General features: G+C 39.7%; 3 protein-coding genes, 1 long non-coding RNA gene and 1 other non-coding gene across 5 annotated transcripts in view; 3 read left to right on the forward strand and 2 right to left on the reverse strand.

The window, feature by feature from the left end:
* IRX4 (iroquois homeobox 4) overlaps positions 1-2,417 on the forward strand; it is a 4,709-nt gene extending 2,292 nt beyond the window's left edge. The window contains exons 4-5 of the mRNA XM_050326492.1: positions 631-956; positions 1,147-2,417. Of these exons, the coding sequence (XP_050182449.1) occupies positions 631-956; positions 1,147-1,904 (1,084 nt within the window). The 3' untranslated portion in view covers positions 1,905-2,417. The remainder of the gene's footprint in view (positions 1-630; positions 957-1,146) is intronic.
* Positions 2,418-8,012: 5,595 nt separating this feature from the next.
* Positions 8,013-8,085, reverse strand: TRNAD-GUC (transfer RNA aspartic acid (anticodon GUC)). Its single transcript has one exon. It is a non-coding gene; the product is annotated as a tRNA-Asp (tRNA).
* A 58,520-nt stretch (positions 8,086-66,605) lies between these two features.
* NDUFS6 (NADH:ubiquinone oxidoreductase subunit S6) lies at positions 66,606-73,439 on the reverse strand. The gene is made up of 4 exons (XM_050326764.1): positions 73,267-73,439; positions 72,186-72,239; positions 68,566-68,688; positions 66,606-66,754 (listed from the first exon to the last, which is right to left on the reverse strand). The coding sequence occupies exons 1-4, from the start codon at positions 73,417-73,419 to the stop codon at positions 66,689-66,691; spliced, it is 396 nt and encodes a 131-aa protein (XP_050182721.1). The 5' UTR covers positions 73,420-73,439; the 3' UTR covers positions 66,606-66,688.
* Positions 73,440-73,618: 179 nt separating this feature from the next.
* Positions 73,619-74,404, forward strand: MRPL36 (mitochondrial ribosomal protein L36). The gene has a single exon (XM_050326777.1). The coding sequence runs from the start codon at positions 73,666-73,668 to the stop codon at positions 73,981-73,983; it is 318 nt and encodes a 105-aa protein (XP_050182734.1). The 5' UTR covers positions 73,619-73,665; the 3' UTR covers positions 73,984-74,404.
* Positions 74,405-92,778: 18,374 nt separating this feature from the next.
* On the forward strand, positions 92,779-120,057 carry LOC126645927 (uncharacterized). The gene is made up of 6 exons (XR_007630182.1): positions 92,779-93,163; positions 95,498-95,616; positions 97,513-97,632; positions 106,963-107,049; positions 110,286-111,584; positions 120,033-120,057. It is a non-coding gene; the product is annotated as an uncharacterized LOC126645927 (long non-coding RNA).
* The last annotated feature ends 24,122 nt before the right edge of the window (positions 120,058-144,179 follow it).

The following is a 144,179-nucleotide window of genomic DNA, read 5'->3' on the forward strand; positions in this document are numbered from 1 at the left end:
CGCCGGTGACCTTTCCTGGAGGATGTGCATTAAATATTCAGTCGCAGCCCAGTGTCATCTGCGTTAGATTCCTACAATTTCAGGAACAAAAGGGTAGAGGAGATTACTAATAAAAGGAGTAAGAGGAAATATATTTCTATTAACACTTACACCCTGGGGTCACCCAGATGAATTCTGTTTGGGGAGGACTAATCAAACGACAGGAAAGTGGTATTTCTGTGAGTTTGCAAGCTGCTAGGATTTCCCTGCTGCCCGAAATGTTGACATTGACTTTACCGCAAATAAAACCAGGGGATTCCTTCCCTCTTTCTGCCACCACCGCCAAGGCACAGCGGGAATTTGCATTGCCCGGTGCACTGCTACTGCTAGCTGAACCCTTCCTTTTTGCTTTCCTTCCTCGTCCCGAATTCTCGAGGCAGGTCCCCCTCGTAGAGCTGAGCTGTCCTCATTCCCATTAAAGCTGAGCTGTCTATATCTTCATCCACCTCCCCCCTCTCCGGGACCAGCCGCCCCCCCGGGGGGTGCTGCAGACCAGCAGATCGGGGCCGGGGTCTTGGGATCCCGGGTCGGGCAGGTCCGCGGGGGGCGAGGGTGCGGTGTCACACCGCGGGGGCTACCCTGTGCCCGCAGGTACGGAACGATGGACGGCGGAACGCGGAGAAAAAACGCCACCCGGGAGACGACCAGCACGCTGAAGGCCTGGCTGCAGGAGCACCGCAAGAACCCCTACCCCACCAAGGGAGAGAAGATCATGCTGGCCATCATCACCAAGATGACCCTCACCCAGGTGTCCACCTGGTTCGCCAACGCCCGCCGGCGACTCAAGAAGGAAAACAAGATGACCTGGCCCCCGCGGAACAAGTGCTCCGACGAGAAGCGGCCCTACGAGGAAGAGGAAGAGGAGGAGGAGGAGGAGAGTTCGCAGGAAGAGGCGATGAAGAGCGGGAAAGCCGAGGGTACCCTGCTAAAACCAGGCACTTAGCGGTTCGGCCGAGGGGGCTCGGCCGGCAGCTCGCCCCCGGGGCGGGCCTCGCTGGTGGGGGCGGCCGCGGGCCTGGCTCGTGGGGGCGGCCGCGGGGCAGTGCGGCGCCGACAGTGACCGTGTGTCTTGTTTTTGCTGTCCCTTCCCCCGCCCCCGCCCCGCAGAGCCCACGGGCAAGGAGGAGAAGGAGCTGGAGCTCAGCGACCTGGAGGACTTGGACGCCGCCGAGTCGGAGAGCTCGGAGTGCGAACTGAGGCGGCCTTTCCCGCACCCGCTCCCGCACCCGCTCCCGCACCCCGGCAGCCACCCGCCGCGGGCCGCCGAGCCCCCCGCCAAGATGCCGCCTCCGGCAGCCGCCGGGGAGGAGGAGGAGGAGGCGGCGGCGGCGGCAGAGCGGGCGCGGAGCTGCCTGAAGACGGCGGCGGAGGAGTGCGGCCCCGACCCGCTGGGCGCCCGGCAGCGCGGCTGCGAGTCCAAGATGTGCTTCCAGCAGGGGCAGCAGCTGCTGGAGGCGAAGCCCAGGATTTGGTCCCTGGCGCACACCGCAACCTCCCTCAACCAGGCCGAGTACCCCTCCTGCATGCTGAAACGGCCAGGGGGCTCGGCCGCCGCCGCCGCTCCCGCCCCGGTCAGCGTCATCGACAGACACCAGGATTCGCCGGTCACCAACCTCAGGAACTGGGTGGACGGGGTGTTTCACGACCCCCTGTTCAGGCACAGTACTTTGAACCAAGCCCTGAGCAACACGACAGTTTCCTGGGCTACCACCAAAGGAGCCATTCTGGAAACGGGCGCCCTGGGACGCGCGGTGGGGAACGGCGCCAATGTGCTCAAGGGGCAGCTCTCAAACCTGGCCCATCATGACTCAAACAAAGAGTTTCTGGCGTTTCCCAAATCAGGAAGCAAAATGTTTTGTTCCTAACAGGCCCGCCGAGGGGCGAGGGACTTGAAGAGTCATCTACACTGAAAAGAGACTTGCAAGAATTTAAATATAAAACTTTTTCTTTTTTTTTTTTAAACAAACAACAGAAACGAGGATTTAAAGTTCAGTTTACTCAGTTCAGCGGACAGACTTTGCTCATTGCTATTCTGAAGATTTTCTCCTGGCTGCGACTTTAAGGGATCAATGTCGTGAAAGTTATTTAATTTCCATGTCCCAAAAGCACGTATTATAGCGTAGACCTACTTAAAAAGTTTACATCCGAAAGTTTACAAACGGGAAATTATGATTCAGATTTAATTTAAGGCATGCCGATATTAGTTATAAAGACTTTTCGAGAGTTTTTCCTCCTGATTTCCTTGTTAGCATATAATTCACAAACAGCACTTCTACTAAGTTTACACCTACTGCACAAATTTATCTTGACAAAAAAAAAAAAAAAAGAATATGTTAAAAGGTATGCTCACTCCAATAAATTGTCTGTTTCAGAGGTAACACAAGTGGTGGCGTTTTGCATTGGGCAACAACTTTTATGTCTCAAATTGCCCCTTGGAGCCTGTCCCGGTAATTCCAAGGACTGTCAACAGGCTGCCGGGAAAGGGGAAGAGAGGCTCAGCGCAGCGCTGCCGCGGGATTGAGGACGGACCCGCGGGAGGGATGCTGCGCGCAGGAGGGATGCTGGGCTGCGCCCCACTCCGCACCGCGCCTCCGCGGGGCAGCGCCGAGCCCCGGTCGCCGCCCGGGCCGGTAGTGGGGGCCCGACGGGGCGGGAGCACCCCCGCTTCCCCCTCCCCTCCTTCCCGAGCTGCGGGCGGGCGGGGGTCGGCCCCCAAGGGCCGGGCTCTGCCGCGGCGTCGCCTCCGCCGTGCGCGGAGCAATTGATTCACATGGAAAATTTGATCTTTTAAAGAACCGTTTTAGCTTTCCAGCTCTTCTGCCAGTGCGGAGAATCGCTGATCCGCCATGAATATTTCAGCACTTCAGTACAGATGCTTTACCGTTTTGACATTAAATAGAGTGCAGCCAACAAAAAGAGAGAGGGAGGAAGAGCGCTCTCGACGTGTGATTCAGGAGCACTCTCAGCCAATTTACCACTTAGATAACAGGCGCTTAAAAGATTTCATTTCCTTCCCCGGAACGGGAACAAACTTTACTGATCCTCGGACCGGGAGAGAGGGAGAACTGCTGGAAAAGAAACTGCAAGGCAATAACAGATCCCGCTTACCCAGGTCGGCCTAAACCCCCTGAGCTCCGGTGCCCGGCGCTGCGGGGGAAAATCGGGAGCGCCCGAAGGACCGAGCTGACACCGGGACAAGCAGAAGAGTCTTCCTTGCCTCCCAGAATTCTCGTCCATCCCATTTTCGGCTCCCCACCAGCCCAGTCTCCTCCTCCCCCCAATAAATAAATAAGAATACAATACAGGGAAAAAATATATTTGTAAAAGCAACTATAAACACAACCAAGACAACACTCAGTCAAAATATAACATACTCCAACCCGCGAAGTTTCTAGCGAGACCTGTTAGTGTAAGGACTGAATAAAGGAATCCGGGTGTGGAGATCAGATCAAGCCCTTCCCCTCTCTGCGAGCAGCCGTAATTGGATTGTATCCAGTCATATTCCCTGTCATTGTATTGACTTTCGCTCTCTTGGATGATATTATCGAGATCACTGAACCCCTCTGCTGATCTGGCTGTCAAAAGGCTCAGACAGGAGCCCCCGGCCTGGAAAACGTGCATCAGCCGAGATAATTTGAAGTGAAATTTTCATTTTGACAGTAAACCCCTCAATTTCTAAAGGCTCTGCACCCGGAGAGCTCTGTGGCAGGGGGAGGCTTTATAGAAAGCCCACGTCTTAAACTGAAAAGGGCAAAAGAACTCGAATTAGTTGTAATAGATAAAAGGGCAAAAATAAAGAGTCAAGGGTACTTGACAGTAATAGCGAAAGTGGAGTCTCCGGGGAGCCGCGATCTGAGCTAAAGGCTGGGCCGGCAGGAATTTTAATGCAGCCGGGGTGGCCGGCGAGCTTTGCCTCTGAAACCCTTTAGACAAAGCAAATTATTTTCAGTCAAACTAAGGAGATGGGGATGAAGGAGGCGAAGGAGAGGGAAGGCGGGAGAGGCTAGTGTTCGGGCTGTCCTCAAAACACTGGTAGAGGCAAGTGGGATGGGGCATAAACCCCTCTGACTGCTGCGATTGTGATGTTAAAGCGGGGAGGCTTGTGTGGGCCAGCCTTGCTGGATATGCAGGGACTGGAGGGGACAAGGTGGCTCCCGATGGGCTTCGGTTTCCATGCGACAGAGGCTCTGTGGAGTGGAAGGGGACTCCAGTCTTGCTCCCAACAGAGCGACAGCCGAGTGTGTGTGTGTGGACTTCGTGTGTGTGCACGGAGAGGTCTCCTCCACCGAGCAGTCAAAAATCTTTCTCAGCCTGAATATCGTCCTGACTTTGCGGAGTGCCGAGCACCGCTGGTCACCCTGGGCTGGTTCTCGGCGGGTGAACCCGCACACCAATATAAGTCATTGCTGGTCGGCTTTGGTTAGATTAGGGATGTAATTTGGACATCCCGTTGTTTGGGAGGCAACACCCGCCCTCTCCCCCGCCCCCTCTGGACTTAAAGGTGATAACACTGTGGGCAAAATACAGTCGCACTGAAACACCAGAAGCCAAAAGAAAAGCGGATCAACCCTTAATCCCTTCATTTGCATATTACTGTTGTTATAAAACGAGTTTGAGTAAGTTTATGCCTGCTGTATAACAAGAGCAGGGCTCTTCCGACCAGGGGACCGGCCGTATATGAGGACTGATCTGCCTGTGCCTATGTGCGCTCATGCCAAAACACTGACCATCCTGAGAGGAGACTGTATCAGTTAAAGGGGCGGGAAAAGAGTTTCTTGTTTTGGTACGTGGACCTTATAACTTAGATCAGCCATCAAATGCAGTGGTCTTACAAAAGCACTGGGGGTTTTGTTGTTTGGTTGTTTTGGTTTGGTTTTTTTAAAGTATGGGGGCGGGGGGGAAGAGTGTGGGAAATTAATTTTGCCATTTGATTCAATAGCACAAGTCAAAGATCAGGTTCAGTTGGTTTAGAGGAGGCTGCAGGGCTGAAAGGGAAAGCTGTGCAGCTCATATGACTGTACGAAGCAGAAATATAGAGGCAGGCTGAGAAAAAAAGAGAGGAGGGGGAAAAATCATAGAGAAACGGCTTGAAACTGAGAGACTCTAAATCATTCAGCCATGGCAAATTCAAACACACAAAGGAGGGGATGCTAAATTAACAGTGCTTTTTACATAGAGCCCAAATAAAACTGTAATCAGCGACGCGTTACTTTTCATTAAGCGAGTTTGACAGGAGCATATTCAGCCTCGACAAGGGAACAGGAGCGAAGAAATATACGGCTCTCCCAGCTCGAGTCATAAGATAATTCCTTAAGCTCCATTAACAACTCTTAGCCGCAGGAAATGGGCTCCCTGAAAACATCTCCAAATCTAAAAGCTTTATCGACCTCTCAAACCTCTGCTGATGGTTCTATTTTTTTAAAAAAACTTAGAGGCGAGACGTCCAGCAAGGTAATAGACTTTGACACAACACCTTCTTAACTAGAGAGAGAGAGGCAGGGAAAACGAGACCTTAAATGATATTTAAAAGGCAGCCAATTAAGATTTAAAATGATTGTCTCCTGAGATTATGCATGCGATTTATGTCATCCACTTTTTTTCCCAGACATGCATGCAAAATTGCAATGGGGCATAATGCCTGTTCCTTAAATGATGAGGATGATGATAATAATAATAATAATAGAAGAAACAGTAACAATTAACAATCTGTAGCTATCTCACGTAATTGTAAAGGCTAAACTAGGAAAGGGCTGGCTGATTATAAAGGACCTTGCAACAGCCAACTTATTTATAGGTGTCTAATTAAAAGACAGATAGATTAAATGATACACACATTGTCTATTAATGTTTAGGAGCACATTTCTTTTCATCCTGAGTGCATATTTGACTATTAAAGTCACATAATTGGTCTATAATCACAGAACCCAGTGTAGCAGCTCCTTCCCATCAGCCACATGGAGAGGTGTCCAAGAAGACTTTGTCTTGGCATGAATTTGAACATTAAATATTTTTAAGATATAATGGTTCAGAAGGAGACTCTGACTTACTACCGTCTTTTTTATATACATTTGCCTTTTCCATTTAAATGAGTGTGTGAAAGTGTATCCAGTTAAATGCCAAAAACAAGTCAATGCTCACATTGTACCATTTCATGCAGAAATTCTGTAAAATGCAAGAAAATATTATGACTTGCTGATTTTGCAAGGGATCAGAACCTGTTTCAATGAGTGTGATTTGTAGATAAACAGGGTGAAAAAGAATCATTAAAACACCACTGTGTTTTGACCAAAGGTCAAAATGTTTAGGTTCCCACTTAGATGAAGTTAGTTCTGGTTACAAAGCATGGAGGAATGTTAATTGTCAATTTATACACTTTTATTTGCCTGGTTAAAAAAAAAAAAAAAAGTAATAATTGTGCTTGCCCTTAAAGAGGAAGATATTTTTAATGAAATAGCTAATGGTCAAAACACTGGTCCTGGAAGTGTGACATTTGGCATGTTTTAACTCACATGTACTATCAAAAAGTCTACGAGGTGCTTAGGACTTGTGGGAAGAGTTCTCTTCATACTCCTTGTGAAATGGCATCACTGCAGAAAATAATTCCAGATTTATAGGACCCTCAAAAGGCAATTTGAATACACACACCAACTATATGTGTATGGACACCATTTAGTACATAAACCATTGGTCTCCTGTGCCATATGACTATAAAGTAAAACCTTAATTTGGTTTAGAACTTGAAGATACGTTTAACATAACCAGAAGAACCAAGGGAAGAGGAAATGCTTGGGAGCAATTACAGTGCAATTGCTTCCCCATGTGCCCCAACTACATTGAGAAATGGGACTGGGTTTTGGGAGGAAGCAAAGAAGTCTCCATGAGACCTAGAGAAAGTGCATAAATGCAACCCCTGCTGGTATCCTGCTTCCCACAGTGGGAAACGTGGACTGTGCATGAGAACAGGGATTGACCTACTTACAAGGCTCAAGAGCTATTTCTTGTCCATCCTAGTTTAAGAAATGCATGAAAATGAAGGAAATATCTTGAAGGAAAGTGTTCTCTTAATGTTCTTTTTTTCCTCCTGACATTAAAAAATCCTGTTACTCATTCATTTGGCTAGACAAAAATGAGGGCATAAAAATCTTTTTCTTCTCAGTTTTATGTCTATTTCCTTTCTCCAAATCAGCATGTCATTATTTAAATTTTGAAATGGGTTTCAGAAGCAGTTGGTGAGTATTTTGTCAGTGGTTTCCATGGAATCATAATCAGGCCATTTTTCAAAGACTACCTCAGGAATCCTTTCTGAAGTACTCCAAAGGATGACAGTGACAATGAAATGGAACCAAGGAAACACGTACTTTCAACAGTATTTCTTTGGTTTATATGATTGCTATGGAATGCCAAAAATCAAATAATTAAAAAAAAAGTGCTAGAGATCTCATCAAATACTTTCTTCCATGTAATGTAAAATGAAACAGGATTAAAACATTTGCTAGAAATATAGAACAAAGCTGAATAACTAACACTTTACCTATGTTCTTATGACAGAAAATGTGCTACATCAAAGACTGATGAGTCTCCTAAAGCTTTGTCCTCTATCATAGTATCTATTGATACTGGGATTGTAATGACCTGACAAATTCCTCAGAACGAGTTCTGTGGTCCTCAGTCTGAAGGTGCTAATGAACAAGTTCACTATTATTAGTATTTTTGCCAAGTACAAAGTTAATTGTAAAGGTAGGATAATAATAATGGCGAGTCTTTGCAAGCGAAGATCCGGGGAAGGTCTTTACACCTTCCAGCCTGCACATTGGATTTTTTTAGGTGAGACACAGTGTGCGCGGAACTGAGCCCACCCTTTAATCCTAAGGTTCATCTGCCGGGGCCAAGCGAGCTTGGACGGTGGCAGCGAGGTCCTTAGGATGTAGATGGATTGCCTTTTAAGGGCTAACGAGCCCCACCTGCCCAGGAGTGGCCCTGACCGGGAATCGAACCCGGGCCTCGGCGGTGACAGCGCCGCGCCCTTACCACTAGACCACCAGGGGCTCCAAAGGTAGGATAATGCCCAGGGAATGAGCTGAAGGGGAACACTTCCAGGGCAGAAGAAATGTGTGAAGAGGGAAGTGCTTGGAAATCCTTTATGAGCAGGTTCTTCTTCCTTCCTTCCTTCCTTTCTGTGAATGTGAAAAATGACCAGCCAGGCCCTTACAGAAGGCATATAAAGTCAAGTATCATGTTTTTCCTCCTGTCCTGTTTAGATTACAGCATGCATAAACAAAAGCACTGTGTGTGAAAGTGATGTCACATAAGTCAGCCCTCATGACATCAGTTGGTTGGTAACCATGTGAATAGAATGCTTTGCTTTTGAGGCTTCATGCCATTAGCTTGCCCTTTTTTGAACATCCCATCATCTTCTCACCAACCTTGTGACACAAATGGCTGACATATTAAGTGGAGGAGGCAGAAGCTGGGAGCAGTTGCTGTCATTGCAAATAAAAGTGACAGCTAATGTTTACTCCAATGGCAAATATGTGATCAAGTACCAATAACACTATTTTTGAGTCTTATTTGGCTCAAAGTCTGGTGTACATGACTTAATTATTTGGTTACATCCTTCAGAGAGAAATAAGTAAAAATAAGTAAAAATAAGTAAAAATCTCATAATCTTAATCTAAAAGTAAACCAGATCCAAACCAGCCTTGTAGTCAGTTTACCACAGGTTTGGCCTGCACTAGCTGAAATATATAACAACCAAAAAAAATAATACATCCATGTTAATTTTACTGAGGAAGTAAGGTGAGAAAATCCCAACAGGACAGAAGGCTCATGAGATACAAAGGAGCAGGGGATGGGACCAGGGAATGGGAAGTTTTTGTGATAGGAATTGAAGTTTTTTTTATTAAGTCCATGCATTGACCCAGTACTGATTTGTGCCTTCACTTACATCAGACTTACTCAGTTTTAGTTCAGACTAGCTTCACTGGAGCTGCTCCGTACTTATGATACCATATCAGGCAGCAGGAAGGATCCTTGTGAAGAGTATACCCCCTGCTGACACAGTTCCTGCGTGTAAATCTGTGGGTTAACAACACTCACCAAGTACATGAAGGAACCTCACAGTATGTAACTGGTTTAGATTAAGGGGTTTAAACATACAAACAGAGTGCTTTACTGAAGCAGGCCAGTTCATGTTATTTAACTTCTGTATTAAATTGAAGCAAATGGAATCAGCAAATGTGGAGGCCAGAAGTCAGATTCTCAAACTTACTGCCAGGTTTACTGCTAAACATTTCCACTGAGCCTCTTTTCTCTGACAGTAATGCAGGGAAAAGAAACATCAACAATTTTCTCTTCATCTTCCCATCTGGAGGAATGCAAAGCCTCTGTTGGTTAACAGAACTGTGAAGGAAAGAAGGACGTTTGCTCTTCTCCCATCTGCTGCTCCACAACCTAGTCTGTAGAAAGTCTTCAGATACAACTATTCTCTTGCTATGCACTAATCTTTGTGGCTGTTCTTCTTTTGCCTGAGATTTTCTTTTCTAGGAGAAGTGATGGAAGAGGAAGAAAAAACAGGTAAGAAGAAATGTCCCTCACTTGAACCCAGACTCTCAGCTGCAATCTTGTGCCTATCAGTGTGGATGGCAGGCACTGTCAGTGCTGGGCTAAATTCTTCAATTTTGAGCAGCCGTGTGATACAAAGGTAACACTGGAGACAGCCACAACACATCCATTCTACACATTCATTACATTCAATGAAATAAAAGTTTGCCAAGATTTAAAAAAAAAAAAAAGAGTAAGGCAATTTTGCAAATTGACTGAAGAGGAAGCAACTTATCCGAACCAAAGAAATGCTCAGGTGATTTTGACAAATGATCCTTGTTCCATGGTAAGGGCAAAACAAAAGGACGTGAACACCAAATCCTGATCCCAAACTATGGATGAACAAGATACAGAAACTAAGCCTGAACTTTCTGCTAATACACTATGTCTCATCTTTATTTGTTTTGAATCTCCATTACAAAAAAAAGCTGAAAAGCAAGTAAGTAAGCAAACAAGACAGAAACTGAGTTATACACCAAGAAAACAGAATTTCCTAGTTGATGGAAGTGACAGATAGAAGTTTGGGGGAATGGGACTGCACACATACAGTATGAGTAGGAAGAAAGCAAACACAAAACCAGATAATGCTTCAGTCTCTCGAAATGTGTCCATCAGTTCTTCCTGAAACACCAAATTCCTGCTTTTAGAAAGGCTTTGATTTGCTATGCATAGACAATTCCCATGCCATCCTTCTCCAATTCATAACAATCAAAGAGGCTTGACATAGTATGTGCACAGCAGTATCATAGAACTAATTTATAGCTGCCACTAATTCAAAACTGTAGTTCCTGAATCCTGAAGAGCATGACTCAGCCAGCTATATCACTGAAAGTGCCCAGTTTTTAATGCAGCCAAACTGTATTATAGTATCAGTTTGGAAACCTGAAACACAACGTATGGGGGAATCAGTCTGTTTACTTACTGTTCTCTCTGATCAGCCTTGTATCACCATGGTTTGGGCTGAATTTTAGCCCGGTGCTCTGCCTTTCAGACTTATCTCCCAAGCTGACTAGAGATAAGTTAATATCCCAACCCTTCGCAAACATCCCAAGCACTTCACTACTTAACTTCAGGCCTGGATGCTGAAGAATGAAGAGGCTTGTTACCCTTGAGTGTGAGGGACCCACAGGGTGGGGACAATGCGGTGTGTCTTGAAGTCTTCTCAGTGTTGCTCCCAGGACTGCTAGAGAAAGGATGCAGCCTGCTCTTGATAAGCTGTGAGCAACTGCTGACATCCTTCTCTCTCTAATCCCAATGGTAGGGCACATAGGGACAGAGTAGATCAGGGACATTTTATTTGTGATGCATCACTTACAGGAGAATGGTAAAACGCAATGTTCTGTTTACTGAAAGCGTGTTCCCAAATTTGATACAAAGTCAGCTGAGCACAGGAAGAGATTCTGCAGACCAAGAAAATAAGAGCAGCTTGCTGTTTCTCAGTGAGTGGCTGCTGTGTGAGGCTATGAATATGGGAGAGCCACAGAGGTAGAGATGATGAAGGATTCTTGCAAAGATAGCTGCAGAGATTCCTCTATTGGGCATACCTCGTTTCAGCTGGTATGCCCCTGGAACTGTTATTTTTAAGTATTTGGCATTCTAGATGGTCAGGAGAATGGGATAGGAAGTATTGTTACAGAACCATGATTGCTGCTGTCACCAAGACTGGTAGACAAATAGCTCTACAAATAGGACAATGTTAAGAAAAGGGTGTAAGGAGGTGTTTTATTTTCATTCCATTGCCTTTAACTACTATAAATTCTTCAGGCACTGAGATGTAAGGAAACAAGGTTCTCAGCCTTTGTCCTGACTTATCCTGGTTAATGCTCTGCCAGAAGGAAGTAATATATTAATTGTTTGTGATCTGGAAAAGGATAAGTTCCTGACTTTGCATATGTTACCAAAACTGAGTCAGATAATGCTGTCTTAAAGGCAGGCTTTGGCACAGTTCTAACCAGTGATATTCCTGAACTGAGGAAGGATGTGTGGCCATGATTATTGCATCCAGCTTCTAAAAAAAGAATGCCTCCTTCTTCAAAGCTGGAGAAAAGAGACCAAATCCGCTCCACATGCAGATTCCAGTGTGGGATAAAAAGAGAAGGTACTTTAGTGCAGCATACCCCATGTCACCAAATTTTTCTGTGGAAACAGTAAGCCTAATTTAAGACTGAATACGCTCAGTGATTGCACTCTGCAAAAACACAATAATGAGTAACACATTTTCTAACAGCTTCAGCAATGACAGGCTGCCACATGTTGGGGGGGTTTGGATTAAAGGTTAGGCAATTGTCTGAGAAATGGAGTTAATCGCTCTGGATCATTTTTCTACCTTCACTTCAGAGCTGTATCTGTAGCACATTTCAGTGTATGCTGGTGATGCATAGCAAAGTGGTTAAGCAGGTCCTTTATACTTCTAGATCTGGGCCTTAGCACTTGCATAAATAATACTGTTGAAAAAACTTGGCTAAGACTAGACTAGGGCATCCTATCCCTCCTTTGTTCCTCTGGCAGGTCCTGAATATTCTGATTCAAGAAATTGGTGATTATGCAGACCATATTGATATTAAATTAATGTTAGAAGCACAGAAGTTCATTATTTTTTCTGTTCAAATGCTGATTTCTCTTGTCTTTTATTCCTGCCCACTAGGTCTTGGCCCTACCCTTTTGAAGGGCATAAGAAGACGAAAGGATCAAAGAAGCTGCTCTGTCTCACTGTGACCCATCATACATGTAATTTGCTTTAAGTGAACTGAACTGAACTTGCCTACCATGTACATACAGAAATGCCAATCACGATCTGTGTCTTTTAGTGCATTTTGACAATACTGGGACTGCAGAAAGAAATGAGCTAGTAATTCAGGGTGGGATTGTTGTGCACTAGGAAATCTGTGTGATAAATCATGCATAGTACTTTATATAACCTTATCGAGTTTCAACACTATCAATTTCTTGATTATAACAATTATTAATATTGATTATATGAACAAAAAATGCCTACTTGAATAGTCTCAGATATTTGCATGTATATATCTCTGTAAGTGAAGAAGGATATGTTTTTGCTGGGTATACTCCTGATTTTTTTTCTCATTCTTTCAGTAAAAATATTTGAGCTTGGTCCCAAACAGATACATGTCAGCAAAAGCTAAACAAATATAAACTATCTAAGCTGCACATTTTAGCTGTAATAAAATTCAGTGCATTTCATTTATTTTTAATAAATTTAAGTACGGCATAAGATTAAAACTATCTGTGTACTTTAATACATATGGACAGAACATATATTTATAAACCTTGCTTAAGTAGTCTTCTCATTTTCTTTCAAAAACCCCAAATGATTCAAATGACATATGACAAGAAATCTTTTCAGGTAATTATATAAGAAACACTAAGCAGATGTAAATACATGGTTATTGAGTGTAAGATCAAACTCCCCACTGAGTCTATTGTGAACACCTTGTCCATACTAAAATGGGGTTTTATTCTTCCTAATCTAGATTTTGTACAAAATGTGTCTTTTCCATCTTGAAGTAAATGTGAAGTATATGCACATTGAGTTATAAGATTACTGGTTTTGAAAACAAAGTTAGAATAAATATTCCTATTTCTAAGTTTAGGACAAGGTATTTTAAACTAATAATTATGTTTCTATTAGCAACCCCCAAAGTTATAACTGGAATACAATTTGAATTCAGTCACAATAGTGCCACTTAATGCAAAGACACCCGCACCTTCAATTGAAAGCTGAGGCTCTCATTTTTCACAGGAAGGAAAGTTGGCACACTTCCTTCCTTTTTTAGATTTCTTTGAGTATACAAAACAATAAAAAAGTAGATGGGCTTTTATGCTGCCATTTCTAGTAATTTTTCATTCTTTACTGCTCATGTTTAATAACTAGCACAATGCAGATATAGTGGTGCTTTTAACACCTCCAGGAAAGAGTATTTACACTAAAAAAGTTTTAAATAGTTTCATTATAACACAAATAAACAAGTACAGTAAAAATTCAGAGAATTTTCACACAAAAGCAATTTTAGTGTGAAGTAGTAATACCAGTGACTCTACCATTATAATTTAAAGGATTGATGATGCAACACTGTGACTAAAATTCTTGAAGTTTACTTGTTAGATATTTTGAGGTGTAAAAGTGATTCACAGTTAGCCTATTTATCACAACAAGTTAGATTTCCAAAACTGGGCACTCAGTAATTGCCTGCAGTTTTACTAGGAGCTTTGCAACACAAATCCCCAGGATGGCGCAGTCACTGGTAGTCAGACTATGGTTTTGTTTCTACAGAAGAACAATCCTCACTGAAGGATTCTTCCCAAGCCTGGCCTGACTTTTTACAAGTACAACTTGATAACCTATGGCACAGGAGTTTGAGAATTCAAGGAGCATGAACGTCCAGAAGAATTCAGGCTTTATAGAAATCAGTTGCAACCTTATATATTGTTGACTTTCCATTACAGATGTAGTACATAATTAATTTAGTTCTTTTCCCTGTAATGTACTTGACCTGATTGTAATTTTCACAAATTAGATCATTTTTCATAATTATTCATCATATCACTTATGCGAACAAATGTCAGACTATGGTTTTTCTTCAAATGCAGAGCTGTATCTTCTGCTATGTATGACTGATCACATAAATCAACAACCCCAGCCCCTTCTTTGGATACCCGTAGCTTTATAAATGTGAGAAAAGCAAAAAATATTTCTAAGGCTTTGAAACTTTTAGGGAAAGCAGAGAGCACTTTAAGCAGGAAAAGGCAGCAGGTACAGGAAATTTAGGACAGCTTATACTTTTCCTGTAATTATTTGCAAACCTTTCATTTTCAAAGGATTATGTTCAATTACACTCATAGACAGAAAGCAAATAGTTTGGTTCTTTTTGGACACACTGAAGTCAACAGAAGCACAGAATTTTAGGTACTTCAAAACTCTTAGGCTACTTTGTAGTAGTTTAAATTTCTCATCCTAACCCAAAGGAAGTATGTGGCTTACTCCCTGAGCTTAGATTTTTATTTTTAGATATTTTCAGCTTTTTCATTGTGCCCCACAGAGATTTTGTTCCTGCATAATAAGAAGAGTGCAGATGAGTCAAAAAATAAGTTGTTTCACCTAATGAACTTTGACTTCTTCTATAGCCAGTGGAAAGAGATGCTTCCTATGACACGTCCTCTGACCTGCAATATCCATGCTGAGTTAGAGGAATCCCACTCAGGGGCTTGCTGTGAATTTAGGCAAGTACTTTTCAGGGCTTTCTTCCTCGTTAGCTATTCACTGGCTCTTACTTCATTCTAACATGTTGGTCATGGCTTTAGGTGCCACAGCATTGAGGTCTGTTTATTTGGACTCTTTTTAATAACACCCTGAAAGAAGTCCCAGGAGTTGACCTGTTCACGAGACCTCAGCAACGTTGCTGACACTGAAGCTTTGTTTGAACTGAGGAATAAGCTTGTGCCTTCACTCTCACAATCCCAGTTCCTCGACTGCCTATAGCAGGGGATTGCTGCAGCAGATCTTCACTCCTTCCCTGTTCAGGTTTCTTTCAGGTGCTGAACAGGATAAACTGAAGAACGAGTGATTACAGCATATTTGATTTAGCACTCGGGCAAGAGTAGCTAGTGTGGTACCCTGAAATGGGTGCCAGGACGCAGCATCCATGGGTAACTGAACGTGGCTGGAGCTTCCTCTCAGCAGTTCAAGCAGCACTGTCAAATTTCCCTTAACCCAAACAGAGCTCTCAGCATTGGTTCAGACAAAATGCCTGAATATGAAATAATCTGGATACACGATGGCCACTTCTCTGTCTCTCCCTGAACAGCACACTCTGTTGAGCTGCTTTGTGTCTTTTGGTCCGGACTTTCCACAAAACAGTAGTTAAGAGGGAACAGCATTATTCTTCATAAGTACAGTCGGGAGCTAAATATCCCTCACACCCACTGAAATAAGGGTGACATTGCTTGCATACCTCTCCATCCTGCAAGGCTTGCTATCAGCATTATGCAAACCTAAGTGGCATGCTGCTACTTCTTCCCTTTCCTGCTGGCTTGCAACTGTGGTGGCTGCTCAGGCTGTGTGATACAGTCTCTGCTTTGATACAACACAAAAGGTTTCAAAGTGGAACATGGCACAGAATTAGGAAGGGTGGATTGCCTTGCTTTCATGAATCATAATCTTCCCTCTCTTCTTCTCCTCTTTTTCCCATGACCGTTATCACTCATCCTAGTTCTGCAATGGCACTGCTCCCACCAGTTCTGCTGTTGTTCTTTCTTCTCTCAGTTTCTCACCCTTACTGTTCTGCATCCTCTTATACCCAAAGAAACTTGCCTGCCTCAACCGAATTTCCAACTTCTCTTTTTTTCCCCCCTCAAATTCCATTCACTCATAATGGTAGCAGCTGGAAATAGCTCCAAAAAGCTCTGAGTGGCTTCTCAGACATGTCCATTCCCTTAAATGGCCCTACAAAAAAGAAGAAGAAATATCTGTAACTTTCCTGCTCACTACCTGAGGCAAAGGGGAACTTTGAACCTGTCATGAGGACAGATGAAGGAAAGAAGTGATAAGTGGGAAAACCTGATACTAGTTCCTGACTTGCCATGCTCTCTTGTGACAACTTTATGCCTCCTACTCCTCCAGTGTGTGAACAGCTGTCCACTGCAGCTTATTGTCTGCAGGCTGCATTCGCTCTCCACAGATCTGTGCACTGAGGTTTTGGGAGAGTGACTAGAGCTTATAGGGGGAATCTCTGAATGTGAAGAGACCAGTTCATTGATCTCTGGGATCTAGGCTTGCCTCTTAAGTCAAATAGTCCTGGTGAGTTGGCTGCCTTGTATCTCCTTGAAATGCAGGGTTTCCTTGTGAGTTCAGTTCAAAAGGAACAGAAGTCAGCTGAATGTTGAATAGTAATGACCAAAAGCGGAGAGCTGGCAAAAGGCTGTACCAGAGCCAAACAAGGATCACTACCAGGCATTTTTACTTTGCAAACCAGAATGCTGTAGGAACCCCAGAGCAGAAATAGTGACAGGAAGATTCCTACGACAGATCATGGTACAATGCCAAGACTTGCAAAGCTGGCAGAAATATCTGCTGTCAAGAGAAGCCTGAAATTGCAGCTCATTGGCCACTAAGGAATACAGCTCTATCCGCTCTTCAAGCAAATGGTCCCTGCACAGGGGAGCAGTGATGAATCCACCCTGAGCACTTCCTCTACTTGCTTCTACTGCTCTGTTCAAACAGCAGTGCTGTCATTCTGAAGGGCTGATGGAAGGAAGAGCTTAAGTTCAAATGTAGCCGAGGATTTTATATGAAACAAGGGCTGAGCCCATCATCATCATTCAGGTGCAACCGAAGGAGCAACCAAACATTTGTTAGGCAGTGAAAGGAGAAGAGTAGGGAGCACAATGTCCCACTTCTCCCATTTGTGCAGGGGCATAGAAGTGTGTTGTCCTAACTCAGCTGTTTCTGTGGGTCAAAGTGCAAAGGCTAAGAGCACTCTAGCATGAGCTTAGTCTGCCAAAACAATGGAAAAGTAAGCCATGAAAATAAAAATAGGGTTTTTGCTATTTAAGTGAGCTAATATGAATCAGCAAAGGAACCAAAAAGAGCAGGCAGAGATCTGGAGCTGAGAGCAGAGACAGGGAGAAAGAGCAGGGAAGGAGGATAGGAAGCTGGGACAAGGTGTACAGTATTTCCTCCTTTTGTCTGCAGTAAGACATAGTGGGCTCACCTGCCTGTGAAACTAAAGCCTTGGGGTGAACATGCACATTTCAAGCTGATAGAATTGTTCACTGCCACCAGAAGAAGGAAGTCTTCCCAGATCCAAGGCCCCACCAGCTTAGTGGGATCCTGTCATGCAGTTGCTTGTAACCCCTTTCCTCCTTTCCTGCAGTTTTTTTTGTGGAAGACTAATTTTCAGAAATCAGATCAGAATTAATTTAATAACAGAGACTTTCGGAAAAGGGTTTTTGTGGAGTGCGTAACCTTGTGCATCCAGGGTTAATACTGTCTTAGTAAATCTGCCTCACTTGCTTTGCACTGTGAACAGACACACTGACAAAAGATCGTAGAACTGTAGAACCATAGAAGAAGACCGATAGAGGAATGTGTAGGGGAATTAGTAGGACTTTCAAAAGAAGGTATACTGGTTTTGTAATTTAAATAGAGACAGAGACCTCGACAGTGACGATACAAGGCAGGAATCACACAAACATTGTCAGGATCCTTAGGATATCTCTTTGTCTTTGAGTCTGGGTCTCATTTTTTCAGTTTGAATATCTGTCTACATTTCACTACTTTGCAAAGATCTTTATGGTGTTAGTCTGAAAAGCAGTGAAGTATCAGAAACACGTGTTCTTCCCCTACAAGATGTAATCCATGGCTGTGTTCCTGTTCCTGGTACTAGGCCAGACTCCCTGATGCTGCCAAGTTCCCAGGACAATCAGGGAGCTGGTTATAGTTTCCTGGTTATCTGAGTCAGCTGCTGCAATGTATATACACCAGATGACAATCATCCCGCAAGGGACTGTTCCCCTAGCTAAGAATAGCTGGAGCAGTGAAAAGAGGGGTCTATAAGGAAGGAAAGCTGTCCCAGCATCTGCACTGAATGGACCAGGTTGCAGCTTGTACAGCTTTATCATAATTCATAACAAAAGTGATAGGACCAACAGGCCTGTAACCTTGGCAGCCCTTCAACATCTGATCAGCCTCATTCCGTATCTTTAAGTAACTCAGATCTAAAGCACTAGAGCAATCAGGCTCCTGTCAGAGGTGAAAGAGGGTGTTTCTGAGTCTGATCAGAATAAAAAGTTTGTCTCCTTGGACTAATGTCAAGTAAACCCATCAACTTCTGAGCATAAAGAACCCACCACACCCTCGTGAATGAGCTCAAGAAAAAGGCTTGCACTACACCACCAAGACCATCAGAATAGCCTTTTCCTTCCTGAGACACAGGGGACAGAGCTAGAGACTTCTGCCCATATAGGAGTTTTCCTGCTTACAACTCTCAGCAGCAAAGGCAATGCCTTTGGCTTTGCCAACCGAATGGCAAATGGCATAGGGCTCAGCTAGCACTTGCTATGCCATGGCGCTGGGAGATAGATATATCTGCTCCTCCTGCCACCAGATCTCATGCTTTTTCTCTGTTTCAGTTGCAGGAGTGCCTGTGAAAAAGCTTTAAATCTGTTTCATGGAAATACCTGAAGAAAATACACATTTACATCCAAGAGCTGTCTCCTGTTTCTTCTCAATCTCTTTTCCTATGTATTTTTGCTCAGTGGAACGACATGAACCTTATTCAGTCTTCAAGTCATACAAGTAAATACTTCTATGCCCTCTGTGCTTTGGATAGTATGAATGGTAATGCTTGTTCTCTGGTGACAATTTTTATTTGAGTATCTGGGCAAGACAAAACAACAAAACTGTCAAAAAGCTGTAAGTTAGAGATGGCAAACTTACACTTTCTGACTTTCCATTCACTAAAATAGATTTACATGGCCAAAGTCTACCTTCAGCTCTATTTTCATTACACAGTTGTTGTGAGACACATAAAAAATAATTTTCTTCTTCATCACTGTCAAGTTACTGGATGATGTATAAACACTTAACAGGAGTATGGTAAGGCCATCTCTCCCACTCTTCATTCCCAGATAACAAAGACATTAACTTTCATACTGAGGTGCAGCTGAAGTACAGCTACTGCAGGCTTCCTAATCCACAGTCACCTTTCATTTATTGTGTTACACCAGTAGTATTAGTTATAGACTAATTTTACATATGGCTATATATGTTCTAAACTGTCCAAAGCTGCAGTGTCTGTTCTGGAGAAACTTATGCCTTTTTACAGGGTATTCTTACAGAATTACTTGTGAAACACATGATGTGGCTCTTTAATACTTGGCAAACAAAATAAGCATTTCGTAACACATATTCTCACTACAGAGGAGTTGTTCTCTACAAGAGGCACAAGAAAGAAATCTGAATGAAGACTGTGGCAAATGAGAAAAATGGGTAAAATCTCTTTTGAAAGATGGAAATACTTAGGTATGAGTGCAAATTCAGGTCTATGGCCATTTGTAAGCCTTTAGAGGCTTGAGGCAGGACTTATGGCCTGCATTACGAAGTCATCCGTCCTAGAAACATAGACTGGCCTTCTTGCATTAAAGTCTGAAAATGTAAGTCAAAATATGCCGTTGTATATGAATTTGAAGTTGGAAACCTGTTTTTCTTGACATTTCTTCTGAAATGACTCGTGTCTATCCAAAAACAGTAGTAACAGATAATCCAGGTTTCAGCTTTATGGCAACATTATGATTCACGTCCTTGTAAATATATTCAATATGCATGTTATATTAACTATCTTCAGTAATCTAGGCATGAAACAATATACTTTCTGTTCCTTTAAAATAGCAGTGATACTGAGGTTTTTCAATCTTATTCTGATTTGAAGGCAACAGGGTCTTGTTTTCCTCCTATTAGCAATCAGCTAGACTGCTCAATTTGTATCCATTTGACAAAGTTAATATTTGTGCCTAATATGATCATTGTATTATCATATATAAATAGACTGTGACAGCCGTTCCCCAAAAAAGAACAAAGAGTGCAGAGAACATCTGCCAACCTATTGCTCCTTCTAAAAGTAGAATTTTTGATTAGTTGATGGAGTTTTCACATAAGTGACATAAATGAATTAAAATCCCCTTAAACGTGTGTTTAAGACAATTTTTTTCTTGACTTCACTCATAATTCAGACAACAGTTTTCCTTTTTCTTTTCATGTTTTGGTCTACTTTTCACAGGTTCCTAATTATGTTGTGTTCCGTGAGGAAAGTAATCTGAGGACTTATTTGTCCGGCCTTGGAATTGCTCAGATGACTCATTAAGATGAGACCAAACTCATTTTCCAAGAGAAAGGAAGACCACATTCTAGTTTTGATGTTTCCAGTGTAAAAATCCCAAAGCGTCATTAACAGTTCTTCCAAGCTCACAAGCAAGAAATTTTAACAAAATTTGGACATTTTTGCATTTTCTTTTGACAGATCACACTCATGCTCTGTCCTTGTCCCTCACAGACACAGATCTCTTTATGGCAGCTACCCCCCACAAGGCAGATAGACAGACAGACATACACATGCTCACACACACAGAGACACAGAGTCACTTCAAGGCTGCTTGATCCCTACAAACCCTCATGCTGCCTGAACCACCAGCTCTGGGGAAGTAGGAGTTGCCTTGCCCTCCATGTCACAGCACTTTCATTTGAGAGGGAACAGAAGGACCCAGCAAGGTCCACTTGGGTGCTCAGCTGCTCCAGTGGGTCAAGTTGTACACCGTGCTGCAGGAAACCAACAGTAAAGGTGTTTAAACAAACACTGGAGCAAGGGCTGGTGCCTTGGCACATCCAGTGTCAGACAAGGAAGCCCGTGCTGTGGCTTGCAGGGTGTTTCTGGTGACAATGACCATGTGAACCCTCACAGAAAAAGGAGGGAAGGCCATCTATTTCTTATGCCTGGTTGTAGCTTTGCAGCACTAGCCCAACACAGGACCAAAACATTAGCTTTTTTCTTACAAGTTACAATCCTGTCTTTCAAGAGAAAGTTATAGTCCTCAGTCCTTTTGTGTATCCAGGTTATATATATATTTCAGAATATTCTACTTGAGGACAGGTAAAACTGTTACCGTGTCTTCACACATCAAAAGGAAAAGCTCAAGGATTAATAGCACAAAATGAGCTTTCTAGTGTTTTTCATTTTCCGTCACAGAATATTCATGATTTAAAGTTCACAGCCATATAGAGAGCTGTGACAACTGTCATGTCTGAACGTGGCTGTGGTGCCATTGTCAGCCAAGCTAGTTGGCAGCAGTGAGGATATGGCCCTGGTTTTGCATGCATTTGTGTTATTTTTCACATGGATGCTTCCTTTTATAACTATTTGCAGGTTCACACAAAATGCACATGAACACACTTACATACACAGAAGCCAACATACACAGATCCATATATTTAAATCCCCCAAATACAAAAAAAAATTAAGTTTCTTTTAAACAATCATCACTACACAGGACCAATATTTTCTTCCCATTCAATGATTATAAAATATCAGATTAATATGTTATGTGCTTTATCCATTACTGTGGATTTGAAAAATAGGTTATTTCTACTGGTTTTGTTGAAACACCAAAAACCTACTTTCTTGAAGTCTGCATTTTTCACATTTGGATTTAAGTATCCCTTAAAAACAATCACTTTTTGCAATAATCCTATTTCACATCTTCTTACTCCTCAATGGGATTAATTGCTCATGCATCTGGCAGCATTTAACTTTATGCTTGCACACCCAGTGATGTGGCCAGGTTTCATAATGCTGTGAATACCAAACCATAAAACCGCTTTTCAAAAGCAAATTCATAAATGCACTCATGCATACCTTTTTGAGTTATGAGGTGGCTGCAGATTTGGCAGTGCTGACTTGATGCAGTTTTGACAGGTTAGGTTAAAGGATTAAGTCTAGTCTGTCTTCACTTTGCCCTGCCTCTGACACACTCTAAAAAAAGTTGTAGGCTGGCTCTGTGCCTAGTATGACCTCTACATCTCCTCAGTGACAACACTTCCCTTTAAGGCTCTCCAAAGGTCAAGGCAGATAACTTGTTGAGTCTTCCAGATACTTTCTTATCTGTGGCTCTTCCTCCTAACCTCACACGGTGGAAGAAATATGCAAAACCTTGCAGAAAAACAAATCAGGCTTCGTAAGGAATAGCCAGCATTAGATCAAATATATCTATCAACCTTTTCTTTATTATACATTCCTTATTTACAACAAATATCAGAGATCACAAGTCACTGAAATCAGATATGTGTTCCATATAAAGAAATCTCATATACCATCTTCTTTTTGCCCTGGCTAATTTGCAATTGAAAGCAACTTTCAAGCAGTTAAAAAGACATAGCTGGGGAAATAATTATATGATGATAGAGGAGTACATTGTTATGAAAAAAAGCCTGTAATATTTGTTCAACAACTGTTCACCTTCGACAAAAAAATAATATGAATAAATAATGATAAACATAGCCTTTTATTCTGGCATTATGTCTAAGAATTCTACAGAGAAGCATAGGGGTATGCAAAATTCATAGAGGTTAATAAATTTTAAAAACCAGAATATGTGTGATTTAGCCATTTAATTTCATTTAATATTGCATTTAAAGACTTGTGACTGACTGCAAAATTTCCTTTAGGAACAAGGAAAAACCCCAGCATTCAGTTTTGATGTAGAAGTTCAAATTAAAAAATATAAATCTTTCTATGCATAGTGTTATAACTTTATATTCTGATTTCTGTAACAGGTGCTTTTGTCTTCTGAATTCAAGTGCCCTACTAGAAGGAAACACTTCTGGTGGTAAAAGAGCTATACACAGGGCACAGACATCTCCTGGGCATTATTCTTTAGGAGAAGCTAAAAACTTCAAGTTTCCTGTAGGTTTGGTTGTAAGGTGGAATTTTCTGTCTGTAAAATCATTCCTATAGCTCTTCTCTGAACACTCTGCAAGCTTTTACTATCTTTTTTTGAATAATAAATATAAGACTGCATCTTGACAATGGTGCCTATAACTTTGTGGACAGTAAAAATGCAGCTCTCTCCCCCTGTTCAACTACACAAACTTACACCAATTCTTTTGGCTATACTGGATGAGAAAATATTTTCATTGAAAAAGTATCATTGCCCTTTCAGGCTCAGTGCTTATTAAATTATTCCCTCCCTGATGTTAAATCTCATATTTTTTTATCCCTAGGTGTTTGGCCTTGCATTTCATTATATTAAAATATCTGATAATTTTTCCCAGTTTATTAAACAATGCAGAGGATCATGTACAAATAACCCTGCATCATGATTTTTTAACCATTTTATCTGTTTTTTGGTACCTACAAACCTTATCAACAATTATTTTATATTTCTCACATGCTTTTGCCAATGATTTGTGGCTGCACTGGAGCAAGAACTGGTCTATATGAGATCTCAGTTGCAATTGAACTTGATTATGACTCTCTAGTAATTACTCTGTTGGATATTTATCATTCATATATGACATATCATATTGTCTTATGATAGTGAGACATTTGCATGGTAATATGGGAAAAACTGTACAGATATTCAGCCTGAACACAATAATAAAGGTACCTTCAATCAGCCTATCACCTCTTAAGAAAGGAAATGAAGCAAGTAAGAAGCTTTATGTAAAAAATACATATTAAAAAAAGTCATCTGAAAGGAATTATAATCTCATGCTTTATTTTTCATATCAGTTATGCCATTATTTTGGTAGACTTGATGTCATTTTCACAGGCTTATTCTAATGATCATTCTAAAGTAAAACTTTACTTGCTATCCTTTAGAATTTCCCTGCCATTCTGAAATTTTAAAATGTTACCAGGAGCAACTGGTTTAAAACTTTTGGATTCAAATTATAAGAACTGTTCTTCCTTGTTAAAAAAGGCCTTATTGCAGTTGTTTAACTTGTTTCTGAAGCCTGTTTAGTTCTAGCAGTGCAAATTACTTTGTGACCACCTGAAGTAAGAAGTTATAAGCCCAACTTAGAACATAGCTATAAGTTCAATTATTAACATACTGAATTCCCCATATGTTTCTTTGAACCTATGAATGAGTGACCTCAGACTCAGGTGAGTTTGGGCTGGTTTTCTGTACCTTTTTAGAAGAAGTGCAAAAAGGAGAAGCGGAAGGAAAAAATACCATGAGATTCACCATCTGAGGTTTTGTTTGGTTTTTTTTTTTTTTTCTTTAAGCATTGCCAAAGACAATGGGTGCTTCACTGGCTGAAGAAGTGAGGGGATAAGGTGCTGGCCAGGGTACAGGACTGGGGCAAGAATGCTCATCTGACTGCAGAGCAGGAACACCTGTGTGCCCTGCTCCCAGCAAGTTGTGCAGCCCAAAAAGCCAGATGTCTGCACGTTTACATAGAAAGAGGATAGTTGTAGATTACATATTATGAAGAAATTCTTTATTGTGAGACACTACAACAAGAGAAGTGGTGGCTGCATTGTCCCTGGAACTATTCAAGGCCAGATTGGATGTGGCTCTGAGCAACCTGGTCTAGTGAAAGGTACTCCTGCCTATGGCAGGAGGGTTGGAATGAGATGATCTTTAAGGTCCTTTCTAACCCAAATTATTCTCCGACCTTAACTGTTCTATGATTCTAAGGAATTTAACTGCTTGCCCTTTCTCTATGCATTTATCCTTGCATATTTAATTTATTTTAATTGTTTTCTTGTACCTCCATGAATAAAAATAGGCCCTTATTCCTTTTTAGTGCCAAAACATATATTTTGTTGTCTTTAGCAGCGCATAAGAAGTTTTTGTGCCAAAACGCAAACCAGGGCACTCCAGGGGCTTTTGCCATGGCACTTTGCTCTGTGTGAGCAAGTGTACGGAATACAGTACTGTATGCAGACTGTCCTCAAGGTGGAAAGTGCTTCCTGGAGTATATTTTGTAGTCACTACCTAGCAGACACATAGATGTTTAGTAAAGTACTGAGGTTCAATACCATATTTTCTGCTCATCACTCTACACCCAAGAAGTCTCAGAATGCGAGCTTTAAATTTTCTTTTTTAAGGAGCTTACACAGCCTTAAAGCTAATTATCCTATGAACCCGAAAAACAGTTTCATGAACTGTTCAATTCACATCAATTATGATTCTAGAGTATTTTTAAGCAGGCCAGTGTCTACATGGAGTTCTTATCCAGTGTGCATTGCTGAATATGAAGAGGACAATGGTTCAACAAGGAGTAAAAATGAATTTCATGTTTTAACATTAGAAAGAGTGAACAGGATCATGTATTAATTAAATAAAAGACTAAACAGGACAAACCTTTGGAACAACAGACATAACATTTAAGAATAAAATCAACATGGCAGGGTAAAGGTCGGAGAAGATCAAGTAAGACGCTAATAGTTGTGCTTTTTCCATTTTCTTATCGATCAATATTATGTTTTTCCCAGTGAAAATGCAACAGCAGAGTTATTGCTGACCTTTTTCTCACCCTTCCATTGTGTATAAAATCACAGCAAAATAACAAACAACTTCATAAGCTGGAGAATTTTTCGAGTCAAAAAGCCTATGTCCAAAAAATAATTTAAAAGATGCATAGGAAAAAAAAGTCCTTTCTATAGTAAAAAGGAATCTATTTCTCTACTAATTACACATGAAAAACTTTGTGCCAGCCTAAGAGTCAATAGTTACACTTATTTTTTTTGAAAATTCAGCAATAAACTTTGTTAGCATTTAAAATAATTGACAAGTCAAATACACACAGCAACAAGAATAGGAACCAAGTATATGTTTAAATAAAGAACAAACAGGACATGTATATTTCAGTTATTATAATGTGGGGGTTTTCTGATGTTTAATTTCTTTGTTTTCACTTTAATGCACCATGGATAAAAATTCTATTTATTAATAATTATTACCCATATTGCCATTCTATAAACTAAGAAAAATCTTTTGTGAGAACTTTACATTATTTGCTAATAAGAACATGGATGGCCACAGTGAGCAATTCAATAAGAGAACTGTGGTTTCTGTTGCAGCAAAATGACATTTTCTGTTCTCTGCCACTGCCAGCAGGAAAAACGACGTGGAAACTGAGGAGAAGAAGATAAATTAAAAAAAAAATTAAAAAAAGGGAAACAAATAATTTACAGTGATTTCAGTGATTCCAGAACTGATCCCTTTTAATATTTTTATTTTGATCAGCTAAGAATAGGAACAGAATAAAAGTTTACATAATGGTAAAGCTGAACTGATTCATTATTGTGAGTGTCAGCACAAAACAAATATGATATGAAATGCCATAATGAAACACCAATTTCAAGTGAAAGAAGAAATGTTTATATTTTTATACTTTAAACAGTATTTTCAGATCTAGTAGATATAATAAAAAATAGCTAACTCGTTTATTGAGAAATATTCAGTTTTCCTTTCAAAAATATATACTGAAAATATGATCAGAAGTTAATAGCTCCCCGGTAAAAAGTTTACTGTCATTTCAAATGTGCAGGTAGTGAAAACACAATTGCTTTACATATGGATTAGATAATCACAGCATTATCTACATTAAAATTTATCTTGATAAACCATATGGTCTGGAGCTCAATGATACAGTAAGGATACGTTTTGTTGCAGAAAGTTATATGCTCACTAGATGTCCCTTTATGTGACATATAGGGTGCAGTGACTTTTGCAGACAAAGAAAGCCTCTTTGTATTCAAAAGAGTTGTAGCTGTTTCCCTTAATAAAAGCCACCAAAGAATAGAAGTATATAAGGTAACTTAAGCATCCCTGAAAATCTAAATATTATATCTCATATCTTGAATATTTTGTAGCCAATATTCAGGTTTTGAAATCTGTCACATACATATAAAAGTGCTTTGTAGGAGATTAGAAACCTTGACAGCTCTCACAGCTTTCTCTGGAGCCCTAATATAGGTGAAATTTTCTCTGAAGCCATGACCTACAAGGATATGTGCTTATTGGGGTATCTCTGCCTTTGTTTAGACATGCTGCTTGCAGCCAAGCTTGTTTTTTGAAGATGCTTGAAAACGGGACCTCACAATATTCCAGAAGTATTCTCAGAATGCAGATGGCAAATGCAGAGTCCCCGGATGCATTATTTATTATCAACTCTCATAATTCATTTAATGATGTAATTGTTTTACAAGCCTGAGTCGTCATTTGTGAATATTTGAGTGTAGTGACATAGAAACTAACCTAATAAAATGTCACTATCGTGCTTTAGTGTGCCACAGCAATTACTGTAGGCAGTACGTAGCTCTCACTTTCTCTCCTCCTCTTCACTATCCTTACCTTCTGCACTAAATTGAAACTAATGCTGCTTGAAGTTATAGAAAACAATCTCCAGGAAGAGAGACAATGTTTTCTTTTCTAACTATTAGCCCACTAGTTATAGCATTCCCTTGAAACACTGGAAATGCATTGGAAACTCACTGAAATTCTGGAACTCTAGACAGGCTCCAGCAAGAGCTGTGCAGAAAAGAAGACATCTGAATACAATAAAATACTGTGATGGAGACATGGGAAAATGCAGAACCTTCCATACTCCTTTTCGGCTGCTTCTTGCTGTACTGCTTCAACAAAACTGCTTCAGTGTCATTTTTCCACATCTTTAATAATTGCTAGTACCCCACAACATATAAAAGCTGAAAAGAAAGGCATGTCACAGTCCTCTATCTGATGAGACACTGGCTTTGAGCAAGATACTACTAACCAAGGGTATTATCATTTGGATTAGCAAATTTCCAAGGTAAACATTTCCCACTGGTAGGCTTCATGGTGGTTCCAAAATGCCTCTTTTTTTTGGTCCCTCAGAATGGTTGCTGTTTAGGGACACTCTTCCTGGGGTGCCATGGCTTTGGAATAAGCACACCTTGCTTTCTACTGACCAAGTCGCACAGAAAGGTATTTCCATTGCAAGGAACTGCAATACTTCTATCTCAGAAGAGGATCTTTGGGTGTCATAAGACTGCATGGCTTGCAGCTCACTCTGCTTCTTCCCCTCTGCTTCTTCTCATATCTTTTGGAGGGTATTTAATTCCATTCCTTTTCTGCTTTCTTCCCAATTTCCTCACACAGATCCACAGATCTCCTCCCTGTTACTCTCGCGTTGCTTGATCGCCTCTCAAGCTATCATTATTTTCACCCACCCTTCACTTTTTTTTCCCCAGTAATTTTATCATGAATGTGGTGATACACAGATAACTTTAGAAGTATCTCTGACTTGTGCATCACGCCCTTTTCCCTTACTCAAATTGCTTGGTATCTCCCATAATTTTAAAGGGGAGGTTCAGACTCAAGAAGGTCTCTTTGGCAGTGACTGCATTTTCCCTGCATGTTTAGGTGACACTGTAAATGTCATATGCCTAAATGATGGCTTGGACCTCCTTTCATTTCTGTATGGAAGGAGTCTTGGAAAGATAACTGCATTTGAGGCCTGTATGAAAGCAGCTGAACAGAGAGCACAAAAGAGAAAATGTTTTTCTAAGTGGAAGAAGAACACAGGTGAGAGAAATCTATGCCTCAAGATATTTGAGAAACAGAGCCTCAACAACAATAGCAAAGATAGGGGTTTGTTTCTATATTTTTCAAAGATGTGACAGCTGGACTGTACATCCAGAAGTCTTCACAGGACATGGGCAATAATCATGGAATTGGTGTTTGATGACATGACAGGACAAGGCAGAGCATCACTTGAGCCTGTGACCATAGATAAGACTTGACCTAGCTGGGAGAGACCAGCTCACTTTCCATACTAATTTTTCACCCTGCAGATTAATTAGATTTTTGAATAGAACCGAAGGGGATATGAGGATTCTGCTGTTAAAAAGTCTTGGCCTGTAACCATACTATGAATTTGCTAAGTGGCCCTGTAATAGCTTATCACATTTGCTTTTTTTTTTTTTCTTTTTATGTTTTCTTTGTTATTTTTGTGCAACTTTATAGTAGTGAATTTTTTTCTCCAAGAGATGCATGTAATTTTACAGTCTCATGGAATTACTACCACTTGACAGAGAAATGCTTGCCTATGAAGATCACTAGGAGATTTAAATTCCTCAAATTCTGAAGAGAATAGGGTTTTACTGGGACTCTGAACCAAGCATTTCATTTTGAAAAGGGACTTGAAATAATTGACAAGTTCAGCTCTTATTACAGCTGGTGGTTTCTGTCAGAAGGGCTCATGTTTGGAAGAGGGAAGTTACAAAATGTATCTTGTATTTAAACCTCAAGATTAAGGAATAAAAACTCATTTCCTGTGTGTGTGGTGAGAGGGAGAAGAAAAGGAAAAAAAAAGAGAGAAAGAAAAAGAAAAAGCATTTTTCAAGAACAGAAAATGCAATGTGGCTGTTTGGGCAAGAAATCTAGCACAGTTGCTGTGCGCCCATCAATCAGTGGCTGAAATGAACCCATTTGTAAAAGTTAATAGAGCAAAGTATAATGAAAGACAAATTGGTGTTATTAGTCTAAAGTTTATGGTTCAATTAAACTAATAATATGCAGTAAAGCAAAAAGAATAATTAGAAACTATGATAAATATACATGGGATTGTAAAAATATGACAAAAATTTACATATTTTTTTCTTTTTGACTGTAGCATCTTTTTGATAACTTTACACACAGTTGCCTTGGGGTATACAAGGAAACTGCAACAGTAAGATTTAAAACGTATAATTACTTGAAACCAAATAGTATTAAAAATGCAACATCAAAATTACAGTGGGAATTATCCTGAGAGCTGAACCAATGTGAGACTTTAAAAAATAAAAGGACATTTTAAAATGATTTTATGAAATTACTTGTTTATCAGCTTTATAAATAGATAAAGTATAAATATTTTATAGCAAGGATTATTATATTATTCTGTTTTCTGAACCATCTAATATTTAGGAAATACATACCATGAACAGCTCTATCTACCATGAACCAAACCTTCTAGATCCTCAGTACTTCTCTATCTGGAAATGCATAAAGGAAAAAGAGACTTTGTCACTTGGCTAGCACTCTGCACCCTCCCTACAGGGTGGCATCAGGAAGACCAAGAAAACTTGAACCATCTTGTCCTTAGAAATCCAGGTAGTTATTCAGCAAGCCAGGCCAGGAAACACTTGCTCAGTGTTTAAACTGGCTTCTCTGCTAACCCCCCTCAGAAGCATCCAGAGAGCTGATGTGATCCTGCCAAGCCTTTTGGCTCTATCAGGCTTTCCAACATGGCATGGGCTCTGTCAGCAAGTACCCAGGTATCATGGGGATGCAATGCTCCATTCTGCAAAACAATGATCTCCTCAGCTCAGGAAAACAACTGTTACTTACACATGCATATTTTCAACAGGAGGGCAGATTGGTGTCATAGCCATGAGCACAGTGTACAGACCTGGCTGGAATCACCAGGAGCAGCTGAAGTTGTGACTTGGATTGCGAGTGTGAAACTCTATAAATATCATCCCAATCAGTGTTACACTTAGCCTCTGAGCCTCCAAGTTCATCATACAATTTTATGATTTTGGTTTTTATTTTCAAAGGTTATTCGGATGCCAGCCAGGTATTTTGGTCATTGAAAGAAGGATGGGGAATTTGCATGAGAAGAATCAAACACAAATTATACAGAAATAAGTCCAGTTTATGAAAAACCTAGCAACTTAAATTTAATCTACATCTGACTCCAACTGCAAAAGGTGGAACATCTGAATGGAGAAGCACAACACTGGGAAGCTGCAGAAGAAGGAAAGTGGAAAATAAGATAGCAATAGCTTCATGTTCATAAGACAACAGAGATCAGTTTTGAAGTGTGGTGTGAACGCTCCTGTGGGATTTTGTAAAACAGACAAAGAAACTAAATAGAGTTTTACTACTGAAAAGTAACTACATCAATTAAAAAAACAAACAAACAAAAAACCAAAAACAAAACAAAAAACCAAACACACAAAAAAACAACAAACCCAAACACAAACTATTAATTCAAAATATTATGAAAAAAACCCTAAGCAAGCCCAAACCTGTTCAACACGATATTTTGATATCTTTTATAGGCTTTGAAAGGACCTTCGTATCATCTTCTCAGGGAAGTTAAATTTCATACATCCTTAATCAATCAAATACCTTTTCTCAAGCCCTGGGGCTGTGACATTTCAGTCAATCAAAGGCAGAGAACAGCAGAGACCAAGACACTTCCAGGATAGGAACCTGATTAGATGTATATGCAACAAAAGCTCTGTTACGCTCACAGCAAGGAAACAGTATTGTATTTCAAGAAATGACGTCTAGCTTCAGCAGAATCTCTGGATGCTTTTGTCAACAAGATTGTAATCCCCTACTGTCAGAGCTTTTTTCCACTATGAAATTCCTGTTACCAGTGATCAAGTTACATCTTGATCTTCTTTTCAAGTAAACTGAGCAAGATGAGCTCTGAAAGCCTTATACCACAGGGCTTGAATATTTTCATCTCACATGGCCAAGTATTTTGAAAGACAATGTCCTAAAAAAAAGTTTCACACTTTTTCCCAAAAAAGCCCTACATATAAAAAACATAACTTACATGAAAATTGCTTGAGACCAGACATTTTTTACCATAATTTAGCCTTAAAAGAGGCAAAATATTGAGAGGTTCTTACTACTTTTATTCAGCATTTCCATTTTCTTGCCTTTCAGTTGGATAAACTAATTCCTTAATTGCAACAATTTGATCCCTACTTATATTCAAAAATGATGTCTTTTTTTTTTTACCATTTGTACTTTGAAATTTTGTAACAGATTGCTTAGGCAAAGGTATTTCAACCTATAAAGTAACATTTACCTACTGCAAACACTGATCTCAATATTGTCTTACTCAAACTTCTAATTTCCAGCTATGATTGATGAGTTAAATACAAGAAGAAGTTTGGGTATTTTCCCCTTTCCTATTAGCTGAAAGACTTGCAAATTTGCAAAGAGTTTCCTGTAATAATTTCAATTAGAACTGAACAAATAGTCTCCACCTAGTAAGTCAGGACATGCTTTATTATCTTCCTTCTTGCTAACTCTCTGGGGAAAGATCCTCAAACAAAACCGATGCGTTGCTAGCAGACTTGTTCTTCCCATTCTTTCCTCATACGTACAGTTTCCAGATTACATATTCCAATTCTCTGAAATATTTAATGTTTAAAATGCAAAGTCTTTCGAACATTCTCACTGATTTTCACAACTGCATTATTATGATGAATTGGATGAACACAATGGCCAGTCAGGACTGTACAATCAAAAACCTCACAGTGGGCAAACCTTAACAACCTTTCCCACCTTCTATTTGCTGCACTCACACAGCAGCAGAGCTTGAGTAGCATATATTTGAGATGACATTGGTCATTCTCTCTAAAACAAGGCAAACCACTTTTCATGCCACCTTTGGTCTAAGTGATGATGGTCACTTTGGACACCAGAGAGAAGAAAGTGAAGGAAAGAAGTGAAAGTGAAGGAAAGAAGTGAAAGTGATTTCTTTGTCTGCTTATGCTTGGACAACACAACAAATTCTGCCTTGCCCATTCCCAGGATCATCTCTGTGGGAGAAACACTAAAAATAGTGCAGAGGTAAGGTAATGTGAGCAACAGACATGTTGGAAGGGGAAAATTGAGCCTGGAGAGAGAGAGTGTCCCTGAAAGAGTTTTTCCTGTAGAAAGCACTGTCTGTGGTCTCTCTCCTAATAAATTTATTTTAATGAGTTTTTGATTCTGCTTTGGAAGTTCTTTTCCTCTTCCCAAATTTCCCCTTGGAGAATCCACATATCATCTCAGGATCATGAACAGGTCACCTTTTTGTAAGATAATTTAGCTATTAGAAAATTGAATGAATGGGAGAAGAGTTTAAGTTTTCCTGTTGGCAACTATCATATATTCTTCAGAACATTTACAGAGAGCATTTCTGGATGGAGGGAAAAGCTTCCTGCTTTGTGAGTTTTTCTTTTCATTTAAGGGAGTAAAAATTACAATCTTATATCCCTTGCTTATCTGTGACAACACAGGCACACCTGCCTCCACCTGAAGGCAACCTGAAAGTCTAGTGGCATCTCATTCACATATCAGTTTCTATCCCTGCTGCCAGTCATAGCTAGGAAAGCTCCCGGGACTTCTTTGGGGATCTCTGAGAGGCCTGAAGCTGCTTTGTGCTATATGAAGGAGCTCCTTCACCAAATTCATGTAGGGCCAGTTCTACCTTTTGTTTGCTGAGTAAGGAGAGGGCTCGCCGGCAGTTGTAGAAAACAGGGCTCAGCTATGGCTTTTCCTCAGCTACCAAGAAGCTTTCTGAATACCAGGCTTGGAGCTATTCTGGAGAAAAATGAGCCTGACCTCATGTTTGTAGAAGGGGTCAAAATTTGAACGGTGGCACTGTCAAATCTGGATTAAGACACAGGCGAGTCAGTGTGAGTGTAACAGCCTAGCCTAGGTGTCAGAGCACTTGGAGGGTAGAAAAGAACCCTTGAAGTTTGCTAAATAGCTGTTTTACTAAATAGCTGTTTAACATTTTGTTAAAATGTTCACTCAAACAGAGGCTTTAAACCATACCTTCCCTCTTCTTACCAAGTGCCCCAGCTCACAGGCTCAGGAAAATGCCTGAACCATTCACCTTTTCTATCCAACAGACATCTTTTTTTCATGATTCAGAACACCAGAGCATAAATGGGAACGTACAGGCTGCACTACCCTCTGCTTGAGGGAACTTCCAGCTCCTGCTGAGGGCTCTCAGGTGCCAACTTTGTTTTTCTACAGGCAGAGGAAGGGCTTCACGCCAGTCACCCTAAAGACTCTGTCCCCAGTCATGCCAGAAACTGTCAGAAACTCCTAGGTTGAACTGGATGAAAAGGAGTGTTTGATGGATAAAGAAAATGACAGTACATTTCCTCAGCCTATCCTGGTGGATGTCCCTGGCAGGGCCTTGCTTCTTGCTCTGCCTACTCAGAGTCCCCTTCTGTGGCACATTCCCTTCCTGGCGGTCATGCAGGAGGCTCAGGGACCTGCCCAACCTATGGTACAGTTAAACTAGATGTGGCGTACACCTGCTCAGGACTGCATTGTGCCACTAGAAGGAACAGAATTTCAGCCAACACTGAAATGCTTTCCAGACTCAGAAAGTCAGTCACTGCTTTCCAAACCAGCAAATATCTTGAAGTCTGTGGGAAGCCTGGGAAAATGCCCCAAGTTGGTATTTCTGAAGCATCCACAAAACTAAATCAGACTGAGGGAAACAGTGGCCGTGTCTTGAAGCCATTCATAAAAAATATTTTGTAGGGCTAATCTTCACATTGTCCTGCACTTCATAACCTTTCCTTTTCTGCATTTCAGCCAGAACCCAAGTCTGTATGTCTTTTCAAGCAAGCCACAAATAATTTTCCTTCTTGAATTTGTTTGCCATTGTAGCAACATTATTTTACAGCACTAAAAATTTCCTGAGTTTTTTAATACTACACTACCTCAGTTTTAATTACTTGAACAAAAGGACTTCAAGTTCATCAGAGCGCCTTTCAAGGCCTGTGAAGATATTAACTGATTCCATAACCAATTACCTACATTTTCCTTTACTTATTGCAAATGTGACCTTTTGTTAGAATTTGATTGCAAGTTTCCTGCTGTGAGTATATAACTATCTGTGTGTCTGAGAATGGCTACCCTCCACTCATGTGATGACTGCTGTTAATTTTAATACACTTTGATGGCTGGAGAACAAATAAGTGTCTGTGACACAGAGCAGAGACATTTGAAGGTGGATAAACTACCACTTTAATGAGTAGAAATCAGCAAGTAAAGGGGCCTTTCAGTGACAAACCAGAAGACCTTCAACCTAAGCAAAGTATTTTTCAATGTGGAGGGGATTAAAAAAAAAATTCTTACTTTCCATAAAGGTGGAATAACAAAACACCCCTTAAAAATGGTGCAAATTATAGAAAAGAAGAATGCATAAATAAATGTTCTCAAGTCATAATCTATTTCTCTTATAAATTAAACTACATAGGAGAAAATATTTCAGAGAAACTATTGGGGTTATATGTTTTCATTACCTGTTGATAGTAATTCTCTGAGTTACAAAACAAACAAACAAACAAACAAAACCCCCCAAAACAAAAACAAACAAAACAAAACAAAACAAACCACAACAACAACAACAAAAAAACCAATGTCTGTATACCTGTTTTTTCCATATTTGCACTGTATTACTGTTTAAGTTTTTTTCATTTATTCCAAAGATTTTCAGGCTAGAATCCTAATTCTGAAGAAAATTATACTCACGGATTTGTTTGAGTCCAGAAGAGAGCAAGGACGAAAATCAGGAAGCTGAAAGAATCGTCTTGCAAGACAAGATTAAAAAAAGTTACTTACCCTCACTAAGTAATGATCAAGGTGAAACATTAATTCTTTATAAATATTTAAATACTCTGAATCCTTAAGAGTGGGAGGAATTAATTAACAATATGTAAAGGAGTACTGGGATATTAGAAAGGTTTTTAATAATCTAAAATATGAGAACTGGATTATTTGTTGAACATAAAAATATTTAAAGTAAATGAACAAAAACGATTGTTTGCTTACATAGAGTGATAATGAATGAAAGCTTGGCTCTTCAAGTTGCATTCTTTTCTTTATTGTTATTTCCCCTAAAAATGCACAATTGCACATAAAGATTCCATTGTGCAAAACTAGGAGAGAAACAGAGAAGCCTTGCACCAGGTTCTTTCTTTATTCCTTTTCTAGTTTTTCTCCACAGCTTGTGGGTGTATTCTGAAACCTAATTACTGACTTGTTATCAGTAGTGGAAGAGTTTGCAGAGCACAGCAAGGTCTCTGATGTAAAAAAGGAGAAGAAAGCAGAGAAAATTTTGTGCATGTATTCTTTCCTACTCAGTCAGCATTGAATGGTTTCCCAAACTGATGAAATGATTAATTATTAGCCTACAGAGTTATCATCTCTTATGTTTCCAATCATTGATTACAGATTCTCATTTATTGCCAGAAAAACCCCATTTTTTATCTTGCTGCCCCCAGAAAGAAATCCCACTGTTGCACTGACTCGAGACCACTTGCCTGGACCCTCACTCCCTTACTAAACACACTATATAATAATAAGAAAAGCTTCAGATTTCTTTGAGGACTTAGGGTCCTCTATAGCATTTTAGTTTCACAGGCTATAGCTGACTTCTTTTCTGCTATCACTGTTAATTAAATGAGCAGAGGAGGGGCATTGCCTTTGGAAAATACTTTCCATAATAAAAACATTTTTAAGTAATAATAATTTGTGTCAATATCTTAATATTTTTGTCTGAATTGCCCATATGAAGTCAGACAATTTTATTCTAGTTTCTAGTAGAGAGGATTTCAACAAAGACAATACAGATAAGCAAAATGACTATACTGCTTATTCCAGCTCCTCTATTCAGTGACAGTGTCAGAAGAAACCCTGCTGTAGCTGGCATTCTTCTCAGAAGGTAGGGAAAAGCTCTTGGTCTGGTTCCTATCAACAGTAGTTCATCCTTTCTAAGGTGAATTTAATGATCATTTTGGTAGTCCTACAGTTTACTGGGACATGTACAGTTGGTACACACTACCCACAGAGTCATCCAAAACTCAGGATGCTGCTCTTTTGTGTGTGTGTGTGTGTGTTTGTTTGTTTGTTTGTTTGTTTCTATCTAGGTCACTGGGAGAAGGTTGTCTTCATCCCATTACCTGAGTAGCTCCATGGTTGGTGGGTAAGTGGCCTCCATCCCCGTCGCCCTTCTGCTCTTCTAATGTCCAATACTTGCCATGGTGCCATTAGCATCTTGCACCAATGTCTTTTATTCTACTGATCCTAGAAGCGGTTAGCAGTCATCCATAATCCCACACCGTTACCTTGCCAGCTAGCCAATCACCTTTCTAAGCCTCCTGCTTAAGTTCTATATCAGAAAATGTTTTTCAAGATATTAATAAATACTCTTTCCTTTACTGCACCAGACTGGAGCCCTCTATATAGGTGGTGCACAAATGGCTGCTTTCCTGGAAAAGAAAGCCGGTTTCCAAAGCAGAACTGTAATTGCAAGAGCACGAGGGCAGGCAAGGCTTGAGCTGTCAGAGCTGTACTGATCATAGGACAGCACTTGAGTGTAAGTTCATTGCCAGCTTGTGTCCAGACTTGGCCTTCTTCAACAATGCAACTAGCTGACACACCACATAGCATTTTGGAATACGAACTGACACACAAGTGTTGGAAACGATGCTGAGGAGGATGGGCAAGGCTTGTTCTCAGCAATATTCTTGGACTGGAACTAGCTCATCAGCCAACAAACACAGTCAAAAGAGGTCTGGCACACAAGTACGAAGGGTTGGGTGGCATTTCCAAGAGGAATGATTGGTAACAAGTAGTTCCACACAACTTCTTGAAAAATCAATGTTGAATCCATGTTCACACTGAATAGAAACTATCTGTAAAATGGAGCACTTAGTAGTATATTGTTCATAGAAAGGTTCAGTCAGTCTTGCCTTTTTGTATCAGTGTGACCTGTGATTTTTTTCCTGGTTCTCAGTAAGTATTATTGGAGCAAGCAGGAGGGAGGAAGTGCTTATATTACAGTGGATATATTTTTTAATAAAATGTAATTGATAGCCAGATATGTGTCAGTCAAGGTCATGAATCCTAGACTGTGAAATACAGTGAAATAGCAAATCTTACCAAATCTGCTTATATTAAGGGCAAAGAGCATTTCAAATATAAGACAATCAAGATGAATTAAAATCTGAATGATACAAGATGGAAAGCTGCATGTCTTTGACAACTGAAACTGCTTGTTATTAGCACACATTGTATTTATACAACATCTTGCAGAATGTCCCTGATGTCTATCTTTTCCCATTATAATCTTTCTTGAGTTCTTCTTGCCTTATTATTTTCCAGTGGGAAGTTATGGATGCATTTCAGTGTTTTTTGATCTCTTAGAACTTAATTTGCCTTTTTTTTTACCACATCATAATTTCCTAAAATTAATTACAAAAATATTGATAAAACCAGTAAGGAAAATACTAAAAGCAAATAAAATTATGTTAATCTTTGCAAATCATGTCTTAAAAGTTATACTGTAGACTGTGAAGTTACTTTATGAGCAACAAAAAGGAAAGTGCAATGTTTTGTATGAGTGAAAAACTAGACCAGCTACTCTATGACAAGGGTTTTCAGAATGGTTTGTTTTCTTTTCTCCTTCCTCTGTAAGAACCGAACAGTTTTAACCACTGTGTAAATTGACACAGGTTTTCACATTAGTAGTCACTGGTCTTGCTGGTGAAGCAGAATGAAACGAGAAATTCAGAGTCTAGAGGTATCACATTTGCAAGATGGACAGGATGTGGGACGCAGTAGCCTAATCATTGTCACCTCAGGCCATCTGAGATGCTTGGGGGGCAGTCACAACACCTTGAGGAGGCTGGCAGGTCTGAGGTAGTATACAGGGAGAACCACTCCCTTGCAAAACACCAAGTGGAGGCAACACCAAAAGTGATACTTGGTATTCCTGTTTAAACAACTGAATCTCTCTCTCCTCCTTGAGTATTCCTTAGCTGGAACTCCTTGGAGGGCCTGAGGCTGTAGTTTGCCTTTCAGTCCATTCCTAATAGAAAATCAAATTTCTCCATAGATTTCATTGAAACTGAACATCATACCTCAAGATTTTGATTCCCCAGTTATTCACCTGGGAAAGGGCAGAGATGACTTTATCTCTGTTTTCTTTCTTCCTCTTTAGGACCTCATAGAAATTATGGGATGTCCTAGCTGGTTCCTCACACCTCACTTCTGGACACCTTGGTAGAATACAAAGGAACTCATGCTAGAGGTGGAGGTGTTCTAAAAATTCTCAGTCTCTTATCAAATTAAATGCCTAGGACATATGACCTCTCACAAAAATAAATAACAGCTACAGAAGCCTTTGCTGTCTTATAGCATTGTTCAGTGGTGAGTACTCTCAGTTAGAAAGTGAAAGATACACTCTGAGATACCTATTAATTTGGAAACAAGGAGCTCAGTCCAGTTCTCCTACTGGCCAGAAGACCGCCTGCAGCAGAAAACCATTGAAGAATTGCAGGTGCAGCCTACCCAGGCTTGACAGAGCTGTTCCATCTCATGTTAATAATTAAATATTCATTGGAGCATGGACCAGAACCTGACTCTCCCACTTCCAAGGTGATAGCCCTAATTATATGCCTGTGTCATCAATCTCTGTCTCTGCTGTAATGAATTGTCATTATTTGTATATACTGAAAGAATTTTAACAGGAGACAGCTCTCCTCCCTCTTCCCCTCCCCTCTGAATATCTGACAGCCAAGAGGTTGCAGTACTTTTTCTGGCACAGATTATGAGGTAGGTTCAAGTCCCTCTCTGCATTACACAGGGTAATGAATCTGAGAAGAGTTGCATGGAGAATAGCCATGGTCACTGCAAGGTGCTCATCAAAGAGTCTTCCTTTGGCTAAGCTGAGGGAGATTGATTCTGGTAGGAATTCCACTGAGGTCATTATGAAAAAGGATCCTGACCATGTACATATGCATTCATGCATGTCCATTAAACACTGAACTAGGGCTTTAGCAATCTTGATATTTCCTTAAGACTAGAGCTGTTCACCAAAAGGAGTGCATGGTTGCTTAAGTCTTTTCACACATCTAACCCTTGTTATCTACAGGATTACCTATGGAGGTACACATTGCTTCAAATAGTTTTCTAATGAAAGACAGTGTCACTAATCAATACACGGGCTCTGTGCTCCTCTCCCTTCTGGTGTCATTACACAGCCCTTGTCGCTGACTTGAACAACATAAAGATTTCACATTAAGACTCACGCAAAAGATACTTCAGACTCCATAATCACACATTGCCTCTCCAGGGCATTTTCTAAATGCAATACCATATTTTCATATCCATTGCTCACATTCTCTGTAATACTTTCAGCACTAACACTGTTGAAATTACTTGTGCAGGCTTTAAATAGGCTGTTTTTACTACACTAAGCAGGTGTTACCCCAGAGTTTTCCATAGCTAGATGCTTTCTGAAATACAGTGCAATAGAATTCATTTATCGTAAGTTAAGTCTGTTAATGCTTACCTTTTCTTTAGGAAAACAAATGAGATTAGAACTGATAAACTTAGCGCTATTTGTAATAGACTCACTAGTTCTGTGCATTCTCTCTGTGTGTGCAGAATTACTAACTCTACAGTGTAGAGATGCTTTTTCTATTACACTCCGATAAAAAGAGAGCACGGTTTTTTTACATGACATCTTTGCACATTAACCTCTTTAATATTGTAACCTCTCTATTTCATGTCTGAGTGCTTTGCCAAGTCAACCTGCAGGAGAGGCCAATGCAGTCCCCACATGACTGGGAGAAGTGAGGGACAGAAGAGGAGCTTTACCCCTTGCACAACTGATCACATGCTGAGGCATGATACTTCTTGTCCCATCATACAGTACCCAGGACAAGGCTTCCACTCGCCAGCTGCTGCATGGAGTCACAGATACCCTTCAGTGATCTACACCTGCCTCCTGCGACCAAGATGCCAAGGAGAAAGATCAGTGCAGTGCTGTTGCATACTCAGTCTCCCAGTGCTGCAAGGAGATGGAGACGGGCACTCCTGTGCCCTTATCCCTTTCTGTAAGTCTGCACCTGCAAATATTGACTGAATTCTATTACAGGTAACTTGCTAATAGCTAATCCATGCTTATAACATTTGCCTTGGGTTCTTCCCTGTTGCATCTATAGTTTGTTTTAAAAGCAATTACTATGTAGGGCAGTACTAATCAAAACACTGCTTTCTAAAATCCATTCAAAAGTGTAATTTTGAAAACGTTTCCATGTAAATCTTTTGCACTCCAATTGTGCTTTTGCTAACTGGCAGCATTTAAACATCAGTATACTCATCAGTATACCCTCATCTCAGTATAGTCTTTGTGAAGCCAAAGTGAGATGAGCAGCAGGACAGTGTTCCTACAGTGTGCACTGATTCACAAGATCTTATGGGACCAAGGAGAAAGTTTCACCTGCAATTGGGTATGAGGGAAGAAATATCACATTGTCAGAACCTGGATCACAGAATTCCTACACCAGGGAACATGGGAAAAGCAGAGAGAACATCTATTAGGACTCAAGTGTGCTTTATGAAAAACAGCTACAAGCAGTATTGATTTTATCTGCTTTCATCTATATAGGAGAAAGAGGAACTTTACCTCTGCTTATAATTTATTTAAAAATTAAGAAACTAAAAGCCTAGCTGTGATCTCCCATATATAAATAAGAAAACATGAAGAAAATATAAGAAGAAAAAGGGAAGGAAATAATGTTGGCTGAACAGTTGACTTGGCTGCTGCACAGAACATACTAGTACCTCTGCCTTAGCTTGTGGTGGCTTGCCATGCCATCTAGCAGGGACTCAGGGAACTACCAGTTCCCAGGAAGAGCTGAAAAGGCAACAGAAAAGCAAGACAAGGAAAAATGTGCTGGAATATATATTGATGACTAGTAAATATAAGCATTTGTATTTTTCAGATAAACAATTTCTGAATGAACAGTAGTTTCTTCAAGACCTATCTTTAATTCTGCAATACATACTGAGCACTTCCACAAGTTCATTATACCTGGTGTTAAATGTCTCATGTTTACTCATTTTTTCTAATATTAACAAAGAAAATTTGCAGCAGCTGGCTTTCCATACATCCTGCAGTATTAGCATTTCACCTGTGATATATTCATTTTTTAATCCCTTCTCTGAGTTGTTTTTTTTCCTGGTGCTTCTTGAGTTGAAACCCTCATGATTCTAGACCATTAATGAGGCTATACTCACAGTGGTTTGTGAACATCATCGATGACCCCACATCAACATCTGTCTAATGCAGTTGCACTTTACTACACACTGGCATGCAAAAATGGCTTGCTAGACTTTTTTTTTTAAGGGGAAATATGCCATTTTTTATGTTAAAGTCATTTCACATCCAAGAAATTGTTAATCCCCACTAGATATGCCAAATCAAAACAGTATAATAATAATTGCCAGTCTTCGCGAGCGAAGATCCAGGGAAGGTCTTTACACCTTCCAGCCTGCGCATTGGATTTTTTAGGTGAGACACAGTGTGCGCGGAACTGAGCCCACCCTTTAATCCTAAGGTTCATCTGCCGGGGCCAAGCGAGCTTGGACGGTGGCAGTGAGGTCCTTAGGACGTAGGTGGGTTGCCTTTAAGGGCTAACGAGCCCCACCTGCCCGGGAGTGGCCCTGACCGGGAATCGAACCTGGGTCTCGGAGGTGATAGCGCCGCGCCTTTACCACTAGACCACCAGGGGCTCCAAATCAAAACAGTACATTAAGGCAAACTTCATCAATTCTTCTTCCCACTTGAAGACTGTATTCTATACTGCATGGACAAAATATTCACGAAGTAGGAAATTTAAATGAAATTTTATTTGTTAGTATAATGCTACAGCTCTTGTATTACTCAGTTACAGAGACAAACCCTTTCCCAAACTGTACATATACCAATACTATATTTGCCCCAAATAACTCTTAAAAGAACATGAGAATGCCCCTACTGTTGTCCCTCTACCTCCCACTGGGAGCCCAAGCCTCTGGTATTTTACAGACATCGATAACTTTCACATTTCTCCTTCATTTTCCCTCCCTCTTCCTCAGTTTCTACTGTATCTATTCTCCCTCTCTAGCATGAATACCTCACACTCCACACCTTCAACCCATATGCCTTTTCTCCTCACTGTAGCAGCTTTCTTTTGCTTTCTCTCTCGCAACACATAGCAGCTCCTACCAAAATGTGGTTATGACCCCTCCTACAAACAGATGCACTTAGGCTGCATTCTCCCCATTGTAGATATCAGTATCACCACTACCACAGACAGTTCAGAGAAAAAATGTGGACAAGCCAAGATCTGCCGTTGGCTTCACCAGTCCCTTCATCCAGCAGAATGGGGAATACAGGGACACAAGCTCTGGCCAAAAGACCAAACACAGGAATCCAGCTCAACCCATCAGCACCTGATGCTGGTAATGGACCTACTTATTCTTGGTCCCCCTGTGAACACAAGGGTATCCTTGTGGGTCTCTTCCAACTCAGGATGTTCTGTGATCCTGTGATCAGTCCCTACAGCGTGCATCAAGTGTGACGTGTTGCTGCCTGACAGAGCCCCTAATTGCAGCGACATCTCTTGGCATAACAACTAGAAATGCCAGGGTCTCTAGCCATCCTTACCCTGCATCTGTGGTCTCCTGGTTGCCAGGATATCCCATTTGAAAATGTACACATGGGAATCAGAGATAAGACCTTTGGTCATGGCAACACTTTCCAAGAGATAGAGATATATGATTTTTTTCCCTGGTACTAAAGGAACCCTGCTAGACATGAGAGAAATGGAATCTAGTTGTTGGGTCACCTTTTTTCCTTTCAGCATATGGGGAATCTTTAAATCCTACTCCCCATCTGCCCCAGGATACTCATCTCCCAGCCCAACTCTCCCATTATGGAGCTGTACCAAATTCACCCTCTGCTACTTGCTTTCCTGCCATTGCAAGTTACAGACAACATACTGATTGGAAATTGGTGTCAAGAGAGTCTGTCTTCACTGACAATACCAGGACTCCCTCTACCAGCTGCATTATTCCACTGAAAAATTCAGTCATTTTCTTCTACATCCTAGGCACATTTGGAGGAACTGGTTTTGGTGTAGGGAAAAGACCAGACTCATAAAGGATTTGCACCTCTTTCTTTCATGATGCAGTCCAACAAGTCAGTATAGGTACTGGCTCATAGTTCCTGGCAAAGCAACAATGAATAGCATCTGTTGCCTCCTTGGATGATTACACAGCATCAGGCACTGCCAGGAGGACTTCACTGGTATCTATCTCCTGTTTATGTGCTTTTTAGCCTTGTTCCCATCCTTCCTTTTTCAGTTGTCTTCCATAATAACCAATTAATTGTCTTCTTCAGTAGCCCTGTATCGTGTTCTCTCTGAGTCATCTTTCATTCAAGCCAGAGTCACAGTCTGTTTAGTTTTGCTTCATGCTGAACTTCTGTACCTCTTACCAGTGCTGCCATGAGATGCCTTGACACAGGGTTCTGCAGATGCTCTAAGTTTATGTATCAAAGAAAGATGGATTAAACATAGTGAGGGAAAAAAAAATCTGTTCAGTGCAACTAATTACACAGATGTGACCCCAGGATTTTCCTGAGCTTTGTGAGTGAAGTATCACTACATATAACTTAGCATCTCTCTTGGGCACCCACCATTCCCAGCTGTTAGCAGCAGGTCTTTGGTATGTTCCAACTAAGCAGTTCCTACATTTTTTTCTCTTACACTTTATTGTCACTAGTTTTATTACATCTTTTTCAAAGAGGAGTGGGGAGTAACACTAATTATTGTAAGTATTCCAGAGACAAGTGCATATATTGTATATGGTTTCATAATGATCTATCAATTTTCCTTCCAATTCCTTCATTAATAATTTTTAGATTTACCTGCTCTAGCATGACTAAGCACATAATCAAACTTTTAAGAGAATGATCTACAACTTCAATATTCTTACTTGCATAGATTCTTCCCTTGTCTGTATTATTTTACATTTACCAATATTGAATTCCTAAACCATTTTCAATTTACTCATTCTGTATCCTGAAATTCTTCTGTGACTCTTAATTGTTACTGCCCTCAATAATTTTGTATAATAATTGTTTTAACAATAATTTTTATCTTTTCCAGACAACGTATGCATACACTGAATAGCTATTGCAGATTCCTGATGTATCCTGTCACAAAAACTGATCTCTTACAAACAAAGCTTTTCCATTATTCCCTGGACAGTTATAAGTATTCTGGATTTCTGCTGAAAGCAGTGTTGATAATATAGAGATGGTTTCATTATTGCTGAGCAGTGCTTGCACAGGGTCAAGGGCTTTTTTCTGTTTCCCACACTGCCCCACCAGTGAGGAGGCTGGAGGTACACAGGAAGGTAGGAGGGGACACAGCCTGGACAGCTGACCCCGACTGACCAAACGGAGATCCCATACCATATGGTATATAAAGTGGGGAAAAGAAGGAGGTATGGGAGAGATTTTGAGTGATGATTTTTTGCCTTTCCAAGTCACCATGACACATGACTGGGCCCTGCTCTCCTGGAGATGGATGAATACCTGCCTGCCCGTGGGAAGCGGGGAATGAATGACACGATTAGTTTCGCTTGTGTGCGTGACTTTTGTTTACACTATTAAAGTGTCTTTATCTCAACCCCTGAGTTTTTTCATTTTCACTCTTCTGATTCTCTTCCCCATCTCACTGGTGGGGGACCGAGTGAGCCGCTGCGTAGGGCTTGAGTTGCTGTCTGGGCTTCAGCCATGACAGATGCATACTGCATAGCTTATCTCCCATGTCTCTGCCAACAAGGCTAGCTCAGATGATACAGTAACTACTGGAATTATTAATTCAGCAATGTTCTATTTCAGTTCTTTTAAAACCTTTGGATGAATCCTTCTTGAAGTAGGCTGTTACATCTAATTTAACCATATGCTCTATAGTCTCTGAAACTCCTGTTCAAAATTCGGTTCTCCAAACCCATCTTTAAAAAATCTCATAACCAAACAAAAGCAAGCATACAAACCCTAGCCCAGAAAAAGAGGGTCTGGCATGGAAATCATGGCAGGCAGTAGCAAACCTCAGGAAAGAGGCTCTCAGCCCCCATGACTTTCCTCCTTCTTGAAGATACCCATATTTGGGTATCTTTCAAGTCACAGGCCCCCCATGCCTAAACCCACCATATTTGGACACACACATTCTTGCTTCCAAAGATATTCATATGTTAAGAGATCTGAGCAGTAGTTTTTAAAAATAAACTTGATTGCATAGGAAATGTCATGAGGGAAAGGATGCAATCCAGAGAGATTTTCTCAGTCTTGAGAAGTAGGTGACTGTGAACTTCGTGAGGTTCAACAAGGCCCTGTGCAAAGCCCTGCAACCCGTGTTGGGGCATTCACCAGTACAGATGAGTGATGAACGGACTGAAAGCAGCACTGAAGAGAAGGACTTAGGGATATACTGGTGGATGAAAAACTTTGTATGAGCCAGTGTAAAGCTTTGTGTACGCTTGCAGCCCAGAAAGCTAACCATGTCCTGAGTTGCATAAAAAGAAGCATGGCTAGCAGGCTAAGGGAGGTGATTCTCCCTTTCTACTCCACTCTCGTGAAAGCCCATCCAGAGTACTGCATTCCAGTTTGGGGGTTCCCAGCACAAGGAGCCTGTTGGAGCAGGTCCAGCCAGAGGAAGGGAATGAAAATGACTAATGGGCTGTAACACCTTCTCTGTGAAGACAGATGGAGAGGGCCGGGTTGTTCAGCATGGAGAAAGATCTGGGAAGACCTCACCGTGGCCTTACAATACTGTAAGGGGGCTTTCGAGAAAGATGGATGGAGACTTTTTACCAGGGCCTGTAGTGAAAGACAAGGACTAATGGTTTCAAATTTAAAGAGGGTAGGTTTAGATTAGATATAACTAGGGAATTTTTATGATTATATGGGTTCAACACTGGAACAGGTTGCACAGGGAAGCTGTGGATTCCCCACACCTGGAAGTGTTCAAGGCCAGGTTGGATGGGGCTGGTCTACTGGAAGATCTCTCTGACCTTGGTTGGAGGCTATGAACCAGATGATCTTTAAAGGTCCCTTTCAATCCAAGCCATTCGATGATACCATGACTAGAATCACTAAACTTAGCAAACAGATGAATAAGAAGGGACACATAATAAACCACATCAAGTTAAATGCAAGTGACTACATCAGGGGATTGTTATTGAAAAATGATACTTAAAAGGACAATTCCATTGCTACTCACATAACCAGCTTTCCACCACTTGACTTTTCTACTCTGGAGTCTAAATGAGGCTGGATTAATGAGGAAAATTGTATATGACAATGCAATTCAGAATCAGAATGCAGATACAGAAAAGAGACTCAGGAAACACATGCAGACAATTGTAGGCTCAGTTCTGGATTTTGAATGCTGAAAATTACAACAGAAATATTCTTCTAATATAATTCTTCTTAAAAAAAAGTAAATTCTTAAAATTGATTCTTTGTTTATTTGAATCTTAAAAACAACCACCAAAATTTGACAGTACTTTGTAGAACTGTAGCAGCAGAAGTCACAACCTCCAAGCTCTGCTACAGTGACATGTCAGCATTTTCAGCACAGAAGTAGTCACCACAGTTGCAGCTTTGGCTGCTGCAGCAGCAGCTGTTACTGCCTTGGCAGTAGTACAACTTGGGTTCTTCAGATGTTCATCAGCTTTTGACAGACTGGATATTCCTAAGAAGGGCAAATAAAAGGGGAATCTTACTACTGTATGGGAATGAAAAATTCCAGGACAATTAAAAAGGCATTTCTATAACCCAGGGGCTTTCCACTTGAAAAATATCCAAATCTATATTTCACATACACAATGGCAGCATGTAATTTTCAGATAAATACTTAAAATCCTCCTTTAAAATGTCAAAAAATACATATTCTTAAATGTAAGACATTTACCAATTCTCTTTTGCATTGTAAGTCATATGCAGATCTATCAAGTTCTATCCCAACAAGGAAGTCAAGAAATATAAATATGGAAAACACAATCCCCCCCAAAACACATTTTTCCCTGTAAGATGTGTGTCGATTGGGGAAATAACTACTGCATTCAATTTTTTGAAGACTCTTAAGGCCTTAGCGAGTTTCCAGGAAGAATATAGAAATAACAAGAGGACCAAGAACCTTAAATGTTAGTTAAAAAAATATATTAGGTATATGATAACAATCTTATTCTTGGTTTTTTAACATGGATGTAAGTCATGACTGAAAATCTTGTGGAGTGAGGGGCACTGATTATTCCTACACAGCATCTAAATAGTTTCACAGCTTCAATCTCAACTACTCACTGGGATTATTTCTATGAAAAGATCACAAGAAGGGAAATCACTGTGGGGTTGGGGTTTTTTTGTTTTGTTTTGGCTGTGCAAAATGCTAAGGAAGATCAGGTTCCAGGAAACCTGCCCATTTCAGTAGTTTTTAGTAGATACTGCAAAAGTAGCTAGATTGACATCCACAAGTGACCACAGTGCTGGAGAGGAATTGAGAACAGCTATGAATTTTCACTCCCTTCATCTACCCAGGTAGTTGTTTCATTGCAGAAGGCAATCAGATTGCTCAAGCATGATTTACCTTTAGTTACTGCTGACCACCTTCTTGTCCACCATGTGGATAGAGATTGCCTTCAGCTTCTCACAGAAGTCACAGCTGTTGCCCCTCCTCTACCAAAACCCTGCCAGGCAAATATAATACACCCTAACAAAAGCTCCAGAGACTCTTCAAGCACATGTTTTTTTATTCAAACTCTATTATATTTTATGATTTGTTATCCTAAGGACTATACTAACACAACAACATTATAAATGAACTATGAGACAGCTTTGTAGGCAGATGACAAAACTAAACTGGAAGCTGCTATGACATTAATGGAAACAGTGGTTAGTGGCATAAAAAATAAGGATATAGTGCTAAAAATAATAGTAATAATAATTTTAATGTCATTTCTTCTCCTTAAACACCTAGACTCCTTTGTGGGTAGTTGCATATGGTATAAAGAATTGAAGCACACAAGATGCATCTGCACAGTAAAACTCCTTGAATTTCCCATGGACTACCCAAAGCCTGCGTTTAAGCTGCCAGATTGGCTGCAAACAGCACTGGCAAAGAGGAGGTTTAAAACTAGGAGGTACAGAACTTTCCTGTGGCCTAGAATGGATCTCCACTTTGAAAGCATCTAACTGTGAACCTTACCTCTCTGCTCATTCTTAAAGGGACAACTTCCTCTTACTCTCGCCCTCTGCCCTAACTTTATGTACTTTACCATTTTCTTAGCATTTATCTGTCTTGCCTAAAGTGTATGAGAATGTGACTGCTCTGCCCATCTTCTTTTTTTTTCTTCCCTGGCTGAAGAGCAGATATTCAAGATTATTCTGCAACTGCCTCAACAATAACCAAGGAACTGCCTGCCAAGAAAGTGAAAGTCCCTGTCACATCAATTTTCCTAGACATAAGAAAATAATCCTCCCCCATTTTAACATTCTACATCACTACAGTGCCACAAACCTGTTCCCACAGTCTGTTAAGAGGTGTAAGAGGCCATGAAAATACATTTTGTTTTATTTCAATTAAACCAAATAAGCTTACATGGGAGCAGTTATAATGCAAGGTTAGAACAAACGGTGGTTTAAAGATGCTTTAAGGATAAGAAAACATTGGAAGAAGTTTTCAAGAAATATTTTACACCTGAGCAGACATGGCAGACATTGTATGAAGCTCTCAGTAAGAGATTTTGGTACCAGTACACCAACTCCTGAAATCTTCAATGAACAATCTGTCCCATGAAAGCATTTAGACAGGAAGTAATGTTAGGAGCACATAATGAAAAATTAAAATAAAGCAAGCAGCATAAACATGTGAAGAGAGTACCAGAAAGCCAGAAAGATAAGACACAAAACGAGCTTTGGTTAACAATGACCATTAAAGGTAAAAAGAAGCAGTTCTATAGCTATACTGAAAAAATTAGAAAGTAAAAGGATGTTTTGATTCATTTGTGGAGTCACTGTTAGACTTTCTGTTCAAGCTTTTAATATGAAAATTAGTTAATCTCTTTTAAATAGGAGGTTAGAAATGTATAGGCACCAAGAGGACCCACTTCAAACCAAAATTGACTGGTTTTATTTTGGTCAGGTTTTTTAAATGTATATAGGAGGCTTCCTTTGGTACTTGTGAGGCTAGTTTATGTCTTCAGGGAGAGGAGTACAAGCAGAGAGCATCAGTCTTACAGCCAGGCTCTGGGTCAGGTTTGAAAAGTGTCGCAGCACCTCCTGCTCTGCCTCTAGCAAGCTGCCTGGTACCTCTCCCATTCACTGCTTAACAGGTAGACCACAAAATGCTAATAAATGGGTTCCATTTTGCTTAGCTAACTATAAAACATAAGCTAGAAAAGAGATACCTAGCAGATATTTGCTATTTTTCACCTTATGTATGTTTTGCTCAGATTCACTTCCTTTTGTCAGATTTGCATTTCATCTCTTTTGCTCTACTTACAGTTAAATCAGTCTCATAGAGAGGGACTATTAATTCTGATTTCCTTGATCACAGCCCAGGACACCACTACCCTTGAACCTGCCACTTTTTCTATATCTGTGCAAAACAGTAGTACATCTAAGGAAGGATTTTTTTTCCTGGGCAAATTCTATTTACATAAAATATTCATTTTCACTGTTCACTTATCTTTTCTGATAATTTAATTTAAAATATGTATGGAAAATTAATACAATTATCCTTCTAGGAAGTTCTGAAGGCATTTTATTTTTAAATAGTGTTTCCAAGTTCTTCTGTTTGTACCTGGAATTGAATGATTTCTAAAAATTCCTCTGTGTAACAGGTATAGGTATTTATTGTATTACAAAAAACAAACAAACAATCGGACAAAAATTTAGACCAAAGTTTTTTGCCTCTGAATTCCCCTCTTTTCCCCCAATAACTCTCTAGCTCTCATCTTTTCTTTACTACATCTTTCATACCCCATTAAGTCCCACTGCTTCTAATTCCCCTTTGTTTCTGCTTTTATGTCACTTATCAGTAGCTTATGTCAAGACTTAAGTGCTTTTAAGATGGAGCAGATTATAATGAGGTACAGATTATCTGATTTAAAATACTTTTTCTTCACTGCCATTGTAAATGCCCACAGAAGTATACAGAATATAAAAAGGAGCTATAGATGTACATAGAAGATGTATATATCTGTAAGTTTTTCATATACCCAGACATGCACACATGTTTTTCTTGGCATTTTGTATTCAAAAGTAATAAAGTTGGACAGAAAATATTTCACAGGTGACCTGCTGCCAAGAAGAATTTGAATTATTTTCGGTCATTTTGAGTTATAAGGTCTCAAGATAAAAGAAAAGAACATTAAGAATAAGCCATTAAGTCACTTAACCAAACAGTCCTAAAGGACTTTACTGCTAAAGTGAACCACATTTCACTGTCCCTCTACCTGCTGTAATGAATGATACATGAAGCACTTCAGATAGTACCATGGGGTTCAGAGTGATGAGCTGACAATGTGACTTTCCTTGGCTTCACTGGCAAGCCATCAAAAAGAAGTATTAAATCATTATGGGTTTCTTTTTTTTCCCCCCAACATTCTCCAACTGCCAAGTACACACATACATATTTTTATTCATATTACGTAAGGCTCTGTTCGTGCACCTTTCATAATAAAGAAAGTACTGCATCATGTCTGCTTTATAACTAAGTTAAGATTTACCAGCAAAGAAGGTTATCCATTATTAGCAAAAATATTTTAAAGATCCATATAGTGAAATCTTTATACAATGATTATGACTCAGTGAAGACTGTACGGAAAGTAAAAAGTAGGGATAAATAGGACATAATCTAAGCCTAAAGTCCCATACTAACCAATTTGGTTTTGTTGCATATACTCCAGCTCTACCTTTTAGATGATATGTAGTCATAAAGGAAAGGAAGAAAGGAATTTTATTCTATGCTTCCTTTTAACCAAACCTCTGATGCCTGTGCCCATTATTAGAAAGTTTGCACTGTCAGCCGTTGTGTTGCTATGCACACCTTATACAACAGAGAACTCTTACTGTAAGAAAGCAGCCATGTCCATCCTTCTGCTAACATTTTGCCATCATCCAAACAACTCAGCAGAATTTCATGCCCTCAGGAAAAAAACATGCAAGAAGAAAGCAGTTGCTAGCTTTGAGACTATGACACTCAGCTAGATGCCAAATGGATTAGGATCCTACCTAATGCTTCCTTACATTGTGTTAGATGACTCATGGATCAGAAAAATCCCCTCCACCTCTCCAGACAGTCTGGAGCAGAATAATCTATGGATGATAGAGGGTAAAATGAAATAAAACGGGCATTTTCTACAAATGATGGAGTTTTTTCTATCTCCACAAATATGATTCATAGAAAAGGTCACTTCTTCAGATGTTCGGATATACAGAACCTTAACTAGTCTACCAACAGCCAAAACCCATGAAAGCTTTGGACTAAAATATTTCTACACAGCAAATGTTCCCACACCATTTTTCCTTGACTTTGGGTATAGGTTCCAAATTTAGCAGTAATTTGCTTAAGAACCTCTATGAATTTTTAAGAGAAGTCATCATCATGGGGTTAATTCAAAGGAGAGCTCAGCGAGCCCAGGAGGATGATAAATTTTTACAGCATAAGTGTTAGACTCGTAGTCCAGGTCCTCCTTTGGTGTACGAGCAGGTGTAGCAGCTTTAGTTTTGTCTAGTCCCAGCTCAGGTTGCCACTGTTAGGTGCCAGTAAGGGGTGGCCTGGACTTCCTAGGAAGAGGAGGCAGGTGGCACAGCAGGGCTGGTTTCAGACAGGCAGCTTTGTTGGTGATGCCTGAACCAACGTGCTGCTCACTCACCCAGAGTGAAGGCATCAACCCGTGACAAAGTCCTGGGTTATTACAAATAAATTTAAGAGGTGAAAGGCAAACCATGACATATTTCCTGCATATCATGCAATTGTATGGAATGGCCCAAGAGGTGGTAAGCAGATGGACTCAGTGAAACACAGAAATGTAGAAAATAACAGTATTCAGATTGTAACAATTTTATAACATCAGCTTCTTTTCAGCTTCCAACTACACTTCTATCAGGCTATGTGAAAATTAAAAAAGGAGACGTATATAAAATGAATAATCAGGAGAACAAAATGGAAATTCTCTAAAACACTGATAAGCTACCTGCCAAGGAACTGTCATTAGCTAGTAAGATGATCTCTCTGAGCAATAGAAGAACTTGAGCATGGAGTATGAAGATTTGTATCCTTTTTGAAAGAAGAAGAAAACAGTTCATAGATTATGACTACACAGGTCATCAGAAGTCAGGTTATTCATAATTCTGACCTTAGATGAAGCAGAAGCAATTTCAAGACAGAAAGTCTGACATGCTTATTCCTCTCTGACTTGAATGGATACAGCACAGCAGACCAGGTTTCTTGATTCACACATTTTACTTCCAAGTATTTTTTTTCCATTCCAAACAGCAACACAGTAAGCTGCAGAGTTCTTAACAGTAACTTCAAATGTGGACGTGAACAAATCCACCAAATAAAGAGAATAACAGTAGTAACCTCAAGAAACTTTTTTTTTAATTAAATAATAAACAGAAATGTTACTACAACTGTTGATAAAAACCTCTTAAAATATGCATGAAGGGTTGAAAAAATTCCTAATGGTATGGGGTTTATTTTCCCCAAATGCTCCTGCTTTGCAACATATTTTTCAAGTATTCAGGTAGAACTGAAAAACTAAATCACAAGCTGGAAAATAAGGGGGTTTACTTTTCATGAATTGAATAAATAAAAAAATTCCTGGTTTGGGTATTCCTCCCTCCACCACAAACAACACACTCATCCCAATATATGCAAAGAAGTAAAAAATGTCAGAAAAAAAATACTATTATTCTGAAGTTTTCAGCACTTTTCAGTCAGTTAACAACTTCAGATAAGAGCCTGCTTTAAGAGGGAATAGCAGATCATAGTCACAAATAACTACACAAACTATTGATGCATACAATCATACCAAAAGAACTGAAATAAAAGATTAAAACCAGTAAAAAATAGGGAATACAGAAAATGTTCTACATAAATTAATCAAAACTTATAGAACAGAGGACACTAGGAAAAATCCATATTGTAAAATATGTAAGACCACTAAATGTTTGAGTGTGTTAGGAAAAGTTTTACTCTATTGTTAGAGATTGGATTAAATTAGAAATAGCTAGGTGGCAGATTACAAAAAGTTGTTCCAAGTGAGAAAATCCTTCTCAAACAAGGATGTTTCTCATTAGGAAAGGCCTGACACCATGCAAAACTGTTATCCAGAATTATAAAGAAATACAAAACCATGCCCGGTTATGCAAACATTTGCAGAGGAGTATAAAAAACAGAGAGAACTTCTTACAAAATGATTTGAACCACTCAGCTGAGCGCATCTAAGCTTAATGAAATTTCATACAATCAGGTGAAAGGTCACACAGTCAGGAACAGAACTAGCATTCAGAACAAATTTGTACCATAGGAACTGCAATGAGTAAGGATCTAGATGGCACAGTGGACAACTAAGTCTGCATAAGCTTCCAGCACTACACTATCCAAGCAGGTTAATGTGTTTCCTTGCATAAAAAGGGGATTCCCTTCCCACTATATTATTTTTGCATGCAGCATCATTGTGCTCAATGTTAAATTATTATATTCATAATATTTTGTGTTGAAAAATTGCTGAGTGTTGAGTCACAAAAGATAAAAACTTGTTCTGTGCACCTTAGCAAAAGAAAACAAAGGCTATAGGGTACAGTATATAAAATCCTTGATGGGGGTAAAATAACAGACACTAATTACTCTTTTAATGGAGCAGGAAACAGCCAGAATGAGCAGCAAGATGTTGTCATCAACCGCATCTTTAAATATTGCCATATTAACTTTCTTGCAGTTTTGTGGAGGCTTATCTGTGTTTCAGGTTTGATCTGTCAATATAGATGACAGTGAAAGCTCTTTTGCCAATTGTTTTCAATGTTATCCAGTCCTGCAGGTCTAAAGGTTTTTACTGGGAGTATATGCCTAACACCCTTCCCATTTACTATTGGAATAGAACACATTCCGTCATTGTTTAATATAAGTATCAGCTGTTTTCCAAGTACACTGGACATAATTTATTAAATATTTTCTCTCTTTTGAATATTCCTGGGGCTTGTATCTATTTAATGTAGCTACTATCAAAGATTATTGTTAGGAGGATGGGTTCTTTTGTTTATTCAGACTTTTGTTGTGTGTTTTTTTTGTTTTGTTTTGTTTTTTAATAAACTGTAAAAATCCTTGCAATTGCCCTTAGCATTAATAAAGACAAATGTTTTACTGATATGTATAAGTTCCCCTAATATTGCCTTAGGCTCCCCAAAAATGCCTGAATCTGATTTCTAATTTATACTAATTGGCATAAACATCAGATATTTAATGATTAAACAATAAACACTTTATTCCATGGCTGTTCTTAAGGAAGATGATATTACCCAACACAGGAGATGCTGAATGCTAGCTACTTCATCAAAGCTATGGAAAATGTGAGAAGCCACTGGAATATGGAGTGGCATTTAAGAGGGTAAGCAAAGCTTAGAAAGGTACAAGACTCTTCATTCCAGAATCTGGTACAACATCAAGAGCACCACAAAAGCAATACTGACAAAAATTAAATTAGAGTAACCTTTGGAAGCTGGGACTTCAGCTTGAATGGAAACAATCCTTTTATGTTTTCATCCCAAAAGGTAGTGCAGATTTCACATATGTTCTCTTAAATGAGAAAGTGAGAACAAATCTGAAGTCCTCTATGTCTGTGTCCCAAAGCACTAATTTTTAAAAAAAATTTTAGTTTGTCTGGCTTTGTTAGACACTGAGCAGACAATGACAATTCGTTATCGGGAGGAATTTGAGGTTTGGACTTTTTTCACATTGCTACAAAGCCAAATATTCTTTTGCAACAGCAGAGTTCAAGTCCTCATCACTCAGACTACTACAGTATTTTTTTGTGGGAGAACAAAGTTCAAGTCCTTTCCAAGCCTTATTCAGGAAAATGTCTGGAAGGCATTTTTAACAGCACCACTGTTCAATGGAACACTGTCTCTGGCCTGATACATATTTCATTTCACCACTGAGAATGGACCACTGCAATGATAAAATTACCTTTGTAACACAGTCCTTAATGGTTTTCAGATTTCAGTCTTGTTTCAATTAATACACATTTTTGAAAGTACCAACCTTAAAAATAAGAGTCAGGAATGCTGCAGAATTTATTTCAATGCTTGCTAAATTCCTTACACTGTGAAGCCTCCTTTCCTCTCCTCTGAATCTGCTTGTCTACAGCTACCAGCCCCTAGAGCTCATGATTTTTAGCCACACTAAAGATCGCATTATCAAGGTTTTGTTCCCTGCATTTGTACTGGTAGACCCCAATCAAGTCATCCCTTAACCTCATTTATGAGGAAGTGCAAAGATGAAGCTTGTTAGATCTTTCACTACACAATACATTTTCTACTCTTGTAATTAGTGCCATGGCTTTCTCTGAACTTTCTCTAATTCAGCCATATTAATTAATGAACCACAGACCTCAAACTGGACACAGTATCCAAGTAACAAATGCACTCATTTCCAATTCAGAAAGATATGCCTGTGGAATGCATCTCTACTTATTTCTCCAAAGTTTATAAAAGTTATTTGAGACATAGAATTGGACTGGAAACTCATACCAATCTGACGATCAACAAGCTCCCCCAGTCAAATGTAAGAGTCAGTATTTCCTGTTACCTGAAGTTATTAAAGCTGCTACTCACACAGAGTAAAATTGCAACTCAGGTTGTTAAAGTTATCATTTCACAGAAATACTTTTTTTCCTTACAATAAATATGGATGGCATTTTATTTTTCCTGTACAGTTCATTGCATTGAAACACATTTAGCTTTGTGCCAACCTTGGCTGGGTAAGTGACAGTGAACAGAATCACTGCTGAATCCTCTACCTTACTTAATGCTTCAACCTTTCAGTCCTCAGCAAACCATCAGTAGCTATTACATCGGTTTCTAGGACACTGATAAGAAGCTAAGTGCCACAGGACTGAGAAAGGATGCCATGAAGAGTCCAAGAAGAATGCACATTTTCAGCAGTGAGTCTCATATTACACTGGCATTTTCACACCTTAGAATTAGCTACCCTTTAATACACGTGAAATATGTGAAGTGTTGCTGGTTGATTACACAAGACTTTCATTTCTGAATCAAAATATGGACTAGTAACTCTAATCTTTACAGAAATCAGAAGATATTGCATTAACACTTTTAGCTTTATCAACCACTACTTCTAATTTCATCAAAAATACATCATGCTAGCTTGACATGGTCTGGCTTTCCTATAACTCATGTTGATTGGCACTAATTATACAACACTTCTTTAATTCATTATTAATTAGGTCCCTTATTATTTTGCCCAGAAGTGATGTCAAGCTGACAGACATGTAATTATCCAGGTCATGCCTTTTACCCTCTTTGAATGTTGGCACGTTAGCCATTTTTGTGCTCTTTTTCCAATATTTCAAAGCTTACAAGAAAAATCAACACTAATGATCCAGGAAGCTCATTGGACAGCCCTGTTAAAACTCATTATCTGGGCCTGCCAACTTAAAAATGTTTAAATTTAGTCACTATTAAAGAGCAACCCCTTGAGTGCCTATTACTGGAAATTATTTCACTTACTTCCTATTATACAATTACATAATATAACACATACATATTTTAATTTTCCTATCTTTTAACATCACTTAACAATTTCACCACATTTCTCTCACATTAGACCATCTGTTTGACTCTAAAGTAATTCAGTACGTCATATTGGCCTTAGTTATGCTTACTGTTGGTCTCATTTCCCTTCTGTTTTCATTTTCCTTCAATCGCTTACAATGTACATATTACTTAATTTTATAGCTCTACTAGTTGACCACTGAACATGGGGATAAGTTTTTAATCCATATGACCTCTTTTAGTCCGAGCTGTAAACCAACAAGTAATATTTCCATAAAGCACACACACTTTTTTTTTTAAAAAACAAACAAACAGACAAAACAAAGAAAAAAACCCTTTTCTTTTTTAACCTGAACAAATACTACCAAAAGTATCAGCTCATCATTAATTTCTGGTTTTTACTACTATCAGTGATTTGGCCTTTCAAATAGTCAATCCACATTTTCCCTAACATTCAGGACTTTTTAAACCATTATCATAACCCTAAATAGACTAAGAGAGTCCAAGACTACTTGACTTGTCCTTCCTTCTATAGAAACCTTTATCTTGTTTGCTGCTCTTTTTTCCCATTCCAATATAATTATTTTTTTTTTTTTTTTAATAGGAGGATCAGAACTGTATGGAAAACACAAGGTGTGAGTAAAAAAATTAGTTTAGTCAGCTGTTTTCTGTCTCACACTATTCCTTTCATAAAAATTCCTAATATAGACTTGTTTTTTGTGACTGCTACTGAGATTTAAGATGATTTTTTTTAAATGGAAATATGGTAATCCTAGAATCTCCCTCCTGTTGATCCAGTTCAGATAACAGTTGATAATAGCTCAGATTCTTAATTTTATAGGTGAAATTAAGCTCACATGCAACACTTTACATTTACCTACACCCCACATTTCAGTTGCTTGTAGAGGTGGAGGATGTTGCCCCGTCAGTCTAAAGGGAGTAATTTTGGTAATTCTTCAGAATAACTTTCTCTCTCCCAAATAAACTGATGCGGAAGATTAGCCATTTCCCTTTCCAGTCTCTTTTTTCAGGCCTTCTACAAGTAAGCTGAACAGTGTTTTACTGGCACAGTTTTATTATGCACAAACAAATCACCATTATTTCTGGCTATGCTACCAGTAGGTGATGCTGTGATTCAGGAACCAGGCCTGCAGGGCTACTTCTCAGCCATAGGACTTGGCTATCCAAACTCCAAAGCCCTAGCCACAAATCACTGCATACCTAGCTGAACGTTAGTCCCATTCTTTCTCCCTACACTATACTTCTTTGATTTGGTTATATAGGAAGGTCACTGAGGAGCATAAGCCAAAAAAAAAAAATAAACCCAAGCATGTGTTCTGGCTTGACATCCAGTGTTCATCACTGGAGACAAGAACTGTGGATTACATTGCAACATGCATGCGTACAGATAATGCCAGCAATCCTTCTGCCAATCCTTCCCAAAAACCAAGTAATACATTCCCCTCAAGTATAAACACAGCCAACTTGAACTCCAATTCAGAAATCTAGGAAAGTCAGTTGACGAATTTAAAAATCTTAGGTTTTACCACATCCACTTCACAGGCACTGAGTCCAGGTACTTTAAACCTCCAGAAAAGGTATACTGTGCAAAAGGAACAGGAATCAAAATAAACTCAAGATTAAGTTTATAAATCAATTAATAATTTAACAATATTAGGTAAGAATCCTCTCCCACATAAGGAACAGGAATCAAAATAAACTCAAGAAAGTTTATAAATCAATTAATAATTTAACAATATTAGGTAAGAATCCTCTCCCACATGTAGCCAGGCAATAGCCTCATTCCTGATCCTCAGGGTTCTGAGTCACTGGTACATTCAAACACAGCCCTTGCACTCCCCTCTCTATGCCGCTCAGCTTGTTTTTCAGGGTTGAAACAAAACAAACTGGGAGTAGGTCCAGTTACACATCTACCCTCAGAGAGGGACTTGGTCTGTTGGGAGTAGAATCCTTGCCACACGGAATATGGAACATGTTTATGGAAGAAAACTTTTTTCCCTCTGATAATCTTTTATTTCTATATCCAACCTCCCTTATATCCAGGCACTTAGGTAACAATTAGGTCAGGTAGATCCCATTCTTCAGTAACACTGCTGTACTTCCAGTATGCCTTCATCACACAAAAGGGATAATGGCATTCTGTTATCTTAAAATTTAAAGTTGAAAGCAACTTTCTATTAACCGAGATGTCTATCCTTAGCACCTACCTGATATGCTTTCCCTATTTGCTCACTCATATGCTGACCAAGAAGTTACTTTTTGTACAGTCTCACTACCCATGCAAAGCACTCAAAAACCCCAAGCCAACTTAATATCTTACAATTGTTTACCAAAAGGCACTGAAAGAAAGTCCCCATCTTTACTATTTCAAGTCAGAGTTCAGGACATAAATTAATGGATTAGGTTAAGATTTCAGACTGTTAACACCGAATCTGCAGTACACATCAGAATTATCCAATGCAACATTGCCTTTTTCACTACAGATAATGAACAGATCCTTATGGCTAATAACAGTTTCATAGTGCCATTTGAGTACTTTTGTTACAGTTGCTGTTACCCCAATTTGTTTGAAAATCCTTTTATAGTATCTAAAACACATTTGAGAATTCCTTTCAGCAGCTGATGCCCAAGGACTATGTTTTACATTTTGTAAAATGGAACGCTTCCATAGAGCACAATGTACTCCAAAAGATGTAATCTTTCAATGTAATCTCCTTAATCTTAAAGTTAAGGTACTTTCCTAAGTCTAATTAGGTACTAAATCACAGCTCTGCTACCAATTGCACACTGTTTAGAGAGGAGGGTGAAGATGCATCTTTTCTCCTTCCCTTAATCAACGATTCCTTCCTAGAAACAAAGATCCAATGTACTCAAAATTTTCTTGAAACTGACTCTTTCCTTCCACAAATCAAAGTTTAGTAAAAGAATGTATATGGCCAGAAAAATCGTTAAGTTAATGTGTGTGTTCCTAATTACATCTTTTGGGAGAAGAAAAAACAACAAGCAAACAGAACCAACCCCAACAACAACAAACCCCTAAACCCAACCAAACACCAAACTCAAACCATTCTGTCCCAAGACAATATACTACACCAGGTTTCTATGCCAATTTTCCCCTCTTCTTTATATCCCTAAGAGAGAAAACAAATTCCAGTCTTAGAAAGTTATTCTTACAAATTAAATCAGTGACTTCAATATTCATACAAAGTTAACACAAATGGAAATAACTTACCATTAAAACAAATAAATGACTAGTAGAGTTTCTGCACTGTTTTACCGCATAGTATAGCAACTCCAAAGCCTTGAATTTCCTCCTCGATCTTTCTCCTATGTTTTTAATTAGTACAAAACAAAGGGATTCCATTTTAATAATTAAAGACTAGTAAAAGCAGTCTAGATTTCTCAATCCATGCAACATTAAGAGAAAACCTAACCAAATGCCTGCCTATGTAGATGACTTTAATTTATGCTTTAGACCAAGTAAGAGTTACTGAAAGAAACAGGCTTTTGAGTTAAGCACTCTTTTACTGACGCTGGAGATAAGCATTACACATTGTTCCAAAAACACAACTTTTTTATTAGATAGCCATTGCTATGCCAAAGACTCAGTCCTTAATTAAGGAACTGGGGGGGAGGAGGGAGAGAATGGAGAAACATGGAAGAGGACATGAATGAAAACAGGAGGAAAGTTAAAAAATTTGGAGGATAAAACACATCCAAAGCTGAACATTTAAAATATGTGGGAAAACACCGGCAAAGCTGCAATTAGTTTTATAAATTCCATACTATTTAAATATATTTTCACTCCATGACTGGATTCACACTGCTTACGCTGCCTTTTTCTTGAATTCTAGAGCTCACTAAAATGACATCTCCACTAGAAAGTGCCACTGATAGCATTTGTCCTGGCATACAGTTGCCAGTACATCAGCAAAAATGTGTGCACAGCAGGCTGACGGAGAAGACTTCCTATGGAGGATGTTGTCTCAGCCGAAGATGCATGGATAATTGCCGTGATGCATATTCTCACAGCATTTGTATCACACTGAGGGACACTTAACAGCCCCTTTAAATAAATGAGAGATGCTTTTAAGGCAATGTTCCCAGAGCTCCATCACATCCTTCCCATATTGCACATTCCTGGTTCCTCTGTAGCAATTCCATGATCTGTTCTTCCACATGGCAGTATTTACTTTCTCAGTTCAACTTCTGACACGTGAATACTGCGGAATTTGGATGGTGATGGATAGCAATGCAAACCTGGAATAATCAGTAAAGACTGCTTAACTTCCACGTGTAGAAAATAAGTTCCTGTAATGTCAATTAAATTCACCATATCTCAAACACACCTGAGCTCCACGAGGTGCTTCGAACATGGAAAAACTGATAATCACATTCCATCTAAAACCCTCCACTGCAATTAATAGAAAATACTTTGGGATCTGGAAAGCATGGACTGAAGGCACAGGCATGCAAGGTCTTCAAGGCATATCTTGTTGCACACACTGTTAAAACTGGACAATGCCTGACAAAAATAAAAGCATGTGAAAAGATGATCATCTGCATTACAGTGGCATTTACAGCAACAACACCTGTTATACGTGTAATTCTACTTTTTTAGGTCTACTGTATTGCCTCCCAATAATGAAAACTGCAATTGCCATTCTCCCCTAGTTACACAAGTCCTGATGGAGACCTGGAGAGGAAAACTCATGATAATTTGTGCCATGAATGCGGGGTCATTTGCCTCCAACCTATATATTCCATTAGCAAGACTGAATTTGTGAAATGTGCTTCTCAAGGATTCCTGGCTGTAAACTTACGAGTACACAGTTGGAGACCACCATGGAAAGATTGCATTGCCTCTCAAAACAATGTATACCAGTAACAGGGAACACATTACACAACGCCAACAACGTGGATATTACACAACCAAACATTTCTATTGCTATTACAGTCTGCTGTATTTTGTCTGATGCTTCCAAGAGCATTAAAAAAAAGGGTAAGTATTACTGGCAGGTCAGAGAGTAAGAAGTTTAGGGATGCTATTTCCTGATTTGGAGAAGCCTGTTACAAGATCAACTTCCAGAGCACGATCAGATTCCATGACTGAAAAGTTTTAGAAAAGGTGCCTTTGCATATTGTGCCATGGTCATAGTAACGATTTGTGTTGTTGTGAACAAACAGAACTTGCCTTGTAAATTCATGTTAGTTACTTTTTATTTAGAGGACAGACTACCAAGTAATGTGGGAGAAAGGATGGATGGTCCTTGTTTATTCTGGAGTCTAAATACACAGTGATTTTCACCAACCTTAATATATGCAACAGTAAGGGGAGAAAAGTCTATCTGGTTTTACTAGGCAAAGGCAAGATAAAGTTTTTAAGACAGTCTACACATCAGTGGAGAATACTTCTCATTTTTATAGTGGTTTGTACTCCAAGAGACTATAGTTTCAACCTGGGATGAATTATCTATGAGGAACAAAGCAGTGACTTGTAAGTCTGAAAGTTTTATTCCGCACTGGTTTCAGGTCGGAATTTGTGGCCTGAGAACTGTAATGCTGCTTTGCTACTTATCTGGTTTAGTCCATCTTACTTTGATATCGATGTGTTTCACTCTGTCCTCACAGATTGATTTCCGTGTGCACCTGCTGCTGGCAACAACAGTAAAAGTTTCTGCTTTTCCTCACTTCTTTTTCCTGCAAATCAAGGTTGGCTTTTCCACAGGTATGTGGACGGTGTAGCTGAAAATGCAAGGCTTCATATAAACAGCTATTCCCAAGCAGGTACATGAACCTAGCCCACAGGAAACTATAAGAAGCAAAATATAAGTTCTTCGTATGAAGATCACCAGACCTTCTTTGTTTCACTGGTGTCAACAGCTTCACATACCACAAGTACTTTAGGGAGAACATCCAAGAACAGCATTCCATAGTTCAGACCAGTGGGATGGGATTTGTCTGGGTACTCAGCAGATGCCATGCCAATTTAAACATAGTTAATTTATTATGAGCAGCAATGATCCAAGCAGATATATTATTCATAAGAACATCAAAGATCCAAGGAAGAGGACCACATAAAATTACTTGTTTCAGGTCTCTCTGAAGAGATGATTGCACCACGAGAGAACTCTGCAAGCCAAGATGTTCTACAAACTGGTAGAGAGCCAGACTAAAACACAACCAGATTTATGCTTAGAAACAGAAAGGCTACTCCAAGTAATTATTTTATATTTAGAGCATGCAATGGACGTATCAGAAGTCCATTCGTAACATCACATTTATGCTCAGTTGACAGATAATTTGCATAAGGTCAGATAGGTGGAATGCAAGTTACTGGGTTTCACAGAATGATCCTTTGCCATCTTTGCATATGCTCAGGTGCTACTCAAAACAAAACATACATTAACTTAGCCACTGCACTAACGTTACAAAATTACAACCATCATAACAGACCCAGGGCTTATAGAAAGGTCAGTGCTCAGTAACCTACACTGCATAACAATGCATCACAATGCATAACTCTATTACTTACTAGATCTAGGTCATTACAAAGAACAAATTGAAGGCTAGACAGATGACCACTGAAAACAGTAGCAATGGAAAGGTGAAAAACAGAAGGAAGGAGGAGGTAGAAACAGAAGGGGCAGAAGACAGAAAGGGAGGTTAAGCTCTTGTAGATGGAGTGAATGAAAAAAGAGGTAGGGTGTCCATGCAATTACTCACACGCAATATAGCCTCCAAACACATGACTTCTACAGACAGAATAGTTCAGACCTTTCTTTAAGCTTTAAGTCTGATTTGGTTCAACTTCATCTATAAATTGACATAAGCACGTTAAGCAACTTTAGGCCCACATGACTTGATTCAACTTGATACTACCACATCAATTTAGCTACATGACATGAACAGCAGGTTTAGAATCCTCGCCTGTTAAACTTTAGTAAAACCACAATTACTACCTGGGACCATGTTTCATCACCAGTATTTAAAAAGCAAGTAATTTACTGACAACAGATTAAAGTGGTCTCTGGAGCAAAGACCAAACAAAACTTCAACTGTTCTTCTCCAGGCAGAGGCCTTGTTTGAAAGTCATGTTTACATGATGGAATGCTACCCAAGGAAATTAAGCAAGCAGATAAACAATGTCCCACAACCAGCCTCACACAGTCTGGGTGGTGTTGCCCATAGGTGGATGCTCTAAGTGTCATATTACCTGTATTAAAGGAGCAGAAATTGCTACCCATAATGGAGTAATTCCTACTTTGAGTCTGACAAGACCCCAGTTCCTAAAGAGGTTTCAAGGATGTGAATCCCAAGCAGAATCAGATACATCTTCATCCTCTCAGCTGAAGGGCAAATGCTTATGTCCTCATCGTCAGATGTGCCAGCTTAGGTAGATCTCCAGCTCACCATGATTACCATTCTAGGCACTGGCGGTTTCTTTTAAACAAGGAATAAGTGTAACTACTTAATTCAGGGCTGACAATCTTGCTTCCAGGAGTGAGCGTTGTAATGCTGAGTATAATATCCTTGCACTTCCATTTGTGAATTTAGCTATAAATACTACGACCATGAACAAATTAGAAACGTCACCATACTGGGTTTGCATGGCCAGATTTTGGTAGAGTGATGGGGCTACAGGGGTGGCTTCTGTGAGAAGCTGCTGAAACCTTCCTCCATGTCCGACAGAGCCAATGCCAGGCAGCTCCAAGAAGGATGTGCTGCTAGCTAAGGCCGAACCAATCAGAAACGGTGGTAGTAACATATTTAAGAAGGGAAAAAAAAAAAGCTACTGTGCAGGTGTAATTGTGGCCAAAGAGCAGAGTGAGAGAAACAGCTCTGCAGACATCAAGATCAGTGGAGAAGTAGAGAAGGAGGGGGAGGAGGTGCTCCAGGTGCCACAGCTGAGATTCCCCTGCAGCCTGTGGTGCTGGCAGCTGTGCCCAGGGGTGCAGAGATCCACTCGCAGCCCGTAGAGGAGACCCATGCCAGAGCAGGCGGATGCCTGAGAGAGGGCTGTGAACCCATGGGCAACCCATGCTGGAGCAGGGTGCTGGCAAGGACCTGCAGACCCATGGAGAGAGGAGCCCACGCTGGAGCAGGTTTACTGGTGGGACCTGTGACCTTGTGACCCCGTGGTGGACCCACACTGGAGCAGCCTGTGCCTGAAGGACTGCACCCTGTGGTAATGACCCACACTGCAGCAGTTTGTGGAGAACTGTAGCCTGTGGGATAGACTCACATTGGAGAAGTTCATGGAGGACTGTCTCCTGTGGGAGGGACCCCATGCTGGAGCAGGGGACTCTTCTCCCTGAGCAATGTCAGGAATAACCTGTGACGAACTGACGGCAGCCCCCCTTCCCAATCTCCCTGAGCTACAGCAGGGGAGGATGTAGAGCTTGGGAAGGAGGGAGGGGTGGGTGAAAAGGTGGTTTTAAGATTTATTTTACTTCTCATTATTCTGCTCTGATTTTTTTTAGCAATAAATTCAATTCATATCCCCAATTGAGTCTGTTTTGCCCTTGATGGTATTTGGTGAGTGATCTCTCCCAAACCTTCTCTTGAACCATGAACCCTCGGTTATATTTTCTATCCCCTGTCCACTTGTGGAGGGGAGTGATAGAGAAGCTTTGCCCTGGCGTCAAGCCAGGCTCAACCCACTACAGTTCACACAGTGCCAAAAGACAAACACCTAGGATAATTAATCACCCAATTACATCCAATTCACTGTTGAAAATACATATCTACCCAGTACAAATCAAACCTATCCTGCAGCCAAACACCACTTCCAAGCCTGAGAAAAGTCTGCCAAACACCAAAACCAAATTAAGTACAAAGCAGATCTGTAATACCATTCAGCTCTGAAATACTTGACAAGCCTCGGTTTTAAAAAGGTACAGATTGGACTTTCCATAGTTAAGATAAACACAAATGCTAATTTTGGCTTTCTAAAGATATTGTTTATTTATAGTTGAACATTAACATCTGAACAGAAATCTGTAATCACACCAGTATAATCTTTCAGTGATGTTTCTGTTTAAACTGAAGTCCACAGTAGCCACATGTTCCGGTCTTTGTATCTTTGTCCTGCAAAAATATAAAAATAAAACAGCTGCTATTTTCACTTTAAAAAAACTTATAGAAATTACAATTTTTCTCTTATTTATTTGGTGCTATCTTAAAACTGATCAGTATAGCTGAAGGCCTAAGTTTAATCTTATTTGAAACACTGGAAGAAAAAATTATTATATGAGGTTCATGCTTTGTTTCTTTATCCTATGCAGCTTCCCTTCTGCCAGACTTTCAGCTACGAGGCCTAATTTCAACAACATAATTTTGAAGTCAAGCCAAGTGATATCTCTTCAGCAATAAAGGATCCTCTTTCCAAACTGGAGACACCTTAAGCCAGTTCAGTTATATCTGCTTCAGTGTTCTGAAAAGATCACTTCATAATTATTTAATACAGAATAAGATTTGGCATTTCCAAGACAGGAATTTTGGTCAGCAACAGAGTTACTGTTAGCTACAGGAAGGAGGAAATTTCAGTAGGAATCTATGAGAAATACTGAAATAAAATGTTTCAGAGAAAAGAAGCAGTTACTGCTGTATAAAATGTTATTATTTTCTCCAAAAGATACAACACAAGACAGTCAAATACTCAGGAATCTTCTGTTATTTAGCAACATAACTACTTGCAGTCATGCAACAAATTAAACTCATGGTTCCCCTTCCTTAATATGGGATTCAAAGCCAAAAATCCAATCTACCCTCCACTCCCAAAAGCCTAGATTTCAACTGTCAGGAGCAGGGAAAACAAGCTGATCTAATGCCATTCTCTCTGTTTGCAGACTTTAGCTTTCAAGATCTAAATCAGACATCTTGTAATTTGATTATAACACAAAAAAGACCTCAAAATTCACAACAAACTAAAGCATTCTTCAAGAAGAGTGCGGTACAGGTCAAACAAATCAACATGAACGTAACTGAACAATAGTGTGCTACACAAGTTAAGGCTGGAGAACATTTCACAAGCTAAGATTGAAGCTTCCTAAGTGTTATATGAATCAGAACCTCATAGCACTTAACTTTGAATAATGTCAAATGAATCATTACAAAGTTCTTTTTTCAAAATAGAAATGCTTGTGGTTATAGTTAGGAGTCACAACACCACCAAAGGGCACCAGCTCTCCCCTACCGTTCTTTTGGGCAGTAAGCAAATGACAAAGCAAGTAGAGATTTCAAGACATCTGCAATCAGGGTCTGCCTGAGAACAGCACTTAAGAAACAGGTCATCATCGCTGATTCCACTAAGGTCATATAACAGTAGCCTCAATATTTTTACTCTCTAGAACAAGAATACACTGGAAATTATCACTACAGTCAATAGGAGGATAGTAAAACAATTATTTTTCATTGGCTCTCTGTCTATGATTGAAACATTCAACCTTCAAAACTACCAAGATTCCCAAAGACTGAAAGAGAGGTTTGTTTGGTTGATCTTCTCTTGTTTTCCCTTACACTCTCAAAATTCAAAATAAACTGCATATTCCTAAGAATACTGGAAATGCATTGTCAGTCTACATGGTGGCATTTAAATAGAGTCTCAAAACACAGTAAGAATATTTTTTCTTTGCTCTCAAGGTACTGCTTGTTCTTACCACTTCACTTAATTTCTTTTTTAAAAAAAATATTGTCCTATTAATCAAAATTTCAAAAAGAAATTTATGTGACTTCAAATAAGAGCCTTCTAATTCTTCCCATTTCATATTAGGCTACAAACAAAATGAGCACTTCAAATGGTTACTCCTTTTACTTGGTTAAATTAACATGACAAAAAGTAAATTATCTTACAAACAATTTACAGGCAAAATATGCTGTAGGCAGAATAAAGGTATTACCAAGTTTATGTATACTTTAGGATGTCCCAAAGCTCCACCACCACCATCGCATGATATCACTCTGCTTTCAACTTCACTCACAGGCTGCTCTGCTATCAAATCAATTGCAAAATTCTTGTTCACCTGTAGGAAAAAGAGGGAAATTTTCAGATACCTTCCCCACTCAAACAGAAAGCAACTGGTATTTGCTGCCTCACAAGCAGTTCCACTACAGTCACTCTGAGAAGTCACTGCATAGGTTTTCTCCCACCTTCTCCACCAACTCTGTGCCATAAGCCAGATCAATGAACTACATGCTAAACTCTGAAAAAGTAATCCCCTTCCCCTGATAAGACAAGCCACATCAGTGCTTGGGTTTACATGAACCACACAGATTCAGCAGAGGAACAGAGCAGGAGCAAGCAGACAAGAACAGAAGATATTTAACCAACACTGTCTCTGTATTCTGCTTTAGTGACTACATGATAAAACTGCAAAAGAATCACTGCTGATAAACTCAAAAATAATAGTGAGACAAGTAAGGTCAGCATGAGATAAAACAGTTGCTGGTAATTTAGTCTCTAACCACACACTTTATTCTATCACGCACAGTAATCTCACAAAAACATGAATCAGGTGCATAAAAACAAGTCAGAAAGACAAACTGCTCATCATTAGAAAAAAGAAAAGCCTCTAAATGTCACTACACCACTCTGTAAATCCATCACATTCACTTCCTGAATATGCACATCACCAACAAGTAGGGCTTTTTCCTAGAGCACACCTGCATGACCTGGCAAATGTATCCATCTCTGGATAGGCATCTTTTGCCTCAGCATGAACTACAGCACTCCAATAGACTCCAAGTCAGCACTGAGCAGACAACTACCACCACAGCTCAAGTAAAAATACTCCAGGAGGGGTCAGCTTTTTCAAAGGCGATGTTATACACACATGAGTATCAAATATGTGCACCCAAAGAAGGCACCATCTACTGCTCTGTGTATAAGGCTCATAAACATGCTGGTACTTGAATGAGGATGAAATTCTTGGGAAACAGACAGCTACACATCCATTATATTAATCCTTAGGAACTACAGCAGTATTCTCATATAGTTCCAGCACACAACTATTTGGTATCTTTCACCAAGTCTTCAATTAAGTCACCCCAAAATCTGCATTTTTGGTACAGAAGTGGAAAAAGTCACTTTTGCCAGCAACAAATTTGTCTTTTCCAAAAGAAGATGATAGCTTAAAAAAGTTAACAAAAAATTAGGTTTTGGTATTGAAGCAATTCACAACATCAAGAACCCTGCTGTCTGTGGCCTACGTTGACAAGCCATATGTAATTTTTGCCAAACTGCCTGGGCTTTTACTGCTGCTTTTATTAATGCTCAAAAATGTCCATCTTTGATTTCACTAAAGGAAGGAGATAGCACCATGACACCCCTTTTCTTCAAGCTCAGAAGTAAGAACTCCACTCTTGCCAACATTTTTTAATCACAAAGTTATTTGTGAGGAGAGGGGAAAGCAAGAACTTCTAATCTACTCCATAGCTATGATTTTGTCTGTGGTTCAGCCTACTAAACAAGTAGGAATTCACAGGGAAAACACACCACAAAAAAAAAAAAAAAAAAGTGGTTTCAGTTCCATCAAGTCCCTTCAACCACAGCATAGCAGTACTTAGCACGAAGGTGCTGTTTCCCTCAGCACATCCAGGTGTGCCCTGCCCAACGCATAATTCAATGGGCAGTTTTTTTCCTGGCCACAGTGCCAGTCTGACAATTCCATTGCTGCTTCTTTCCACCTACTTGCCTGTGCCAGTCAGTACACGATCTCGGAGACCAAAGAGATAAAACCAAACTTGGATTTGACCCAAGTCCAAAGAGGGAAAGCAGGAGAGAGGGTATTTAAAACAGACCAACCGTGAGGTCAGTTCTCCTCACATCTTCAGCTGCTGCACTAGCCCAACAGAAAGGGTAGAGCAGAAGTGAGGATGGCAGTGTTGAATTGGGTCCTGTGCTACCTTAGGGGTATAGAGGGGCAGGATGACCTAGCTGCACTGCAGCAGGTGCAGTTTAGCCATGCTTGGTTTTGTTTAGGCCCTTGCCAGAAAGCACTAATCCCCCAGTTCTGCACACCCAGCACAGAGAGCAATGATGTCAGCTAAAACACATGGGTTTCCTTAACAATTAGGCTGGCAGAACTGAGTGGCCACCTGAAGCACCACAGCACAGGCACGGACCCCCTCACTGGGGGTGTCCAGTGGCTGTGTCCCCAGACAAGAAAGCTGCCGTGGCTGGACTGATCCGATCACAAGTCAGACTAAACTACCTGGCCCATACTGAAGGCAAAGAGAAGAAGTGAGGAGAAGGAAAAGTCACCAGCATTGCAGGTGAGCTTTTGCTTCAGAAACAAGACAACATTCAGACTACAGACACGGATGTCAAACCCTGTCAATACCAGCAGCTGAAACACACTGTGGGACAGTGGCAAAGCCCCTACAGAGAGATTCCGTTTAAAAGCAAAGATGAGGATCATTTTAAGTATTTAAGGTGTAAATTTTGTCCCAATTTCACAATTAAAACTTAGCATTAAACCTTGCTCGGCAGACTTAAAGCTTGACTTTTGCTGGAGAAGCAAGAACCGGATTGAATTGAAAACCCTAGGTGTTCCACACCACAATGAGTCTGAAATCACCTGATGGTCAGGCACATTAGAGGGACCCTGCCCTGTGGAGAATTAGGCTTAAGAAGCATTTCCTATGAACTTACAGAAGTAGCACAGAAACAGGTAGTACACTTGGAAGAGACCTCCTTTGCCAACTATCCTTCCAGATGTAAGCTAATTCAGCATTTTAAGTGGCATTTTCATTTAATTATTTTGCATGTAGAATCCCCATTTTTGTCACACAGCATGAGCTAAATTGTATCCATGACACAAGGAGGTGAACTCAATATGAAAACTTGGAAATCAGTATAATTAGTTCAGCTTAATTTAAGAAGAGAATAATTACATGCAACTATATTAAAAATCTACCATACCTGATATTTAATGCCTCCACTATACATAAACATTAACACTAAAGCACTGATCAGAGGCTCAGACATTGAGAAATACAATTTAGATGAAACTATTTCTCTCCCAAAGGCCAGCTGATCCCTGATGGAGCTGAACTGGTTGATCATTTGAGAAAACTCAAGTGTTAAAGGACTTACCAATGACATTAAAAACATACGAAAAGTTTCTTTAAACAAAAACTGTTCCGAGCTTAAGATGCTCAAATGCCTACAACTTCAACAACCTAAATGCATGCACTTAACAGGTGCAGAGTAAGTCTTGAGTTTTTCAAGTTTGTCAAAAGTAGGAAGGTAGACAGAAGACACTATATGCTGTCTTAACAAACAATTTTCATTGTAGTGAAAAAAAACCCAAATCACTGCAACACAAAATCTAAACCAGTTTGGATCATTTTGGCAGGGGGTTTCGAGTTTGGTTATTTTCTTGGTTGTTGGTTATTTTGGGGATTTTTTGGTTTTGGTTTTTTTTAATGCCAATCAGGTTGAGGACATCAGGTACAAAGAAAAAAAACCAAAACACAAACTACCCCCTTGTCTATAAGAAAAAGAAGAATGATTTACCTCCTTCTGTCGTCCAACAAATCTAACTCTTCTATAATCCTTCTCATCGTATACCTGCAACATAAAATAAACTTGATTTTCTTTAAATAGCAGCAACTATAAACAAAGAACACAAAGGTGTACAGACTAAATAGTTCAAACTGTTTCCTTGGTTTCAAGTATTATCATCATCTTACAAGTATGTACTATACAGGAAAAGTAGTTTCTGTTTCTCTCACAAGAAAATAAATTCCTCGTTATAATGCAGAAAAGAAAAGGAATCTGATGGTGGGGGGTGTGGCATGAAAGCAACTAAACACGAGCCTTAGCTCTCATCTCCTTGATATCCCACTGTCATCTAGAAGGCAAACCAAACTAGGAAATTCAAATTTTGTATTTATTTATGTTGCGCTAAGTAACCACAGGGAGAGGCCTCCCACGTTATATCCGCCAGTCGTGCTGCTCTCGCATTTCCATAGGGTACCACACGAGCCTCCCCCGCTCGCACCCTCGGTTTCTCCATTGAAGAGATAAAATGGACTTACAAGGCACTGGCACAGGGGTACCTCCCACCTGTCAGCTCCTCGGCTGGGTCAAATGCCGGGTTTAGACTGCAACACCCGGTAATAGCCACAGGTTTGGGGTTTTGGTGGGTTTCGGTTTTTTGTTTTGTTATTTTGTTTTGTTTTTTTTCCGAAACCTGGGTACGTGTCATCCAAGAACACTAATTTCCACAGCGCCTGCTAAACGGAGAATCACAGAATCACACAGACTCAACCACAGGTCAGAAAGGACTTCTGAGACCACCGAGTCCAACCACTGACCCGACACCACCGCGTCAACCAGACCACGGCACCAAGCGCCACATCCAGTCTTTCCTTAAACACCTGCGGGGAACGGCGACTCCACCACCTCCCTGGGCCGCTCATTCCAATGTCTCACCACCCTTTCCACGAAGGAATTCCTCCTGATGTCCAACCTAAGCCTCCCCTTCACACCGCCAGAGCGCTGCCCGCAGCCCCTGCACACCACCTCCCCGCGGCGCGCCCGCAGCCCTTCCCGGCCAGCGGAGGGGCGGCAGCGCCAGGCCCGGCGCGCTCACCTGCCCCGTGTGCGTCACCAGCTCGCCGGTCTCAGAGACCCGCACGCCGTAGGGCCGAACAGCGGCAGTGACAGCGGCGGCGGCCCCGGGCCGGGACAGCAGCGGGCGGAGCGGCCGCCCCAGCCAGCGGAAGGTCGCGGCGGGCGCCGCCATCTTCGCGCCGGGCACGTGACTCTCGGGCGGGCGGGCGGGGCACGGCGCTGGCCCCGCCCCTCCCCGGCCCCCGCGCGCGCCTCCGGCTGCGGGAGGGCACGCGTGGCGGCGGTGAGTGTGGGGGGAGCGGCGCCGTGGGGGGGGGTGTCTGTCTGTCTGTCTGTCCGCCCGCACCGCGGAGGGGAGAGGCAGAGGGTACCGAGGCGGGTGTCCTCACCGTCGCGCTGTCCCCGCAGGGCACGGAGCATGCTGTCCCTCCTGGCCCGGGCGGCCGCCGCGGCGGGCCCGCTGCGCTCGCTGTGCCGCTCGCCCTTGTGCTCGCTGGCCCCGTGGGGGCGGGCGGCGGGCGGCAGCGGCGGGGCCCCAGCGCCGTGCCGGGACCCCCGCGGGCTGCTGCTGGCCGTGGCGCCGCCGCCCGGGCCGCCGCTGCCGGCGCTGGTGGCGGGGCTGAAGACGAAGACGGTGCTGAAAAGGCGCTGCAAGGATTGCTACATCGTGCGGCGGCGCGGGCGGCTCTACGTGTACTGCAAGACCAACCCCCGGCACAAGCAGCGCAAGGGGTAGAAGCGGGCCCGGAGCCGTCCCGGCGGGCACGGAACCAGCGCGGCGTTCGCCGGCCGGGCCTGGAGCCCCCCCACCGCTGTCCCAGACCGCAGGCTGTCACCCGGCTACCCCCTGGCTTCAGAGAGCCGACTGCCGCGGGCACGGACCGCCAAACGGTGCGGGGGATAATGTTTCATCATAACCCAGACGTTGAGCGAGTTAAGTCCTGGACGGCCCTTGCCGTAACTCAGACCGTGGATGCTGGGAACTGAAATGAGAAGACACAACTCTCAGGACCTCTCGTCTGTCTTAGTCGTGAAGCCTTACTTAAAATCGCCTCGCTTTAAACTTAGTAAGGGTGAAGTTGAATCATCGGAATCTGAGATGCATTTCTGTTTAATTAAAGCAAAATGAAAATAAACTCAATTCTTAAAATATACAATGTTTTCTTTTCTTAAAAAAACCCCCAAACTTAGATGTTGAAAGTTGTGATAACAGCCAGTAGTTTCAAACTCAGGCGGACTCTTAAGTAGCAAATTATACAAAATATGTCACATTAAAAAATAATGTTCTAGCTTTTGCCTTGCTTCTAGGTGAAGTAGAAATTTCTTTTGACTGTTAAATTACAGCAGACATAATCCTGTGTAGCTTCAGTAATGCCAGTGTAAATAACCTTGCTGCTTATAGCTGGGTTTTGAAGGGAGATGGTGGTACTTTAGTCAGTTTAAAGTAATCAACACTTCTTAAAGTTTTATTGTCTTAAGTAATTTAATAATATATTGACCATTCACAGTGTATTCAGAAGTGTTCACAGCCTCCTCTCCCTCAGAGAAACCTGCTATTCTACAGTTTCCCAAACCTTAACGAAAATAAGGCAGTACAGAGGAATCATTGCCTTTTGGGTGGGTATTGTAAACCATTTGGTGCAGGTCTCTACAGCAAAGAAGGTAAAAAAAGCAATTTCAGATTCCACCTAACTTACCTTAAGCTTCTCCAGAGCTTTAGGCTCACTTGCATAAATCAGTGAGGCTTTAGAATTAATTTTTTTTTAATGTCCCTTGAAACAACTCTCTCCTAATAGAGGTTGGAGAGAATGACTGAAAGCAGTAATGCCTCAGAGGTCACATAAGCAAGCATGATGTTGAATGCAAACTGACGGATTGGTACCCATTAATTAATTAGCCAAAATTGCTGCAATCTCCAAAGTTGTTCCTCATGCTTCCGAACATGGCTGTGCTTGAGGCAGCAGTGTTCAGTCTTCCTGTGAACTGCAAAAGGCACCAAAACTATCAAGTTACTGCTACAGGTTTGCCAGAGTACTATGAAAGTGCCCCAGACTTAGAAGAGGTAAAATGGGTTGAATGCTGTTTTTGAAGTTGCTGTAACATTGGATAGTACGACCTTGAAGACCTTTTCTGCCCAGTTATAATTCCATAACTTTACAACTGCAGTAACTTTTATAATTGCATCTTTTTTTGCTAGGTGCTTCATAGACAAGGAGAAACTAAGCCTGGAAAGCTGTGGCTAAGCATCCCAGAGGCAGTAGTTATTGACTGGTTTTCCGTATGCTGAGTGGCTTGTCTTTTCACTTGTCTGTCTGATCACTGGAAATAGTGAAAGAGGAGCAGGTTAGTTAACATACACATCCATCTTTGGGGGGCATCAAACAAGTTCATGGCAATGAAGGGAGAGAGCTCCATCTAACTAGAGACAGACTGATTCAAATGTAAAAGCCTCCTTAAAATGAAAGAAACTTGAAATAGCAGAAAACATGCTGTACTTCAAAAGGTTTGATTGAAATTCAGACAGTCATGAAAAAGAACTACTTTCTGAATACCCATTGATTGTGCGTGAAAATAAAATATAAGCAGAGAAATTTAATGGAAAAATTTTACACCTTTAACGTGGTTTTTCGGTTAAGCAGTCTTAGCAACTGGAGGTTTTAGAAGCTCTGATTCTCAGTGTTAATGCTACACATTTCTAAGCGTGTGCTGTGTGTTTTGTTCCAGCAGAAGAAAATGCCTTTGTGCTGTGAACCCCTGTGGTAGCTTATGAGTTTAGATATTACTACACCTTTAAGGTAAACAGTGTATGTATGTCCAAAAAACAAAGTGATTTCCAGGCCTATCCACTTTTCTAGAGGATAGTAAGAACTGTGCAAGGGCTGAGCTATGGACTGGCCATCAGATGAAGTGAAGGTCTGCAGGTTGGTTGGATTTTTAAAAAAAGATAACTGGCAGCTGGTTTTACTGCCTCCCAAAAAGTTCATCCAGCCCCTTGGTTCTGTCAGAAGAAGGCAGCTCACTGATAGAAGACAAATTTTGCTGTTGGGTCACTGAGGCAGTGTTCAAACCAGGGCTCCATTTGCCGAGAGCAGCATTAGATGGTGAAGAGAGACCTGCAGGTATGACTTGCCAGGGTGAGGAACACCAGTCGTTCTCTGGCCAGACTTTCTGAATTCAGGAGTGTGTGGGACTCTGAGACAGATTCACGGAGTCAAACATGATCTATACTCAGAAACAAGGAGTGAAATTTAGGGATAGGGTTACTGTACAGCAGAGGAAGGCACAGATTACTATGTTTTCATCTCATTTAGCCTAAGACAAGCTTTTCTACATTGTTGGCTCAGCAGCCTATTTCAACAAATTAGAATGAGAAAAATTTACTTCCTAATTAAAGCCTTTGACTGTAGCGCTACTGGTCTGAAACTTGAGATGTGAAGTAATTTGGATTCAGGTTTTTATTATGACTGTGAAAAATTCATGTGTTTTCATCTGGACGGTCAGTTTGTGATACTTGGGGTGGAGCGTTCAAAAGAAAGCAGCATTCATGGCCATCACTGAAACAGCATATTTGGTTGTGCTTAATAGATTTTGGAAAGAGGATTATAGGATTAGAAACTAGAAGGCTCTGAATTGTAATTGTACTCTGCTATTGACTTGCTGTATAATCTTGAAAAAGTAATTTTGCCTTTGTCTCAATTTTTCCAAATGTTAGACAGGATACTGAATCGCACACTTGTAAGTACCACTTTTTAGTTGATTTGTACAAACTGTTACAGAGGTGTTCTAAAAAAAATCAGATTCTATAGCTTTCTGTCATTTGAATGACATGAGGAAGGTGACTAGAGCTGGTGGAGTTACGTGTTTATTTTAGGTTTGTTTACAGCAACTGCAAAATAAGTAGCTGAAATAATGTCAGCCAGTAAGTAGGCTGGTGGTTGATATCTAAGGGTTCACAGCCTTCATTACAGACCTTCTGAATGTTGTGCTATTTAAACAGCTGTTTGCAAAGAATGGGGTACACAACAACTACTTAAGATACATGCCAAACTTTAGTCCTGTAATACTAAAAATACCAATCTATATAATTTCCATAATTGTATGCATTTTCTTTTTTATTTCTCCCCCATGAAGATGAAAGGGAGGGCAGTGATAAGGAGAGTGCAGCTAGAATGTGAAATGGTTTAAGGTGGGGAAATAGGACCCAATAACACAGGAAGACTAATCCATACACTGAAAACTGAAGTTACACTCAGGCTCCAATTACATTTTCAGCTTTTGGCTTCCTGCTGCTTTTGTGTCTAGGTTGTCCCTTCCTGAAATTCTTCATTCTTCTTTAAATCCCTATAGTGGAGTGGGAACGTGACAACTGATGTCTCCTGTGACTGTCTCCATTGTACAATTATGAAAATCATTTGCAGCTGTGAGTGACTGAACTTGCTTAACTCCTCAGAACTCTTCTAGGGAATGAGACTGTCAGATTCCTGGTGCGCAACAGGTAGAGATGTATTTAGGTCAACTAGAGGATAAATCTTAGAGCTCATGCATATTAATGACTGTCAGACAGAATGTCTGTGGTTGTGTGTATGGGAATTACAGTATTGGTTGCTGAATTCAATACAATAGCTCTTCAATAATGACAGATGAGGGAGAAGTCTTTAGGAACTGTAGTATTGGGAAGCTGTGCCTGCTCAGATCAAGGCAGTACACCCTGAGGTTAGCTGACTGGCAGGCGACTGTTCCAGAATTTGGAATTTTTAGCAATATTTCAAAGCGATTGCTAATGCTTTTGCCAAGTATTAGCAACTGGAAACTTTATTTGTATAGGTGAAGTAAGTGACTCTTCTTTAATATCCATGAGTCTATGACTACGCAAAGGAAAACTAAAAGTTGGAAGTATTGTTTTGCTAGAAAAATTAAAACAAAAATATAAATACTCTTAAACAAGGAAAAAGCCAGAAGCAGGGCTGCTTTCTCCTCTTTGTTTAACAGTGCAAATAGACACAACATGCTGTTGGAGGCACTGCTCAGAATATCTTCTCTGCAACACCAAGTTCTTTCCGTGGTTTCAGCGAGCTCCGTGGATCTGACACTATTGAGGTTTCATTACCAAAGCTGGTTTACATTTATCTGCAGCATCACCATATTCTAAAGTTCTGAATCAGCAGGGGTGGACACACCCTGATATGCACTGCTGAAAATTATCAGATTACTTTTAAAATGCAAGTTAAGAATACAGTAATCCCATTTCGTTTAATAAAACTGATTATAAATACTTGCATCCCTTCTATTGCAACTCATCATGTTATTGATCTGGAGTTTAAAATCTGTACCAGTAGCTGAAATCAGCTAGGGGCATGAAAATGTTAGTCCCAGAGGCTGAGAAGGAGCTGGATTTTTTCCAAGTAGCTGGAACAGTTTAACTCACCAGACCTAAGAAGGGTCATGCCCTCACCTGCCCAGTCTCCTCTGCTTTCCAGGACTGAATTTGTCTTCCTGTAGGAATAGCTGAACTGCCCATGAAGCTGTTATTGAACTGTCACACTTTACAGCCCAGTTTATTTAGGTAAGTGGTGGTGTTTTACTTCTATACCTCTGGGAGATAAACTGCAGCGGTTTCGTTATTGCTCCGTATCCCACTTGTAGTGGAGGCAGCAATCTTTATAAGAGCTTCATCACAGTGAAGACATTGAACCTGATCTAAAAATGATGAAAGTCAGTACAGAGAGAATATTGGCACCCAAGATGAAGCTGTCATTTGCTGGAGTTATCCACCTGCCTCCAGAAATGAAAAATTCACCATTTCACCAAGAAGTTTGTGCATCAGACTTTGAAATCTGTTGTCTGTAAATGTGAATACAGTTTTGAAAATGAGCGGTATGTTTCAAGAAGCTACCTGTTCTTATGTGCCACATTGTGCAAAAAAGGAATAAAAAGTGAACTTTGTGAAGTCATTTGATCTAAAAATAGATTGATTTCATTTAGTGGTTGAAAGTAAGCAAAAGGACAGGCAGGGAGTAATGTAAGCCTCTCTGTTGTATGTGATTGAAGCTTGGTAATGGACAGTGCCTAAATGAGGAAAAGACTGGCAGTAAGCAGTCTCAGAGTCTCTACAGTTTATAAAGAGACTCATGACTATGAAGGAAATAACCTAGGAGACTACTATTTATAAAAACCGAGATATCTAAAATATATCCCTTTCATAGGAACTTCAGGCTTTAGGTAAGAGCTATTGCATGTAGACTGTGTGCCAAGTACTTTAGTTTTGCTTTGACTGTTCATCTCACTATTAAATAAATAACAAGTTGGTTTTATGTTGTCTGGTCACTGATTCTGATCACCAATTCCACAGTAACAAAAAATAAACTTATTTGGTGTATTTAAGTGAACTACAATAGAGTAAATATTAAATCGTAACAATGAGGCTTGATCTGTAGGCTCAAGAATTCTGCTCTACCAGAAGTAATGAAATAAAACATAAAACAGGGCTTCAACCAGAGTCCATGCAGTGGATAGATGAGCAGCCATGCAACTATAACTATGTTTCAAAATAGTGTCACTTCACTGTTAAAAAGGTGACTTTGTTTGCTTTAATTTGCAGTTACTGAGTTTTGTTGAGCCTTTCATTGTTGAAGTCCTGTATTTTTCCCTTCAGAAGTTAGACTCACTAAATTTGAGCCACCCTTTTAGTCTTTTGTTAAGCTAATCAGATTAATCACCTTATTTTTCTCAGTATAAAATTCTTTTTCTAGCCTTTGGATATTTCTGTTCTCTGTACCTTCCTACCATTTCTTTTTAAAAATACTTACCCGGGAACTATAAGTAGAATCAACCTTAGTGATGCTGAACACTGAGGTTAAAATGCTCCTGAATTTTGTACTCACTAATCTTCTGCTTCCTTCATTTGAAGATCAAATTATTACTATGGCATTTTGTAAAGAGTTTATTTACTGTCAGTTTTTATGACCATTAAAGGTTTTACATTGCTTAACACTTCACAACCCTCTCTTCTGCAAGCGTAGCTGCAATGTCTGATTGCTAAATGTATGACTTTGCATTTAAATATAACAAAATGAAACTGTTTTCAGTAGGTTCAGTGTGTTGAGCAGCATAATTTTCATCATTACTTCATTATCATTATTACTACTTTGCTGATTTTTATTACCCTGAATTTATCATTCTTTGATCTATATCACTCCTGAATCACTAATAAAAAAAGCAAGGTATGTATCACTTGTCCTAATTCCTCTGAAACAACAGTGAAAGACATTCAAATTTCGTGGTGGTTCCCATTTGCAGTTATGTTTTGACATGTCATTCAAGTCGTTGTGAATTGATATACATATATTAGGATGGCTTTTTTTGAGTTTTAAAACATAAGGCGTCTCATGAGTGAGTTTGAATCAGTCTGATTTTGCTCCTGCATCTTGTTCACTTGATTGTCTACCCTGCATCCATGACAGTTTCCAGGATCTTTTCTTCAGACAAAACCCAGATCTAGAAACAGTTGTGTCTAGACTAGTCTAGCTAGTCATAGTCTCACATACAACCCATCCCAGGTCGCCAGTACTGCTCCAGCTGGCCTTAATGTCTTCACACCTTAATTACTTCACACTGTGGCCTTCTGAACACAGCACACATACTCAGCATTATCCAACAAAAGCACAAACACAGAAAGCTGAAAATCACCCATCTTGTTGCACCTAGAAAATAATGCTGTTTTTTAAGGAATTTAAGATTTACAATGTGTGATGATCACAGAGCAGTCAGGAGGAAAAATAGGCAAGGAAAGGCAAAAATATTTTTGTGGAAGATCCTTTTTGGTGATTTTTGGGGGCACCCCTTGATACTGCTTGAAAAATAAAGAGTGAAACTAAGTACCTCTCACATTAAGGCTCACAGGGAGAGGTGGAATAGTTGGGTGCTGAGTGTGAATTGGACAATGTCTAGGTGTGGCATGAGCAACAGGGCAGAGAGCTGTGCTGGTAGGGCTGTTGGTCGGGGCCAAGGTGGAGGTCATTGGTGTTAAGGCCTGTGAAACACTCAGTACTAAGAGTCTCCTTAAGCATGGTAGGGTTGTACTGTCTCCAGGCAGTAAAGGTGCCGCCCATGAGGAGTATGGTCACAGTCAACTCTAGGACACTTTGTCCGCAGAGTAGTGACCAATGCAAAAAGTCATGAGGGCAATGTATATACGTAAACTCCCTGCTATTCTGGCAACTATATAATATTATTTAAATAAATAAAGTTCTGCATTGAAAATAAAAGTGTCTTTAGCTAACACCACTCTTCAGCCAGTTTAGAACTTCCCTCCTCTTCCTAGTCTTCTTCTCACTCCAGGTCTACATTTTTTCACAACTTTTTTATACTTATACCAACACTATCTTTTCTGTTAAGCAGCACTTCTGTTCGTGGGGAATTTACTCACTTGATAGTTGTTTCTAGATAGCTGTTACGTCCTTTCTCAATCCTTATTTTCCTAAGCTAAACAAGTCCTTTTAGTCTTTTCTCATGAAGCAGACTTTCTGCTCCTCTTATCACCCTAATAACCCTTTTGTGTAACTTTTGAATTTGTGAGATCAGCTTTGTAAGGAGAGGTAATACACTTTATGAGATCACTCACAATAGGAAAGCTTTTGAGTATACAAATCATTCTCACATATGCCCAAAGTTTACTAGCTTTTTTTCCAACTGTCTCAATTGTCCTATAAAAGATATTGCTTCTGCCTACAAGCATTTCCTCTCATACATTCTCAGACATTATTGGTGATACCATATACCTTTTGAGTTAATCTTTCCTGAAATATTTTACATAACGCTGTCCTGCCAAATATTTTTGGTTTTGCTGGTCTGACACATGAATATCTACCTCATGTTTCTTGGAAACTTGCCTCACTCTACATATTTTAGGATTGCCTTTGAACAACTCATTTGGCCATCTGAGTGACTTCAAGGAGTAAGATGCCATGTATACATTCTCCTCAGAGCACGCCCTGTCAGAGTTCTCCCCCAAGAAGACGGAATAAGGTGGGAGCTGGGATGTGTGAAACTTGTCCAGTGATTCATGCTTGTGCAAAACAGCTGATCTAAGGGTTTGGAGAGTTCCTCGAGGACATGCAAGCTGCATTTGTAATACCATTTCAGCAAAGAGGATTTCCTTTCCAAAAGTCTTATTCTCAGCTCCAAATAATAGATGATCCTGCCAACGTTATATAAAAATTGGATGTCTTATAAAAATGAATAGTATGCTTTGAAGGATATCAAGTGTATTCCCCATAAACAGTCTATTTTTAGTGATTTCTTAAGAAATTTTGTGCCTGTTTGTATACATGAAGGTTTGACTGGACTCACCAATCTTCCTCTTTTTTTTAATAAACCAGCATAAAGTAGAATTTATTTACATAATGCAATGATCCATGAAGGTTACCATAACATCAAGGGACCATATTAACCGCTTGAATGGAATTCATTAGAAATTAACTACCACTTAAATTAATTTTCCCACATTCACAAGGCTGTAATGGTGGAAAAAGGAACCGTCCATCAGCATGTACTGACAGGAGAGCTGTCACTGCTTTTATTTATAGATGAATACATTAACCCATGAAGCAGCCTTTTCAGAAGAAATCTTGAGCTTCTGTGCAAATCAGCTGCTTCAGGAGACTTTTAATAAGTATCCCAGCCTCAGTTAAACAGGAACACATACTGCTTAATGCTTTTGCCACTGGCTATATGTATTGTAGCCTTTTCGTAAGAACAGTAGAAAAATTTACTCCTAAAAAATTCAAACTTCACACTGTATGTAATGTATTTTTAATGCATAATGTTACTAGTTGGATCTAGTTATAGTGGTATTGGTAAAACTATACAAACAAAAGATTGTTGGTTCTTCTTCTTTTGTAGTCTACTGCATTGTTTAAATTGTTTAAACTCTTTTACAAATGAATGTATGTGCAGGTCTTCAAACTGGGGGATGAAAGTGAATGAGAATTTTACCCATCTGTGATCTAGATACATTTTGGGCAAATTTACTGTAGTGCATTGTGGTAATCATTTCAGTAAGCCACAATGGGAAGGAGCTTTGTGGCACCTGTTAGATGACCATAGTTGTCACAAAAGCATTAGAGGTGGGTGTCTTTTATTTATGTAAATCTCATAGATGAAATGATCTCAGGACAGACTCCTGTACAGTTTAATCCAAATATTTTTTTCATGTGTAATTGTAGCTCAGAGCTAAAAGCTAGCCCTTACCAATTAACATTTTTTATTTTAACAGAGAAAGTTTGATAAGAAAGGAATTGTTATTTTTTAAGAAACACTCCCTACATATGACCATTATATTAAAATAACTCAATAAGTTTTACATAATTTCCTGTCACAGTAGTGACATGACAACATCAAATGAACCTGTGTGCCAGAAGTGTTGCTCACTGAAATATTACAGTCTTGCTGCAGTCCAGAAACAGAAAATACAGAACTTAGAGTGAAACTCACAGTGTTGTGAACACTTTCTCTTAAGCTCCTCCATGGTTTCCATACCGATGTCAAAGGAAGCTTCACCACACAGTTTCTCATATGGGTAATTTGGAGAGCAAGTGGCCTTCTCAGGTATTTCTGTGAATTTATTGCTGTGTTCAGACACTTGACAGGCATAGCAAATATATGAGGTTTTTTCTGGGTCACCCACAAGTCCCTCAAAGGGAACTAGAGGCTGTCCTGTTACTCCAGTGGCAAAATTGCATGTTCTTACCTTTTATATTGTACCCTTTGAACAGATTCTTTTCAACAGCTTCTCAGAGGTATAGAGAAACTTAGGGCTTTAAATATAAACTCAGTAAGTGAAAAGAAAATATTTTGCAAGCTTAACCTTCCAATAATATCTGTAGTTTTTCATTTAAATAATTATTTAAATATGTATATTATGCTATTCAACTATGCTGAATTAAAAACTCAGTGCCAGTACTACCTAAAAGGACTATGGTTGTGGGTCAGTCTCAGCCTGATGTCACACATCTTAACAAAAAATTTGTTCATGTTCACTTTTCTCTTTTTTTGTTATGGTTACATTTTAACTAGCTACACTGAAAACTGTAAGTACTTCTACAAATGTTTTGGGATTCCATTTGTTTAGAATATAGATAAGTGATTCTCAGATGTTCCCATGGCAGCCTAAGGAGAGCTGGTAGCTGGGAGCAGACTAAACACTCTCCTTCAAAAGTAGCAACTGTCACCAGTACAAATTATGATTTATTTATTACTTAATGGATTTAGAGCATTTAAAATCCTTAAAACCACTATTTTGTCTAATTCTTCCACATTTTATGTGGCACTGCTTTTTAGTTTGTCGGATTTGTATACACTAATGTACACACATAATGGATAATGGGAGTGAGTCAGACAAACTAGAAAATCATGCCATTTTACTTAGTTCTCATCAGGGACTACGGTTAGTTTGGTTAATTGATACAATATTGACTAAGTAATGACTCTCACTTCTGTCAACATTTTTACATTTGTTAAATTCCCTCTCCTGATTCTGCTTTCCTGCTTTATTTCCTTTTAAAATTTAAACATCTTAAAAAAGGCTCTTCTCAATTAATGCATTTCATGATTGAGGAACACTGAAATTAACTTTTAGCCAATTAAATTTTTACGAGTATTTGCTATTGTCGACAGTAGTAAAAACTTCTGTTTCAGCAACATCAATAATTAATTTAGAAGCACATGCCTGAAATACTTCCCCACATGCAAAGGAGTTGTTATTCTCCCACAGCTTCCCTCACAGTCATCCTGGTGACTCCCTTGGTACTAGTACGCCATTATTTTGTTGGCAGCATTTTGATTTCTGCATGGTTATGATTAACCTGTACAATGTGTTCCTCTTAATGCAAAGCTGTTTTCTTATCCTTCAATTCTACAAACTGGAAAAAGCATATAGCCGGAGGCCACACAGAATAATACCGGTGTCAAGCTTTAAAAAACATATTTGTTTTGTGTCCTCTAAGGACAAATGATAGACATGTAAAAATGTTTTCTCTGTTTCTCTTTCATGGAATACTTACTTTAGAATTAACTTCTGTCACAGAAAACATAATTTGAAGCATCTACTATATATTATTTCTGAGCATTTCTGCTATAAAGAGGGAAATAGTACATTGTGTATGACACGTGTGATTACAAGGTTATAGAAACTCTTTATGTTTCTCTTGTTGTTATGGTTTCTCCTTAAGAAAGCTTGTCGCTAGAAACAGAAGAGCGTCCTTCCTTCAAAAAAGGCAAGTATATAGTACTATCAAACAGCACAGTGTAATGAATATAATTTTTAATTGCTTTATAATACTTTAAATTCCTACACTTCTGAAGCACCCATTGTTCTTCATGCAATCCAGTCACATATCCATTTTGAAATAGGTCAGAGGGGAAAAGATATTTTTATGATACATTCTAAGTGTTCTGATGATTACACATGATGTAACCCATTTCTTCACAAATGCATTTCACCTTTAATTTTGGACTCTTTGAGTTACAGTAATCCTAATGTCCTTTTATTCATAAAGATTGTTCTTTTACGTACTTTCTCTGTCTTACCTATTTGTTAATTCTGTTTCTCTGTGATATCAGGCATACTTCATTTCATGCTTCATTGTCCAGGTTTTAGTTTCAGCTCCAGTCTATTAAATGTTCCCACCCTTTTGCTCCATATTTTATAGTCGACAGTACAGAAGCGTTAAAAGCCTTTCTCAAGCAAAGAGTGTTCTTAATGTGGAATTCTCTTTCTTCAGAAACTTGATTGACCCCAAATCTTGTGACTCCACAGTCAAGAAAAATAAAACTCATTCAAGGCAAAAAGTATCTCAGTAGGACTTCTCTGAAGATAAAATAGTAGAAATTTTCTCTTTTCTCCCTATATCCTGCCCCTTCCCCTTGAAATAAAGACAAAACCTATACATTAAATTAAAATGAAAAAAAGAAGTAGAAGGTTAACTGTATGATTTTTACTTAAGTCTACATATTGTTAGGCATTTTATGTATCATTGTTTGTGATAAAAAAGAAATGTTACTTCATTATACTGAAGGCTACTTTTTTGTTTAAAATCCTTGATTTCCTGGCTCAGTTGTCATTGTGAACCTGACCTTAGAAAAAGATATCCGAGATTGAGGAATTCCTGATAAAAGTGGGGCAGGCTGGAAAGATCTCTGTGAGAGACAGTGTCAAAAGCCTTGCTGAAGTCAAGGCAGGCAATATTGACTCCCCTCATCCATCCAGGTAAGTGTTTCATTGTAGAAGGCAATCATGTTAGTCAGTATGATTTAGTGAATCCATACTGACTACTCTTGATCACATTCTTGTCATCCATGTGGATAGAGATTGCCTCTGAAATGAGATACTCCATCATCTTTCTAGGGGTTGAGGTAAAGCCGACTGTCCAGCAGTTCCTGGGGTCCTCCTTCTTGCTCTTTTTGAAGACTGGAGTGACATTTGGTGTCTTCTTGTCCTCAGGCACCTCTCCTGATCACCATGATCTCTCCAAGATGATCATGAGTGGCCTTGCTATGGTGTCCACCAGTTCTCCTGGCATCCATGGCCCATCAGGATGTATGGACTTATGGATGTCAAGTTTGCCTAGGTGTTCTCTAATTTAATCTTCTTTGACCAGGGGAAGTCTTCCTTACAAGATTCCTTTATCCTGGTCTTCTGGGTCAGAAAGTCTAAGGGCTGGTCTTGCCAGTGAAGACCTATGCAATCAAGGTGTTCAGTAACTCTGCCATCTCTGTGTCCTCTGTTACAAGGCTCCTCCCTTCATTTAAAAACAGGCCCACATTATCCTTTGTTTTCCCTTTGTTACTGATGTATTTGAAGAAGCCCTTCTTGTTGTCCTCCAGATTCTTGGCCAGCTTTTATTCCAGATGGACCTTGATCTTCCTTGTCTCATTTCTGCTTACTCTGACAACCTCTCTGTATTCATTCCAAGTGGTCTGCCCCTGCTGTCATCCTGCTTTTGCTGGAGTAAGCCTTTGACTGATATCTTGCTCATCACAGTGCATCATCCTTGACCCTGGAGGAAGTGATCTTTGAATATCAACCAAGTTTCTTGGACCCCACTTTCCTGCAGGGCCTGTTCCCACAGGATTCTTCCAAGAAGATCCCTCTAACTCTAACTAGAGTTAGCTCTAGTCTCTTCCTGAAGTCCACAGTTGCAATATTGCTTGCTGCACTGCTTCCTCCTCACCTGACACTGAACTCCACAAATCCCATGGTCACTACAGCCAAGGCTGCCCCCAACTTTCACATCTTCAACAAGACCTTCCCTCTTTATTAGTATGAGGTTGAGCAGCACACCATTCCTTGTGGGATCCTCCACTTCCTGTGACAGGAAGTTGTGAACACCCTGTGGTGGGTGTAAAAGAAATGCCAATTATTGCAGAGCCCTTGTCATGGATCAGCCTGTCCATCACTTTTTTTTTTTTTTTTGATCAAAGGCTAGATGGCCAGATAACAAATGATCCTGGTAAGTCAATTAGAGAAGATGTTGGAAGCAGCACATATCATCAAAATAGTGGCGATCGAAGACAGTAAAAGTTTGACCTGAATGGATCACATTCCCCAAACTGGATCCACGCTGTAGTGATGTGACTTCTCTATGCATTTAGAAGTCATGCCGAGAAGTCAAGTATGGCATACAATCAGCTCATGAAGGTTGGCCTTCAACTGCAGGGTGAACATAGCCCACCTCCTTGGGAGGAGGAATGGGCAGTATCCTGAGGACTTGGTCAGGGCATGAGCTGCCCTGGACTGAAGAGCTGGGATCAGTACCCAGGGATTTACCAGTGAGCACCCAAGAGAGAATCTCCATGGTTTGGCATGAGAGGGAAGTAGTCCTGTCAGGCAGACCTGGTCACTTTGAGACAGGGGGGAACCAAGAACCAGCAGTAAGAGTCCTTCGTCTTTGCAGGATCCAGTGGGGGAACTATAGCAATGGCTTGGCCATCCTGGCCTGGTGGATCTCACCACACACCACAGTGTGTAGCAGAGGGTGCAGTAGTAGCCTCAGCTGTTGTGTAGGATAATTTTTATCTGAAATGGAGGGGAACTGGGCCCTGGTCTGTTCTTTCCTTTCTTTGTCTGGAAGATGAACTCTGCATTTGTTATCCAAAGGTCTGGAAGCAGTCAGTAAAAGCATGCAGGGCAAAATGGTCTTTTCCTACCGACAGCCTGCTCTCATAATTTTTTACCACCTCTTCCAGCCATCGCTGGCACCCTGGTATAAATAGGGCAGGCATGGGCCAGTGCCTTGCTTTATGTTTTTGAGAGCTAAGCACTCCTCTGTGCTGGTCCTAGCCAAGGAGCTGCCGAGAGGAACAGCACAGCATCCTCTGCACTGTCCATGGTGGCATCTCCATGGACTTACCTGCAGCAGGGAAACATCCTACTTCTGAGGTTAAGGTAGCTGGAAGGGGAGCTTATCAGGAAAGTTGCAAAGCATTCTGCATATTTTCTGCCTGGAGTAGAATTACAAGAAATTTCTGAATGTATTTGAGATATGTATATTATAATTAAATGTAAAATTCTAGCAGGTATTATTGAAATACTGTCTAAGTCTTGGGTTCAGCTGAGGTTTGGAGAACATACCAGAAAACAACAACAAAACAATTAAACACAGAAACACCAAGAATCACAGCAGGTAGCAACTTAAAAATAGAGAAAAGTTGATACTAACAGAAGTGAAGCCAAAAATATAAACAGCATTAAAAAAAACCAAAATAAAATAATTTTAATACAGCATAATAAAAAAAGCAAGCCAACCAGCTATATAGATCCTAGTTGTTGGTTGAAATGCTTTGAACGAGACTGTAAAAAATGTAGATTTTATCTTTATTTTGCCTTGTGAACTAATTGCTTCTGAATTAAAAGAAGATATTATCATACTGATGGTACCAAGATAAGACAGAAAGAAGCACATGTGTTCTCCCTGATCACCATCCCATAGTAGTCATTAAAAACAAAGAGGAAAGGAAAGATTTTGCTGTCTATAATAGTGGACCTCATTAACATATCAGCTACTCCTTCTTTGCTTTAATGGAATATCAAACAGGTTGTGCTCCCACTTCCAGTCATTACGCTTGAAGTACCGATTGCTGCATATTAGAGGCCTCCAGCTTCTCTGTGGCACCATCATGAGGAATACCCATAGGTGTCTTTTCTATTTTTGAACAGTTGCATTTGAATGTGCATTAAAAATCTGATTAATTTGTCAACAAACAAAGTTGATTTCTGGGCAGGTTCAAAAATTATACATTTATATAATATTTATACATATAGATCAGAACTTCTCCATATAATATATTAATCATTTAAAGCCACACTTGAATTTTTTTGCGCACTTACTCTCCTGTATGCATTCTTAAAAATTCATATAAATGAAAAGATTAGAGTTTATTTAGATTGACAATGGCTTTCCATTATTTTGGCACAGCAACTATGAAACTGAAGGAAATTGCTACTTATAATTATGGCTGCCCTTAGAAAAATAGAATTTATAAATTGAATTTCTTCACGGATCTATTGTTTTGTATGGACTACACCACTGTTTGCTGTGCAGGCATTTTAGTTCACTTTGAAAGGAAATATATCACCTATTTTGGCTATGAAACAAGAGCTACTTCCCCTTAATAAAAGGGCTTTATGCCTTGTTATGATATTTCTGTTGTTTGTAAAATGAACTAAATGGTACGCTTTATGGTTTCTGTGAGGACACCTCAGCATGGGGTGTCACAGACTTTCCAGGAGTGATGGACACAGATAAATGACTGCTGATGAGAATCATAGGTTGGTGACCCTAAAAATACCTCTTCTTCTAGAGGCACAGTAGTCTCTGTTGGGGAGCCATGGAGTTCAGAACCCTAAAATACCTTAAGCCCTAACTCATGCATCTGTTGAATGCACCAGCAAAAGAAAATTGTAGAAGTGCTTAGGTGGTGTTTTCATTTGGCTTTTATGTGATTGCAGTGTGGCAATTAGTAATTTTAGACAATAAACGAGATGACAACTGCTTAGCAGCAAAAGGCAGAAGGAAAGAACTCATCAGTACTGCCATACTCCCACTCCCATCGTCCCGTTTACATTATCTCAGTCACATACCATAATTGGAAGTTAAGGCAGCAGCTCTTTTTTACACAGCATAAAGATATACAAATAACAAACATTAAATAAGAAATATCACACCATATCAAGATTAACAAAAGTAATAATGCTGACCTTGCTAGTAGTCAAGTCTTTTCAACCGCAAATAATCTTCCATCCTGACAGGGAAGAGCAAGACACCTAATCCTCTAGCATGTTCATGATAGAAGAATTGCCACTCCTTCCCAATTAATCATTACCTGAGACAGTTACCTTATACTCAAAAAGATTATTCTTTAGCCCTTTGCCAGCTAAGACTTCCCTTGTACAGAGAGGAGCCAGATAGAGTTCTCTTAAATTTGGTCCAGCAAAAGCCCTTGCATTTGAGATCTAGCACATCCCATTGGCCCAGGCTTAAATGCCCCTTAAGTGCCTGTGGGGTGCCCTTGCCCCAATATCTTTAAGAAAAATATATATAAATTTTATTGAGGTTTTCTGTTGATCAAAACTGATGTCTATTTGCAGTTTCTGTGAACACACTTTGGGTAGAGCTTTAGCATGGTATAAAGATTAATGACCCTTTGGAGGAGTCCTGCAGATTTCATTTGTATTCTCCACACTACGCTTTCACACTTTCAGAGAGCATTGCTGAACTTCTGAACCAGTTTGTCAACCTTTTTAATTTGACAGTGATTTACATCTCTCTTAATTCATACTGGAATATCTTCAGCTGTAGCTATTTGTTAGTTATTCCACTCAGGAGAGGAAATCCTGGACTCATTGCCATAGCACAAGCTCTCAACACATCCAGATGTAATGGCCTTGAGTAAGAGCACCTGTTTTTTCAGCCCATGTTGGTACCCAAGTGTGTATGTATTAGGTCAGGTGCATTTTATATTCTGTTTCCATTTCTCACATAGACCTAGGTCTCTTAAAATCTTTTTCTTTCTGCCTGAAAGAAGAAACAGGATTGTCCTTCATAGGGAAGCACATATGTACAACCAGATGAGACAGTCAATAGTGTTTATATTCACATGGTTTTTCTTACAAGGACTAGAAAAAAAGTTGGGGGTTCAGTGTTATGCCTAATGAAATTCTTGGCATGAGAAGAAGACCAGGATAAAGGAATCTTGACATGAGGTAGTATAGAATAACCTCTGGGTCCTGGCCACTCCCTCCCCCTGCAGGCTTCTGCAAAAATTAACCCTGTCCTGGCCAGAACCAGGACACTTATCAACATACCTTTTGAGATGATGGAACACTAGAGTGCAGATGCTGTCAGCTGGAGGGTGGTCTCAATATTGCAACTCTTAAACTTACTGAGTACCTCTTATCTCTTCCTTTTTTACATATATTGAAAAAGTAGATCTCCCTCCAAGATCAGATAAGCTGTGTGTAGGGTACCATTACATTCTATTTCTTGAGGCAAGGATGAGCAAGCTCAGCTCCTTTCCAATGCATCTTATGGCCATATAGCTCTAGTTAGTACTTGGTTAAGAGCAGAAAAAAAGCCTTGAGCAAGACAAAATGTATGGAATTTGCCTCAACGGTGCATTAATGTTACTAACTGATTTTTGTTTGTCTGAAACATAGGCAAAGTGATATGGATAATATCTGTCTGTGAAGACTGTAAAAATATACTCTTACCCTCAGCATTGAATGGGAGGGTTCAAGTTCAATTGATTATTCATAGATGAATACAAATGCTTCTCAGTTGCTGCTTCCTAATACACGTTTTCCTTTCCCTTACAATGACACCATACCCTCTCTATCATAATGTATGCCATGTGATGTATATTGTGCTTCTCTGGACCAAAAACATAAAATGATAATTGGAACCTAAATAAACAACTAAGAAATCCAGTTGTTCCATATAGGCAGCTTATTATTTACATTTGTGCCGATACTGAAATAAACTGTGCTATGGACAACATATCCATTTGTTTGTGTTGTCATTTACAATTACTATTTGAGATCAACAGATTGTAATAATTTCTTTTACTACTGTTATATTGATTTCATTTTATATTAATCTTTTTACTGGAAAGTGTGTCTAGCTGTTGCTACAAACAGCTAATTCACCTACAAAAGGTTTGGAATGCAGTACAACCCTCCTCCCAAAAAAGCCCCACCAAAACACAAATTTGTTACATCATCTGCTGCTTTAGGATTAGATAGCCAAACTCTGTCATATCTTTAACATGCTTTCATTCTAAGCAATCTGAAGCTTGTTAGATGATGTGATCTACTACAACATGGACATATTTCAAGAAATTCTACTATTCCTTTAGATATGATTAAGCTCATTCACATTTTTTATCTTTAATCCAGTGTATCTGAATGCATTTTTTTTTCACTTTAAAGGACTATTGGGATATACACTTTCTCTTTCCATGTACTTTGACAGGTGGTAAGAGAACATCTGCAGAGGCCCCAGCTGTGGATGATAAGGATTTTGGCATTTCAGTTTCCATCTATCGGAATTTATGGCACCTAGAGACCTGCAGACGTCCATGAGGTTTGTCCTTAGAAATTAGTGTGTCGTACCAAATATTTCCATGGGCAAGAACTGAGGATACATCTGGTTCAAATAATTTTTTAATGAACTGCAATATTATATGTATATTTAAGGCAAACTACATGTATATCTAGATGCTTTTTTTGGATGTGTAAGTTGCTATTATAAATCTACAACCAAGATCACTAAAGAAAGGTGCTGGCAGAAACAATTGGAGACAATCGACATCTACCTCAAACGCTCTAACCAGGCCTGGCAAGAAGCAACAAAGTCCCACAGGTGAGACACAACTGCTCTTCTGTTGTGGTGCCTCCATTGGAAGTGTCCAGCAGTGATACTGGCCTTGGTATATTCCCCTCTTGTCTCCCTTGCCATATGCTGTCCTGCCATCTCGTTTGTGCTGTACTAGCCCAGCTGCTTTTTCTTGTGGTATGTGAGCTCCCCTTGATGGGAAAAGATAACAGGAAGCTTGTAAGAGGCAAGAGTTGTCTATACTTCCAAGTCTCTATTTTAAGACTGAAAATTATGAATGCAGTTATTTTGTTGTGTTGACATTTTCCCCACAAAAGAAAATAAAATTACTTCTGAGTTTTATATTTTTTCCACTTGAATTTTCACAGCAGTGAAATTTGGGTAGTATTACTATTGAGACTGTCAGGTAAAAATTCATGATGTGGTTCACAAAAATTATATGGGAACTGAGAATAAGGCAAAGAGCTCTGGTTTGGATAAAGGCATTATCCTTTTAAAGTACTAGTTTTCATTCTTTGAAGGAAGTTGCTTTGTTTTAACATTCTTTAAAAGTGCAGAATTTGTTGAAACTGCTTTCTATGTACTCTATTGTTTGTTATACTTATCTAGAATAAGAGTTGTTTAGTATTTGACTAAGTTTCTGTGACAGTTAGGCTTACTAGCACTATTTATAATTCTACAAATTGTAACAGAAAAGTAAATTTTCATGAAATACACATTGCTTTCTTGGACTGCAATTATTTTATTCAATTGATTGTCTAAGTGGAAATTATAAATGTTCCCACAGATCTTTTTGTTTAGTTGCTGGAGGAGCCTTGTACATAAAAGCTTATTTGCATTACTTTTGTATTCTTATATTTTAGAAGAATTCAGTCTTTAAACACTTATCCCTCAAAAAGAACAAAATTGACAAAAGCATTAGTTGCTTCATGTGATATATGTATATCAAAACCATAAACGTATATTAAGTTGCTTACACTTAACAGTTTATGCCTTAGCAAACTTTGCAGGAAATTGAGAACAAAGAAGACTGGAAGTTTGTTTTTGTTTTAAACATTATTGTCTTTTGTATTAATATTAATCAAGCAGTGCACAAAATCAACAACAATTTGAATTAAGAACTTGGATATTAGAATAAAATCTCTGTAAGGACCTTTTTCATGAATAGGAATTTAAAGGCGTTTCTTAGTAGGCAAAGAATAACAGAGTTGTTGCTTGGTTGTTGATGGGGGGTTTTTTAAATGTATTTTTAATTTATTAGAAAAAGAATCCTAGTTTCAGAGAGACTGCAAAAAGCATTAATACTTATCACTAGGAACTCTGGATTGTTTTGAAATTCAAACATCAAACCAAAAATACTCATCAGTTAAGAAAGTTTCTTTGTATACTTTCAGGGAGAGGTGAAAGGTACATCCTCAAGCAGAAAAAAATTAGGGCTTACAATAGATCAAATCGTTATTGCTCTAATTTTAACACATTGCATCAGCAAAAGACAAAAAAATATTTACAGTGTTAAAAATGATGACGATACCATAAAAAAAGGTAGAATTTTGAGCAAATATTTGTTACCTGGTCTAACAGGTAGACACCCCAGCCTGCCTATTGTTAGCAAGGAGATCCCTACAATGTATCCTTCTTTAAGCTCCTCCCCATTTTTCCCACTAGCCCTATAAATATTTTTTTTTTAAGTGTGGATTATCAGCCCACAAATATAAGGAGGTATGTAGAATAAATTTGCACAAAATGTTACCTTAAGGCCTCCTGGGTTGGAGTGGGTACTGAATCCAATTTCCATAGTCTGGGTGAATGCTCCGCTTGCCAGATATAAAAAAAAGGTCTATAACCTGTAATTTTTCTTAAATGTGACTTCTTTTTTTTTGACTGTGTTTAAAATGGATATAGCTGTATTTTTGGTTGCCAAATCCGGTCTATAGAGGGGCCCCGAGACTGCAGCTGGTCAACCATGTGACATGGGCAGAGAAGCAGATAGTTTCATAGTGTTGCTCAAGCATGAACATAAACAAGCAGAGGAGCAGAAAAGTCCCTCCTGCCTGGAGAATCAGCAGAAGTAAGACCCTCTGCTCCTCAAAATTCTCTAGGTCAAAGACTGAGGCATCTACAAAATTTCATTGCTTCAGGAATGAGGGACAGCAGAGCAGAAGTTTTGGGGTTGCAGCTTGGCTTGCCATCTGCCTGGCACTTCCTCCCATCCTCCTGGTGTGCATGACCCAGACCAGCAAACTTTATGTCTCTTGAACTAATCCTGTTGCACCAACTAGTTTGCACTATGACTGCTGTAGCCAACAGAGAAGCCAGTGCCCCTCTATTGAATGGGAACAATGATTTTATTTTCCCTTCTAGATGTTTTGAAATACGCAGATGACAGTCTCGCACAGGAAGTAAGTTCCCATTTTAAAACAAGCCTGCGATATTGTTTGCCGGCAATGAAACAAAGGTTACATGTTTCAAAAGTTTGCACAGTAAGTACTTACAAGCTGCACATTGTTTTTCATTACCAATGATTTGTTTTCTTGCAGAACAACTTCTTTTAAAATATTAAACACAGCCAAAGTGACTAATGCATTTTTTTAATCTAAGAACTGCTCGATTAAATATTTACAAGGCACGCAATTTTGATTTCTGCCGACAATAGTCAAAACTTGTGTATAAAGATTAATTACTTATAAAGTAAAACACATATTTTAAAAACTGACATTAAAATTGCATCTGCACTGTATGACGGATTTTATTTTACTCTCTTTAAGCGAAGGACTTCTGGTGGACTTTTAGTAAAGTTTTAGACTGCTGATGGAAATGGGTTATCTGAATTGACTAGTGCTTGAACAAGCTGAAACCAAGAAGCAAACTCTTGGTTCTGATACATTCATTATACCCTATGGCTACCCAATTTAACAATATAAAAATATGCAGAATTTTTAATTACACTGTATTATTGTGAATTATAATCTTACATCAAAATTACATACATATTTCAGCTATAATTAACCAACTTTGTAAAAGTTATCTCTAAAAATAGGGTTTTTTTAACTGTACATTTTGTACTGACTCAACATGACTGAGATTTCTAATGACAGAAAAATAAATATTTCTTTTACTATACCAAGACTGCCCTCTAGAGTCTCATTGGGCCAAATTAATCGCTGGTGTAACCTCTCCAGATTATCTTTGAAATGTACATATCTTTACAGGCCTCATTATGCAGTGCTGCAATTTGAGTGATACAATACTTGCTTGAAAAACCTGGTAATAAAATTTCAAGACAAAGATGGGAATATTTTTTCACTTACTATGAGCTCTGACAACTCATTGCAACAAAATGCTTGTAGCCTCTTTGCTGCAGACATTTCACACTCCAATTGAGTCATAAAATATTAGAAAAATTATGAAAAAGAGACTAGTTTATATCTTTTCCTAAAAACACATGAGACGTGTATGTCTATAAAGGATGACAGAGGGATTGTATGCATGGTAACTGAATTAGGCTCATACTTGTTCTTTCTTTACAAGTCTTAAAAGGCAGCACTTCTCCCCTCTGAGGGTTGGATTAAGCTTCCACTGGAGCCAATGGCAAACCTTAAGTAATCAAGGAAACAGAATTATTGCACTGATTGCCAGAAGCGTTTGTATTCAGTTGTTAAATTAATAATGGCTATCTGGTTCAATAAACAGTTGTGTTTCCCATTAAATTGTAGCTGCAGTGCTGCTTCTTATTACTTACCAATATATTATGCAGAAAAGACAGGGGAAAGAGTACAAATGAAAAGTAAACAGACCCACATAATATGGTTTTAAAATATATGATGCAAAGAAACAAACTTTTAGAGCACACTTCCAGCCATATGCCACCTCCTATTACTGAGAGGCTCATTTTTGGATAAAAGAATATAATTCTGAATTACAACTCTGTAATTTAAATCAAAGAACACAATATATGATTTTCTTTTTCTTCCCTCGAAGAACTGAATTTTCACTTTTTTCCCCTGTTTTCCTGCTCCAAGTAGGACTGGCATATTCAAATTACTTTGCATTTTTATGTATTCTGAGGCAAATCTGGGATAACTAGCCCCATCAAGGTAACTGAAATTTGCTTGACTTAGATAAAGCCAAAAGGATTTGGCCCTACATTGATATTCACTGGAATCTGTAGTCATTCAGTAAAGTTTTTCTTTATTCTCCTCATTCTATAGGAAGTAACAAAAAAATAAATCTGGATCACAATAAATGGCACTGAACTAGTAATTTTTTTTTTTTTTTAACTATAGCTTTGTTGAGAATAAATCTGAGTTATTTCATAATTCTGCATTATATGGTCCCAAGTTCTAGTAATGTAACTGCATCTGTATTTCTCTTACTAGGGAGATCCAAGACCATACTCTTGTGAGGATCTGTGGAGTTATTCTTGATCATTGTGACTGCCACATGAAGAGTTACAGCCGATTGTTTTGGACATCTAGGACCAGTTTCACATACTGAGGGTAAAGCATGAAGAAGAAAAAACTACACACAGAGAATACACAAGTCTTTACTTTGCAGGCAACCTGGGAAATATTTCTGTAGTATAACAATGCAAAAACTTACAAACATTATGCTGTACAGCATAGACCTAAATTGACAAAAACACCTATCAACTAAACTTTTTGTTTCATCTAAAAGAAATTATTGGAGTTTAATCCGAAAGCCACTGCAGTCAGTGGAAGTCTTTCCATTGAGATGAGCTGGCTTCTTACTCATCCCTTCTTATCCTCTGTATACTTGAGATGGCAGGAATCAATTTAGACCATCTCCTAAACACATCTACACAATCTAATGATCACAGGACACTGGATGAAGAATACAAAAGCCTCAGACATTTCTCTACTGTTTCAGGAAACCACTGTTGATATCACTTTCTTCACTATTTCCCTCGGCAATAATGGAAAATTATTCTTCATTTCTCATTATCTCTTTTACATTGTAATAGGTTTCCTATTATTCTTTATATTTGGATCCTGGTTTTCTGTCTATGCCTTGGAAATACTCGCAGTCATTCCCAACATCAAGATATGGTTCTGTCTTTTAGGGAGTATTGATTTTTTTAAATCCTCTAATTTTGTTGCCTTCAGGCTGATATTTTTCACTATTAGACCACTTTTTCACTAAAACAGAAACAGAGATAAAAGAAGCATTTTAAGGAAAAAAAGCATACTACTGATTTATCTGAAAGTCACATAAAACATTTTTCCTCACCTAGCCCTATTACAACCATGATTTCAGAAATAATGGATAATTCATTGGATTTGGGTGCTAAACAAAAGAGTTGTTATACTTGCGCTGTTTAGAAAGATAAGAGGCATTTTATATAACCACCTGCTATAATACATGCATGAAGGATGAGAACTAGAGCTTTGCACTCGACTGAAGAGCATTGTAACCATTAGCCTACAATTTACTTCAAGGCACCACTTTCAAAGTGTCCCCAGTTGGAGCTGTTCCACTTTGTCTGAAACCACTATGATAAAGAGCGAGCTTGTGAGAATGAATCCACTGCTTGGTACTGATGTTGCTTTTCTGCATAGTGGATCTATATACAGTGTTTATAACATTCTCCTTTCCCTCAAAAAATGTATGATTATGCTAGAGAAGGAAATGCTGGAAAGAGAATAAATCCGGAATTTGTCCTTTCTCCTTTTTCCAAATACTTCTTCTCTTAGTGATTAGAGTAGTTGTTAAGACTTAGATTTGTCTGTACTGCCCACAGCAAGAGGAGAGAATTGTTCCAAAGTGAACAACTGAACCACTGCAGCAGATGGGTCCATAGACCCTTTCTGGTGCTGATGCAGAACTGAGAGCATGTGTCTGTGCTGTCTCTTGCACTGGCATTAATGCAAACAAGTAAACATCCAGGTCCAAATGAAGCCTCACAAAACAAGTGATTAAGTTTTGGGCAGATCAGCTTGCATAAAAGGATCACCTCTGCACATACAAAGGACTGGAAGGGAATGCATGGCACATGTTTGAGGTGGAGGGAGGTACAGTAGCTCTGAGAGATGGTAGCTCTAGTGGATATTGCCTGAAAATATTTTGAGCAGAATCAATAGCCTGTGTTTGATATAAGAGGAGATCTAGTTCCTGGTCTTCTTCTTCTTCAGAATATTTTCCCATATACAAGTTTTCTAATCCCGTATTTTATAACTAAGGCATTTGCCTCTGAAAGTCCTGGCTACTCCAATGTCTTCAAAGACACACTTAGACTACATTAACAATATAACCAGAAAGTTCAGGTAGAAATTAAACTACAAATGTGGTACCTGTGAAGAAATAGCACCAAAAAAGTTTACAAATGGGAAAATCACACATTTCTCCATGTTCTAATTACTTCCCCATACTCTTTTCAAGATGGGAGCAAATCATTCCAAGCGCAATCACTCAACACCTACAGGATGGACAAGGAATTAGAACCAGCCAGCACGGGTTTAGGAAGGGCAAGTCCTGTCTGACCAACCTGATCTCCTTTTATGATCAGGTAACCCTCCCAGTGGATGAGGGGATGGCTGTGGATGTGGTCTCTCTGGACTTCAGCAAAGTCTTTGGCACCATCTCCCACAGATACTCCTGGAAAATCTGGTAGCCCATGGCTTGGACAGGGGCACTCTCTCCCGGCTGGAGGGCTGGGCCCAGAGAGTGCTGGTGAACGGGGCTACATCCAGTTGGCGAGCCGGTCACCAGTGGTGTCCCCCAGGGATCAGTGCTGGGCCCAGTCCTGTTTAACATCTTTATTGATGATCTGGATGAGGGGATTGAGTGCACCATTAGCAAATTTGCAGATGACACCAAGTTGGGGGGGAGTGTTGATCTGCTGGAAGGCAGGAGGGCTCTGCAGAGGGACCTGGACAAGCTGGAAAGTTGGTCTGATTCCAACAGGATGAGGTTCAACAAGGCCAAGTGCCGGGTCCTGCACTTTGGCCACAACAACCCCCTGCAGCACTACAGGCATTGGTGGTAGAGTGGCTGGAGAGCAACCAGGTGGAAAGGGACCTGTAAGTTCAGATTGACAGGAAGCTGAACATGAGCCAGAGTGTGCCTGGGTGGCCAAGAAGGCCAATGGCATCCTGGCCTGGATCAGGAACAGTGTGGCCAGCAGGAGCAGGGAAGTGATCCTTCCCCTGTACTCAGCACTGGTGAGGCCACACCTGGAGTGCTGTGTCCAGTTCTGGGCCCCTCAGTTCAGGAAAGACATTGAGGGGCTGGAGCAGGTCCAGAGAAGAGCAACCAGGCTGGTGAAGGGACTTGAACACAAGTCCTATAAAGAGAGGCTGAGGGAACTGGTGGTGTTTAGCCTGGAGAAGAGGAGGCTCAGGGGTGACCTCATCACTCTCTACAACTCCCTGAGAGGAGGTTGTAGCCAGGTGGAGGTTTGGTCTCTTCTCCCAGGCAACTAGCAGTAGGGCAAGAGAGCACAGTCTTAAGCTCTGCCAGGGGTGGTTTAAGTTGGATATTAGGAATTTTTTACAGAGAGAGTAATCAGGCATTGGAATGGGTTGCCCAGGAAGGTGGTGGAGTCACCGTCCCTGGAGGTGTTTAAGAAGAGACTGGATGTGGCTCTTAGTGCCATGGTCTAGTTACCACAGCAGTGTTGGATCAAGAGTCTGACTTGATGATCTCAGAGGTTTTTTCAACCCAGTTAATTCTATGATTCTATGATTAATCAGATTTTTCAACCCAGTTAATTCTATGATTCTATGATTAATCAGATATGTCTTCAGGAAGGGGATATATGAAAAGGAAAATAACTTGAACATGAGCAATAGAATCTCAGTTATTTACCCTGCCAAAACTGTCTTTCTTCCACTTATTTTGTCCTTCCACAGATATTTTTCAATTAACCAAACAAGTTTCTTTTGGCATTACCAAATTCATCGTCTCCCTCTGACAGCTATTACATATCTAAGAACTGTGGAAAGAATCTTTGAGAAAGAAGCTGCCTCTCAGTGTTGTGTGATTGACAAACAAATTCCGCTCCATCTCTGGTTATCAATTTAACTGTTGAAAAAAAAAATCTAATTTCCAATCCCAAATCCCCCCAGTGTGAGAAAGGAAGAATCATAGTATATGAGATTCTAAACAAACCATTGTAAAGATATCATTGTGTTTAAGCTGGTGAACAAGAACACTCAATTTGTATGTGTTTATATGTGGATGTATTCATTTCAACAGACATGCATAAAGCCAAATTAAGAAAGAAAAGAGTCCATGCATTTTTTTCCCTAGACTCCCAATTTCTTGCTCTTGCTACATAACATTGTAGTCAGGTAAGGATTGAAGATCTGGTGTTTCTTCTGTGATGCAGCACACAATTGCTCTAGTTAATCTAAAGTCAGTTCTGAATTTTGGATGAATTCTTCACACAAAACTGCTAAGGGCACAACACCATCCCAACTGCTGTGCCAAAGAGGAAACCAAAGTACTAACTGAAATTTTTTTCCCTGTGTAGCAGATGAGTCTTGCTGGATCTCCAGCATAGGAGGTGCATGTAGAGGGTGTATCTCTGGAGGCAATGACATTTGCTGCATTCCCTGTTAGTCTGCACCAGTGGTATTGGAGTTAAGACAGACCTTGGAGTGATTAAAACTCATACATTTGAAATTAATTTTTCAAAAGAGGTTTAAAATAGCCCCTTAGAAACTCTCCAGGTGGTAAGATACTCTGTTGAGCTAGCATGGTCTCATTCTGAATTTATACAGTCTCCCCCGTACATTTTGAAATCTGCTCAGAACTTTCTTCAGTCTTTCTTTAAGGACCTTTCTAAATTCTTCCCTGTAATTAGGGCCGCTCAGGTAACAGATATAATCTACCTCTAACATTTCTTGTTCCATTATTCTTTGGATCCCAGAGGATGCACTGGTTACCCACCCCAGTAGTCCTTCACAGCTGATATTAACTTCATAGTCCTCACAACTTCTCGCAATACCTTCACTGTGTGAAAGGCAAACACAGACTCCTAAAAATAATCCTGAGTCTGTAGTTTTCTCTGGTGCTTTTTCAGAGGCTGCAGCACTATGTGTGTCACAGGTCTGGCTCTACTGAATACAGAAATAGCATCAGCACCTAGAGCTGGCCCCACAGCTCCTACTTTCTACCCAATGTATGTCTGTACTAAATGTCTCCATCTGACACCACACTTGTGCTCTCCACTGCAGTCTTAACTTTCTTCATATGGAACAAATTTCTTCTACTGCAAATAACTCCAAAACTAAAGAAATACATTCATAAGCTGCAGTGGCAGAAAGCATGGCAGGGACTACATGCCTTTGGTAATAAATGCACTCCTTTTATGCCTATTCTTAGCTGAGGAAAAAAAATCTACTTTTTCCCCTCAATAATTGCAGATGCTTATACTTCTAGAAACACAGAGAAAGGTGCATATGAATGCTGTTCTGTAGGCATAAGTCTATTCCTTTAACTAATGAAAACCTTAAATAAGGTTCACTGAAACATAGGACTAGGATCTTCCTTGCATCCTGGTCCTTGATACCACAGACATTGGTATCCTAGAACTAGTTTAACAAGTATATTTGGTTTACCTTCAAAGTTAGGTCTTTTTAACTGCAATGACTTCTCTGGAAGAACCAGGATAATGCTTAGAAACCTCATAATTTCAGATCTAAATGCATCTATAATATTTTTATGTCTATTTCTTCTTATGCCAACATTGTCTTTTAATTAAAAAAGTTATTTCCCTTCACTGTGTTTACACACTTGATATATTAATAGATTGCAATCATAGCCTCCTAGATACTTCAATCTACTTAGATAAACAAGCCTTCTGCAGTGTCCTTTCCATAAAGATGGGTTCTCTGTTTTTCTAGTCTTCTTAGCCTCTGTGTGCACCTGATGCAGTTACAGATCATTGCTTCTGGACACAGGTGAGAAGGATCACCTCCATTGTAAAGCCTTGCAATACCAAAATGCAATGTCAATAGCCCTTCTCTGTCTCTACTGCCTATCCCTGTAGTAGTCCAGAAGTCTTCAGTATTGATGGAGCTTTTGACTTTGCACCAGTAAACTTAAAATACCTCCAACACAATTCTGATGTTCAATCAAGAAAATATTATCAAAGCTTGACTTGAAAGTTCTTGAGCCTAACTAGTAACATTTCAGCCTTATACTTCAACCTGCCCCTTTCAGCACTACCTGTTCCAGACTTTGCTCACCTGTTTTCCTCACTTCCTACCTTCCTTACACTTTCTCCAATAAATCCCATTTTCTCAATTTTCCTTGAGTTTTCCCAAGTGGCACTTCCTCAGGCCCACTGATGTAAATCAAACTGACAAAGTGTACTTCCTCTGTCAGTCCCACGAGACTTTGTTTTGATTTGTTCTGATTGCACTGTGTCTAATTTTCTCTTTGTTTTTGAAATTTTTTCATCTGTTCTTTCAAAAGTATCATATTCACTTGAGATGAGGTTCCAAGGCCTGCAACAATTTTAATCACATTCTCAGTCTTTTACAACACTAGTTCATACCCCAATATTGTTCTTCTCATCTGATTGCAGGTCTACTGAAAAATCTTTCTTGCAAGGTTTTAACTGGAGATTTCTTTGCTAGTTCTTTGATATTATTTGATTTCCCCCAGCTTGAATGCAATAACATTTTTCAAGTGTTATTCCATGTCTCAGTTGAAGCTATTTATGTTTCAATAATCTTATTAACGTTTTCCATCCTTTTGCTCTCAATAAAACATCCTGTTATTTGAAACTGAATCAAAGTATTTACTTAGTTTTGAGGCTAAACAGAAAATCCCTTCCATCTAGAGGAAGCTGGGAGCTCAATACTGCAGAGAAGAGGCAGTCTAGGAATTTCCTGGAGTGTATAGAGGACAATTTCCTTCATCAACTGGTAAATGAACCTACCAGGGGTAAGGCCCCGCTAGACCTGCTGTTTACAAACAGAGAGGAGCTGGTGGGAGATATAGTGGTTGAAGGCCGCCTAGGAAATAGTGATCATGAAATAATAGAATTTTCAATACTCAGAGATTCAAGGAGAAACAACAATAAAACCTCTACGCTGGACTTTCGGAGGGCAGATTTTGACCTATTCAGAAGTCTAGTCCAGAGCATACCCTGGGAAACAACCCTTAAAAACAAGGGAGTCCAGGAGGGATGGATGTGCTTCAAACAGGAAGTTTTGAGTGCACAGGAACAGGCCGTACTGGTGTGCCAAAAGGCAAGCCGGCGGGGAAGACAACCAGCCTGGTTAAACAGGGAGATTCTGAAGGAAATCAGGGATAAAAAGAGAGTTTATCGACTATGGAAGAGAGGGCTGGCTACTTACGAAGAATTCAGGAAGACAGCTAGATCATGCAGAAAGAAAATCAGGGATACAAAAGCGCAATTTGAAGTTAAATTGGCCACTTCTGTTAGGGATAACAAAAAGTCCTTCTATAAATACATTAATAACAAAAGGAGGGGCAAAGAAAACCTCCATTCTTTGATGGACTCGGAGGGAAACATAGTTAATAGAGATGAGGAGAAGGCTGAGGTACTTAACACCTACTTTGCCTCAGTTTTTACCAGTAAGACAGGTGGCCCTCAAGGCAACTGGCCTCTGGAGCTGGTAGACAGAGAGAGGAAACCAAATAGCCCCCTGTATTCCAGGAGGAAATAGTTAGTGACTTACTGAGCCACCTGGATCCTCACAAGTCTATGGGACCAGATGGGATCCATCCTAGGGTAATGAGGGAGCTGGCAGAAGAGCTTGCCAAGCCGCTCTCCATTATCTTCCAACAGTCCTGGCTCACTGGGGAGGTCCCACATGACTGGAAGTTGGCAAATATCACCCCAATCCATAAAAAAGGCTGCAAGGCTGACCCTGGTAACTACAGGCCTGTCAGCCTGACCTCGGTGCCTGGCAGAGTTATGGAACAGATCATCCTGTGTGCAATCACACAGCAGCTACAGCATGGACAAGGAATCAGACCCAGCCAGCACGGGTTTAGGAGGGGCAGATCCTGTTTGACCAACCTGATCTCCTTTTACGATCAGGTGACTCACCTGGTGGACAAGGGGAAGGCTGTGGATGTGGTCTATCTGGACTTCAGCAAAGCCTTTGACACTGTCTCCCATAAGATACTCCTGGAAAAGCTGGCAGCCCATGGCTTGGACAGGGGCACTCTGTGCTGGGTTAGGAACTAGTTGGAGGGCCGGGCCCAAAGAGTGCTGGTGAACGGGGCTGCATCCAGCTGGCGGCCGGTCACCAGTGGTGTCCCCCAGGGATCAGTGCTGGGCCCAGTCCTGTTTAACATCTTTATCGATGACCTAGATGAGGGGATTGAGTCCATCATCAGCAAATTTGCTGATGACACCAAGTTGGGAGGGAGTGTCAACCTACCAGAAGGCAGGAGGGCTCTGCAGAGGGACCTGGATAGACTGGAGAGTTGGGCTGACTCCAATGGGATGAAGTTCAACAAGGCCAAGTGCCGGGTCCTGCACTTTGGCCACAACAACCCCTGCAGCGCTACAGGCTGGGGACAGAGTGGCTGGAGAGCAGCCAGGTGGAAAGGGACCTGGGGGTGCTGATTGACAGGAAGCTGAACATGAGCCAGCAGTGTGCCCAGGTGGCCAAGAAGGCCAATGGCATCCTGGCCTGCATCCAAGAACAGTGTGGCCAGCAGGAGCAGGGCAGTGATCCTTCCCCTGTACTCTGCGTTGGTGAGGCCGCACCTTGAGTATTGTGTTCAGCTCTGGGCCCCTCAGTTCAGGAAGGATATTGAGGTGCTGGAGCGGGTCCAGAGAAGAGCAACCAGGCTGGTGAAGGGACTTGAGCACAAGTCCTATGAGGAGAGGCTGAGGGAGCTGGGATTGTTTAGTCTAGAGAAGAGAAGGCTTAGAGGTGACCTCATCACTCTCTTCAACTACCTGAAGGGAAGTTATAGCCAGGTGGGGGTTGGTCTCTTCTCCCAGGCAACCAACAACAGGACAAGGGGACATGGGCTCAAGCTCTGCCAGGGGAAGTTTAGGTTAGATGTTAGGAAGAAATTCTTTACAGAGAGGGTGATCAGGCATTGGAATGGCCTGCCCAGAGAGGTGGTGGATTCACCATCCCTGGAGGTTTTTAAAAAGAGATTGGACATGGCCCTTAGTGCCATGATATAGTAATTAGAGTTGGATCAGGGGTTGGACTTGATGATCTTGGAGGTCTTTTCCAACCCAATCTATTCTATGATTCTATGATTCTATAAGAAGGTCTAGCAGATTTACTTCTTCTTTAGTTCTTTGTCATTTGTCTTTCTATTCTCTGCAAGGTCTACTTCATGTTGAGTCTCTGCTTATTGCTGACATCCCTCTTGAAATGACTATTCATCCAATTAGCTCTGAAGTCCTTTCCCATCATTTTTTCCCAATTGGTTTGAGACAAATTTTAATAACATCAGCACTTTGGGTTTGATGTTAAGGGCCATGAGACTTCATTTTACCTGAATTCACTATCCAGTTCCCACGTTTATTAAGGTTTTCCCTCTTACTTAGCTACAGGTCTGTTTATATTTAGCCTTACATTTACCTAAAGCTGAATTGACTTGTGATCACTAAACTAAGTTTTCTTTCTGTTTTCCTTATCACTAACCAAAAATGAAGCCTAAAGCGGTATCATCTTTTTTAGCAGTGACACTTTGGTGGAAGAAATTGTTTTCTTGTATGTAACATGGAATATCTGTATCATACAGTACTTATGACTGCTTATTTAGCAATTTCTACGTTTTTGTTGTCTTCTGCAAAGCTGTTGCAACCTCTGTTTCATCTCACATCTGTATCATGTTCTTGCTTCTGACAGAAATCACCACTGTTGTGTTGCATCAGGATTAACACTACAGCAGAGGCGAGTGGATACTGTGCTTCAGTAAGAAAATCTTATTAAAATGTAAGCACATGTTTAATTTACAAACGTAACCAGTAATGTTTTTTAAAAGATTCCCACTTCCGTTGCATACAAACAACTGAGATCCTCTTCAGCTTTCTCAACTGTATCAGTCTTAGATATTGTAAGATTATGGGGGACTATGTGATGATCATATTGTTCCCCCTTCACCTACAATATAAGGTGCTGAAATTTGATCCACTGAACTCTGTCCCAGGATGTTTCCTGTTTAACAACAGAATATCTTTAAGTAATCTGAAAATTCTGGATGTGAAGGTGGAGAATCTATCACTTCCCATAGTGGTTTGGATTTGCATATTTTTAATTTGCATTTTTAATACATGATTATACATTGGAGTTTTAAAAATCCTCAACTACTGGATATTTTCTCCCTTTTATCATAATGCCTTCATATAATATTTCAGTCTTCCTTTGGATAAATTAATTGAGCAGTCCAAAGTTCATATTTTACAGTATTTGTTCCTGCCCTTGTATTTGATTGTTTTCTTCAGTTTCCATACATCTTTTCAAAAATACGGACAGTTACTGAACATAATAATATGAGTCTTAGTGCTACTTCCATTTTTAATGCAACTTGCTCTTCTCCTATTCATTTATACCAAACAGCCTTATTAGTTGTTTTCTTTCCTGAAAGATTCATAGGAGATTAGCAAGTCATTACCATTATTGGCATGTGTGTCACAGGGGACTGCTAGAGTTGTCAGCATACCCAGATAAAAAGAGTGATGTTATTTTGGCCTTGTCCTCTGACAAAACACAAAATATCAGTCACAAATGGTGTTGATGTACTGTACCTCTCTGAGAATTATTTCCAAAATGGTGCCTGCACACTCATACCCACGTGTCATTTCACATGCACATGTACACAGACACTACTGCTGCCTTGGGGGAGGAAGGAACAGAGTGGGAAGGTAAATAGGGAGGGATTGTCTCTCTCTGTTGTGCAATCTGAGAGTAAAGTTAGAAATTAGATTAAAGAATTAGAGACTGAAGCACCTTGCTGCTTGGCTGCACTACTGACTATCATACCCTTAGGAGAGAAACATTAATGTGGTCCCTGATAGGTGACTCACCTGAATGAAGGAAAAATACTGTGACAGTAATAGCTAGTGAGTGTGAGTCAAAATTAATATTGCAGGATAAGATGTCTACTTTCTTGAATTTATAATTGCTGAGCAATGAAAATATGAGATTATAATTGTCAGATACTCTGCTTTTCCTGACTTTGTCTTGCTATAATTTTCAGTGCTTACAATTGGTTTGAAATTGAAAATTCAAGGACTGCAAAACTCAAATGTCAATGGAGTTCTAAACTGTCCAGTTACTAACACTATATAAACTGTGATTTTAAGAAAGCACTATAAAAAGAACAGCAGAATAATCCTAGCAAAAAAATCTGTCAAACGATTCTGTCTAGCAGAATATTACTTCTGGATGTACAAGTTTTCATAAGATAGAAACTTTAAAAAAACAAACAAACAAACTACTGTTTTATGAGAAGATAGCACTCTGGGCCCCTCTAACAGGTTTAACAGGGTACATTCATCCATATATGCAACAGTGTTTAAGCCATTTGCAACAGGGATTTTTTTATTGACCTCTGTTTTCTGTTTAGAAGACCAAAAGCTCCGTGACCTTTTAGTACTAAAAATATTGTATTTGCATGTTCTGGACACTACAGAGTTCTCTCCAAGGGCTTCATTTTAGTCTTTAAATGCACTTACTCAGCCTCGGGTTCTTCAGGGGGAAAGAGGTGAAGTTGACCGAAGAGTCCTTTTAAGTTTGGGTGGAATATCACTGTATCATCCAGTTAAGTGATGTGCAGCACCTTCTTCATTTTGCAGCTGTTGGAAAATCTCAGAAACAATAATGTTTTTGTCTGCTGCACTTTTCTATGTTTTCTAAGAAGCAACATGACTTACCTTATGTTTAACTGCAAAGTATAAGTGCAGTCTGTAACAAATAAATGTAAGCGGTGTAGGCTGGAGCCCTGGGACACATATTACTTATACATATCTTGTTGGTAACAGAACATAAATACTTCACTAAAGTCTCCATTTGTAATTTGTGCTGAACGTTTCTGAACATATGAAATATGAATTACATTTTGTAATGGCCCTTTGTGTTGAGGTCTAGCGGGAAAATATTGTTCTCCATGAGACAAAGTAAATTGCAATGATTCCTGAAGGGACTTGACTTTTGTACAAGAAAATACATTTAATCTGACATAGTTACTCTAATGATCTCTCATGTTATCTTTTATTGAACACAAAATGAGGTACAGCCATCAAAGTTTAGCATGCTACTGAGTGCACCATCATTAGAATACCAATATGGGGCTAAAGGGAATTTACTTAGCTCTACACACTTTTAGGGACTCACAAGTTCAGTAGAATGGTCTGTGTCACCTGGTATTTAAAGGAGGAAGGCTTGCAAAATGTGACTTTAGAAACGTGCACTTGAAAGAAGTTGGAAACAACCATTCTCTCTTCACACGTATAAGGCATCAAGGGATCTCTTAAGAAGAGAGGGCTAAGAGGGGAACTATTGCTGACTTCAGCTACTTAGTGGGACATTACAGAGAAGGCAGAGCCAGAATCGGTCAGCAAAAGAATGATGGTAACCGATTTGAGGGAAGGAAAATTCCATTTTGATATTGGGAAAACTATTTCTCAGTGAGGTGAACAAACATAAAAAGGGGTTGCCCAGGGAGGCCATGGGATTTTCTTTTTTGGGGAATGTTCCAAACTCAACCAGAAAAGGCCATATACAACATGGTCAAAGAGAGTTTCAAAGTCACTTCAAAGTCAGCCCTGCTTCAAGCAGCAGTTTGGGCCAGATGCCACCAGACATCCTTTCTGACCTACATTGCTGCATGATTCTATGGCCTTATTCTATGTTTTATCATGATTATAATATATCTAAAATGGAATACATTTATCTGTGACTGAAGAATACAAATACAGTACAGTTCCAAAGGAAGAACACAAAATTACTACTGTCTTGTATTATAAATATGACTAATAATATTTCTTTACAGTTAAAATTTTCTTCCAGCTAGTTGTATAAGACTGAATCAGCTTCAGTATATGGTTTTATTTGCTTCTTAAACTTTTAAAAATATTTGTAATGTGCAAGTGATTGTCATACACTAACTTCACTATTTTGCTATGTTTACACTATCTTTTTCTTCATCTGATCACTTTTCATAATCTCAGCACGAGATGAGACACCACTGTGGAGAAATGGCAAGTGGAGAAAGAATTGCAACATATGTAAAGGAGGCCTGCTGAGGCTACGCTTTAGGACTTTTTTTTTTTCAGTTGTGTTTGGTCTACGTTTCTCCTTTAAGAGGGATCAGATATTTTTATTTTTTAATATTCTTATTTGCAAAGTTTTACAAACAACTTTTTCTTTGTTTAACACAGAAATATCAGCTCCAACATCAGAGCAAGCTCAGAGGAAACAGCTGCACCCTGTACTTGATTTTAGCTAAACTAGCACAGAGAAGGTGTTCCTGATACTTGCAAAGGCCTCATGCAAAACCCAGAGCCCCATGTTTGATAGTATACAGTCTCCTTCTGGATTTTTGGTGCTTTGAAAAAGAATTTGGGAAAGTGCTTAGACTCTAGTGATATCCATCATAACATTTAAGACTAATCTCAGTTCAGTCATGATATTGTAATTTAGAGTCCAGCAAAGATTTGTATTTGTCTACTTTACTATGCCTTCACACATTTGAATTTATTTCATGTATGATAGTGGCAATTAAGTATTGTAACTTTGTAATGCTTGTTTTCATTCAACTTTTCATGAATGTGGGTTTGGGTTATAATTGGTTTGGGGTCTTTATTTTCATTCTAGGAGATCAGGAAATGAGTAAAGTAAAAGTTTTCAGGAACACTCATTACTTGTGCAAGACTTTGTCATATTCAGCTTAGACCTTTAGAGAAGTTCATTTAAAAGCTCGTCATATCTATTTTTCTTGGAGGAATTTTACTCATAAAATTGCTCATTAATAATTTTCTGAACTGTTCATATAAATTACAATTACAACTTTCTTTCATACTTCTTCCAAATTTCACATGTCAATGGCTTGCAGATGAGTTCTAGTTAAACAAAGGCTATAGAATTATTTATTTAATGCTCCTGCTGTCAGTACCCTGCCTGTTACTGCTGCATCTACCAACCCTGAGTTTACTACTGTGACGATGCTTGACATATTCTCACACTTTCCACCCAACCAGTAGCCTGCTTCTTTCTCCATCATGGTGCATCACTCAATGAAGGCATGCATCTGGAAGGTAGGACCATTGGCCTCTGGGACACAGAGTACTCCTGCCAGAGACTTGAGGAAGCCAGAGGCTGCTGCCTTCTGGTTTCCATGTGCCCCATCTGGCACCATCATCGGCTCTGAATCAGGAAGGAAAGATGTCAAACAAACACATGAGGTCAGCAAGGGCCATCGGAGCAGAATTTCAGCAGCCACTTGCATCTCAAAAGTTAAAAAAAATCTGGTTTGTATATGCTTTTCTCCACTTTTCCTGCACCCACTTTGTATAAGTAATGACAGTCTCTTCTTCTTTCCCTGCACATTATCTGGGCAGGCAATGTGTGTCTGCAGAAAAAATATTAGTCACAAAAGACATATGCAAGTTGCCCCTAATCAGAGTCTCATTCCACTCCCAGAGTAGGACTGTGGGCCTAAGCCATACATCTCCAAAAGTCAACATCTCCATTCCTTTCTCCTCACTCCTAATTTTCTCCCACCAGAAATTCTTTCCTCCACAAAAATCCTGGAGCTGCCTTACCCAGATTGTTTCTGGGTTTGGGCAATCTTTTTCCTGCCAGCTGCCCGTGGTACTGCGAGAGTATGGCTGCCTCACTCCGAAAAGGATCCCAGGAACAAAGACAACAGCACAGATGATGATGGAATCAGTGCTGGTGAGTGAAACAGGGAGTGAGCCCAGTTCGAAGCACTGGGTCACCCAACAGGAGTGTCTGCATGAGCTCTGTAACTATGGAGTAACATTATCTTGGCATCCTGATGGTTGCTGCCTACCTAATTTAGTGATGTGTGCTTCCGCTAAGTATTTCCCCATTATCTTAAAATTTGCAGCTCAGTAGCTACATGAACTAGAGGTGATAATTTTTTTTTATTTAGTAGCCCCTGTGAGATTTTTCCTCCATGACTTTGTCTGAAAACTTTTTGAACCAGTGCAGAATGTTGACATTTACGACATCCATCCATTTACACTATGTGGCAATTGGGTCAACAAACCTCAACATCTGCCCAGTATTTGCAATATTCATTTAAAAACGGAGTAGTAGGCCCATTTACTCCCATGGTCAGCTCAAAAAAATGTTCTCATTTTTTTTATATGTAATGAAATAAAATTGATAGTTTAATAAGTATTTAATGTTCCTTGACAACCAAAAATACTATTTAAACCCAAATGATAATTTTCTTTAACCCTAACAGCCTAACAACACAGTCAGGGCAAGGTTTGTAGAAGTAATAGAGACCAACTAATCTTGACTCACTGTTCTAATAAATGATCTTACTTATAAATCTTACCCTGTCAACTGAGCTAAGCATAATTTAAAATTTTGCAGTTTAAGTCACTGCTAGGGATGTTTTTGTATCCTCATGTCTGTGTCTTATTTTAAAACTTGATAGATTTTCTGTCAATAAAGTGTAATAGGGAAGGCAATACATAAAATAATATTTTTCTTTTACCAAGAGTAAAACAAAGCGTAACTACTTTCCAAACACACAAAAGGGAATCCAGAAAGGTTCAGGCCTTTTTCATCATAGAGAGAATGGAAATAACAAGAAACAAAAAGTTTATGATTTATCATATACCACGCAGCAAAAATCTTGCAGATCTTGAAGTGCCATCTTGCCACAGAAGGTACTCATTATCCACCAGAGAATTCACTCCTATTTCTCAGCCTGGCCTAATTCAGCAGCCCCTCTTCTTGTCTATAAAGCACATACACACTCAAATTCACTTACATGTCAGATTATGTAACTCAGATTAAGCATTAAGCACATGTCTAAATCACCTGGGACTTTAATTAGGCAACTAGTGAAAAGGGCTAGAATCCTAATGCTAGAATTAATTTTGAACAGAAAGGCTTGGAATCAAGTATTCCAGCAAGAGAGTATGAAAGAAAATTGATACCATTAAGTCCAAAATGCAATCAAAAAGCCATAATAATTAGTAATGAAATAGTTCTGCTGTTTTAAATGAAAAAAAATCAGTAATGAAATACAAGGAAAAAATAAACAATCAGTTTAAAAAGAACTATTTAATTAATGATGTAGGGTTTATACTAAGGAACTTAATTGCCAAGGAATACAGATATACTAAGAATGTATCAGTTAAGATTTTATTGCAATTTGGTTTCAGGCTAGAAACTTATAATTTTAACTATCCAGCAGTGACAAAAAAAATCCTAGTAACTGCTACAGATCTATTTCTATCAGGTAACAGAATTTGGAAAAGCTGATTAAAAGTCAGAAGTGTAACACTCAGGGGCTTTGTTTTAAAGGCAGAAGAGAAATACTGATCAAATTTTTGAGTTCATGTCTTTATTTTTAACATTATCTAGAACTCTCCCTGGGCAGATGGAGCTCGTTAGCCCTTAAAGGCAACCCATCTACGTCCTGAGGACCTCACTGCCACCGTCCAAGCTCGCTTGGCCCCGGCAGATGAACCTTAGGATTAAAGGGTGGGCTCAGTTCCGCGCACGCTGTGTCTCACCTAAAAAATCCAATGCGCAGGCTGGGAGGTGTAAAGACCTTCCCCGGATCTTCGCTCGCAAAGACTGGCCATTATATTATCTAGAACAACATTAAAAGAGAGTATCTACTGAACTTAATCATTAAATCAGCAAGTCTACATACTTTTCACATAGAATTCCAAGGCACTGCCTTGAGAGCAATAACTGACACTATTTTAATAAGTTTATTAAGAACTGAAACTGTAATGAAAGTGCTAGGAATGGAGGTGAAGTCACTGTTGTGCGGTTATTTTCAAAGGGAGGTGTAATGATGAGGCTAAAGGTCAATGGTTGGTCAATGGAGGTGTAGTAATAACATAAAGCAAATTAGATACCAAAGTAAGCAAAAAGATTCCATTTGCAAGTTAAGAACTTCTTTGGTTTGTTGTTTTTTGGGATTTTTGTTTGTTTGTTTGTTTGTTGTTTTTGGTTTTGTTTTTTAAGACACACTAAACTACTAGAAATGAAAACTTCTGATTAAATATCACAGGCACAGAACATAGTTGGGTCTCCAGCTACTTGATAATATCTAACATTTCTACAAAGATTCTTTGCTTTTCCTCCTCTGAATTCTAATAACTGATTGCATGGTAGCTGTTCTTACAAAGGGAAGGATTTGAGCTGCAAACACTTCCAGAGATGTTCTTCTTTTAAATAGGCAGAAGACAGTGCAAAGTGATACATTGGGGTGTTGTACCTGTGTTTTACTCATTTCTGCATCTGTGATGCTTATACATAAAATATGCTTTCAAAAATCATGAGATTAATACTGTTCCTTTGCAACACTTCCTCTTGTTATATTGTTTTTATTTGAGCTAAAAGAAATATTAAGCTACCTTAAAATGTAATTATATTATTCAGAAGTAATGGAAACATTTTCCTTTGTGGTGGAAAACTGAAAATACTACATAATTATTACATTACAGGCATAACAAAAGAAGGAAAACAAGTGTAAAAATTTCATCCCACTGCTGCCATTGGTACCAGGGTTGCTCTAGGCAGGCATCTTTTGTGCCTGATGAGCTGTGCCTGTAAATCCAAAAGTTTTGACCATCACTTTTCCTTACTGCTAACAGAAAGTTTAAAACAACATTACAAATATTATCAGAAGCATAATTTGTCTCAAGAAACCAGTGTGATTTTTTCAACAGAATATTTACAGTGTCTACCCACATTGCAATCAAACTAGGCTTGAGGCTCATGGGATTCAGTTCAACTGCAGGAGTGCTCAACAGAGGAAGGATTTGCTTATCCTTAGTGATAAATATGTATTCTGACCCTCTGTTGTCTAGCAAAACACGCAGAGAATGGATAACATTGCATGTAAATGCCTAATGACAAGTGCCAGGATTAATGCGACTAAGCCTGGCAGTGAGATAGACCTACTTGCTGCATATTCTGCTAATGGATCAAAAGAAGAATTGTACTTGCACAACGAGTTGCAGCAGAGGTTAATGCATCTTGTAGAGAAAGGGAAGATCCCAATCTCCTCACAACAGCTCATAGGAAAAAATCCCTCTTTGGCTCTTCCTAGGACAATTATATCTACAATCTAATTGTTGGGTTTTGCTTTAGTTCAAAATATAACATGGCTGTCTACATGGTTTGTAAGCAGTTCCTTGTTCGACAGAAATATCACTTGTTTTATTAATTGCACCTTGTAAAAATCAGTGATAACCGTACCTGTGCATGTAAAGGTACAAGAAAGTTTTATTTTACGATTTGACTTGCTTATAGTCAGCCTTCATATGCTTTGTGTGGAAAAGCTGTGGTTTGGGTTGTTTTGGTTTTGTGGGGTTTTTTAATTTTTATTTCCTAAAGACTGATTCCTCAATCTTTTACTATAAATAAATATTCAGTTCTTTTCATCCTAGATTTTTATTCCGAAGATGATTTTTATTCTGAAGAGACAACATTTTTACATTTAAAATTTATTGACCCATTCTTTGTAGGAAACACAGCCCCGCTAAGAACAAACCATTTTGAGCACCATGCCAGATCTTTCTGTCTTTTCCTACCCCTCTCAAGACAAGAGGAAGGATGTGAAAGTGTGGCATCCTGCCATGGGTCGCAGTGATCTCAGGAGGAGCAGACAGACCTGAAGGGAAAAAGAGGCCACAGGTCTGTGAGGATGGGGATGAGCTGTGCAGAAATGCAGATGTTAGCACAGATTTCAGGACATTCATTTTGAGCATGCTCGTGCCTTCTTGCTGCTCATGCTCAGTGCCCACAGCTCTGCCTCACAGCCTGTTTTGCCCACATGCCCTGTGCCATGCCAGGAATATACTGACACTCCATCCTTCATCTTTACCCATCCTGAGGGACAATCTCCCACAAAAATGGCTCTGAAAATGACCCTCTGATCTCAGCCAGAGGGAGGACTCACCTAGAAATCTGGCAGCCTCCTGGCAGGAAAGGTCTGTCTGCCTGAAGGGAGAGGATCTCGCAGGGTGCAGTGCAGGGATGCATCTCCAAACACGGACCTGCCCCCATAGGCAGTAGGTTGGCTTCATGAACCAGCCAACAGAACAAGACAGAGATGGGATGGGCAGGCTGAGGTGCCATACTCTGAGAGTCAGCTCTACATGGCCTAGACAGTTCTGGTTATGCCAATTCAATTTCTCCTCTTTGTCCCCTGAAGTACAACGTCTTTATGGCCTGATACCTCTGACTTTTCCAGATTAAAGCTACTCAGCCAATGCTGGTGTTGTCTGCTGTCTATTTGATCACTTCTGCTCTGTTCCTTTCAACTCCAGGACCACCCATGATTCGCAGCCCTCTAGTCTGACTCTTCTCTGTCATGGTATCTGGCAGTCAGTCAAGTTCACTGCTGGTGTTTGCTGGCACAAGTGTCATTCAGCATTTTCCTGTGAAAAACATCAGTGTTTCAGGAGTGCATGGGAGCTCATATGGCTCACGAAAGACCACACTGTCTTGTGGTCTGACAATGCTTTTGTATTGCTGGAGGCCTCTAACAGACAGCATCTGCCTTCTCCAGAGCTGACTCATGGCAGCCCTGCTCTCCAGAGGACTGCCATCTAGTACCTTCAGTTTCTATTGTCTACCCAGCTAGTAGAGGGGGTGGGGGAAAGAGCCCCATGTTAGGAACTGAGGTCACTAGTCACAGTATATTGTAAATAGTTCTGGCATTAGTATATTGTAAATAGTTCTGGCAGTTTGCTTTACAACTTTCCTGTACAGAGCAGAGTGCACAGAGAGTTGCGCTTCAGCAGCATTATGAAAATTAATCCTGGGAGGAGGCCCAGTGTCATTGCTCACAGTATCCTCAACAGCTACCAAATACTCAGCATTTGCAGGAATATTTTTAAGCTGCCATAACTGAATATTCCCCTTTCACAGCCATCTACATTTTGATCCGATCTCTTGCATTATATGAATGCGCACACACGTTGCTCCCCATAGGTGAGGAACGCTGTGCCAGGAGACATTCTACTCATAAGAATATCTGCAGTTTCAGACCAAAGGCCCATTTCACTTTGTGCATCTCGCTGTGGCCATGAATGGATGCTTAGAGACAAAACATTAAAGAAAAGCATGGGGTAGTATATTCCTACAGTATCTCATCCAGCTTCCAATAATTTGCAGAACAAGGCTATTTAATATCTTCTTGTACAGAAATCATTCCTTACTTCAGGTCCCCTTCCCATCACTGTTCTCTGCACATTTGCTAGTTTTATACTATGCCTTTTTTTTTTTTTTTTTATGATGAAGAGGGCCAGAACTGCACATGCTATCCCTGGGCACACCAGTGTTTCATATAATGACATGATAATGCTTTCTGTGTTGTTCTCTATTTCTGTCCCAACAGTTCCTACTGGTCTACTTGTCTTTTGATAACAGATAAGTACTGAGCAGATGTTTCCAGAAATCTTACCAAAAATCCTTTTCTCACTAATACATATTCAAAACATAAACAATAGCCCACTCCCCCTGCCAAAAAAGAATCAAGCAAAAGAGTAATTTCTGTCTAATTATAAAAGTGTAAATTTTATCTTTGCCAAAGAATAAAAGGAAAGTCTTGCCCAGTACAGTCCTTGCAATACAAACAAGTTCATATTCTTTCTGCCGTATTTTTTTCTGACCGTTCCAGGGCTGAATGAATTCATTATATCCATCTATGGACCTCTCAGTCTTGAGCATTCAAGCTGTCATTCTAAATGTTTTGTGTGCATTGTCCTCTGCATACTTCCTGCTCACGCTATGAACTTACTGAAGTGAAACAGTCCAATTAAGCCAGAAAACCTCTAAGGTTCCCTGCACGTGTATTATTAGGGGTGTGGGCATTACCTTCATACTTATGACTTTATGTTAAGAATATTCAAAACCTTTTCTTGAGAAGTCTGCACATTGCCAATGTTTGGAGGAGAACTTCTTTGCAACTGCACAATTGGGGGTAGGGAAGATGGTTTTGAAATAAATTAATGTAATTAAATCCAGTTTCCACTGGCTACAAAATACTGAAAAATTACCGGTCAGTGAACAGCTTGATGGTATCAACAAGGTAAAGATATAAATATATACATATATAAAGATATCTTGTTACTCAAAGGAGCATGACTGGGACAACAGGTAGCAGAGGTTCATCCTTGTGACTCCAGGTGACTTTAGAGGATCCCCTATCCCTTCTCTGCATTTTAGTGATGTCATGGTAAGTAGATTGAGAAGTGAACTCCATATTTCTTCCTAGAAAAATAAGACCATTCTGAACTAGAAATGCTTTCTGGAACAGGTTATTTCTCCCAGAAAGTGTCCTATTAGGACCTCCATCTACAGTACACAAAAAGGAAACAGGCAGTAGCAACTTCAGGAAAGTATTTAGAAGGAAAAAAAACCTTCTTAGTCTAAGCTTGGGCCAGGAGTTTGAAATGGTCAATATCAAAAAAAAATCTGTAAGATCTACTTGGAGGCCATAAGGAAATACTGAAGTCCCCTGAGCATGATGTTACTTCACAGAACCGTTGTCCCAATATTTACATGTTTGGCTCCAAATCAACAAAATCAAGGTGTGTGCATTAGGGGGATTTGAATTTGAAAACAAACAGAACAGTAATTCCCAGAAGGCACAGAAAGCTGGGCACTTTAGTGTTCTTTTTCTGACCTTCAGGTTGAATTTCTGCATAACTTGCTGTCATTATGTCTACCCTGCTTGTGGAAGTATGAACAAATCAGAGGAGAAGTTGGCTCAGGAGCCTTTTTGAGGCCTCAATCCAAAGCAGAAGCACAGTAGTCCAGGCTGGGACACTGTGAGAATCTCAACCTTAACTTTATACAAGTGTATTTCTATACTTCATCCTGTGGGGAAATGAACTAAATCTGCTCTCAGTTCACTCTAAAATTTCCAAAACTGGAGTGTAGATAAACTCCAGATTCTTCTTTCATCCAGCCCCTTACTTTTTTAAGGCAAAGTCATTCTTTCTAAGCAAGCTGATTCATTACTTTGGATTTCTCTTGCCAATTCCATGCCACTAAAAAAAAAAAAAACAGGTTAGGGTTTGGTAAGGAGCCTTCAGAAGCTGAGAAGAAATCTGCCCCAAAACAACAGCAGCAACAGCTTGATAAACCAAAACAGTTCCACAGAAATTAGGGAGATGGTGGGGGGCAATTACTAAGAACCACAGAATAGAACTGTAGAATATCCTGAGTTGGAAGGGACCCACAAGTATCATTGAATTCCAACTCCTGGTCCTGCACAGGACCATTCCCAAGAGTCACACCATGTACTCGAGAGTATCATCCAAACACTTCTTGAACTCTGTCAGGCTTGGTGCTGTGACCACTGCCCTGGAGAGCCTGTTCCAATATCCAGACACCCTCCGGGTGAAAAAGCTTTTTCTAACGTCCAATCTAAACCTTCCCTGACACAACTTCAGGCCATTCCCTTGGGTCCTGTCACTCGTCACCACAGAGAAGAGATCAGTGCCTGCCCCTCCTCTTCCCCTCACAAGCAAGTTGTAGGTGGTGATGAGGTCTCCCCTCAGTTTCCTCCAGGCTGAACAGACCAAGTGGCCTCAGATGCTCCTCATGTGGCTGCCCCTCAAGACCCTTCACCATCCTCATAGCCCTCCTTTGGATGCTCTCTAAGAACTTAATACCTTTCATATATTGTGGTGCTCAGTATATAATTGTTGACTTGTCCTTTTCTCCTTCTGTACCAGACTGTTTCTGAAAGTGGGATCACACAATACAGTTTTACCCATGGATATCAGGCCTTCTCAGATACCTTGAATGGACTCTGGTAAAGTATTCAGGGTGACAAATCATTGTGTCACTGTCTATAAATTCTGTTAGAGCTCTGAAATTCAAACAAAAAACTTCACATCACTAAAATGTCAATTTTTATGTTTGTGATTCAATTTGAGATCAATAATTGCTTACTGAAAGGAAACTCAGACTTCCACTCAAGAAAATGGGAAGCTTTTAATATTATCTACATTTTCTTTCATTTTGTGTTTTTTTTGGGTTTTTTTCCAAGTCATTGTTTCCATTTTTTTGACTGCCAAAATCTTCTTGTCAGAATTGGGCTACTTTTGCCAAACTTTTCACTCCCTGCTCTCCAGATCTCCTTTGCTCACTCCCACTGATGATCATCCTGTGATGAGAACAGCAAAGCAACCTACAAAGACCTACAACTGTCATCAAGTGAGACTGAGCAATGAGAGAAGCAAAATATCCAATATCTCCTTGTCATTTAGCTTCCAACAAGCAAAGAGAGTTCTTTGAAACCGTAAAAGAAGGAATGAAAAGCATACCTAGGGAAAACTTGATAGCAAGAATCCGCAGATATTTATTTTTTTTTTCTGACCTAAAGAAAGGCTTCATAGAGCATAAAATGCATGAAGCTAACTCAGGTCTTTGGAAGAGAAGGATTGATGCAGCCTAGCAGAGAGAAAAAATTGTTAAGAAAACCACACCATGATAATCCCAGTCATTTTACAGAGGACTGGACCTGAAAGATCTTAGAAGTAAAGCTGAACTTAAGGTTTCAAGACTCATGAATACATTTGGAGGCCATGTACCAACCCGTACTGAATTTGAGGGATCCTCTGTTAAATTTTTTAAGGTATGGCTTCAGAGACATTAGGGAAAGCAGCATGTTCTCACCTGTGGTATTATGAGTAAACAAATTATTTTTGATGAACTAAGCAATCTCTTAATAAGGTAGAGTGAGAGAAAATTGTCCCAACTGAATGAAATGGCAGAATTAAGCAAATTTGATGTGAAGTTTAGAAGTTTTCTGAGTCCTGAGAGGCCTTTAAGAGATTAAAGCAAATTGCTTTGGCATACAATATGCACTTTATTAAATTCAGATGACTGGAGGGAGAAAATCTGGGATTTGATATCTACATTCACCCAAAGAAATGCCTTTAAAAAGGGACAGCAGCCAGATTTAAAGGAAACAAAGTAAAACCAGGCATTCTATATATGTAAAATCCTCACGAGAAAAAAAAAAAAAAAGCCCAACACATTTTCCCTTGCATCTTTTTAGTTGGAAGCAAATTCCCTAAGCAGAGCTTGAAAATGTGAAATGGTTAAGAACTCCATTATCATTCATGCTTCAGCAACTTCATTATGTACACAGGCCCAGTCTTTCACAGGCTAAAAGAGCAATCCTGATCCATGCTGCATGCCATCTATAACGTAGCCTTGCTGAAATACCAATAACACTAACATCTGTCTTGTGCAATGTTAAAAAGGAAAAAAAAGGGGAAAGATTCCCATAGATAAAAGGCTCATGAGGATGACAAAAAAGGAAAATACAGAAACCTATGACAGACAAATTTTATTAATGGCTCGACCATATGCATCCAGGGCATAATTAACTATTCACAGGTGAAATTAGCAGATAGGAGTGTCTGTCGTGAGCAAATTGAATAGACCCTGATTATATCAATAGTTTTCAACCAGTGTCCCCTGGTTATCAAACTATCAAATAAATTTGTCCACTCTCTCCTTCTCTGGGAGGAGGGGGTTAGGAGGAAGGGAGAACTTTAATTATCCGGCCACGGTATATGGCAGGTCATTAATAAAACCTAGTTATCTGGCTGTAGGTTTTATAGTTTTACTGTTATCTATCTTTTATCTAAATAAACATTTGGAAAATGTCCTTAAAATTACTGGAGATACTTTGCCACTTCTCCACCAGATATTTGAAAATGAAACTTTGCTGGATTTTACTATACAATGCATGGCGTCACCTCAAAGACTCCCACCTTCTTCCTCCTACCACTATAATGGAATTACAGAGTTTGGCGGTACACACATTGATGGATCTAACCAACCTGCAAATGCAGATAAGGGTAAAATCACTTGATGGGTTAGTTCTCCTTAATGTATATTTACTCAGCCTTTATGTTATGTATGCATTTTTTACTTTCATGCCACATATATCAATGACAAATGTAAGAATTGAAAAGCCAGTAATAACATAAAAAACCAGCATTTTTTTGTCTGTGGCGCAATTGCCAGAGACAATATCTTTTCATTTGAATAAAGAATAGTAGGAAATTAACATTTTGGGGGTCCTGGTCTTGATTCTGTTTCAGTTTCAAGTACTTCCAATTTCTAAACTCAAATGGGCTTTTATGATACAATAGAGGATTCCGATAATAAAAGGCTTACATTTCATTTAAACTGTATTTTTTCCACAAGTATTGTAATGATGCTTCTCATAAAGAAATGTGAATGCTTATTTTATATACATTTATACAAGTTCAGTATGGAAGTGTCCCATGCAGAAATGTTTATTTTAAGGAAAACCAACTCATAGATACATTTCCCCATCTGACAGTTTTCAGTATCGTCTCTTCTGTCTGCAGGATATAGCACATATTTACTTGTTTTTAATATTATCTATTTTCTTTTCCTATTGACCTTCAGAAATGTGAAAATCATAGCATTCCATTAATTAAGACTTCGTTATCCAGTAACTTAAATGGGGATATATTCTAATCTGGTTTTTTCGTTGGTTTTTGTGGTTGTTTTTTTTTTTTTTTTTGCATATATGATCTTTCATAGTTCTGGGAACATTTTTCTATGGCTTTTAAGTTAAAAAAAAAAAAAGAAAAAAGAATTTAAATCAAGTGGCAGGTTGGTGAAAGCAACTTAATTCCCATTTTCAAAAACTATAAGCCTCAAGCATATATTGCAGGTTTCATTAGTAGCATTATTAATTCTGATGAATACTTGCTATGTGACCTGAAGCAAAATGACATAGGGCACACTGCTGGGATGGGAAATAAAAGGAAAGCTGTTGTACTGAAGTTCCTTTAGAAGTAAATTAGGATTACAGAAAACCCCTATGTTAATGCTGTACTAGATAGAAGAGGAAAAAAGGTAGTGAGACCTTTTTATGATTTTACAATTGCACCACTTCAATTTCTTTCAATACAATACAATTACTCCAGATTTAAAGAGTAAAACCATTGACAGAAGAGTGAAAAGTCTCTGTTCCTGATAGATCTCTGTACTAGCCAGAGCTTGTGTTCACAGCAAGCCCAAACAGCCTTGGTAAGACCAGAAGAGGAGTTCTAGTTGGAGGAGTAAACCTCCTCTTTTGGAGTGGAACTTTGAAGAGGGTTTATATACTTCTTCCAGGTGACACACGAAGATTTATGTCTAACATCTAAACTACAGACAAATGAAAGCTTTAATTACAATTACATTAATGTAGTTTCATTGAAGTCAAAGAAACTATCACCTTGTCAAAGATCTAACCATTTTGCAATTTTTTATCTACATAGTTTAGAAATGCAGAAATTTGGAAAAGTACATGACTGTCACAAAAAAAAAAGGAAAGAGTATCCATCAGGAAAATAATAATGCATTATTTGCAATTTCTAGAGAATAAGTTTCTGGTCAGGTGTAGTAATCCTGTGATTCTTTGTTGGCTGAGGTAAATTAATCACATCCCTTTAACTTTGTAAAAGATATAAATCCAAAACATCTATTTCAACAGTGATTTTATCAGGGAATTCACCTTTATATCAGTTTTGCTAATTATATATTGACATTACTTTTATATTTTCTGTATTAACTGTATAATATAAGTAAAGATTCTCTTCCTTTGCAATTATGGTTGCTCCATTTTCCCTACACTGAGCTTTGGTGGTGATATAATTAAAAAATGGTGCTTTGCACAGGCAGTATTGCACATGGTGAAAAATGGTAGCTATTTCCACACTTCACAGATCCAGCTGCTATGAGCATTAAAAATTACTTAAAACACAAATTTATCGCATCGTGATTACAATGGATTGTGTTGTTATATATTAATTGAATTGTAAATTGCTGTTTTAAATTAAAACACAGCTTATTAGGAATGGCAAGAGAATAATAAGGGATGAAGTAATGTTTCATGTAATTGCCAAAATAAAATAAAAAATCTGAAGAGAGAGAGAGAGAGAAAAAAGTATGTTCCAGACAACTACCTCTTTTGAAAAATTGCCCTAGAGCTATTGATGGACTGTAGGTTTCAGTGTCTTCAGTGAATAACAGCCTTTAGTCTCACAGCTTAAGGAACTTTTTGTAGCAAAATAATAATATTAGCAATGATAGTAAGCCTGCAGAAAAACTATCTGCAGATAAAACACCATTTTTACAAACATTATTTATAAGTTCCATCTCTGTAAGAAAACAGAATGACTGCTTGGCAGATACAACTGTGTAGGCAGTCAGGAAGGTTATAGGGAAGTCGAGAGGAAATACCAGTAGATTTAAAAGAAAACACTTTCAGGATGACATATCCTCAGCAAGTGATGTCGTCCAAGAAGAGGATGACAAAAAAAGAGCATAAAAAGAACAGCGAAGCTGGTGAAGGAGCTGGAGCACAAGTCTTATGAGAAATGGCTGAGGGAGCCTGGAGCACAGGAGGCTTAGGGGAGACCTTATCACTCCCTACAACAATCCAAAAATTTGTAGCAACATGGGGGTCAGCTTCTTCTTCCAAGTAACACATGATAGAACAAAAGAAAATTAAATCAAACATGAGAAAATGAGCTCAAATTACACCAGGAGAGGTTTAGATTGGATATCAGGAAAATTTCTTCACTGAAAGGATTATCAAGCACTGGAACAGGCTACCAGGTTAAGTGGTTGAGTTACCATCCGAAGGCAAAGTCATGAAATATATAATCAGTTATCATATACCTAAGGGTTTGAATCCCATGTTTTTCAAAAAATCATATAATATTGGGACTATATTACAAGTAACCTATCAGAGTGATCATTAAAAGTAATTAGGAAAGTTTTAAAGAGAGAAAACCTAGAAAAATTTGACTATTTCATTTTCTCCTCTGTAAACTGGAGGAATTGTGCACAGGGGCATGATGTTTTCTGAATTTTGGACACAAAGTGATGAATGGTTCTTGGTGCTTAGCCAGACAATGCACAAGGCAAGAAAAGGCCACAGTGTAATAGCAGCCATAATCTATTCAAATTCAAAATCCCATGGAATGAACAAGTCTCAGAATTTCAGTAAAAATAAGAGGCTTTTGAATAGAATTTAAAACAAGTTTCTAAAGCCAAATGTTTGCAAGACGCCCCAGCCCTGGAAGTGTTCAAGGCCGGGTTGGGTGGGGGGCTGAGCAACCTCATCTAGTGAACAGTGTCCCTGGCCATGGCAGGGGATTTGGAACTACATAAAGTGCCTTCCAACTCAAGCCATTCTATGATTCTATGTTGCTTTGAAGACCTTGTGAAACCTTAGAATTCTAGTGTAAAAAGGAAAATATACCAAATAACTTGAAAATCATTAAATAAAGCTAAAGCTAGCAAGGCAACCAAACTAGTGACTGCAAATCAGGATGTCCAAGCAAGAACAGATTGTCTTCTAGATGAACAAGAACTGAGAGAGACAAAGAAGAAAGGCTTTATATGTATATAGACACATATATGCATGAATTTAGATAGTGAAAGAGCTACAACTGACAGAGAGGCTCCAATTCTGCCAAAACTTACAAATTAGTTCTGCTTGAAGGAGAAAAGAGAAGGGAGTTGAGAAGACTTGGTCATATTGTCTTTACCAGATGTGCCAGACTGACTGCATTTTGAGCGGTGAAAGCATCAAAACCACTGTGCCGTTCTCAGTGCCCCTCCCTGGCATGTCTGAGACAAGCAGTGATGAGCAATGATGAGCTGCTGCCGGTCACCATCAGTTCCTCAGCCATACGTAGGAGCATGTTGTTACCACAACAGGTCAGACACACACGACTACTTCTACTGCTGCACTCATATAATCATGACATCATAGAATAGTTTGGGTTGGAAGAGACCATTAAAGAGGTCTCTTTAAAGATCACCTAGTTATAACATCCTCATCAGGAACAGGGATATCTTTTACTAGACCAGATTGCTCAGGGCCCCGTCTAACCTGGCCTTGAGCACCTCCAGGGATAGAGCATCCACAACTTCTCTGGGAAACTTGTTCTAGTGCCTCACCACCCTCATCATAAAAAAATTTCTTCCTTATGTCCCATCTAAATCTACTCTCCTTCAGTTGAAAACCATTCCCCCTTTTTCTGTCACTATGGGTAGTGTCTTGTTCCCAGATATCAGTAAGCAGGGCATGGGTGCCCTTGTGCTTGAAGAGCCTGTCATGTTGTGTGTATGTGTTTGTGGTGCTTGGCAGGCAGCCACAAGTTGACATGGTCATGGAACCTCCTCCAGACTGCCAGAACCTTTTTGTCCCCAGATTCAGGCTGCCAAAGGCTTCCCAGTATCAGGTATCTCATGTGCCCCAACATAGCTGTGTTTGTCCCATTTCAACAAGTGTAAAAAAAAAAAAGACACGTAAGCGAAGGTAAGCCCCAATTTCCTGCTTGAGAATCTTTCTTCACAGTGTTAGAAAGTTGAGTGCTGAAATACAGTTGCAGCTGGAAGGTAAAGTGACATTGTGCCTTTGTAGAAGTAGATATTCCCAGTCCAGGTACTTGTGATTCAGTGTGCTAGAGTCACTGAGAGCCAATACCAGGATTGCAGAGGTGGTAAATGTTCTTCTTCTATAAAGATATGGACCAGCCTACACCCACAGTAATTGCAGGACTATTATGAGGTGATACCTTTCAGTATGTCAGTATTCACCACAGTACCTTACTTCTGTGATGATGAAGCCCACACAAAAGTAGCCTTCCTTCTTACAGGCTTGAGGCTGCCATGGTGGATGATAATCCTGGCTGTGAAACAGCTCTCAGGCAGGATTCTAGGAAGACAGTGAGTGGTACAAAGGGTACAGAGCAATGAGCTTCTCCCTCCAGCCCAAATAAAGCAATCCTGTTTCTTCTATGAAGAGTCAAAGTGTTGCTTGCCCATTTCAGCATAGAAATACGGATCCAGATGGATCTCAACCCCTGAGCAGCACTTCTTAACACCAGGGTAGGATATTCTTCTTTATTATTGGAAGGAGTTCCTGACACTCAGTTGAAGAGCTAGAACTGCTTTACAATGAGATCGTTTCACTCTGGAGTCTTCTAGTTTTGAAAGATAGGTATCTTGACCATTAAATTTACCATGCTGTAATCACAGCCAATCAATCTCGTGCCAGTCATTGGCTTTAGCAAGACAGAATTAAAGTAATTCAAACAGTGACAGACTTTGTCCTCCAGTCCTGTTTAAATACATTGCTCAGGATTCTACAAGGACTCTTACTGGACTCTTACTGAATCTTTCTGGAAGATGCTCAATGCCCTCATATGTTTCATAGGTAGATCTAAGGTGTCACACACTGCATATGGAAAGAAGTATCTCTTTCTACTGACACCAGAAATACCCATTTATATAACCTCCTATGTCTTATTTGTTATTATCTAAAACCTTCTAGAGTCCCACATTCACTATGTGAGAGGAATCGAGCAGAGTAATTTTCTTAGCCTATGCAAAGATGTGGGTTCACTCTGTCAAAGTTCAGCTTTCCTTAGGGAGATCCCTAAGAACAGCTCAACACCAGCTGTGTTGGTACTAGGAGGTACTTGCAAAACTAGTCATTCATACATGTTTCAAGCATTAAACTTTCACAAAAGTGCTTAGGTTTGATGCTACATCCAATCAATCAGGCTTTTTTTCACCTGAAGACTTTAAAATCCAGCTACAGATAAAGGAGGGACTATTTAAATCCCCTATAAGGGAGTTGCATTTTTATAGACTATATATGAGTCCTCTTAAGCACAGGAAGCGTTAGAACCATCATCCCTTACATATTGTGCTGTTTCTTCAATGAAACAATAAAGTGTTTTAGCTTTTTTTAGTTTTTTAGTTTTTTAGTTTTGGTCAAGGGATAATTTAAAAAAAGAGGTATGTCTGTAAAAAAATGTAGTGACATTAATGCATTGTGCAATGTAAGAAGCATTTGTGTTCATGCTGAGATGTTTAAACATTTGCCTCCTAAACTTTTAAAAATGAAGTCACCTTTGTTTAGTCCCCCTTTCCCCAATCAGTTAGTATAAACAGCAAGCCAAATGATTCCTCTTTATTCTTTTTATTCTTGTTTGCTAGTACTGTTCTGATTTTGCAACCAAAATCAAAGGATATACTTAAAAGATGCTCTATCAAAGACATTCCAAATATATGAAAGTTTTAAGATTCCAGATTTTTTACACCAGGATATATATCTAGCACTGTAGCCACAGGAATGTACAGAGTCATGATTCTGTAGCAGATTTTTAGAACAGAGCTAATTTTAAGAATAGCACTATTATTGTCAAAATGTGGCTTCATCATTTTAGAGGACTTAGAACTTGTTGTAGAACTCAAAACCAGAATTCACAATATTATGAGATGATCAGGGAAAGAAAGCAAAAAAGATAATGTCCCAAACAAACTATTTTTTAATACAAACTTAAATATGAATGTATTATATAAGACCCTGATGAGACCCTCCACACATTATTATACATATTTCTGGCCACTCATTGAAAAAAAAAAGGAATAGTTTAAATAGGAATAGGTGTAAAAAAGGTCAAAAAAGATGGCTAAGTGAGCAAACAACCTAGAGTACAAGAGGAAATATAAAAGAAGTTGTCTTGTTTAGCCTAGAAAAATGAAAGGTATGAGGAGTTAAGACTGTGTTGTATAAATTCAGCAGGTGGCTATATGCCACAGAAGGAAATGAGCTACTTAAGAAAAAGATAATGTTAGCAAAGAACAAATTAGTATAAACCAGTCATGAATAAAATTAGACTGGAAATTAGAAAAAGATTTCTAAGTAGCAGAGAAGCAAGGTTCTGGAACAGCCCTCTAATGGGAGTTGTGGAGGGCAAAACACCTATATAATGCTAAAACAGAGACTGAAATAAGTGTTAATAAGGGTATCTTGTGTAGTTGTCTACAATGTGGAGGACTCTCTCAGTGACCTGTTAGTTTTCTGCCATCTTTATCCTTTGTGGCTAAATTATTTGCTGAAAGGTCAGGAGGAAGTCTGGGTAGATCTTGGTTCCCCTATATCAGAGGTCAGCATTGCAAACTTGTGATTTTCCTTCTTATTCCACTGTGGCTTTAGTTTTAAAAATTCACCTTACAGAAACTGAAAATATATATGGAATCTTTCTTTCTTGGAGAGAGTTAAAAAAAAAAAAAAAAGCTGTTTCTACTTTTTTGGCTACAGAAAAGAATTAAAAACCTATGAGTATTTTAGGAGCTTAATAAAACATGGGGCTATGAAACACCTAATATTTTTAGCTAATCTAAAAACTTGGGGCTATTAATAATTTCTCATTCTCATTCAAATCCAGCTTCCTTCCCTGAAACATTACTCTCCTCAGTACTTTATAGCATGCTATGAAGTTATTTTCCCCCCAGCACAAAAAACCCTCTGTGCACCACTCAAACTATGGCCCCAAGCAGGCCTTTCTCATCCCCTCCAAAAGAAAGGAATGAGCTCTAGACTTATTTTGCTGGTACATGTGTCACCTGCGTCACCATGTGCATCCTCTCGGTGAGTTCATTAACAGTTTAAACCAAAGGAAAAGAGGCTTTAGAGACAATCTGTGAGGAAGTATAGAATCACAGGATCATCATAGAATGGTTTGGGTGTGAAGGGACCTTAAAGGTCATGTAGTTCCAAGCCCCCCCACCGTGGGCAGAGACATCTTCCACTAAAGTATCCAAGTTGCTCAAAGTTGAATCGTTCCTTCCCATTTTACCTCTTGGTAGGGAAGGATATGATACCACTTCATCAGCATCCATCTAGTGGCATGGTCTGTGGGCACCACACTGCAAAGGGTCAAGTGTCACTGGAAGCCACTGTCATTGTGGCTGCATTGAGCAAGTCACTGATGTTTCTGGTTGGTTTGCTGGTCAGATGAGGTCAAATCCAGTGGAGTCACGGTCACCTGTGGTCTCCTACCTTAGACAGGTGGCTTCTCTACAATGTATCTGACATCATGTATTTTTTTATAAAGGAGGTTTTTTACAATATTCTTCAATATGGACCTTCTCAGGTTAAAATTCTTTCTTACCAGTAGTGATGCAGAACTGGAGATAAGCCCTGTCAATCAACTGCTTTTCTTCGTAGCATCTACCACACACCATATTCTTAGCAGGTTAGAAACCCAGTGACTTACACTATGTCAAACATTCTATGGCTATGTGGCCTAGCTAAATAGAAAAGTTGACTATAATTTTCAAATAAAGGCCACCGCTAGAGTATAATATCTCAGATATTGTCTACATAGCAGAACCCCACTATGTGTCTTGTCTAGTTACAGTGATTTCTCTCAGGTATAATTTTCACCCAGTGTTCTCACAGCACAGATGACAGACCCTCCATTGTTTCAGCATGCCAGCCACTGGTGGAGCTGTGTTCTGGACTCTCAGTAAATGTGTTAAGACTTACAGCTCCATGGTAAATTCTTCAACAGCTTCACTCTTGGCATTCTGAAAAAAAATACCAATTTTCCATAAATACTGTTTACGGAGGTCAAGTATTTAAAAGACTTTTAGCAATTCCATGTTATGGTTTTCTTTCTTTAGTCACGTGGTTTCCAGCACAACCTTATCCCTGAAAGACAGGAAAGTGTTTGTGTGTTACTCTCCAGGTGTACTCAGGCAGCAAGACTGGAAAAAAAAAGAAAATCAGCTACCTTTTGAACTGCATACCTTTGCATTTCAAAAAGGAATCTTTCCAGCTGTTTTCAAAGCTTTATCATCTCTGTGATTCCCATGCCATGCTGTCATCCCTTTAAAAACACTTAAATAAAACTTAGCTGCACAGCTCTATCTGTGAAAGTAGCATTTATTCACCTCTGAGTCACAGGGAAAGGGTGAAAACCTGACTTGCATAGAAAAGGAATAGGTAAAAATAAAATTAAGGTTATTTATTATATTTATTAAGTTTTTCTCACTCCAGAGCGGAAAAAAGTCTGAGTCATCCTACATTTCTAATTAATACTCAAGAACCCACTAAAGACATAGCAGTAGCTCCAAAGGCCCAGGACAGTCTGTGTGGATTTTTAGCAGTTTCCCATGAAAATCAGGCTTCTGTGACCTGCCCATCCATCAGGTCCTCCCTTCTACCACAGAACATGTTACTTTCTTGTAATTTCCATTCTGCTGGCCCATTTCAGCCAAAACTGATACTTGAGAAAATGGCCTATGCACCTCTTTTCTGTTTCTCCAGCCTTCATCCCCAAGATCACTCCCACTGTTTTTCCAGGGGCTTTTCACTCAACCAGAACAGGTACAGGGAAAGACACAACTGGGTTTTGCCCTACACCACAGTCCATGGAAAAGCTCACCAGGAAAGGGAAAAATCTCTCGGTGTCTGCTAGCACGTGGAGAAACTGCCTGTGATGGGTCTCTTGTGGTGCAGGGAGACTGCAGCAGCACTTTGGAGGACAAACACTCATCTGCTTCTCCTTCTGGCTGAAATGTGACATTTTGCCTTTGTGCAGCTTGGCCACTTAGTCACACAGCTTTTATCACACTGTGATAAAAGTGCCCTGGCAGCCAGGAGGACCAACCATGTCCTGGGGGGCATCAGGCAAAGCATCATCAGCTGGTCAAGGGAGGGGATTGTCCTGCCCTGCTCTGCCCTGGGGCGGCCTCACCTTGAATATTGTGTGTGGCTTTTGGCACCACAACATAAGAAAGATATTAAGTTATTAGAGAGTGTCCAAAGGAGGGCAAAGAAATGGTGAAGGGCCTTGAGGGGAAGCCATAAGAGAAGTGGCTGAGGTCACTTGGTCTGTTCAGCCTGGAGGAGACTGAGGGGAGACCTCATCGCAGTCTACAACTTCCTTGTGAGGGGAAGAGGAGGGGCAGACACTCATCTCTTCTCTGTAGTGACCAGTGACAGGACCCAAGGGAATGGCCTGAAGTTGTGTCAGGGGAGGCTTAGGCTGGATAGTAGAAAAAGCTTTTTCACCCGGAGGGTGGCTGGATATTGGAACAGGCTCCCCAGGGCAGTGGTCACAGCACCAAGCCTAAAGGAATTCAAGAAGCATTTGGATGATGCTTTCAAGCACATGGTGTGACTCTTGGGAATGGTCCTGTGCAGGACTAGGAGTTGGACTTCAATGATACTTGTAGGTCCCTTCCAACTCAGCATATTCTGGGATTCTGTGATATATGAAGATCCACTGGAGTCCAACCCAAGACCTCTAACACACACACAAAAAGAAGTAGCTCATGAGCAAAACCTGGTCCAAAACTTTACATGGAGAACCACATTGCGATGTTGTGACATGATGTATTAAATTTAGCTTTGCTTTCTGAGATAAAAAGCCCAAGACATCCATGATCATAGTTTTAATTTTGAAAAAGAGATCTATACAAAAAATGGGAAATGCAAAATAAAAGCAGTCAAAAGGGTAACATTCTTATAATAAATGTTTATCTCTTTAATATAAATAGTATATTATATTATTGTGTCTAATTCTGCAAGGCAGATGAATCTTTCCCTTTCTTGCTGCACTTAAGCATACATATTGAAAAGTTGTGGCAGTGGAAATTCAGAAGAAAACACACAAAAATGAAGGTCTGCCAGCATCACATGTTTGTTTCACCTCCAGTAGTACTAGAGTTGCAGAGCTGAGTCTGTACCAGCTGTGGTGGGGAGAGAGTGAAGGGACATTGGTTTGCATTCCTCTCCTTAAAGATGCTGGAGCAGGCTCCTGCTCCAGAGGTATGAGGCTCTGATGAAGGATCTGCCCTTTCCAAGGAGGACTGGTCCTGATGACAAGCGCCCTTCCAAAGTGTTAAGGGCTATATAGAGGAGGTGTAGGCAGAGAAAAATCTTTCTTTCTCATCCCCTTTCTTTTTTGCATGTCACTTGCAGCATTCTGTTGGCAGATGGTGTTTCAGCTGATGAAGACCCATCATAGCTTCAGTATGTAGCTCAAGCTAAATGACTCAAAGGCCATTAACTTTGTTTTGCTGTTCATATTTTTAATATGTGTGCTTTCTATTTGATGAGGTGGTATCTGTTCCACTGTAATTGGCCTACCAATTTTTGCTTTCACTGGCACTCTCTGACAGGCAGTTCTCTGAACTGATGTGTACCTGAACAGATAAAATTATTAAATCACATTAAATCATTTCAAGAGAAAGCATCCATGCAAATCAGTCTTTTTACAGTTTAATGTGTTAGAATGATAATGCTGCAAGAGAAATCATCCACATATTATTAGGAGAGAGGTAAAGACCATCCAGTCTTTCTATCCAGAGTGTCATGTTACTTATCAGTGCATTCCCACCTTGGAATCTGCATTCTTTCTTTATCAAGTGTTCATACTTCTGCTGCAAATCAGCAGACGCCACAAAAGGAAAAAAGCCCTGATGATTTGATAAAAGAAAAGATGTTTTTCTTGTACAAAGTGTACCAGTAACCTAAATACTTCTACAGTATCATTTCTACCTGAGAGCCAGCTCTATGACTAAAATATTCATATTCACAAATAAGTTCACTAATCTTTCTAGTGTGTTTCTGAATTAGAGTTTTACCTTCAACAATCCCCTACAGCAATGCATTCTAAAATGTAATTATGTGTTATGAAAAAAACTCCCATTTGTTTTAAATTCTTCCTGATAACTTAGTTTGGTTGTCAGTGGGTTCTCTGGATATGACAAACCAATAATTTTTCCCTGTTATCTTTTGTTATAGCTTCTGTTGTCCAAGTTGAGGAATCCTAGTTTATTTTTGTCTCCCTAAAGCTCTTCTAAACCACTGATTCCACTTGTTACATTTCTCTGGAGTATTTCTAGGTCTCCTGGATCAGCTCCAGCATGGTTTTTCTTCCACCTTCCCGCTCTTGTTCCTAACGGTAAGAGGCAGATTATATACTCATCTCATATAATAACAGTCAAAAACTTCTCTATCCATAATCCCAGAGGATTTTAACAACAACTTTAAAAAATACCCACAGGTTCAGCAATTCCGGAGCACACAGCTCCCGGAAGTTGTTCAAGACAAAACTAAGGAACCTCCTGGGTCATTCTAAGCAGTAGCTGAAAGGCAGCCTTCTCCCTGTCCTCCAGCATTCCTAGCATTGTATACTGCTAATAAATGGGAATCCAGATAGATCCATTAACAGGCCTGTTATTCTGACCTTATCCCAAGGAAAATAAAGGAGTTATTAAAACATTCCTTTAAAAAAGGTTTTTAAAAGCATGCTGCTCTGAACAAATTTGCTTCAGCTCCCAGTGCCCTTCTTCCACCTCTTTATTAAAAATGATACTCATAATTGTCAAGCTTTAGTTGTTGCTATGTGCCATCTTTGTGAGTTCTTTTAGACCATCACAGGTGAATTAAAAGCACTGTTTAAAACTGTGCTGCTTGATGATGCTGCATAATGTCACGTTCCAAATATCTTTTCCTATTCAGAATTTGTCCAAATCAGGAACTAGGAGATTTTCACTGCTGTGAAATCTGATCACAGAGCCAGAGATTTAACAGTGCTTGACACATGGCTTTGGTTTGGACTCTCTTGTGTGAAAAACTGTCTGGGGGGGTGCCATTCTGCAGAAAACCATTTTCAGAAGGAGGATTGTGAGAAGCCTTCAACTATCAGAGTTTCCATCAGTCAGTAGTTTGATTCCCACAGAGGTGATGACAGCCTCCTGAGCTTCAGGCTCAGCATGTACCAGGGATCTCTTGGTCGCCGTGGCTCTAGCAGCTGCAGTATTCACACACTGTAACTCACTAACCAGTGGTTAAGCCCAGTGGCAGATACTAATAGCAGCAGCCTCTTTCCATTTCTCAAGTCCATTTTAAATTAATAAGAATGTTCCCCTTCTGTTTTTCATCCACGAAGAGACCCCCTTCGCATATTAATTTAATGTTAAATTGATGGATTAAATTATACCAAGCTCAAAATCAATTCTGCACATATTCATTAGAAAGGACTAAATCCCTTAGTAAGGATAAAGCACAGAAAATGCATTTAGAGACACTGATAAGTCCAGGTCCATTATATGTCATTTTAAACAAAGAGCAAAAAAAAGCCCCCTTGGAGACGCTCTATCAGCTATTAAACAGAGACATTGCATGCACAGGGAGATTGATGATTAGCATTTCCATTCTCAGAACGGCTCTCCCTGGGCTGATGATAACAAGTAAATGCCTCTTCATGTCTTTGTCACAGTTCACAGAGAAGCAGATGCCTAGACTAAGCTCTTCTCCTTTGTCTTTCCTCTTGTGCAATCAGTTAACAAGTGCAAAAGCACAACAGCATCCACTATTTGCTGGAATTCTTTGATCTCTGGTAGGATCAGGTGGCAATCTTACATATTTTTCCTTTTGTTTTTTTGTACTGGCCATTTCTTTCCTGAAAGCCTCCGTGATTGTAAGCTCATTACATCACTCACTAGCATGGGAGGTCTTTCATTTGATAACATGGGACAGACCATCTTTCTCATGGCTGCTGGCCAGGAGAACCTTTCCAGTCTACAAAAACCAAAGCTCAAGCTCTAGACTCTCTTCAGCTTTTGTCATTCCAACACACAGCTTTGAACCTGAATCCAGGTTTCATAGACGTGTCTGTTTCTAAAAACAAATCATCTAAACCCAAATTGCCTGAAATTGAGAATTTCAGAAACTTGTACACATCGACATTTGCACCTAAGGTCTTCTATCTGCTTCAGTTTTACCAGGCTTGGGATTTTTCTTGAGATTTTGCCTCATTTGGCAGTCAATGTGTACCATGGAAGAAATGCTACTCCTTTAATGAATATTAGGCTTATTTGAGAAAAGCACTTCACCTTCCAAATCATAGAATCAGTTGGGTTGAAAAAGAACTCTGAGATCATCAAGTCCAACCCTTGATCCACTACCACCATGGTTACTAGACCATGGCACTCAGTGCCACATCCAGTCTCAACTTAAAAACCTCCAGGGACGGAGAATCCACCACTTCCCTGGGCAGCCCATTCCAATGTCTGATTACCCTCTCTGTAAAGAATTTCTTCCTAATATCCAACCTAAACTTCCCCTCCCAGTGCTTAAGACCATGCCCTCTTGTCTTATTGATAGCTGCCTGGGAGAAGAGACCGATCCCCACCTGGCTACAACCTCCTCTCAGGTAGTTGTAGACAGGGATGAGCCTCTTCTTCTCCAGGCTAAACAACCCCAGCTCCCTTAGCCTCTCCTCATAGGACTTGTGTTCAAGTCCCTTCACCAGCCTGGTTGCTCTTCTCTGGACCTGCTCCAGTACCTCAATATCCTTCCCGAACTCAGGGGCCCAGAACAGGACACAAGACTTGAGGAGTGGCCTCACCAGTGTCATGTACAGTGGAAGAATCACTTTCCTGGTCCTTCTGGCCACACTGTTCCTGGTCCAGGCCAGGATGCCACTGGCCTTCTTGACCACCTGGGCCCACTGGTGGCTCATGTTCAGCTTCCTGTCAATCCAAACTCCCAGGTCCCTTTCTGCCTGGCTGGTCTCCAGCCACTCTACCACCAATGCCTGTTTTCTGGACAGAAGCAGTTACCTAAGCTGCTTAGGAAGCAGGCAGGCCAGTCCTGTCTTCCTTCTGCTTGTAACCAGAAGTGCTATCAGTCCATGAAAGGAAGGGGAGGAGCAGCAGCCCAAGGTTCATTAGTATCCTGAGCTGCTGTTCTCCTACAAGCCCTACAGACTGCCCTGCCTTGAGCTGAGCTATGGGGGTAGAGAATGGAGACATGTTAGAACAGTTCTGTTAGGCTCAAGTAAATCTCAAAAGCAGGCAGGACTATCTCCTGCAGAGAGGAGAGGAAAGGGAAAGAAAGTAAAGTAGCACCAAGAAGTTATCTAAGATAATTCTTTGAGATTTTTTACATCTTTCCATTTTGGAGACAATGATACTATCTTTCTTATTTAAAAAAAAAAAAATTCAAGCTCTGATTCACAACATTTGATGTCATGAAACTTGCAGTACTTTACCTCTAGTCCAACTCATTACTCTAGTCCTTGCAGCTTCTCCACAACAGGAAGCTGAGGATCATTACCATAGGTATAAGCTCAGCTACTTATACGTTTTTAGTTTAGTCTGCAATGATTGCTAGTGCAAAGGGGAAGAAAAGACAATGTAACGATGTACAAACTGACTTAATAATGATATTCAAAGTATGAAAATGTTTCTAAAGTCCTGTGTGTTTTCAGAATGTGTGTAAATTCAGTGGGTTTGATCCCATTTTACAGATATGGAAGTTCATAGTGATCAGTCTTACAGCTCATGCTGCATGAAAATAGATTTGATATAAAGGGAAAGGGCACAGAGTATTGTGTACCTTATATAAAATAACAAAGTGGTTACAGATATCTTCTTTTTTATGCATGACATTTTAAATTTTAATAAGAAAAGGCACAACAACTTTTTGACTACTGAGCCAATTTTTGGAAAATTGTGCAGTATGCCCAGAGTTGTGCATTACATAAGGTGAAATATCAAAATTGCTAACTCAGTTTTATGCCTAATCCCTCCTGTGGGAAGTGAAATTGTGACAGATGGTTGCTGTACTCATTACCCCTTTATTCAAAATGAATAATGATTTACCATTAAATCCCACTAAAAAGAATGTACCTATTCATGTAACAAGGTTTATTCAGTGTAACCAAAGAATCTGGTCTTTATTTTGTCAAGAGCTTTATATTTCAAATCCATAAATTGAACTAATAGTATTCATTTAGCTACATATCCAAGGCTGCAGACAGCTTGAATCCAAAACATTTTTTTTTCTGTGGTAAACATAGTTCCCTGTTTTTTGCATAGAAAGTAGGAATGAATTAAGTATAGTTTTAGGCAATCAGGATCTCTCTTCTAGGCCTGGGAGTAATGTTAATTCACTGTGAAAAAAGGTGAAAGTCTCTAAACTTGACCTCAGTGAAACAAAAAGGGGAATTTCTATCTTATAAATAAAAGTTACTGGGAAATTCTTGTTCAAAAATACTATTTGTGACAAAGATGGGAAGAGTAATCTTAGTTCCATAAATATTCCAATACAACATGGGGCTTTATGGTGTGTTGGGTCTCACTGAATTGAAATGTTAAGAAGAAAAAAATTATAATTCTTTTTATATTGAGAAAAACTTATGTTTTATAATATGTAAAGCATATTTGGAACTTTCCAAATTTTATTTTGAGAACTGGCAAAACTAATCTACACATACTGCATACTCTGTCACCATAACATTTAATATTTCTATTAATTATTTTATCAACTAAAATATAGTGGAAAAGCAATTAGGGTTATCCTGAGCAGGTAACATGATTTTACCCCCCACCTGTTTTTCAATGTGATCTGAGTTAATTCCAGCTTTCTATCATGTACCTAAAGCTAAGTGTAGACAGGGATATTCGGCTTATGGATATTTGGCTAAGTGATAATTTGATCATGCTTTAAAGCAATAAATCCCCAGTCACTTGTTAGTGAAAACAGTGTTTATTCTTGTCTTCTTGTTCTGGATTAGAGGAGGGTGGTTGGCTTCCAACCCTCAGTGGTCAAACACCATATCAATAAAATCCCAGCTCTTTCACAGATAGATAGATAAATAGATAGATAGATAGAACAACACCAAGTAATGCTTTCATGTATTCAAGGGGTTTTGATAGGAAGTTCAACATTGTTAATTGTTAATGCTGAACTACAGAGGCAACACTGTTTACATCCTCTGTTGAAGTGGATGCTTCTAATTTTAGTTCTTAATGTAAATAGAACACCTGCATCTTTCATTTACTTCTGAACAACTTAACACTGAAAGAAATAAATATTTCTCTTCTAATGTTTCTCTTTTTAAATTGTGCTTTTTCTGCAGGCTTGTCATGTTATGGTAGCTGTTTTGAATGATGATTTATTGATGAACACTTACGTCCAGCGATGCCTTGGGCACATAGTTACCTTGGAACAGTGTTAGGCATTCAGTTGGGGTCAGCAAGTCCTCTTGCCATCAGTAGAACTCTTTGCAAAATTGGTGTCCTAGGTGTGATTTGCAAATGCTTATCTTCTTTCTGCTTTGGTCTTAATTTTTATCTCTTATAATTTCACTGATAGTCTTGACGACAAATTGGTCTCATTTCACCAGTCATTGCATCAGAATTGCTATGACTGTTCATAAATAAGAACTGAAGAACTTAGCCCAACATATTTTTTACCATAGTAGCAAACAAGCCTCTAAAGATTGAGTATCAGATTACTCAGCAAGTCATATAAATCAAGATTTCAGAACAAAATATTAAGCTTCTGTTTAAAAAAAAAAAAAAATAAAAAATTAGTCTAACTAAAGATCCTCCAGCCTCAAGTAAACATTTATACTCAGAGTATAGAGTAAAATGTTCAAAAAGGGTCTACGCCCCAATACAATTAGAACTAAGATCTATCTATTGTGATGATCAGTGAATCCTATTACAATGTTATTTCATTTTGTCATTTAAAATGTCTATTACAGCTGTTTCCCCCTAACCAAACATCTCAGTCTTGGCTCAAAGCTGTGAAGCTCTAACAGTAAATATTTCCACCAATGTTTTATTTTTGCGTTGCATTTTTCCATGTTTTTTTCAGTAACCTGATTCTATAAGCAGTGGTAGAGGCAATATTCTTCAAGAATATTAGTCCTGAATCTCTTTCCTGGCAGTTGATATATATTGCTCCCAATAGATAGTCTTTGATATCCTCACATTATTTTTGCTGATTTTTTCCAATATTCTAAGGTCTATAGGTGCTAAACTGTGTAACATTGCTTAATACAGCCATAGGTTGGCTAGCACTGAAAAGTTCAAATCAACTGTTGAACACTAACTACCTCTACCCCCTTCCCCTCTCATTCATATCTTTTCAGCAATGTCAAGTTTCTTGGTATAGATCTTTTTCCTCCAATACCCTCTGCAATGGTTTCATTTTTACCCAACAGGTGTCTAGCATAAAATATATACACTATCAGATGAAAAGGTAGTAAATTCCAGGGCTTCCTACTTCCAGCCAGGTGCCCTAACTGCTAGGGCATGAGATTCCTTCCTGCCATGCAACTTTACCTTCTGGGAGACATGATGGCCCAGCAGCAACGGGAGTGGATGACTGTGATCCTGTTCTCTACAGATATATAGGATGAAGGTCTGGGCATACTGACAGCATGCAGGAGAATTATGCTTAGACTAGGACATCATTTCAACACCAGCCTGATGTAAAAAGTAGTCAGCTTTTTCCCCCGGGACCATGCTCGCACTTGGGTGCTTCGGTCTGTGAATCACTGGTTTTTGAAGGCACTCAGATCAAGAGGACCATTACTTCCGAATACCATCCTGGTACTCAGTGATACAAGACAGCTTCAGTGTCTCCAGGACCACAGCAGTCTCTGTCACCTTCCTAGTCCTCAGGGCTGTCTCCTCATCAAGCTTGTGGCTGCAGAGCAGATCTTGGATTGCCAACAGTTCTGTCCCCTTGGGACCAGGCTCTGAAAACATGCCTGTCCTTCACCATGTGGCTTCCCTACTCAAAACATTCAGCTATCGCATCAAGCTCTTTTCTTGAGGCTCTCTTTCTTATGGCTTTCTCTTGAACAACTTCCAGCAGGCAAGGTGAAGAAGCAGCAATGGTTTTCTACCAAACCATGTAGTAGCAGCGCCTTTCTTGCAGGGCAGCTCAATGATTAGTGATGAAATAAGTTCCTTCTCCTGACTAAGACCTTTCAGCTCAACATCTGCCTCTGAGAGGAGCACTGCATGCACAAGTCTTTGTGCTATGTGACAGGGGGAACACATCTGCTTGAGATGAGTGAGAGAGAAGGAAAATGAACCATGAGTTAGTGGTGTAGCACAGTAGTGTTGGGGTCCCATCTAGGGAAGAAGTGAGAGCTTCCATTTCTTGCTCCAGAATTTATACATGCCGTTTATGTAATGTTGTCCCAGTTTAAATGAGACAAGGGTCTTTTGCTGAGGATGGATTAGGAGGAAAAGACCCAAACTTCTCTTTCCAAGCAATTATAAATCCAAAATTAAGAGGCTTCGATTGAAGGAAAACAAATTATGGAAAAGGGAAAATAACAGCCCTTTATTAAAAGGTATGTGTGTATTAACAGGAACACGAAAAAAACCCAAGTAAAATAACTAAGTAATACTCCTATACCCACCAATAATCCCCTTCAAGAACAAAACCGATAAACCGGCAAAAGGAAAATAGTTCAATTTCTTGCACCCTTTGGTGCAGTTCCAACCACAGTCAGCAGGGGGCGCCGTCGGGTCACTGGAGATGCAAAATTTGTAATGTCCTGTACCATTCACCAGGTGGCGCTGTTGGGTCACTGAAGGAGTAGAACTTGTAATGTCCAGTGCCCGTCACCAGGTGGCGCTGTGAGCTCCTTGGCTGCCGCCAGGTGGTGGGGGGGGGTGGGGGAAGAAGGGGAAGGAAAACAACAGCAATAAAACAGAAAGTTCTCCCAATGGAAGAAAACTCACAAACTTCAGCTGATTAGGGTCCATTGCAAGCAGGGCCTGCAGCCAGCCACAGCCGAACCAAGAGCAGCAGCCAGAACTCCCCTCCGACAGGAAAGAGACAAAGGAACCCGGCAGTGTCTGCAGCCCGCAGCAGCCTCTCACCCCGGCAGAGAGAGAGACTCTCCTCTCCACCCAGCCTCCACCCCCTTCCAGTCACACACCAGCCAACTCCCCCCCTTCGTTGTCAAGGAAACAAATCTCGGCCATTAGGGGCTCGGGCTGATTCTTTTGTTCAACTAATGGGCAATATACAGAGCACACACACACGGCAGGAGGAAAGAAAAATTCCTTGCTAAAAAATACGAACTATGACAAATGTACATGTAAATGAGACAGTTAATTCAGTTATTGTGGCACAAGTTAGAACCCACTACTCACTTTTTTACATGAATGCCATAATCATTCCTTTGCAGTCATGTCTCTCCTGGCTCAGTTAACTCCTGAAAAAGTCATAGAATCATAAACCAGCCCTGGTTGGAAGGAACCTTCAAAAGTCTTCTAGTTCAAGCTTTCGTAGGAAAGGGAGCACAGAGGAGGTTATCTAGCACCCTAACCAGTCACATCTTGAAAATACCCAGCCATGGAGACTCTACCAAATCCCTCATCTAAAGTCAAGTCACTAATGGGAACAAGTTAACAATAAAGGGTTGATAGGATGAGAGGAAGTGTTAAATTCATGGAAGAAAGAGAAGGGTGAGTGAGGGGTCCCCTGAGCTTCTGGATGAAAGGGGATGCAGCAGTATCTCCCCTACCGGTCATGTTCCCAAAGAAAGGAGTTATCCAACCTGAAGGACAGTATCTGCTTTACTTTCTTGTTCTCAGTTTTGTGATTTCGTTTACTTGTAAGAGCAGAGTCCCACTTGTCTTTGCCCTAGAGCACTTTCCAGGGGGAGAAGCTCTCCTGAGGTGGGATGTGGCAGGAAGCAGATGGGAGGTACTGACCCAGGAGCCAGTGCAGCAGGGGCTGAGAGGCTGCTGAATTAAGCAGGATGCCAGCCACACGTGTCCCAGAGGCAACACTTCCTAGGGACTGGAAGGGTCTGCTTGAAATTTGCTGCAATTCAGAAAGCTACCAAGTTGACTGAAACAAAGGCTGGAAGCAGAGACTGCTGCTGCAACGACACAGTCAAAGTTCTTCCTCATTCCTGTGTTTCTGCTCTGCTGTAACAAGGGAGTAGAGAAGAGCTCACTGTAGTGTTTGTGTCTAAATTTAATTTCCTTTCTTGAATCATTGAGGCTTTCTAACATTTCCTAGCAGTATTCTAATTCATTGGCTATTACATAGACCTTTGACAAGTACCTGAGTACTTAGACTGTAACAGGATTTGGGATGATTAGGCACTGCATTGGGAAGAAGTATGGAACAATTCTCCGTTTGTGATGATGTCAGAAGCACAATCTATGTACTTTTCTGCTGTGATTCTTTTCCCATTTCTAAGCTGGTGATTTAGATTATGGATTTATGAACCTTAAAAATGGCTTTTAAAACAGCTTATATTAAAATAAAGCATACAATATTTCTGAGATTGTGTTTGGTTTCAGATCTGTGATTTTTTTACCTTCTGAAGCTCATACACATTTACTGGCCCACTCTTCAAGTCCACTTCTGACTGATGCAGCTACAAATTTCCAAAAGCAGAGTAACCGTCAATTGATTCTGACAGTTCATTTCCTGATTCAATCCTGACTGTAATCATTCTGATCTGATGCATCACTTGTTGGCAGGAACATGATTCAGTGTTCAATCATAATGCAATGTTTTGATGAAAAGTTCTCCACACATATATAAAATATAATTGTAGTACAATGTATTTAACTGCCCATTGCTGTTCCAAGCATATGTTGTCTTAGGATTTCTCATAGGAAAACTACTTAGACATACTGAATGATAATAACTGCCACTAAATCAGGACAGCATTAACATCATTGTCACTTGATGTGGATTAATTTAACCAGTGCTAATGCATGTAAAAAATAATTAACCGGAAGTTTAATATGTATGCTTTAGCCTTTACAACAGATCAGCTAAGTAAAGAAAAATCCTATAAAGTTCACTCATTGTTCAATAGACCTTAGTGAAGAGTAAAGGATTTCTGAGATTCATTATACAAGGAGAGCTCATGAGCAACAGCCAAAAATTTTTTGTGCATCTTGGGAATGGAAACATTCCTGAGGTTTTGTAACATTCATTTCTTGCATAGACCAATTCCTTGTCTTATATTTCCTCTATCTCTGAATATTTATTTGCAAGAGACGTTATGGGAAACAAAAGGAAAAAATAGTGCTCTGGGATGCTGGTTACAAAGATACCGAGTACCTGAAAGTATGACAATAGGAAGTATTTTTTACACAACCACATTCTGTTTCTCAAGTATAGTCTGTAAAATAACAATATATTCAGCACTCTAGTGTCA

Source organism: Myiozetetes cayanensis, unplaced genomic scaffold (assembly GCF_022539395.1).
Source record: "Myiozetetes cayanensis isolate MyiCay16 unplaced genomic scaffold, myiCay2020 scf1, whole genome shotgun sequence".
NCBI lineage: Eukaryota > Metazoa > Chordata > Aves > Passeriformes > Tyrannidae > Myiozetetes > Myiozetetes cayanensis.

Coding starts and splice junctions, on each gene's coding strand:
- NDUFS6 (XM_050326764.1), bottom strand. CDS start 73,419: ATGGCGGCGCCCGCCGCGACCTTCCGCTGGCTGGGGCGGCCGCTCCGC. Junction 72,240..73,266: donor TGGTGACGCACACGGGGCAG/GTGAGCGCGCCG, acceptor TTTATGTTGCAG/GTATACGATGAGAAGGATTA. Junction 66,755..68,565: donor CTAAAGTATACATAAACTTG/GTAATACCTTTA, acceptor ATATTTTTGCAG/GACAAAGATACAAAGACCGG.
- MRPL36 (XM_050326777.1), top strand. CDS start 73,666: ATGCTGTCCCTCCTGGCCCGGGCGGCCGCCGCGGCGGGCCCGCTGCGC.